Raw genomic sequence first — 121,896 nt, 5'->3', positions numbered from 1 at the left:
CTGCCGAGACATGTTGTGCCGTGATTCCTGGGTTCGCCTTCGGGCTGTGCCTGGGGGTTTGGGTGACCGCTGTGGACCTCGACCTGCGCTGGGAGCGGGGCCGTGCCCAGCGCGCTTGTTCGCTCCGCGGCGTTCCACCATGTAACGCGACTTTTGCCTCAGTAAAAGCTCCTTTCCAGCTAAGGCTTCTTCCCTGGCAGGGGAGGTGAGAGCGGGGGGCGGGCCGAGGTGAGAGCGGGGGGCGGGCCGAGGGGGGAGCGGGGGGCGGGGCGAGGGGAGAGCGGGGGGCGGGGCGAGGGGAGAGCGGGGGGCGGGGCGAGGGGAGAGCGGGGGGCGGGCCGAGGGGAGCGGAGCGGGGGGCGGGGCGAGGGGGGAGCGGGGGGCGGGCCGAGGGGGGAGCGGGGGGCGGGGCGAGGGGAGAGCGGGGGGCGGGCCGAGGGGGGAGCGGGGGGCGGGCCGAGGGGAGCGGAGCGGGGGGCGGGTTGAGGGAGCGCGGGGCGGGCTGAGGGGAGCGGAACCATGGCGGGGCCGCTGTGCCAGGGCTGGGGCCTGGGGGTGGCCCTGCGGAGTCGCGCCGCGCTCCGGCCGCTGGGGCTGCTGGCACCGCCGGCACGGGGGGTGCTGGGGCCGGGAACGGGAACGGCGACGGGATCGGGAGAGGCGGCGCTGGAGGAGAACCCCTTCTACGGGAAGTACCGGCACAAGATCCAGGAGCTGCGGAGGTGGGCCCTGAGGGAGGCGGCAGCGGAACGGGGGTGGGCGGGCTGTGTTTTGCGAAAAGGGCGTGCTTGGGGAGCTTTTTCCTGAAATTTATTCTATTTTAGTTTTTCCCCCTCTTGAGGAACTCGATTAGTCTAGGCCGATTGCCTTGAAATTCACTCGTCAGTGAGAGTCGTCTCTCAGTGTGGTCAGATTCATAAGAGATAGTTTTGAAAATTAAATTGAAAATTAAAATATTAAGAGCGTGAATCAGTATCATAATAAAAAGGTCATTTTAAAAGGTCTAATGATGGTAGTCACCCAGCACTGCTCTCCACCTTTGTAAATCTTTGGAGAAGGCAAAGAGTATCCCAGCTTTGGAAACCATTGGAGCGAGCAAAGAGTATTCCAAATTATAGTCTTCCATCTTATTGTAAAGGAGGATTTGAACAAAAATTGAATAGGCAGAAGTTCGTCTTATTTTAGGTCTAAGTCCCTTTGCTGGCAAGGCCACAGTCAGAACAGCCCATTGAAGAATCATGGTTTTGAATTATCCTGATAAAGATGGATCACCTTTCTTAGCAGTATAAAGCAACGAAACAAAAGATTTAACAGACTCACTCACAGAGCCATGGAATGGCTTGGGCTGGAAAGCACCTTAGAGATCAACCACTTCCGACCCTCCTGCCATGGGCAAGGACAACTTCCACTAGAATAGGTTGCTCAGACCCCCATCCAGCCTGGTCTTGTTGGAATCCAGTGCCAAAACAAATCCAAAGCCTTGGATCATGAGACATATTGTGTAACAGCTTTCACAGTTTCTTAATTGTGCATTGATTTTTCCTGTTTATTGTCATAATTAAAAACCTCTGATTATTTAAAAGCAAACTGGAATGTTTTAGTTATATGAATTTATGTCCAGTTGGACTTGGTGATCCTTATGGGTCCCTTCCAACTCAAGCGGTTCTATTGCTCTGTTGTACTGTTAACAGTCCCTGTTCCAATTCAGGTCCAGTCCAGATGTGTTTGAATCCCGTATGGAAAAAAGAAGTGAAGTGAAAAGGCAGCCTGTGGGACATTCCAAACAAGGAGAGTTTATCAGATGCATGGAGGAAAAGGCAAGGCAAATTTTCTCTGTAAATCACATACATTGAAGATATAATGTTATTTTATGGGATCAGTGTAATGTTACAAACTTCAAGTATCCCTATCAGTAGGAGCTCTGAAAGTTCACTGTGTGGTGGCTAAAAGCATTGTTCTGTACTCCTGTGTATTATTTTTAGATTGTAAATTTTTGAAACCTTGTTTAAGTTTAATTAGTTCCAGATTAGTCTGGCCAGAGGAGTGACACAGTCCTGCATTTTACCATTTTTTTAATGAATGCAAGAAAACTGTTCAATAATATTGGATCCAGAATGCAGAATAGTTTCCTTTTGGCTAATCCTTTCTGGCCTTGAAGTTCATAATTCACATTAAATTACTAATCTTATTTACTTCACCTAATCAATCACTTTATTGAAAATACATTACAGTGGTCTTCAAATATCTTGAGCTCCCACTCAGGAGTTTTTGTCAGCAGGCAGGTTATGTGTGGTAGGGAAGGCAAATCAATGGTATTATAGCATTAGCTTTATAAAAAAGCTAAAACTAAGGAAGAATCTTTTCTTGCAGGCAAAAGGCTCGGGCAGCACGATATCAAAGGGAGGATTCACAAAGGATAAGGTAAGGGGTGTTAGGTGGCAAGGAAAGGGTGGGGATTAACTTGTATTGCCACAGCCAGTGCTTCAGTCAAGAACACTTTTATATAAACCTGGTGTTCCTTATGCTGCATAGTGTTTACTGTCAGGATCCGATTCAGCCTTAAAACTCCTGGCACTCTGGGTTTTTATTAACCTGTCCTTTCTCTGTGACAGCCTGCAAATTCCTTTCAGTTAGGGCATCTGTTCTGAACATTAAATGGAAGGGGTTAAGCTCCTTTTACAGCATAGGAATACATGTGTAGTGATCGGCCAGCCTAGGGACAAGACAATTCTGTTTCACATTCTTTTATTTTGGTTAATCTTCAGTGTAAATCTGCCAAAGAGCATGTCTTTGAGATGGCTGAAGGCAAAAGGCTACATCTCCTCTTAAAGCTTCAGTAGAGATCTGCAGAACTGGAGCAAAGCATGTGCTGTGTCCTGAATCAATCTATTCTGCCTCAGTGTGTGAATCCACTTCTCAGTGTGTTGCTGCTGTATTTTACTTGGCAATTAAAGGGACTAAGTAACACTACAAATTGAATCAAGTTCCTCTAGGTTGATTTTTGTTCTTCTGTAATTGCATCCATTCATTCTGGATTCTTACAAGGTCAGAGAACTGCCATCATGCCAGATTGTTTATGCTTTCTCTTGCAGACACTTGATTCAATTCTTAATGTTGAGATGGTGAAAGAAAAATCAGCAGAGGAGATAACACAGGTGATGGATTTAAATTGAACAAACTTTGCTTCGCGTTTGTGCTTAATAGTAATCTGCATCTAAGGATGGAAATTTTACTTAGACTGAAAAATAAAACACAGCTGTGGATGTATATTTACAGAAGGCATATTCACATGGGTATCCATAGGAGAAGATAAAGTTTTCTCCATCTAGGTAAGTCCTCCTAGGATGTACCAGGATGTACAGGTACACTGGGTATTGCTATCCTGCTGTGGTGAAGAAAAAAACTGTCAACACAGAGGAGCATCTTGCAAAGACTTGTCTTCTGTTGCAAATGTCTTGTACATTCTTTATTAAAAAAGCACCACTGCCAAAAAAAGACAAACAACCAAAAGGCATTACTGTGATTGTTGGCAAAAATGTGAGAAGCACTTCTACTGTTTAATAACTACTGAGCCACCTCTGAGGTCACTGCTGATTTGTTACCTGTTTGGAATTTGGCCTTTGGTTCATCTGGAACCTTTGGAGAAGTATGTTGCATTAGCAGGAAAATCAGTCAGGTTTGATTGAAAAATGACTTCCCAAAGTGCTTACAAAGGTTAATTGACATTTTAAAGCGTTTAACATTACTACTAAATGCTGAACTTTAACTGTGTCTCATCTTCTTTGTTTTCTACAGATTTGGAATCAGTATTTTTCTGCAAAAGACACAGTTTATGCTGTTATTCCTGTAAGTAGTTCCTCTATAATTCTGCACTTGAAAAGCCAGCATGCAGAACTTTCCTTTCCAACTGAGATTCTGTTGCTTTTCAAAGCAGTCATTAAAGGAAAGTGAGGTTTCAAGAACAGACTTACTTTCTGGGCTGATTGATTTTATTGCCCCAAAGGCTTTTGTTTTCGGAAATGCATACTCCCTTTTTTTCTCACTCATGAGCATCTCAATAAATCAAGGACCTTTTTCTGCACACCTGGCTGGAATTTCCAGGCATATTTTAATACAGGCACCCAACACTTTTCACAGGGCCCTAGTGTTTATTAAGTAGCATTTATATTTTTAGAGTTATTTTTCTCAGAGTTGTTTGTTTCTTTGCCCTCTTTGCGCAGCACGGGCTTCTGCCTTGAGGTTAATGTGGCAGCCCTAGAGCTCTTGGCTGGTAACTTGCATGTGGCTAATCACTCAAGACTTACTTTCATACATTTACAATTATTGGCAGCACTGTCTTTCTTGAGATTGCAGGGTGTTTTCTGAGATAAGATCATACTTCTTACTCCTGATAACTTTTCCAGATGTTAATTGTTCTTAGTTTGGGTTAGGCTGAAGGAGGCTTTTTTCACTCTGGGGATTTCTCTTTATTCTTTTCTTCAGGGTCATTCCTTGATTGCAATCTCTTAAATCTGTCTTTTCACAACTGTGTGTTCCTTGAGTTCTTGAAACCTCATTTAGATCTGGGGTCTGATTTGTAATTGTATTTGGCCCTTTGAGCTGCAGCTGAATTCAGTGGGAGGCAGTACTCTAAATATGTGATGTGCTGTATGCCCTGAAAATGGAAGTGTGGGATTTGAAGTCAAGCAGCTTTGTGTTTTGGTTTTCCCAACATGTGGATGTTGTGAAAATAGTTTGAATTGCACTTTTACTGTAGCAGAGGGCCAAAGCCAGGGACTCCAGTTAAAATGATCTAGGTCTTTCATTAGTGGGGCTGGCACTGTGCTTTGGTGCACGGTTTTAGGAGGAGTGTTGGAAGCTTTTTAAGACTTCAATGCAAACCAGATCCCAGGCACATTAGGAAGCAGTTCATGGTGTCATCGAGGGGAAAAAAACCCTTTGTCTTTTGCCAGAAGCTTTTTCTTGGCTGAAAGAAAGGCCTTGCCTAATTTCTCCAGTGCTCAAAAGTACACACTAAGGAATTTCTTGTTGATGAATGGCACATGTTTTCTCTCCTGAACACCTAAGAATAGATATTAATATAGTGCTAGGAAGCAAAAAAAAATTAGGCAAAAGATTTGGGGAAACACAGAGAACACGGGAATGAAATTGCCAGGTTTCATCAGGGCTGAAATGGGGTTGTGGTTTTAATTTAAACCTAAGCAATAAGTATGTTATTGAGTGTATGTATGGGCTGCATTTTTATACTGAAGAACAGATGACAATGATGTAAATCCACAATTTGGAGCCAGGGATGTGTTGTCTTGCTCAGCTGTTGACACTATATGTTGCAGTGGAGCAATTACTGAAAGAGGATGTAATGTAAGCCTCAGTCTTGGGGCCACCACATCCAAGGAATAAAGCTCTGGATCCAAGGATTTTGCTGCTGCATCTTAGAAACAGCCTTGTTAAAACGGGATGCTGATGATTTTTAGGTAAACAAGAACTAAGTGTGGCTTTCCACGCACTCATTGCCATCTGCCCCACAGCGGGACCTTCTCGAGATGGAAGCTGTACCCTCTAAAAGTTAATAAGGTGATTATGAACAGCTTTGCATCCATGTTTGTGTTATGAAAATTAAACTTCTCTTTCTCCTTCCCCAAAGGCAGACAAGTTTGATTTGATGTGGAAGAGAGCCCAGAACTGTCCATCGGTATGTACAGCAGTGTGTGCTGTAGAGCTGTAATGCTTCTCTTCAAAGCCTGATCCATTAACTTTTGACCTTCCTGTGTTCATACCCATTGTATCAGCCTGATTAGAAAAATCCAGGTGTTCAAACACTTGTCCAGGTGCTCAGATAAAGCAGTGCCTATTCATATGTATGAAACAGTTTGATCTAGATAGAAGAGATAGAGGGTTGAGAGAACAGCAGCACAGAATCTCCTGGGGAATGGAGACTTTACTAGGATGGATTAGTCCTACCTACTTCACTTGCCAAGAGCAAGATCAAATGTATCTGGCTTCCTGAGCTGCTTGGAGATTGGGAAGTTATTTATAGCCTGAAGTGCATTTCTGTACAGTGCACTGGCATTCTCAGGTATCCTGCAAGATTTTCTGTTCCCATGGTGTCCTTCCCTTGCTGTGGGAAAACGAGCAGGTCTGTAGCCTGCGGAGTTGTAAATGTCTACAGAGAAGATGCTTGCTGCCTGTTCTGGGGCAGCTGATAAAATGACAGGGTTAAATGCTCTGCTCCTTACCTTATATTTGACCATTTCTGCTATTAGTTTTTTAGGTGAGAACAAAAAGGTCAGAGTCTGAATGTTCTCCACTTTCCTTTCCTTTTCAATGTCTCAAAATTCTGATAAAAGTATTTGTCAAGATAATTGCTAATGAATTAATACTGATAGGGTAATTCTGCTTTACTGTGTGCTTTGAAGTCTGGTTCTTGCTGGCCTGTCACTTGTGGTTGGGCAAAGAAAGAAACTCTTTTTCTATTGTAGTTCTCTCACTAAGGCATTAGTGCTGGAGTCCAGTGTGACACAGACATAATTTTGTTCTGTGTAAGGGAAATTTTTTTGTTTTGTTTTGTTTGTTTGTTTGTTTGTTGTTTTTTTTTTTTAATTTCTCTGCAGTTTCTGTATGCTTTGCCAAGAAAAGAAGGCTATGAGTTCTTCGTGGGTCAGTGGTCTGGAACAGAATTACACTTCACTTCCCTGATAAATGTTCAGGTAAGTGTTTGAGATGAGAAGTTAAAAATTGACTTAGGATCTAGAAATAGATAATATCATCATATTGCAATATATGGTATTTACTAAATAGTTTAGTCAACAGGTTGTCTAGCTTAACTTGAAAAGAATTATCATGACAAAAGCTGTTGTTAATTATGGTTTAATTGTACATTAGTTACAGGAAAATTAGTGAAGTTATTAAGCATCTCTCTAATGTAGAGGAGAATGAAGTAGAAATTCAGAAGTCTCAAAACATGAGCAAGAGCCAAGCTTTTTAGAACTGTTTGTGCAAGTTACTTAAAATAGCAGTAGATGCTGTAAGGCGAAATATCTCCCTAAAACTTGAGGGTTCTTTTAAATGCAAAATGGTCTTTAGTCAAGGAAAAAAACAACCTAACTCTGAAAATCCCTTGCTTTCTCTAAAGAATAATGAACTTCTAATTAGAACTGATCCTTTAGCCCTGGGAAGTAACTGCCTCTGTGGCAGTTAATGCTCAGAATTTTGTAATCAAGCACCCAAATCTGCACTGGAGTGAAGGTTTTTATGGGATACTGACAGGTTTCTTTCTGTCCTTCAGACCCAAGGTGAAACTGCTCCAAGCCAGTTGGTCTTGTACCATTATCCTGATCTGCAGAAGGAGAAAGGGATAGTACTAATGACAGCAGAAATGGACTCCAAGTTCTTGGTAAGAGAATTCTGCTCATTGGCTTCCTTCATTTTATGCTGCAACTCCTCCTACATTTTAATTTTTTGAAATAAAATCAAATTGCATTGAAGCCTTTCAAAGACTGTTGGCCAAAGAATGGTCTCACTGTCTTTATTTAACCTAATGTACTTAGGGCTAGGGAAAGCCAGAAGGGAGGCATCAGTCTTTGTTGATTCCAGTTTATGCATTCTTTTTTTTTTTTTTATATGGGTATTATAGTTGATTGTTGTAAAAGAGCAAAGCTTCTGTTTTTCTTACTAACAGAATCAAATTTAAATGAAAGCTGTTGCTAACTGCAAACAAATTAAGACAGTGTCTTCAAGCTTAATCCTGTTTGTCAAAGCAGGAGACTCCAGAGTTATGTGTTCAGTTTGTGCACACCTGTGCTCTTCCCCTCTGTGTGGGCACACCATTAATTATTGGCATAACAGTGCGTGGACTGGTGGCCCTGGGCACTGTAGTGGTGGAACAAGATGATTCAAATATCCCTCCTCTAACTGACCTCCTGACTACCCTTCTGAAACAATGAGTGGAGTAATTGGTAACGCTTTTCTTTTTCCCTGTTGGATCCCAGAGCAAACAATCAATCTTTGCAAGTAGGTCAGCTGTAAGAAGGGAAAAATGAGGACTTGGTGCATCTTGGAGTGGGCAGGGATCACAAAAGACACACTTGACCTCTGAGGCAGATGCACAGCAGGAAGGTTGCTAAAACATGTGGTGTTGAAGTGTTTAAGTAGGTCAGGAGCCACAGGGAGGTGGCTTGTTAAGAGATTTGCTGAACTAAGGTGACTTGGAGTTGAGCCACATGTAAATAGGACTGTGGCATTTTTTTTCCAGTAGGACATGGCACAGCCCCACCCTGATAACAACTCTGTTCTCACTCCCAGGTGGTCCATGATGCCCAGTGCTTGGCCAACCAGGTGCAGTTGTTCTATGCCACGGATCGCTCCGAGACCTACGGATTAGTGGAGACCTTCAACCACAGATCCAGTGAATTTAAATACATGTCAGTTATAGCAGAGCTTGAGCAAAGTGGGCTTGGAAGAGAACTGAGACCTGGGCAGGCTTCTGACAAGTCATAGAGCCTGGCCTGTGGTGAAAGGAGCCAGCAGCAGGCAGGGGGTGGTCCAGTGTCTTCTGTTTCACAGCTTGGATTTGGCCACAGAAGGAGTCTGCAGACATCCTGGGAGAGTGACAATCAAACCTGTCTGGCGCTGATGCAAGATGAGGACTTGGGCCATTTGAACAACAGCAATTGCCAAAAAATGGAGCCCAGTACTTCAGTGTAACTTCATCAGAAAGCTACTTCCCCTGTCCTGTAACTTCTGCTGTCTGCTGGATTGTGGAAATCTGAAATAAAGTAACAGAAAGGGAACTATCTAACAGGCTGTACTGGCATCAGGAAAGAGATGAGGACCGATGTTTCTTCTGAGTAGATGCCTTTTAAGTGCCCTCCACCATTATAATTGCATGGTTCAGTGCTTTTTAATCTGTGTGGAATTCATTCAGGCTTGTGCATCCAGAACAAAGAATAGGAGCAATGGTCTAAGACCTCTGTTTCTTTGTGAGGTTTCTTACAGAGATGTATATTGTGGTCTGAACTTTTCTCAGGATTAAAAAAACAGAGTCACTAGATTTGTTCTGGGAATTTTCTGCTTCTTAATTGATATATTATTTGTATCCTGTTGTGATGTTTCTGTCTTTGAGATGTTGTTTTTGAGCAGTATGAACGTGGTTTATTTTTTTAGTATATTTTTAATGGTGTAGAGGAATTATTCCCTGTTCTACAGGGTTAGTTTTTTCTCAGGCTGGCATCTAGTCAGCCAGCTCACAAATGGCATTTGAAGGAACAAAAAATAACTCTTGTTCCCACTTCAGGAAAGGCACTATCCATAATAAAGGAAAGATGGACTGGCATAGTGACAGTCACCAGACAGCTTGTTTGTCAAGTGAAAAAAATATCTTGGTATGAAAATGCAGAGCTGCTTTAAACACAGTAATGTTGGTAAGAGCCTGGCTATACCGGCTGCAGCAGACTGGGAGTCATAAACCTGCCCCCAGCAAAAGAATCCCAAAACTGATGCTTTGACCTTCTCTTGTGTTCATTCCCAGCAGAGGCAGGCACACATCCATGGACAAGGACACTGCAGCAGTGTGATGTGCAGCCTATGGGGGTTACCAGCACTGCCACCACTGCACAGGGGGACACAGGACAGCCAGGAGCAACAGTGAAATACTATAATACTGCATCAAACCCCCAGCACTAACTCATCCTTAGCACTAATTATCTCTGGGCCACATTGCACCTTGTCAGCCTGCTGGAGCTGGCAAGCATTCATTCCCTCCTTTGCCAGAGAAAGGGGGGAAAGAAGGAGCTGCACTTTGTCTCTGTGTTGGAGGGCATGGCTGCTATCAATCTCTTCATTAACCACAACCTGACATGAAGCTGTGATGAGTTGTGAACGTTTCTTGCGGTATCTTTTTGCTGTGTAGTTGTAGGATCCCATTGCTGTAATGCCCACTGTCACTCTGTACTTTCTCAGTCCATTCTTTGTGCTACATGGCCTTTAAAAGGTCCCTTCCAACCCAGCCCTTTCTCTGATTTTATGACATGAACACTTCAGCTGAGCACTAAAGCTACACAGTGCAGTTTTATGTTGAGGTCATTTTACCACCAACTCTTAGATGTTAGTTGTGAACTCCTGTCCATTCAGGAAATTACAGAACTTTTCTAGAAGAGACAGATCTCTTGGGCCTTGCTGAAAGGAGATGGTCTTGGTCCCTGGTAATGTCTTTTGGTTTCTGTTCACTGAATGTATACAGAGCAGTCTGCAGAGCCGGGGAGCAATCAGTCAGAGGAGGCGTGGATAGGGCTGTGATAATCTGAACAGCAAATCACCTTTATTAAAAGGCACTTCTTCTGGTTTATGGTGTTCATGCTCCATTTATCATTTTTCCTTTTTTCCTTTTTAATTAATCATTCACTTCCTGTTTTGAAGATGTTGAAATTGCTGCATTCATTTTTAATGTAACATTTCTGAAAGTGAAATCTAAGGCTTCCAAATCTACACCTCAAGCCTCTTTCTGAGCATAAAAAATCAAATGCTCAGGTATAAGGCTGTAGTGATCACTACCTGTAATTATAAGTGGTGTTTCTTTCAAACCACCATATGTTTTTTTCCTAAAATAATAACTTCTCTGGGGCTTTAAAAAATGCAGAAATGGCCAGGGATGAGCCTGAAACTGGGATGAAGACCCATAATAAAAAGCTCTAACAGAATCTCTAGGTCTAATCCTCTGCCCCACCGAATGACTGCTGCACTGCTGCACCCCAGCTGAAGAACTGGCCCTACAAACCATCCTTGCTGCAGAAACCAGTAGTGATTTGCGGCTGTGTGGCTTCTCCAGTGCCTGAGACACACTTGTGGATGGACTGTGGTGCCTGGCACAGCCATGGCACGGGCTGACCATGGGCATGGATGGGCACTACAAGCTGCAGAGTGGACACGGGCTCCCAGGGCTGTCTGGCTTTGTGCAAATCAGCAACTGTGCCAGTTTTAAGCCAGCAAAAACTCAAAGAATTTGTAACATTTGACACCATTAGGATCTGTGCTGAGCCTTAGGGCTGGTGAAAACTAATGCTGTTAGGCTTGGCATGGGGAGAGAGGTAACAGGGAGAAGGTGGCTGTGGGATTCATGTGTCATCCTGCCACTAGAGGGAAGGTTTGTCTCCTGATTCTGAGCTCTGGGCACAGCTTGCCTGAGCCTGTCTGCTCAGCTTTGTCAAGTTTGTGAGCTGTGTGGTGAGAACCATATGGCTGCCCCTGTATAGTCCACTGCCCTGTGTCCCAGAGCCCACCTGAGCTGTCTTGGGAGGTCAAACATCCTGCAGTAGTTTCTCAGCATGTTTTACTGTTTGCCAGTCTTTTTTGGACCAGGATCTTCCCAAGATGGATGTACTTGATTTTAGTAGCTGTCAAATGGGCGCATTCAGGGAAAAAAAGCATGAGACTCCCATGGCCCGATCTAAACTTCAGCCCCTGCAGCATCCTGCAGCGAGGACTTGCTGGCTGAAGCAGGTGCTGTAGGAGCCCCCTCAGAGCTGTGGTCTGCCTGCAGCTGGAGGAGAGCCCAGGACCAGGATGTGGGAGGAAATCCCATTAGGAGTGGTGGAGCAAGTTTTGCAGGCAGAGGCTCTTTGTTACGAGCATCTCAAACCTCTGGCTTGACCACCCTCCCTGTCACCCTGGGGAGATAAACCCAGAGCTCATCCTGCTTCCAAGGGAGGATGGTGGCAGTCAAAGCAATCAAGGAAGTGCAGCTTGACGGACAGCGTTCTCACCCTCCTGTAAAATGATGACTCCAGCGCTTTTTCATCTGTGCCTGGCTTTTTCCCCTGTGCCTTAGAAAATGGCAAGACTCCAGTGCCCTCTGATCCACAGCTAAATTAGTTCTCACTCCCTGTCTCTGGGTGTGTGCAGGCATGGCAGAGTAGAGCAGGGGAACTGACAGTTCCCAACCCTGCATCAGGGTTAAGGCTGGTGCTGGGGAATGGAGTCAGGGTTAGGGTGGTGCTGGGGGATGGCTGTAAGGGTTAGGGGTGGTGCTTGGTGAGGGGCTTGCCTAAGAGTGGTGGTGAGGAGGGCTTAGGGTTAGGGGGTGCTGTCGTGAAAAACTGGGTAATTAGTTACTCAAGTCTTTGTGCAGTTACGCATTTGTGTAATTAGTTAATAGGTTAATGAAATTAGTCCAGATGGCAGTAGTGATGTCATGCTTTGTCAGGTTAATTTTTGGTTAGTTTCATGTGCAGCGCTGATTAGGGTTACTGTACAATCTGGATAAAAACCCCGAGTTCCATTGCGGCATCTAGAATGTCCAGTGATACGGAACCAAGATGGCGGCCGGCAGGAAGTCAGGTGATGGGGACAAAGATGGCGGCCCCATGCAGTCATGTGATACCGGGCAAACATGGCGGCCCCCATGCAGGCAGCTGTGGGGATGTGAGGACGCGACGACATGAGGGGGCGGGGCAGAGCGATGAGGCGGGACCACGACAACGGGCGGACCCACGTGAGGACACGATGACGCGCAGGGGGCGGGACCAAGCGGCGGGGTGATGATGCGGCGAAGGGCAGGGCCACGGAATGATGCGATGATGCGGCGTGGCCACGTGACTCCCGGTGGGTCACGTGGCATCGGAGTCGTCACGTGACCGGTGAGTTGTGGTCACGTGACATCAGGATGCCACATGGTCGCGAGTGGGCACGTGACACCGGTATCGCATGGTCCGGGAGGCGTGGCACGTGATGCCAGGAAAAAGATCACGTGGCCAGTGGGCGGGTTCACGTGATGCCAGGGAGGTCACGTGGCCGGTGGGCGCGGCCTGTTGCAGGAGGGTTGGGCTGGGAGGGGGCTGGTCTGATATCAGCCGTAGCTGTGATATCATCAGCCGAAAAATTGGCTAATTTGATAATTATCTTATTAAGTACTTATCCAATTAACCAATTAGGTGTGTAGTTAGTTAATTGTTTCATTTAATCAGTACTCAGGATGAGAGTAGGCATGTAATGCTCAATCAAGGTAATGGTTAGTTACTCCCATTTGGAGTACTAATTAGGGGCCCTATATACTATATATAGAAAAGAAAAGAAAAAAGGTCTGGTGCAGCAGTGGAAAATTTCAGCCTCCTGTGGAGCAAGCAGTTTTATTCAAACAATAATTTAAAGTTGGTGGGGTTTTTTTTGTTTGTTTTTGTTTTATTTTTTTTTTTTTTTTTTTTACTCCCAGGGAGCCTGAAAGTTTCTCGTGCTGCTTTTTTTTTTTTTTAATTTTAAAGTTGGAAAAGAAAACAAAGTTAGAAATAAAGTTAAAGAGAAAAAGAAATAGAGTTAGAAAGTTAGAGTGAGAGAAATGGAGAGAGAAAAAAGCTGAGAACTTTTCTGGACACATGCTGTTCCTCTCTGGGGATAACCAGGGGATAACCATCTGCTCCCTTTGTTTTCTGCTCTGCACAGGCATTCTCGGCCCTCGAGCCCTGCCCGAGAAGAAGCATCCCCGGCTGCCGAAGCGGCCGTGCCCGTGAGGTGCGGCGCAGGGCGCTGTGTGAGAGCCCATCGCGGTGCTGGGGGCTGGCAGGGGGCTCCCCCACCCTGCCCCTGCTGCAGCCGTGTCCTGACGAGCCTCGAGAAGCTGCTTGGCTGTCCTGGGCCCCTTCCCGTGCCTGCCCGCGAGCTCCGATGGAGCCAACCAGTGCTCCGGGCTCGCTTCCGTCCCTGCTTCCTTCCCCCGATAAATTCAGCCTTGCACCTGCCTTGAGGAGCGAGGCCAGCATTCCCCTCTTCCTTCCTTCCTTCCTCCGGGGCAGACAAATGCCCTCTTCACAATAACACATCCCTGCTTCCCCAAACCTGTCCCTCGGACCTCTTCCTCTCTCCCAAGTGACTCCTGCTTCCCCTCCCCACTGCTGCGATACCGGGTGGCTCTGGGACCGTGGGCTCTCTGCTCCGTGAGGTTTCCAAAACCTCACACGAGGGGGTAAGATCCTGAGCAGGAGGGGCAGCTGCCTCTCTGGATTTGTGGGGCTGCAGCTGATGTCACTCCAGCCCTCCTGCTGTTCTCCTGGCCCCTCTCCTTTGGCTCCAGACTGCTGAGGGTGGGAGGACCCCATCTCGCCTCCAAGCATTTTGGCTCCATCTTGCCTGGATGTAAATCCTGGGTATGAGTTAGTTGCCTTTGGGATCCTTGCTATTCAGCCAAGCCCCCTCACTTTTGGATTTCTGCCCATTTTTTTTTTTTCAGGGATTTCAGTTGAAAGTTTCCTCCTGGCTTGGCACTTGCTGTTGGGAGTTACATCTGCTCCACAGACCTCCACCTCCTGCTCACAAGGTCTGAGGACATTTTGTTGTTTCCCAGATCCCTGTGATGGAGGACAGCAGCATTGCTCAGCCCTTACTGGGACTTGGACTTGTAGTGAGCATCCAGCATTTTGGGGATGAGAAAAGACTTCACCTGAACCTGCTGGAGTTAGGAATGTGGCTGGTTTTCCAGTAAGCAGGAAGAGTCTGCTGGATTACTTGAGCTTGATCCTGGTTTTAGGGGTGTTACTTTGAGCTGAGGTTGGCTGCAATGACTGTGAGAGATCCACTCATGAGCAGGGCAAGGCTCAAAAGGCTCAGCCTGCAGTTTGGGGAGGATGCACAGGCAGAGTTGAGCTCTGAGGTCATGGCTGTTGTACTGGGTTAGCTGATGATGGTGGTGGTGGGAAGCACCTGGACAGATGAATTTGACAGCTTGTGCTTCCCTCCTGCCTCAAGAGCTGTGTAGGGCACTTCACCTCAAGGTTTTATCTTTTCTGCCAATGTGAGACACCTCAGCCATCTCATGCTGTAGTGAATGCAGAGCACAGATGAATCCTGCGTGTCCTTGGTGTGTCCTTTTCCTGTCTCCTGGTTCAGGATCCCCAAATGGGGACAGGCAGAAAAGCAAGGGGCTTCTGGGGTATGCAAGGTCCAATTCCCTTCAGCTCCAGTCAAAAGTGATCCACCAGTGGCTGCTGCCCCATGAAATGGGCCCTAGAGTGTCTTCTTCACTTCTAATAAGATGCTGCTGCAGGTGCTAGAGTTTCTATTACACCTGCACCAAACCAACCTCACAGAGAGAGGGAGGAAAGGAGAGTAAATGCCTTCCACGGCTGGGCTGAGCTCCCTTATGGCTGACTGGTCTGGGAGGCTGCTGAAAGAATTTATTTTAAAGACTGCCTCTGAACATTGTGCCTCAAGAGCAAACCCTGGCATCACCTGCAGCTGAGAAGCTGTGTTCTGGGGAAAGGAGTCTGGATCCTGCGGAGACACATCCTGCTGGATGCACAGGCTGCATGGGGCTGGGAGATAAATCCACGGCTGCAGCACCAGGGGATGCCAGGTAGGGTTCAGGGAAGCAAACCCTGATCCTAAACCCTCCAGCTTTGTGCAAACGTGCCCATCAGCCACCTCCTCCTTGCCCTGTGCCCCACTCCCCAGCTCGCCCCATCACCTGCAAATGCTTGGCTTGACCTGAGTTTAACACACATGTAAGAAAGGCTAGAAGCCTTTCCCTCACTTAGAACTGTGCGGGTGCCAGTTTGCAGACGTTTCACTAAGGCCAGAGCATCTCCCATCTCATCCCCTGGCAGGTCACCGTGCCAGGAAGGGAACCCTGAGTGTCGGGGCCATGCTGTGCCTGCCCCTGCTGTGACAGCATCACCCGTGGGGTGCACACCGGTGTTCCACCCCCGTCTGTGCTGACCCCGAAGCAGATCCCGGCTCCTGCCAAGCCATCCCACGCTGGCTGGCCGTTCCTGCCGAGCGCGCTGGCTCAGGCTTGCCTTTGGCTGAGCAGGATTTAAATACCGCAGAGAGCTCCAGAGCTCACCCCACCTCCGGCAGAGACCGAAAGTAAGTGCTCTGTGCAGGGAAAGTTTTTCTCGTTCTTTCTTTTCATTTCATTTCTGTTTTTGGATGGCATCCAGCTTGGCCTGGCACGGAAACCCCCGGCTGGTTTTTGTGTGCGCGCAGAGGGGGGAAGGATGAAGGGAGAGGAACTGTGAAAAGATGGGGGGAGGAGGGGAAAACACTCCGGGATTTCATCTCCTTTCCGCAGCTCCCTGCTGTCCTGTGAAAGCCGGAGCCAGGCAAGCGGCACGGGAATGCACGCCAGGAAGGATCTCAGCCTCCAGGAATGGTGCGGGTGTGAGTGAGTGCGTGCCCACCCATCAGCCTGCGGACGGTGGGGGCTGGCAGGCCCGCTTCCAAGCGGGTTTTCCAGGGACAGCTGGAGCTGCCGGCAGGGTCAGGATGTGACATCACTGACCGGAGAAAAACCCTCGGCCCCGGTTTCTCTACCGAAACCCCCGTGAGCGCTGCACCGAGGCGGTTCTTCCTGCCGCTCTTGCTGCTGCGATCCCCGAGAGTCCCGAAAGAGAGCCTGGCTTGGACTTCGTATACTTTAACTTTTTTTTCCCCACCCTTTTTCCTGAATAAGAGCAGAAAGTGCAGCGGAGGGATTTGAGAGTGGAATCCGCCGTGCCGGAGGATGAGGTGAGTGCCGGGAGGTACAAAGCCAGCTCCGCGCTCCTGAGGATGCTCCTGGGGTGCTTTTCAGCACTGGATGGCCAAGACCTGGGTTGGCATTAGCCCAGAAAAGAGCACTTCTTCACCCAGCCGGGCCATGGGCTCCTGCAGAAGGCTCTTCCCCTTCCTCAGCAGCCAGGGTGTCAAAACCAGAGGTCCCCAGTTTGGGGGATGCTGGGCAGGGATCCGTGCGAATGACCGGCACGGGATGCGCAGGGAAAGGGGGACAGGGGGACAGGCAGGGAAAGGGGACAGGCAGGGGAAGGCAGCAGACGCGTTTCCCTAACGGGACAGCCCCGGCAGCGGCTTTGCCAGTGTCGGAGGGACGGTGGAAAGTTGTGGGCGGAGGAACTGGGTGAGAACAAGCGGTGGAGATGGGTTTTCCGCGGCTGGTTTATCTCCTCTTGTCTTATTCCTTGAGCTCGCAGCCCTGGAGCTCCCGGTGCTTGGAATTACGGCTCTGACAACAGAGTACTCACCCCTGGGACTGAACCAGAGCTGTTGGACACCACTGAGGCCATTGGACACTTCTTTTCAGGGCTGGCGCAAATTACTGGTGGCAGCAGTGAGATCTCAGCTCCCAAGAATGAGGTACCCAAAAAGCCCCAGCCACACTGGGTCACACACCTAAAATGAACGGGACATGCTGCCTCTGACCTGGAGAGATGCTGCTCTTCTGCTTGGGGGTGTCTTGTGTGGTCCGGGAAAAACTTTTTTGGTGCCTCTGGGCCAGAGAGCTGCTGCTCTGCTGGTGGTGTGGCAGGGAGGCATGGGAAGGAGCAGGACAGAGCTGGGGGACAGCAAGGGATGTCTGCAGGGCTGGTGCAAGCAGTCTCGTTCTTGGAAGCCATCCAGGTCCGTTTCTCACGAGCTGGGGATTTCCAGGCACCATGTGAGTTGGGGGAAGCACCAGCACAGCTTCCCACTGGCAGCTGTCCCCAGCTGGAGTGCGGGGGTCTGAGTCCTGCTCTACTCCAGGGATTTGTGCTCATGGATGCTCTCATGCGTCTCTGCGGCACCAGGGGAGTTTGCACAAGGAAGGTTTGGCAGCAGGGAGATGCTGCTGAGAGCCCAGGGCTTCTCTGAAGCTCCCCCAGCCCATGTGCTGGTCCTTGATCCCCCTCCCTGCATTTTGTCTTGGCTTATTTCCCGGAATTTCCTATCGTTTAGGTTATGTTTGGGATCAGCAGCCAATAACCCCGCTTCTCACGGACAGCCCAGCTGGGGCTTGGCTCCTGCAGGAAGCACAGAAGGAGTGGGGCCAGTGCCCCAGGGCTTTGCTCCCCAGCACCCTTCTTCTGCAGTTCCCCTTCCTTAGATGATTACAAGGCTGGAAAGGCTTGTTAAAGGAGGGAATATGCTCCTTTCCCTTCCTGGAAGCACTATTTGCCCACAGTCACTCTCTGGGTCCGGGCTGCAGTGTCTGCGGATCAGGGTTGCTTGGGAGAAGTCTTTGGGGCCTGAGTCTCAAGAAGCAGCCCTGGTTGCAGAGATGCTCTAGAACAGGCTGAAGACCAAAGCGCATCAGGACTTCTTTGGGGCTTGAAGGGAAGCTCAGAGACAGGGCTGCTGACTCCTCAGCCAGGCAGTGAGGCTTCTAGAGCAGTGAAAAGCCAGCTGGAGCCAGCAGGTTTCTGGCCAGACTGTCTGTCTGTCTCAGGGCTCTGGCACATGGTGGTTGAGCTGATGCTGTCCTCCTCTTCCATCTGGAATGGGGCTGGGTGGGACTTTTACGCTGCCTATGGCAGGGAGAAGGGAATCCCCTAAAGCAGAGAAGCCATGGATAAATGTGTGCCCCAAAGGCAAGACCCCCCCAGGGAAGCCCGAGGGGGATGTGCAGAGCTGGTGGTAATTAACCTACGCTTTACTCTAGGGTCCCTGGAGCTGGACAGGTCTGTGCTGTGCCTCCTTGGCCTCTTCCCAAAGCAGTGGGAGCTGGAGTCTCCCTGCCCACAGTGCTGGACCGCTTGTTGTGCTCCCTAGTGGTTGCACTGCCCACGAGGGTTGGAGTGTGCTGCTTACACAGCACTTTGCAGGCAGATTCTTCTGCCAGTGTGTCACTGTCTCAGGATGGATCCAGGGAGGATGCACTTGGCACTGGAGCCATGGGAGGTGCTGGTGTCAGAGCTGTCCTCTCTCTTTACCCTTCATGGTTGTTAATGCTTCCCAGAGACACATGCAAAGCACTTTTTCCCCTGAAGCATTTGCTGTTGCAGCCCTTAGTATAAAGGGAGCCTGGGGAGGGAGATCAGTTTTGGAACTGGGGACACTGAGGCAGGGAGCCAGGGACCAGCACTGTGACCACCATCCTGGAGTCTGGCAGTGCATCACTCTGACCCTTCCTGCTGGGTTTGTGACTAAAGCTTATTTGGGGTCAAAACCAAAGGTTTTCTTTGGTGGCCTTGCCCTTGTGCCTGCAGGACTGTGAGGAGAAAGCCACTCTCCCACTGCTCTGCCTGCTCTTCCCTTTTGTTCTGTGATTTCTAAACAGACCTTTCAGAGTTGTTTTTAGTTTACAACAGAGCCTTTGCCTTACTGTGCTCCTCTGTGGCTTTGAAATGAAAGAAAGAAAGAAAGCTAGTTTAGATAAAAAAAACAACCCTCAAACCTGAAATTAGTGAGTAAGTCTGACCCTGAACTTGCATCCCTCCTTTCCAGTTCATTTCCTTTCATCTCTGGACTTGCCAACAATCTAGGACATCAGTTTTTCACATGTCTGTGCCTGCTACATCCCCAGCTGTGGTTCTGCTGTATCCTTGCACAGCTTAACTCTGTTCTTTTTTGGTTCTTGCTAAGCCCCGCTGAGTTTTGCTTCTACTGCTGCTTTTAAAACCAGAAGCAGGACTGAAGCCAGCAGCAAAAACAGGGGCAGGACTGAAGCTCAGCAGCCTTCATGGACAGGGATGGGATTTGTGGCCACTCAGCTGGGTTTGTAGCCAAGCTCCTCAAAGCCAAGGCTATTTTGGGATGTGGGTGGGGGGTGGATGCTAAGGACACCATGGCATGGATGTCCCATGGGAAATGTCAGTCTCTTTCCTCCCAGAAGCTTTGCTCATCCTCTTCCAACCATCCTCTGTGGGGACACAGGGTGACGTCAGGGCAAGTCTCCAGCTCCACCTGCTTCACTCCTTGTCCATTCCCAAGTGTAGGATGAGTTTTGATTTGGGGATCTGCAGATGCTTCAGAAAGGCATCTGTGGACCTCCAGCATGCCAGCACCACCCTGTGATGGGAGCTGTGGCGTGGGGAGGAGGGTTTGCAGCCTTTGCCAAGATTCCTTCTGGAAAAGCTTTGATTTTGCATGTGGGAACTGAGGGCAGAGAGCTGCAGGCTGCTGCCATGGTGCTGGCCCAGGACCTGCACGGTCATGTTGTAGGAAGGTGCTGTCTGAGCTTGTTGGGCACTCCACCCTTAGGATTTCCCAAATCAGGCCCTGTCAGCAGTGATTAGGACTTGGATGGGTTTCCTGCCCCACCCCAAGCCCCAGTGGATCACAGCATGTTTTCTAGGAACACAACAGCCCTGAACATCAGACTCAGCTGAACTTTGCACCATAAACCTTGGATGATCTCCCATTTTCCATCTCTTTACATGGATCTGCCCCAAATACTTGGTCAGTGATGGAAGAGCACTGGTTAGGTCAGTTGCATTAAGGTGGAAACTGGGAAAATCTGATTTTGCATTGTCTGAGGCCCTTTTCAACCAGTTAGACTCAGGATATGTCTGGGTCCATTCACAAAGGATTTTGCTTTTCTTCCCAGAAAACAGCTGGGTGCTTAGTCTCTGCCTGAGGGGAATCTAAGGCACTGGTGACTTTGCAAAGCCTGTTTGCTCCAGAGTGGTGCATCCCATTTCAGTGCCCCATCTGCAAGGGCCAGAGCTGGGATCTCATGTCCTGGTCCTGGCCACCACTGCCCTCTTACTTCCCTCTACATCAATCTCTCTGGGCAATGAAAGCTCTGAAGTGAGGTAGAGAATAAATGTGTTCTTTGGCTCAGTGCCTCTCTCTGCTGCTTCAGGTCATAAATCCCAGGATGTATTTTTGGCTTTGTGTTAAATGTACTTTCTGGAGAACATTTTTCTCCAGTAAAGATTAACAAGGTTTTTTAATGACTTGGTGTTTTTTTAGTGATGATGATGAGGATCCTGAAAAGAAAACCACTGCCTGGGGGGCAGAGAGGCTGCAGTGCTGTGCTGGTATCCTCTGCAGGCTCAGGGATAGGTCAGCTCTGAGCCCTTGGGCAGCAATGGGTTTTACTCTCCACTCCCACTTGAACACATGCATGGTAGGAGAACACCTGGCAGATGTTTAGCAGTTTTGTTGCTCTTTTTTTTTTTTTTTTTTTTTAACTGATGTTTTATTCAGATGGTGCTGAACCATGAAGCACATTCCCACCTGCCTGATGAGTGAGAGCAGCTTGCAGGGTAACACAGAGATCCAGCTGTGGGTGATGCTGGTATGCAGTTGTAGATGAGTTACACGTCTGGCTTCAGCAGATGAGATGTTTATTTCTCAGTTAGTGGCTCAATATTTGAGGAGGACCTGCAGTATGAGGCACTAAAAGAGAACTGATTTCACAGCTGTCAGCCCCTGCAAGTGACATGTTTTGATGGGATGTCATCTGCCAGGGTGGCTGCTCATCACCATGGAACAACCCAGTCTCTGCATGGAAGAGTCTGCAAACAGCAACAGCTCCTGAAGCAGAGCAGATGGAGCCAAGGCCAGCAGAAATGGTGACACAGAGAAATGTCTGTTGGCATGACTTCCCATGCTGAAATTCCAGGGAAACCTGGCTGCAGGGCCAGGCACTGCTCAGCCTCATCATTCCACTTTGCACTACAGGCAAAGCATGCTGAGTGCCTCATCCTGAGGGTATCCCAGCACTTCCTATATTACTAAATTAGGATCCCTGTTGCAGTGGTTATATATAAACATATATGTATGTATACATACATATTCTTGAAAGTGTTATGTGTTAGCAGACTCCCCAGAAGGCTTTTTTTAGAGGTGTTATCAACAGGATGTGCTTGAATATGTGGAATCCAGGAAGTCCTGGATAAGGGCTTTTCTTTAGAGCCTCCCTGTGCCCAGAATCCCCTGGCCTCCCATGGGATTCATAAGGACTGCTGTAGCACAGGCCATTCCCAAGGGACAGAAAGGAGTCATGACATCATGCTGTGTTCATTGAGTGGCATTTGGAGAGATCATGTTCTTTTTCTGAAGTAGGAAAGAAGCTCTTGGCCATGGTTGGAGGAGGGGAAGAAAAAGCATCCAAGAAACATGCCCCAGTTATTGCCCTGAGGCAATAAATGAGGGTGACAGGGATGTGCCCATTAAAATCCCACCCAGCCACATGAAATGGGGGAAGTCTGCAGATACGCTGGTGTTGAAGTCATACTGCTTAATGTTGTGTGATGGCTGTGACCCTCTCTGTGGGCCAGAAAGCACCTAAAAATACGTGTTGTTTTGTACCTGAGTATAGCAGAGCGTGGTGGGGTTTCACTGTGCTGTGAGCTGTATAAGGGTGGCAAAGCTCTGGCTCCAGCCTGTGGGAAAGGCTGGGGTTGTGCACTAATGGCATTCATGCTGGGATTCCCATCCATACCAGGGTGTGCATCCATGACAGGGTTTTAGACGTGCTGGCTGCAGTGCAGGAATCCCTGCCAGGCAGATCCTGCAGGCATTGGGATGATCACTAGGTCCTACTGCCTCCCAGTGATGACCCTGAGGTGAGCCTGAAGGGGAGCAGAGGGTTTCACTTGGGAGATGTTTAGCTGATCACAGAATAGAACCTGCCTCAGGCTCAAGACTGAGTTTAGAAAACAGAATTTAAATAGCAGGCTTTTGGCTAAAGTTGTCTTTTTAATGATGAATGTTCTTCCAAGGTTTGCACCATTCCCTCCTGCTTGTGGCTTTAGGTCAGTCACTTCCCTTTTCCATAAATTCCCTTCCTTTTTCTTAACTGTTTGTTCGTCTCTTCCCATCAGGGGGAGGCTGTTGGAAGACCTTCTCTTCCCTAAGCCTCAGCAAGGCATTTAGCACAAGGAGGCCTTGGTCTCACATTAACACCACTGGTGATTAATGCAGGTAACAAAATGCACAATTTCAGCCTGTCCAGGACACCTTTGGGTGGATGGGATTTGCACTGGATTTCAGGGAGGAAAAGGAAAATACAGCCCTCATCTGTGCTGCTAATCTTGGGCAGGAAGGGGTGATCTCAGCACTTTGCTGAGCCCTGGAGGCACCCAGAGCATCAGCTCCACCACCGCAAGGGCAGCACCGCAAGGGCAGCCGTGTGCATTGTGTGCGTGCCGGGAGGGCTGGCGGCGTCCTGGCAACGTTGTTCTGCTGTGCTGGGCTGCATTTCCCTTCTTCGGATGTGGGTTTTGTTCTTTTGGACAAACACACCAGGCCGAACAACAAAAATAATCCCCCCTTTTCTCCTTTATCCTGGCGCTGGGGCTGTGTGAACCAGCAGCCAGCTGCGGTCGCAGCGCGGTCCCCAGGGCCTCGCTTGCCAGCCGCTGCTGCAGGGTCAGGGGTTATTTGTACAGAGAAGCCCCTGGGAAAGAGATGCTTCCCCTTTACCAGGAGAGGAAAAGGCCACCAGAGTGGGACTGCCCAAACTGGTGAGCTCCGCTGATATCATGGCTCTCACTTCATTGCAGCACTTGTTGGTAAAAACCTGGAGGGGAGAGGTTGGCTGGAGCCTGGTGAACTGCTGGGGTGCTCAGGTGGGAGGAAGGGCTCTGTCTGCCATCAAGCCTTGCATGAGGCACATGTGGCAGGGCTTACCCTCTCCAGTGCCAGGAGCTGCTGTGTGAGGTGGCAGCATCTGCTCCAGGTCAGCCTGGTGGGTGTGAAGGGGCCAGAAGCTCACTCCAAATCTGTGTCCCCATGTGCTGTCAGAGCAGTGGGGCCAGCCAGCATCCTGGCATGAACCCCTTCAAGTGCGTCCACACGTGCAGATGTCTTCATGTGTGACTCAAATATGTCTTTTTCCTCCTCCCAGAAACCTCCATCCCTGAAGACCCCAGCCCTGGGTTTCATGTTGCTCTGAGCCTCTGCCCTCACCCCGGCTGGACCTGCCCACAATGGCCCTGTGTCTCAAGCAAGTCTTCAACAAAGACAAAACATTCCGTCCCCGAAAGAAGTTTGAGCCGGGCACGCAACGCTTTGAGCTGTACAAGAAAGCCCAGGCCTCTCTCAAGTCTGGGCTGGACCTGAAGGCAGTGGTGCAGCTGCCTCCTGGCGAGAGCATCAACGACTGGATCGCCGTGCACGTGGTGGACTTCTTCAACCGCATCAACCTCATCTACGGCACCATGTCGGAATACTGCACCGAGAGGAGCTGTCCCATCATGTCCGGGGGGCTCAAGTACGAGTACAGGTGGCAGGATGACAGCAAGTACAAGAAGCCGACCAAGCTGTCGGCCCCACAGTACATGTGCATGTTGATGGACTGGATCGAGACGCTCATTAACAATGAGGACATCTTCCCCACCAGGATAGGTGAGTGTGCTCTGGTTCCCTGCAGGAAAGCTGGGCTTGTAACTGGTGCATGTTCCCAAGCTGCTGGTGCATCTCAGGGTTGGTATTGATGAACTTTGCCGTTCAAAGTATTGTGGCATTTCCCGTTCCAGGTGTTTCTCAGTGTCTGTCTCACACCCTTTAGCTTCAAACTGAGTTTGGAATTCCTCACCCTACTGCTAGGGGATGTGTAATTCAATGTTCTCCTTTTCTGTGCTTGAACTTACTCTGTGTTTGTGCGGAGTTGAAGGCTGGTAGGTTATTAGCTTCCTTGCCTTTTCTCAGCAGGTTGAGCTGCAGGGCTGGTTAGAGGTGATCATTACATCCCTGCTTTGCTCTCAACTAATGAACTCAATGTCTTTCTGGTTTTCCACATAGGTTCATGATCCCAAGATCCAGCCCTTGCTTCTTCACTCCTCAGCCCCTGTCCATCTCAGCCCTGATTGTACCTCACATCTTGCTGTGTAGCTGAGGCACTGCTTGAGCAGAGATGCCTGTCCTTAGGATGTGGCCCTACCACTGGCAAGGCCCAGAGTGTATAATGCACCTCTTCAATAAGTTTGGCCTTAGGAGCTTGCAGCAGCTGCCAAAGGCAACAGAACTTTCAAACTAACCCCTCTGCTGTTGACCTGCAATGCTCAGCAGCTGCCAAGGCTGATATTAGCTGCTACTTAGCTGCTTTTTGTCATTTGGGGAGATGAGTTCAAGGGTTGGAGCTGATGGGGCTTCCAGAGTCTCAGGTCATGCCTTGAAGAGGTTGTTTTTCAGATGGAACATGAAGCTACTTGACTGTAAAAAAAGATTTAAGGAGTTTGGCAGGGGGGAAATGCTTAGCTTTTCAAGTCTGCTTGACCATTTTTGTTTGCCAAGCAGACAGAGCTATATGAAATCAGTGCAGCTTATGACTAAGATTTTCATTAATATGCTGGGAAACATTGAAGAAAATGGTCTGTGAGGGATTACTGGCATTACTCACTGTTGTAGCCCCATTTGGCTGTGCTGTACAGGTAGTTGTACCCTGGGCCAGCAGTCCCAGCTCTGCTGGGGACAGTGAAGTCCCTGTTCATTCTGGCTGGACAGACTTGCTGCTGCTGAGGGGTGAGACAGAAAGGAGTGTCCTGATTCAATTTCATGCCTTTCAAGTGGGATGTGGGATGTGATGCTGCTTGATGCTGCTCTGGAGAGTAAAGGTGTACAGGGAGTATTAATACCTCAAAAAGCAGCCAGCCATGGGAGGGACATTACAGCATCCTCTGCTCTCTCACATCTCTCTCTCTGAGTGCAAAAGCCTAATACAGTCATGGTCCTGGTGGTTTTCACCTCATTTCTGGCACTTCTCCCTCTGAGTTGTAGCACCTCCTGATGTGGGGAGGGATGGCTGGTTTCCACTTCTCCTTTCATTTCAGTTTTGGGGCAGTTCTGGGTGAGATCCAGGATGACTGTAGGTGAACAAATTTTTTTCTCTTCCAAGGCTGTTCCTGGGGTCCCTTTTCTAAGCCCTTTTGTTGTGGGGACCCTGAACGACTTCAGGCCCTGTGTCAGCCTATCCTTGTGGTTTTGCCCTCACACAAGTGAAAGGGAACTCAGGTTGAGGTTGCACTCCAAAACACATAAAAGGCTGTTGGGGGAGGCAGGGGGAGGAGGGAGCTCGTGGCACTTTGTCATCAGTGTGTCCCCAATTATCTGCCTTTCAGTGTCCTGCCTTGTTCACTGGGTAATTGTTTGGCAGCTCTGGCATTTCAAAAGATGGAGTGTTTGGCTGAAGGGAATGCACTAGATGACAGTGGAGGCTGGCCAGGATGTGGGGCCCAGAGACAGTGACCAAACAGAGGTGCTTAATCTCTCTCCTAAAGAGCAAGCCCTTGAGAAAAGACCCAGTACAAGGGGAATGAAGCATGAGAGGGCACAGAGGAGACGTGAGCTGTTTTAAGGAGAGGAAAGGAGCTTGATGAGGTGATGAGGGGAAATTACAAATGTCATGCTTTGGAGTTGTGGTGAGACTCTTGGGTGTGAGCAGCAGAGATGTGATTTAGCATGAAGGTTTGTTTTGCTCCTGCTTGTGCTGGAGAGGTCCCTGGGCACAGCTGCCCACTATCTCAGTGTTTCAGCTTTCCCTCCTGGCCCCTCTTTGCCATGTACAGTAAAGCTGCCCCAGCACAAAGATTTCCCTGGCTAAGGCCACCTGACCGCAGACGAAACAGACTTTTCTCTTTTTTAAATTTGTTTTTCTTAGAAGCAGCAAGCGTTTCCCAAACTCACAAACATTGCTGGAGGCTAACCTCAGCATCCTCCTCCACCCCAGACCTACACAGCCTGAAGCAGCATGGGGTTCAGCAGGGCTTGCTGGTAGGCTCCTGACAATTGAGAGGTATCTCATGGGTCAGAGGGGGAAATCTTTCACCCCAGGGTGAGAGGCTCAGCTAGAAGTGAGCAGAGATGCTTCACTGACTTGTGGGCTAACAGGGTCCTTAGGCATCACAGGGGACACCTTGGCTGGGGTAAATGATCACAGCTCCAGTGACCAGAGCAGAGCTGGGCTGATTTGCACATTAAAGTATCTGCTCCTTCAGCAAGTCAGAGGTGGGAGGGGAGCAGAGTGACAAACACCTTTGGTTTAGCCAAGCAGCGTGATGTAGAGCTCTTGCCAGCATCCTGCATCTTGCCAGCAATAAGAAGCCAGAGGGACAGCTGACATCTGACCTGGCAGGAAGGGAGCCCAACACCAGCAGACAGTTTGTGACCTGGCAGAGTTAACCAGCAGGACTGCAGCCCTCGGATGGCACCAGTAGAAAATCCCTATGGTGGAGATTATTAGCAGGTCTGGGGGGGATGCCAAACCCACTGCATACCACAGCAAGGGTTGGGGGAGATACTGTGTCTTCCCTATGCCCGAGGAAATCTACCTGCAGGGTTCCATCCCACTGTCTAATCCTTTCTCTGGAGTGGAAGCCTGTTTGTCAGCCAGTTAAAATGAGACAAATCCCTGCATGGTGTGAGCTCTGCCACCCTGATGGCTATAAATCTACAGAAGCAGCTTTCCCAGACAACCCATATCATTTGGTTTGTGCTAGTGCTTTGTTTCCACTCTTCCAGCCAATATAGTTGTCCTGAAAAATACATTTAAATGGAGAGTAAGCATTTTTCCCATGCAGGGAGAAGAATAAATGATTCTGCAGGTGTACTTTCACCAGCTGGTAAAACTATATCAGTAGATTTATTCAGCGAGTGGCCACATGAACAGATTATCACCTGGAAAATATCCTCTCCTCCCAGTAATCGTTCTGCCCCGTGGTCTAAGGGAGCTGTTGCTGGGTGGTGCTGTGCTGAGGAGGAAGGATGGTTGGATGGGGTTTCCAGGCTCCATGGCTGTGTGAGCACTGGTCAGCCCAGCATCAGGCTGCTGCTTGCACAAGGCCAGGTATCCTCCATCAGCACCACGGTGGCTGCTGGAACCTTCCTGTTGTTAAAATTTGAGCAGCCCCAGCACTGGAAACACCTCGTGCTGTCTGCCAGATTTGCCTGTGGCTTGACAGAGCACTGGCCACAGGAGGTTTTATAGCAGTTCTTGGAAAACTTTTCAAAACTCAAGCCTGTCATTCAAGCGTAGTCCCAAAACAATTATAAAAAACAGAGAAAACCTGGTGCAAAATTATCCGATACTTTCTTGCCATAACAACAGGAGAAAAATGTTCAGAATTCAGGTAATTATTGGTGTTCTCTCAGCTGGCTCTTTTTTACATAATTTGTTTTGGTTTTTTTCCCCCTGCTTTTTTTCTTCCGAAATTAATTCCACGCCAGCTTGCAGCTGCCATCATGCCATTAGTTTTAAACAGGGCTTTAAAGACTTATTTTTAGGAAAAATGAATCACTGAACACCACGGTGGCCAAAATGAAATTGAGAATAACAACAAGGATTCATCACGAAGTTCACTGAATTACTGCATTTGCAGAGGAAAAAAACAAAATTGCCAAGAAGCAAAATAGCTTTCCAGTACTGATTCATCATGAAAAATTTAAGTTGGCTGGTGTACAAGTATTGGGGATAGGAGATGGCAGGAAAGATCCAGGTCCCTTTGGCAGTCCCTTACCCTAAACAGAGGCACTTTGTTACCTGTCATTTTCATTTCCTTTTACATATGGTTTCTTTATGTTTTGAAGCAGTCAGCACAGAGTGGGTAAACAGATTCCTTTGAGCTTTAAATCATGTCTTGGGATTTTCAAGCAAAAGTCCAAGACAAACTAAAGGTGCCAATTAATTTCAGGGCTGTGAGTCACTCTGCTTGGAGTGAAATTGTACCTGCTGTACTTGCAGCTTTTTGCCTTGGCTTGGAGCAGAAATTCTTCCTCTTATCTAAACTAAACATCATGCAAGAGGAGTCAGAGGGTGGCTGCTGCCTGCAGGACTGTGGGTTTGCTGCTGCTTTCTCCAAGGTTGCTGGATGGTGAGGGAAATAAAGGTAAAGTTAATTTCAATTCTTTTAGGTCAGCCCAGGTAGGTTTTGTGATGTTTTGCTGTCCCCCTGGGCAGTTAGACCACCATCAATGGGATGAACTAGGATGGTGTTTTTTGGTCCCTGCAGGTGTGCAGGGCTGGGGAGGGTGAAGCAAACCCTAGCAGCATCACCCTGTTGGGGCAGTTTGTCAAACCTGGAGGTCCATCCTGACTTTCCCCTGTCCTGCTGTATTTCTGCTAAGAGGACATCTCAGCCACTCAGGGTCTGTCCCACCAGACTCATCCCTCTGTGTCGTCCATCTGCTACTGTCCCTGGTTTGTGCCACGATGTGCCACCTTCAAGATGGAGCAAGTTCCCTAAGTAAGGGCCGCCAGTGCCCCACTCCCAAATGCCATTTACTGGTGCACTGGCCACTGATGGGGTTTCTGTGCTGGCTGTGCCTGGCCCAGCCTGGCAGGGAGGTGGGAGCCCTGGGGGGAGCAGCTGTCCCCCACCATGCAAGGGGAAGGGCCCCATCACTGCACTGGCTGTTGCAGTGAGCCCTCCCAGCAGCTCTGGTGGGACGGCAGCGAGCTTGGCCAGTGCTCGGTGTACAGCTGAGCACCTGCCAGGGCAGGAGAGGTGCATGTGGCCAGAGATCCCCACCCCATGGCTTTCCCCTGGCTGGGACGTGCTGGCTGCGGTGTGTGCCTGGCTGCAGGGAGGAGGCACAGCCTGTCCTGGCTGTGTCCCCTCAGTGCTGGAGAGGATGTCACACGGGTTGTCTGCTGGACATCCGCTGGCACTGACCCAGGGCAATGCTGGATCCTTCTGCTCTCAGATGCAGCCTTTAGTGCAGAGCCCTTTTCTTTCAGCTCTGGGCAAGGGGATGAGGTGTTTCTCCAGCTCCCCACCAGCACGGCCAGTGCCTGCTGGGGCTGCTGTGTGTTTCTTTCCAAGTCACTGGAGATCAGCAGCGAGCACCACTGCTGGCAGAGGCAATCTGCATGTCAGATATCCGCCCTGCTTCCTTCCCGAGGGGAAGTGCTTTGATGCAGGGTCCAGTCAAGCATCTCTGCCCTGCATGGAGGGTCCTGGCCCAGGAGACAGACCCGGCTGCAGCACGGGGAGAGGAAGCTGCTGTGCCTCCCTGGGCAGGTGTGCAAGCGAGAGGAGAAAGAGCCAGACCTGAGTGATCCCAAAGGACCGTAGTGAGGGGTCAGTGCTGCTTGGGACCTGTAATAATGCTTTAGTGACAGGCAGCCAGCACTACAGCCTGGCCGTGCCTGGAGGGGACGGCCACACACTGACACCTGGTGATGGGCACAAAGAAGGGCAGCTCAGCGTCAGCTCCCGGGAGCTTCCCATGCTCCTGGTTCATGTGAGACACAGTGGTTGAATAGTCCAGAAGTGAGCTTGGAGGTCCTGGCAGGCTGATGGTGTCTTTCCATATATCTATAGGTTTAGGAGTTCAACAGCTCCTGTACTTGCTGATGACCACGAGATTTTAATTAGCTAATCTTTAAAGATTTTTTTGTAACTCAAACTATTCTTTGATTCTGTGATTTAAGCTAAATGTCTTTTCCCTGATGCAAAAGCTGCTTTTGGAGAACCCAGAATGTAGTTGGAGATGTTTCTAAGTCTCTCAGCTGCCAGCATGTCCATGAGGAATTGCTGCTGACAGATGTATAAGACAAGTCAATTCCTGGATAACCTCAGGACAAAAGCTGTGGAAAGCCACTTGTCACCATCTGCCATGTCTGGAGGTGGCCCATCTGACAGCAGGATCTGCACCACAGATGCTGTCAGCCCTGGGAGCCTGAGATCTGTTTGATCTGCTGTCACTCTCTGAGCTTATTCCTTCTCAGCTCAGGACTGGGTCGAGGGGTGGTGCTTTCCTTCACTATCACTCTTTGCAGTTTGGCAATAAATTCTCGGTGATGATCAGGTCATATTTCTCCCTCACTGCCTGCATTGACTGGGGAGGCAGTTGGTGACTGGGTTGGGTGACAAACTGATGGCAGCAAATGCCTTCCTGGGCACTTGCTGAGATCCCAGCTGCCTCTGGTCCCAGGGAGATGACAGCCTGTCCAGAACAGTGTGTACTCCCCAGAAATGTGCATTCAACAGCAATTATTTGCTGTGATGAGCTTCATTAAAAAAAAAAAAAAGTTTCTTAACCAGTGCTTCAAAGCTGGTCTGCAGGAAAATGACTGAATCCCCAACTGGGTGATTCTGGCTTTTATTTGCTCAGCACATCCTCACTCAGTGCAGAAAGCCGAAATGAAGCCATTGCTAAAGTGCTGTGTCCCTCCTGACTGCAGGGGAACCTCAAGAGCTCTCTGATCCCTGCCTGTGTCACACCAGCATGCAAGGAGGGCTCTGTAGCCAAGGGTGCTGGCCAGAAGCAGATCTCCAGTCACATCTCTAAGGTGTCGGCATAGGGGCAGCCTGGTTGTACTTTGCCAGATGTGATCACCTTTCCTGGAAAGTCCTAATGGGATCTGTCAGAGCTGGCAGTGAAACAGGTCGTACTGAGGTCCCTGCTGCAGGAGCAGCCCTGGGGCTGCAGTATGCTTGTGGTTATGCAGAGCAGTGGCCACAAATCAGACTCAAAACCACCTCACTGCATAATGCTGAGTCAGGATCTTCTCCAGCTGTTGGCTGGGACATCCAGATGTGGCACGAGTGCAGATGCTCCAGCCCTGCCCTCAGCTCCAACGCTCTGCGTGCAGGAAAGTGAGACTGGGCTGTGCTCAGGGTGACTCTGCTTTAGACCAAAAATATTTTTCTTTTATGAGTTCCAAACCATCCACACGTGATGCTGGAAGGATGGAACCTTTGCGTTTGCCACCCACGGAGGACAGGGGCTCAGCACTGCTGCTGGGAAACCAGACTGCCAGGAGCCTTTGGGGAAAAAAAAACCCAACTTTTTTAATTGCCTAGCAAGGCTTGTGAGAAAGATTCAAAGATAAAATTACCATTTTTAATTTTTTAGCTAAGAGATTTGCTGATGCTGTCCTGTGCACAAAATGTGTGAGCTAGCCTTGGTTGAGCAGAGTTTGTTTGGAAGGATTTTCAAGAGGTTATGTGCTGCATTAATAAGAAGCTAAGGGAGGAGGCTGGTACAGCCGTGGGAAGGGAGGTTTTTATTTTGTTCTTTGTGTATTTGCATTGAATTGCTCTGGGGAGAGGAAGAAGCCTCAGGAAAACAAATATCAGTTGTTTCATTCTCCTCCTCACAAAAACAAAACCCAACCACCAAAAAGTTTAGCGTTTCAAAGCCATGTTTCCTTTAGAGATTTACCCCAAGGTTGGTGGCACTGATGGTATCACATCCTTGTTATGGCAGTGTATTTTGAAAAGGGTGGAAATACCTCACACTGTGGCCTTGTGTGGTACAAAGCTGAAAGTATAGAGCCAGATATGGTGGGTCCCATCCTATGAGGATATCTCAGGATTGATACAGGTGCAATGAAATTACAACCCAAACACCATTTAGATGGGCAGTTTTTTTCCTGATTTAATGAGACATTTTATTGAAATAAGGATCAGGAAAATGGTAGAAACCCCACCCATTTCTGTTGATGCATCAGAAATTATGTTTGAGGGTGTGAGGAGGAAGGAAAACAGTACAAGCCATGGTTTTGGGTTCAGAGGAAGGTATTTTTTCTGGTGGGAGATGGCTTGGCTTTGTTCATGGACATGGCTAAATACAATTTGACTTATATCGTGGCTGTGCAGACTTGTAGGGGAAAGGCAGGGAGAAAGGGCAGAAGGATCTCTGCCAGATTACTCTGGATTGAGCCAGATGTGGAGAGTTGTGGCCTCCTCAAATGCATGAGGAATCTTCTCTCCTACAGCAACACTCTGAATCCCAAGCCCATGCCTGTGTGAAATTGCTAGTTGGGCAATGAGGGAATATGTGGGAAGAGCTCAGTGGCACACTGCCCCATTAGCCAAGGGTGTCCTTCCTTGTCACCTACGACTGCCTGTCAAGCATGACAGAGACATTTAAATGCTAACTGGTTTGTTTTTGTTTTTTTGTTTTGGAAATGTTCAAATGTTCTAATTTGCTTCTGCTTTGCAGGTGTTCCCTTCCCCAAGCAGTTCCAGCAAGTTTGCACCAAGATCCTCACCCGCCTCTTCCGTGTCTTTGTCCATGTCTACATCCACCACTTTGACAGCATCATCAACATGGGTGCTGAGGCTCACGTCAACACCTGCTACAAGCACTTCTACTATTTCATCAGGGAGTTCAGCCTCATTGACCACCGGGAGCTGGAGCCTTTGGTAAGGATGGCCCTGGGATGGGGAGGTGGAGGGTGAGTGGTGTGGCCGGGACATAGCACTTGTAGGTTTGGGTTGGGGCTGGACTCTGAGCAGTGCTGACCTTCTCTGGACTCTTTTGGCCACCCTACCTCATACACACAGTCATGTTTTCTGTCCTGGGACCATCAGCCTTAGTGTTCTGAGAGCAAAATTCCCAGCAGCACCAAGGAAACCTTTGATCCTTTCTTCAGCTTTGCCTCTGGTGTCATGTCTGTGAATGGACCTTCAGTACCCTTAGGGCCACCACAGGGTAGTGTTCCCACAGTGATGTGGTAGCTCTAATGCAATTTGTACATCAAAGGGTTTCCAGCCAGTTGTGCCCACATGGCTTTCAGGAGTCAGATTTGAGCCGAAGTCTCTTCTCCACAGTTTTTCTTTTAGCATTCCCTGCTGGAGATCCTAGTGTGAATTTCACTGAGGCTGCAGGGAAGGCAATAGCAATAGGACACAGCTTCAGGCAATAGCTGTCAAGGCCATGCTGGAGAGGCTTCATTGGGTCTCCCAGTTTCCCTTGGGAAGCAATTAGCCAGGCAGAAGGTGAGAGCCCTTGACAACAGCAGGATTTGTGGGAAGCAGAGGCCAGACAGCCCAGGGCTCATAAACTAGAAAATGTACATCGTTGGTTTTGTAAGAGAAGTAAGTTTGTTGCAGACAAGGTCCTGTATAGTCTGACCTAGGGAGGACATGTTCCAGTGAAGCAAGAATTAATGGGAAACCCAGTAGTTTGCATGCTGTGATAAGGGATGGGTTGCAGAAAAGGCCATATCCAGCAGCAGAGAGTCAGGGAAGACCAAGAGGATAAAATCTGAGAAAGAGCTGAGAAGAGTCCCAGCTGCTTGCTTAGGATCTGGAGGTGGGGGAGATGCCCCTGCCCCTAAGTGCTGAGCACTTTACTCCTCTGCTTTCATTTCAATCAGTCGATTTTCTGCCTGTCTGCTCTAATCATGATTTAGGGTGATGGAGAGATGATGATCTAATCAGGGGAGACTTGAATGACAACAGTATCGACTTCAATTATTGTATAGAGTTCAACTGTAAAACATCACAATGGCCCTCAGCACCAGAAAATGGCAGCTCAGCATCACTCTGTCCTTTGTCAGTGTTCCTCATGACAAGCCTCTTCAGCATTGCTATACAGCCCATATTAGTGTAATCCTCTTGGACTACTGCTTGCTAATGTAAATAGCACCTGGGAGCCAAAGCAGAGGCTGACTTTGCTAAATAGGCTTTCAATGCCAGTGACTCACATACAACATGAGATGATTGATGGGTCTGCATAAATCTCAGGTGAGCAGATTCTTTCCCTGTGATGCAGCTACTGTCAAACTATAAGGAAATGAGACACATTTGCCCCTGGTCTATCTGTGCCTCATTGCCTGCCACCCAAGCCTCAAGCAGACAATCACAGGGTTGAGAGGAAGGACCAGGGGGGAGGAAGAGCCTCCTTCCCTCAGGCAGTGAGCTGGTTCAGGTGTCTATGAGAGTATCCTGCAACCAGGCTGCCTCATCAGCCCAGACAGCTGTCCTAGCCTTGCATTTAGTTGGTCCCCTTGAATCCCATGACAGACTTCTAAGCTTTCCTCTGGCCGAATCTCCCTTTGCTGCTTCAGCTTCCCTTTTGTCAGGCTTCTGTGGGATGTGATTTCTTAGCAGCAAATCATGGGAACTGAGAATGAGATCCTTTGTACAGAAGAACTAGCCAAAGGCAGTGATTCACTCTCTCAGCAAATCAAGGAACATGGGAGAAGAGAAGCCGTGCACTCGCTTCCTTGACAAGGGCAGCTTGTGGTGCTGGGCTGCAGCACTGGCAGGGATCCAGCTGCTTACTGTGGGGATTTCCTGAATGTGAGGAATGCCTTGGACATTTGGGCTTGTCTGAGGAGCTCACTGGTGACTTACCAGCCCACTGGTCACTGTAGTCCCTCCTGTTCTCGGCTGCTTTTTTGCCTGGTGTTGTGCTAGTGGGTGGGCATAGTGCTGTTGCAAGAGGATATGCACAGTCCTCTCACCCTCTTCTTTTCCTTCCATAACGTTTGCAAACATTTCCTGTTTGCAGTGTGATTTTGTGGCAGAGCATCAGCTTTTCATTTGATGGCCAGATTCTGCACTTAAGTGATTTTGCATGTTACTCCTACAGGAAAATCCTCTCTTTGCCACTGTCCCTGATGGATTTGAAAAACAAAGTTTTCAGCACTGAAGATCAACATTTGCTGCTTCTGTCTCCCTAGGTTATATAACTAAAGGGCCTTTTATAGGGTTACTGAAGGGTCATCCTCCTTTCCTAGTTCTTCTTTTTCCAGAGTTGCATTCTTCCTTCTCCATGGACCAGTCCTACTTCCAGTCTATTTTGGAATAGATTTTTCACATTTTAATATGCAAACCTTCCTCTGGAGTGCATGGGTGAACCTGTGGGCACACAGATTCACAAGCTATGAACCCGATGAGCTAGAATCACATTTTTCTCACTGCAAGATTTACAAAATACTAGTTGAGCATTTTAAGGCAAGAACAAATACCATCCTCCACCTGCTGAAAGCTGGACACCTTCCTAATGTAGCTGACATGATGCCATTCTGGCTAAAGAAAACAGTCTGTAATCCTAAACAGAGCTTGGTCTCGCTGGAGGTTTCCTGTGGGCCCTGTTATTAGCACTCATTTGCATTGCAGTGTGACTGTGGGATCCCTTGCTGTAACCACAGGTCCTCTGGGTGAGCTGTGGTCTGCTCCTGGAGCAAGAACCGGGAGCAGCTCCATGTCCCATCTCCTTAAGGCTGCAAAGAGAGGCTCTGAGAGTGGCATCACCTTGTCTGGCTGCTCTGCAGCTGAGCCAGGAGCAGGACCTTCATCTTTTAAATCTCAGCCAAAGCTCTTTCCTTGGACTGCTCTCAAGGCTAGGGCACAGCCAAAATAACCTTGTGCCACAGAGACTGGGGAGAGTGCCAGGATGGAGCTGCTGAGGCAGCTGAGTTCCCAGGAGGGCTGTCATGGGAAATAGAAGAAAGCTCTCCAAGACTCCCACGGTTGCTTCCCTGGGTTGCTTTTGGACACCTCCCAAACTGCCTGACATGTCACACTACTCAAACCTGTCTTTTGCACTTACTGTTTCTTTCTTTTCTCTCCCCCTTCAATGCAGAAAGAAATGACAGAACGAATTTGCCACTGAAGTCTTCTGGCAGATGAACTCAGCTGGCTCACTCAGAGTCCAGTGGGACAAGACACCCTGTGGTGGGAGACCTCCTCCCTAGGACCTGCTCACTGACCTATGAACACTGCAGAAGACCCTCTTCAGGCCAGGGCTGAATCCTAAGTTTTCCAAGAACTTCAGGGCAGATTTTTCTTCTTTTAATCCCAATCTCTGTTGTATGGTTCCTGTTTTAGAAAGCCACTGACTTAATGGAGAATGAGGCAAGTCTGGTTTACTTTTAAAAGGTTTACTTTTGCACACTCTGATTTCTAAGACTCAATCCCATGTCTGACATCAGATTTTCAGCGACCTTCCCTCTTGTTTTGTCCTCAGCTATACTGATCTCCAAACATTCTGTTAGCAATTCCTGCCCTGTGAGCAGGTGTGACCTTGGCCACCAAGTAATGCCTGTTACCTTTCCCACAGGCAGTGTGTTTATGGTAACACCTGAGATCAGCCCTGCAAAGCTGATGGCATTTCATCCCACTGCCTTCACATAGTTAGTTGTTGATGTGCTGTTTTTAACCATGAGCTATGAATGTCTCCTTCTGCCCTAATTCATGGTTTAGCAAAGGGACCGTTTTTCCCTTTGAGGGATTTTTCACATTTGGAAGAGGGGGAACTTGATGATGTTCTAAGATGCCTCCAATACTGCCTGGGCTAATGGGAAGTGGTCCCATGACTGAGGAAGTGAACTAGGTCACTATTCAGTGTGATCAGCACAGTCTACCTGAGAAAGTCTCAAAAACTGGTGAAAAGAAACTCTTGCCAGAAAACATTTTCAACATGTCAGCATTTCCTGATGTGTTGCCTTAGCTCAAGATGGGCAAATGCTGGTTGTAGAAACTGTTGGTTTTCCTTTACCCAACTTTACAGCAGGTGAAGAAGGACTCATAAGAGACATCTCCTCTACTCTGTTCTCAAGGTCTCCTTCCAACCTGGTATTATTCTGTGATTCTTAAATCTTTTTGACCATCTGCAAGCATACTATTGCTACCTGGTCTGTGCCTTTGCTCCCCTGAAAGGTATAGTGTCTCACTATTTCCTCCCCTTCTGCTTGCAGTGCCTGATAATTAGTCTTGAGTTCCCTTTACCATTTTAATTTTGATAAAAATATTTTTATTTTTCCTTTTTTATTGTTTTGGGAGAGTGAATATCAGTTTATCTGAGCCACAGAATTGTTATGTTTGTGTTTCCTGCTCTTTTTTGGGGAAAGTTTTCTATATCTAACACAGATAATATTTATATTCTAGGGTTTGCCCACTTTTGGGGTAGGGAGGGGATGTGGATAGAAAATGTTTGGGCCAACATTAAAGTGCACAAGTGAATTTTTAGTGCTCAAAGCACTTATTTTGTTGTGAAAATCTATTTTTTTAAAATCTTGTGTACCAGACGTATATTTTTACATGGAAATAAACAGAGCAAAATGGGTACAAAACCACCTGATACTTCATTCCAATATCCTCTGTGTGAAGTAATCGAAGTCCAAACATATTTGTTTTGTTACTAATTAAACAAAAATTAGTAGACGGATGCATTTCATTCTTCCCTGATTCATCTGTATTAACCAGGTATAATGAACAAGGATGACCTGAGGAGCAGTTTTCCCCTGAGAGCTGCAGCACTGATGGATCTCAGTGCCACACTGACATCTCAGTTTGCTCAGAGGGCAGCTTAACAGAGGCCAGTGTTGCTGGCCAGCATCCTCCCCCTGCAGGCTTTGCACCAGAATTCCCCTGAAGGCATTTTCCCAGCAATTCATGGTGGTGAGCTTTACTCAGTATTTTTTGCAAAGGTGTGTAGGTCCTGGAATCTGTGTTCCTGCTTCTTCACAGGAATCAGAACCACAGGCACAGATGGTTTGTGGAGCAGAGGCACGGGTTGATAACAGCTCTGTCAAGAAGCTTCTACTTTCTTGAGGAGTGAAGCCTGGCTGGACTCAATGCACAGCACCCTCTGGGACCTGGGAAGGTTGGGAATTATGGAGAAGCTGTTCCAACAGTGGGGTCTAAGGCATGAACTGATAGCAGCCTACAGCTACTTCTGCCTGAGGTACAAAGATGACAAAGTCAAGCTCTTCTCAGCAGTGGAAGATGGTGAGATGGTGACCAACAGCATCAACTTGCAGCTTGGCAGGTTCAGCTTAGACAGTGGAAAACAAAATCCAAGGGAATGGTGCAATCAGCGAACAGCTACCCAGAGAGAAAGTGTTAACCTTCCTTGGTTAGACAAGATGTGGTGTAAATAATTTCCATAAATAAATGAAGCACAGAAGCCTGCTTTTATTTTTGTCCTCCCCATAGTCCTGAGGCAATGAGTTCCACCAAGTCATTTATTCACTATGAATTGCAAAAGGGAAGTGTACTTCAAACCCATGCCTGAGGATTTCAACCCTGCTGCTTTGGAAATGCTTCCTGTTTATCTCCTACACATTGTGGAGCTCCTGCTATAGATTCCTGTGGAACATAAAACACTATTTTTGAAAAATCAACTCACAGGCTCATCTTAAGCACCAATTTAGAAAGAATTTCAAAGGTCTCGTTGTGGTTTTTTCATTTCTCTCCCTTTTTAATCTGGTTTACTTAAGGAAATAAAGCTCATGATTGTTCTGTGACAAGTCTCTTCAGTAACTCTACAAGCAGTTTGGAAAGGAGTCAGGGAGATCATTCACTGCCAGAAAGGTCTTTTTGTTTCTCTCCAATACACTGAACTACTCCCCAGGTCCTCATCCATCTGAGTGCCTCTCAGCCTGGAGACTTTAAGGCCTGAAATATTTATGAAGCAGAAAGTGCTGAGATAAGTATCTGAGTCAAACTGCTCCTTTCAGGACTCTCAAGTGTGCCTGTGAAGCTCCAACATCCCCAGAGCCTCAACAAACATCTCTGAGCAATTTGAAAGCAGACAGGACTTCTGGGGTACATTAAATATGCACATATCACTTGTTAGCCCCAGCTCCTCAAGTGACTCATCTGCTCAGCTGCCTGCCAGGTGCTTTGGACTCATCTGTCCCTATGCAGAATTCCTTGGTTCTTGTGATGAAGGGCAGATGTGCTACTGCCAGGATTTTGTTTTTCATTTCTGCAGCCAACATTTCCTTTGGAACTGAACAAATGACTGTGGTGCTGGTCAGCAGGTCAGGGAGAGGCTGGCATGGGACAGACTGTGCTAGGCAATATCTGCAGACTTTGAGGAATTTAGGAATTGCTTTGGATGGGAGAAAAAGGGCTTTGTGGAACATAATGTCTGCTGTCGCAGTTGCCACAGGGATGTGGCCATGGAGAGGGCTTGGGCTCAGCCAGTGAAGCAAACTGCCTTTGGCCAGGCATAGGCAGGGATCAAGGCTGACCTACCTTGGCAGGACCTGGGGCAGTGGTGGTGGAGGATTTGCTGGTCTGAGTGGTGGCTCTTGAGTTTAAACCTGCCCAAGCTAAGGCTGGACAGTCCTGGATGAATGCTCACAATAACCATGACACGATCTGGGCTGAGATATTCCTCTCCTGGTAAAATTGGCAAATGTAGGAGAAGTCTGGGGAAGAGCAGAAAAGGAGACAGTTAGAATCTGTTGTTTCCAAGGGTTCGAAATCCGTCCATGCTGGAAGATGACCATGAATCCACTCAAGATCAGAAAGGGATGAGATGGGTTAATAACACTAGTTAAGGTTAATTCCACTTACTGCACCACTGATTCCTTGTTACTCTTTTGGAACTGAGCTAACATGACTCAAAAGATGTCCACAACAAGCAACAAGAGTACTTCTCTTGAATGTGTGCAACTTTTACTTTCTGGGAGTGTTGGTTTTGCTAACACAGCCTGGTTGGCCAGGTTCCCTCATGCAGGTCAGGGAAGGACAAACAACTCATAAATGTCAGCAAAACCCTAAAGCAAGAGTGCAGCATTCAGGTCCCTGTTGTAAAGAAACCCCGAAATGCCATATCTGCATGGAGAACAGAGCACCACGGGGTCTTTCACACAAGAAAGACACAAATTTCTTGCTGTAGAGGTGGCTGTGAGGGAAACAAAAGCGTGGTCTGCCCATAAATTTTTTGAAGGTTTCAGTGGAACACAATCCATTCATCTCCAATGAGGCACCTTACGTTTATCCACTGGGGATTCCAGGTGATGTCATCTGCCACTGACACCCACAGGGCAGGACTCACTCCCTGTGTAGTCACTCCGTGCTGGCCACACTTTGACTGCCCCATCATCTCTGGTCTGTCCCAACACCTGAGCTCACCCAACCTTTCAGCCAGCCAAGCTGGCTCACCAATGGGGTCAGCCACAGGTTCCTCAGCAGCGAGGAGGAGAACTGGGATAGCACTGTTCAGGCAATCCCCATTGGATACTAAGTGAGTACACAGCTCCACAAATGCTGCTTTTAAATTTATTTGGCACTTGTTCTCCCGAATCATGTGTTTCACGGAAAACCTGAAGGAATTTTAGGACTTTGTAGGAATCCTCGATTGTAGGGCTTTTCTCACAGAACAGCTGGGTCCAGGTGCTGTCTGCTGGACACAGGTTATTCCATATTTAACAAGTGGTGGAATGTGTTTAACAATCTGCTGCCAGGAATAATAATCATGAGGAGAGAGGATCCATATTTTCAGGATTCTTCAACCTGTACAACTCTTCAGTCTGTGTTAGGAGGAGAAGCTTCGCTGCCATTTGGGTAATCCCTGAGCAGCAATCTGCTTGGTATTACTGCTCTCTGATGCAAAAAAAACCCCAAAAAACCAAAAAAACTAAATAGATCAGGAACATGAGATGAAATGGATTCTGCATTTGAAAATGTCACCACTCAGAGGGAAAATCATCTTCCCACTTCTGTTTCCACCAGTGACAACAGTCTTCTCCCCAAGACACCCTTTTGGTGCTATGACTTACAAATTCATTAAAGCTCACAGACACTTTTATATTACACTATCTTGTAACAAGCCCATAGCAATAGGAGGATTAAAGAAGCTCCTTCTCCTGCACAAGCACAAAAACACAAAAAAAAAAGACTCTGAGAGCCTCCCTCTGTGGTGCTGATCACTTGTACAGCAGCATCTCTTACATCTGAGGAACCCACTTGGGTAGGATGAAGTTATCAACCCTCACTTAGCAAATGGACTTTCTATATTGTTGGTCATCCGTGGCCCCAAGACTTTTATCTATGTACAAATACTGCCTAAACCTCTGGACAGCTCAGAGAGATGTGGCATGTAGAGTGTCATGGGATAAAACAGCAGCATCCAAAAAAATTGGCCAAAGAGGTTGTTACTCATCTGGGTAATATCCCAGGGAACCCAAGGGCATGAGACAGCTTTGACCTGTTCATTCTAGTAGGAATATATCATCAAAACACCATGTGTAGGAGCACCAGACCTCAGTCCCTTTTGTCCAGCGAAGAACTATTGAGGATGATATGCAGTCTGGACTGGTGGAAGTCACTGCTACTGCTGAGAAGCTGCTAGGGGTAGATGGGGCAGTTCAGACTGCCCAGTAACAGCTTCTAATGACCAGCTTGTACAGTGGAACACAAGCATTTTGCTCCTTGTGTCCCAAAGGTTTGGTTTGCTGCTCTCCAGAAGGCCACATGTTTTCCTGTTACTCTCCATTAAACAGAGTCAGTTCAGGATCTCTGTCCCAGAGGGTAGTGGGGTGGCACTGTGTGAGCTGTGAGTACTCCTCATGGATGTGGCTGCAGAAAAAGCAGGTTTCAGCCTGGTATTCATCTACATGTGAAAAATTTTAGCGCCCGCTTTGAGAATTTTTCCTTTTCCCCTGATGTGAAGAGCTTTGTCAGATGGAACACTGAAACATGGTCTCTAAGGGTAGAGATAGCCCACGCAACTGATACACTACACCTGAATCATAAAGTCTCCTGCAAGAAACAGTGCTTTATCTCTTTTTTTTCTTTTTTTTTCTGGTGGTTTTTAGGGGGTGAAGATGAAGAAGGGACATTCACAACAAAGGAATGACACGGAAGCTTGGTCCTGGCCAATGTGATTGCATAAGCCTCTCTCTGGGTTTAACTGCCTAAATTTTCAGAGAAACTGAACCGGTACAGATTCCTTGAACATCAGAGAGAACAGTACATGCTGTGTGTTCTGAAAATCAGAATAAATTGCAGGTGCTTAAATATAGATCTAGGTGCTTGGCTGTGGGCAGATAAGAGCAGAATAATTCTAGTCAAGGCTTGAAATAATTTCAGCAGTAAAACATAGACAGAGTACTGTGATCCGTCTGTAACACTGCTAAATCAAAATGAGCTTTGGTAATTACTTCTTATTTTGCCTAACAGCCAACACAGATGGCTCTTTCTCTTCTCTGCTGCATGTGGCATGGGTAAAAAGCAGCCATGCACTTGAAAAGCTATTAAAAAATAAATGGAAAAGTCATGTGGAAGAACAACTTATTGTAGTTAATAAGTTAAATTATACTATTTGAGGAGGTGCTTTCTTCATCACTTTACACAGGACTTCCCCCTGAAATATTAGCATAAACATTTCCCAGAAATACCATGCCTATTCTATTAAAAACAACAAAATGAAAACCAAATTTTTTTTATTTTTATTTTTTTTATTTTATTTTTTGTTTTCCCCTCCTGCTTTATAACGGACTAGATTGAAACAACATCTGCCCTCTGGTTAAGTGTGTTGTACAGCTGGGTTATCTTTCAAAGAACAAAAGGGACAGAAAAAGAACTCAAGTATACACACCTTGCTTTGAGAAGAGACATCTGCTCCCACAGTAAGAGCACGCTGTTTTGTGTAAGAGCCCTTTAACCCAGCAGAAAAAGGTAGAACAAGAAGCAATGAATGGGAGTTAAAAACCACAATGAATTCAATTTGAAAATACAGAAGTTTGACATGACTTCACCTGAACTGATACAGTTCTAGATGTTGACAGTCTGAATGTGGTTGTTTGGATTTGAGCTACTCCCATAGTCTACCCTTTACTCTTGTTCAAATGGAGATTAACATGAGAAATTGTACAGACTTGAGTCCTGACCCGTTCAAAGATAAAAGGTTTTGAGGTGTTGTGGAAATAGGAGGGAAGCTAGTGGAGAGCAAAGACTACTAATCCCTTCCCTTAGGGGAGACAGGGAAACAGGAGCATCCTTGGCCTGGATGGGCTACCAGAGGTTCCTGTGGGGAACAGGTCCTGGGGCTGGCTTTGCTGTGGAGAAATATTCCTGGGCTTGCACCTTCCTAGACATCAGATACTGCACCAACTTGCATGAGTGCATCCCTCAGAAAACAGGCTTCAATGCTTCTGCTGTTTATACTGCCAGCTTGGTGGCAAGAACAAAGCATGCTTTCATCCTGGCAGAGGACACCACAGAGAAACCACTGACGGTCACTAATCCCATCTAACCCAGGACCTGTGGGCTTCAGCTGGCTCAGGCACTGCTCTGCTTCCGAGCTGTGTCCTTTGAACCCAGGTGAGGAATTGGCAGCTCTCTCCAACTGTGGTGTATCTTCCTGGCCCCTTGGCAGAGAAGGCAGCAAGAGTAGGTAACAAATGTCTGAACTTGCCCTGGATTTGCTGAGCTTGTGGCTTTGAGAGTTGTGGATAGCAAGTGGCATAACCAGACAGAAACTGTGTAGTGCTGGGATGCTCGTGGGTTAAAGCTGCAATTCATTTTGTGGAATCTGCATTTTGTGTTTCCACCTGTGCTATTTCAACAACAGCAAACTACTGGATTTGAACAGCTTTGAGAAAACAGCTTTTTTTGTTATCAACAAGTTACTAGCCCTCTATGTGGCAGCAGAGTTGAAAGGTTTGGGCCAGTGTAGCTGAAAGTTTTTCTCACTTCATGGCACCTTGAAGATAGTTTCTGGTGCTCTCTAGGTGGAAAAGGCTATTTCCCTTTGCCATCCATTTCCTACAGTCTTTTTGCCATTTGGCAGTTTCCATCTCCCAGGTGAAATAGGGTAACAGGATGTGAAAATTTTCAGATCTTCACAAATGCAAACTAAAATGAGCTAAAACATCTATAAATTATTTTCAAAGTCCTGATAACTTGATTACTTGTAATTTACTTTGATTTTTTTTCCCAGGCATGTTCAGGTTCTGCTTCAAAGCTTCCCATTGTTGCTCTGATACCTACAGCCACACAGTGCAATGCTTGCAGTCTCTAGGCATCAACATCTCCCATTTCCCAGCAAAACTTACATCTCCATGGATGTTTGAAATCCTTACAGAAATGATACTAAATCACACACAAGGCAGGGAGGAGTATCTCACAGTTGTTCATCTAATCTTTTTTTTTCTTTTTAACACAAACTCGAATTTACCAAGTCTACGTATTTTCATTTATTCTACTAAAATGAGAGCTGAAATGTCACCCAAACTGAGAATAACCATATCAAATGCCCATCTGAGTTAATACAGAAATGAGCTATTTTTTGCCACCCTCTCTACAAATGAATCCACCTTCTTGCTCAGCCTTACAGTGGGAAATAGCACTGACACCTGTCTTTTCCTGAGCCTTTTTAACACCTGTGAAATAAATCAGAACTTTTCTTTGCAAAACTGAAATACTGAACTCACCTGCAAACTCCAGAGCAAGGTTTCTGCTATTATTCTCTTGGAGCTGTTGTACAAAGCAGGTGCCTTGTGTCTCTGCTGAGAAGAAAACCTGATTGTTTTATCAATCAAATTTATATTCTGGCAATATAATCAACCTAAAAAGGGATAAGACTGACAAAAGCCTAATTAAATCGTAGTTGTTAAAAAGTATTTTTAAAACTATTTGAGTGGCATGCTTGTCTTTCCTCCACTGCTCTTACACTGCTGCCTCTCTTCTGTAGCTGTACTGGACACAAAGACAAGGTATGTTGCACTGCTAATATAAAGAGATCAGTTGTGGGGAGGTGAGGAATTAGCTGTAGGAAAACAAGCTGCATATAAATTGTTTAAGGAAGAGTAGAAAATATGCAGGACTTGGATTGTCCCAAAGGGGATAGGAACAAGTAATGGTGGTACATAGAGCTGCTGCTGAGGAGAAGGTTTTCACCACCTTCATCTCGGAGTCCTTCAGACACTTGGTCCAACAGCAGGGTTTCCATGCTGTGCCTCCCGAGCTCCATCCAAGCTCTTGGTTGTTGTCACTTCACTTTTCCTTTCCGTTCTCAGTCTGTCCTGGCTGAAGGCACACGTGGCTTACTGAACAGGAGGTGTTTAAACAAGGACGGGACACGACACAACAGTGTTCGGTCACAGACCGGACTCCACGACCCTCGGTTCTCCGCCCGCAGTGATTCTGTCATGGGGGAAGGAGAAGACTGCAAGCAGCCAGCCCAGCCAGGGGAGCAGGGCCTGCTCCCTGCTGTTCCCTGTTCCGTTCCCTGTTCCACACTCTGGTCCCCATTCCATTCCCTGTTCCGTTCCCTGTTCCATTCCCCGTTCCGTTCCCCGTTCCCCATTCTATTCCCTGTTCCCTGTTCCGTTCCCGGATCCGTTCCCTGATCTCCATTCCCCGTTCCGTTCTCCATTCCCCACTCCGTTCCTCATTCTGTTCTCCATTCCGCCCCGTTCTCCATTCCCCATTCTCCATTCCGCCCCGTTCTCCATTCCCCATTCTCCATTCCCCGTTCCCCGTTTCCCATTCCCCGTTCCCCGTTCTCCATTCCCCGTTCCCCGTTCTCCATTCCCCATTCCCCTTTCCGTGTTTCCCTTTCCCCATTCCCCTTTCCCCGTTCTCCATTCCCCATTCCCCTTTCCCCGTTCCCCGTTCCCCATTCCCCGTTCCCCATTTCCCGTTCTCCGTTCCCCATCCCCTCAGCGGAGCCGCCGGCCGGGCCGGGCGCGCTCCCGGGCGGGGCGGTGCCCGCGCAGGCGCGCTCCCGCCGCCGCTCGCAGTCCCGGGCCGGGGGCGGGCGGTGCCGCTCCGCTCAGGAGGGACCCGCGGCGCCATGGAGGTGAGGGCGGGGGTGCGGCTGAGGGGACGGGCCGGGCCGGGCCGGGCCGGGCGGGGAGCGCGGTCCCCAGGGGCTCGGTCCGTGCCCGCAGCAGCTGCTGCGGCTCGTCCGGGAGCGTGGCGGGCAGGGCGCTCGGGCATCGCTGGAAGGTGCCTCAGCCCTCCGGCCGGCAGCTTTCCTTGGGTCTGGGGGCCCTACCCAAGGAGTGCGGGAGTCTCCTCGTGTCTGGAGCTGGAAATTTCTTCCCCGAAGGTTTAAAGTGCTTTGTTTCATACCGAGTGCGTTTTTCAATAAAGAGTGGTAAGTGTGTACACTCCTACGGCAGCTGCTTTCCATTGAGGGCATTGCTGGAGTGGGAAAAGAGCAGGCAAAGGAATGAGCCAGCTCCTAGGTGTGATCACCAGAAATATCTTAGTTTATGTGTTTTTCCTCTGGCATAAAACGACAGCTGTGAGCCCCGAGGAACGCTGAAAATCTGCCTAACGTGTACTTTGTGGCATTAGTTTGAGCAGGGTGACCTTCCGAGGCGAGAGAAGCAGCGGGCCAGCCTTGGGTGACAGCTCGGCTGCTGGCATCAGCGGGACTAGTGATCGCCAAAAAATCAGCCCGTTCCTTGACACCACTGGCACTTGTCTGTGAAGTGTCAGATTTGTTGAGAAATAAGCCACTGCCTTTATACATACACATATATATATTATTTTTTTTTAGGTTTCTTTTGCCATTTACAAGCTGACCGCTTCTAAAAGCCTCTGTCATACAATGTTATGACTCACAATTGGCTTGGGAAGATTGGTGTATGTTCTGATAACTCCAAAGAACTATAATTTACCTTTTTTTAAAATTAATTTATTTTTTTAACCTAAACAGAGCTCCTCTGCATGCCTCCCAGGTGCTGGATGGAAACAAGGCAAAAAAACACCCCTGCGGAGCTGAACCTCTTTCACTTTAGTTCTAAAGGAGTTTTGTATTGGCAGCCTTCCAGGTAAAGTGGGGTGCCTTGTGCATTTGAACCTTTCTTTGTTCTTTAAAGGTCTTTTTCAACCAGAATGTTTTTATGACACTGTTTAATGGTAACCAGTACTCTGTAATGTTTTTTTGGTGGTTTTTTTTTTTTTTTAAGAGTATTTACTGCTGTGAGGAATTTCCTCTCTTCTAGTACCTTCCTGGTAACAAATGTTAGAACACTGGTGCAAATCCTATGTGGCATCAAATGTGACAATGCAGTGGAGTTTAATGACTTAATTTTAGAGTTGAAAGCACAGAGGGGAAAATGAAGAAAAATCAGTCTTGCTTCAAAGTTTAGAAAAGTGTTGTTAGATTCACTTCTCCAAACAAGACTGCTTTCTGATGTAGGTGTATGTTGTGTAGCTTTTTTTCCAGTGACAGATGTGATTATCTGATTGATTGTTTGTGGGGTGTGGAGCAAGAGCAGGAAATGTTTATCTTGTAACTGTAAGAAATGAAAAGTTGTTGTCTAAGAAGTCTTTGTCTTTGGTTTCTACTAGCGAGGGAGCTGAGGGGGATTAGAGGAGCTTCTTGGTGAGGCAGAGACAGTCTTCTGAGAGTTGTTCGTACCATCAGATATTGAAGAGAGTAAACAGTTTGCTGTTTAATAAGGGGCCCTCAGAACCTACTTATATTGGATATCTCCTTAATTTAAAAGTGCTCTAGGGGTTGAAGAATCCTTAAGTAGTTGAGTCAACACACTATTGCGAGGAGTTTTCTCATTTAGAATGTGTGTGGTGGAGTTTAAAATAACTTTGCTTCTACTACTTTGCTTCTACTGCCCTGTGATGGTAAGTCTTAAATATGAACTATCTGCCAGTGGTGAGTAGCATGAGATATTCTGTTTGACTGTTCAGCTGGATGTGGAAGGACAGAGGATGTTCTTTAATGCAATAACCAGCCTATGTGCCGTGTTGTTCCGGACAGGGTTCACCATTCACAGTTACTTGTTAGCCCTGTGAAATACACCCTCTTGTATCCTCCAATCCATGTGGCTGCCGTGGAGACACATTGTCCTTGAACAAGCAATTAAGAAGATTACATTGTTTTTAAGCCACCTTCAGTGTAATTTGTTCTCCTTACCTGCTACTTCTTAGCTGGATCAGGAAACTTCTCTTGTTCTTGTTTGCCTTTATCCTTCCAGTGAGGATGATAACAGTTCTTTTGCTGTCATTCTGAATGATAACTAATGCTTTTAAAGAAATGCCTGTGTGCCTGGGGCAGCACAGGCTGATATCAGGTGGTCTCATGTCTGCAGCATGTGTGTCAAAATATGCTGTTTCTCCAGCACGAGAGGGGAAAGTGTGTGCTCTCCTCTCCATTAAGGTTCTTTGTTGTTCCCCAGCAGTAATCCTGGTGAAGTTAGAAATTGAGGTGGGAGGAATCTACCTGAAGTAACTTGATGTGCTATCCTGAAAAGTGAGACCCACCCATTGCTGGAGGGTTTGACTGGAACCTCAGGAAACCTCTGCTTAGTTTGCAAGGGAAGCATTAGCTGAGAGTACCAAAAAGTTACTCTGCAAATTGCGCAAGCAGGAGATAATGTGACACTGATCTTCTGAAAGTGTGACAGAGGGAATGGCAGGGGGAAGGAAAGAGAAAGGTTGCTGTAACCTTTTCCACAGCATGAAGGGTTTCAGGCAGGTGGTGTCAGCTGTGACACTCTGTGAGTTGTTACAGTGATGCCTTGATAAGGCTGGATCAATAATTTTTGTCAGACTTGTTCTTTCATGAAATTGGGTTGCTTGGGCTTCCTGTGAACTTTAAGGTGTTCATTTGAAAATGTTAATGCTCTTGTATGTTATTGAGAAGATGTTGGAATGTTTTTAAGTTCCTCTCCCTTCATGGATAACTCAGATTAAATGAAATTAAAAGTTGTATTGTAGATGGAAAGAGAAGGTAACTCTGACAGCTAAGAATGAATTGTGGCAAACTAATGCAAAAATAAAGTGAGAGTATTCACTTCTTACAATTTGAAATTCATATACTTAATACAGAATGAGAATAAAATAATCTCTATGATTTGACACAGGACTGTCATACATCATTGCACATTTTTCCTCTTCAGATTGTACCTCTCTTGATGTGTAACATTACAAACACAAGTAATCACTATGTAGTTGCTTGATAAAGGCAGCTTGGGTTGTTCTGAGCTTCCTGCAGTTAGATGGGTTTTGTAGAATCAGCAGCTTCTGAGTGTGTCCAGTTTCCTTATGAGCCACATCTACATCAGTTTCCTTATCAGCCACATCAGTGTTGATGGAGAAGGGAGGGTCCAGGAACAGTGTGAGGCACTGAGCTAGGTGGAAAACTGAACTGAAGTGTGTTTTTATTTTGCTCCAGTGAAATTGTAAGGGTGTGCTTTTGGTGTGTGTTCACGTGGAGCCCACCACAGCAGGTCCTTGGAATGTCTTTAGGCTCTGGGCACTACCTAAAATGTATGGAAAAATATTTCCATTATTTTTTAGTGGTAATGTGATGGTGTTTCTTTTCAGCTCCAGAACTTGGCTCAAGCAAGACCCAATTTTGGAGCAGGTGGTGGTACCTGGACTCTGCTTTCTTCCACTAAGTTCAAACACACAAACAAGGTATTTTCTTCTGTGTTCTGCAAAAAGGCATCTCTTCTGTGTTCTCCAAGTGCTTCCTGTTACACACATGTGCTTGTTTTCCAAATATAGTCTTCCTTCTTTTAGGAAGCAGATTAGAATGAGAGGGGAGTTAGGTCTGGTAGTGGGTTTTGGCATGTTCCTACGTGGAGTGTTAGGAAGCAAGATAAAAATGACCACTTAAAACTTGTGGTAATTTTTCCCTTCTTCTCTTGGCTTTGTTTGCAAGTGGGTTTTTTTTGTTTTTTTTTTTTACAGCAAAAGAGAAAGGCTGTAACTACCTTCCCACACAGGCTCTACATAATGTGTGTGTAAAATATTGTCTCAACACTGAGTTATGATGGTGGTGATACAATTCAGGGGCTTCAACAAAACCGCAGCTAAGGCAGAAATTTGCTTTCATTTTACGTTCAGTATGGATTTTACTGGTAATTTTACCCTGTGAGTAATAATCCTAACCTGACTGGAGAAGGACAGATCAGAATTTGAAGACACTCATCCTGGACCTGATGTGTCCACAGGCCATTTCCCTCCAGAGCAGTCCATCCAGTCCTTGAGCTCTCCATCTAGCAGGTTGAGCTGCCTTAGAGCCCACAGTGTCCCTGTCACCAGAAGCAATCCTGCAGCATGCAGAACACCTCAGCATTGCTTGGATGGTTGAGGCACAAGGTCCTTCCATATCTCCAGAAACTCTTTTGATTGTGCAGTTGCAGGGGAAAAAAAAAAAAGGCATTTCTTTGAAAGCTTGAAAAAGCTCTAAAGTGTTTGGCTGGACTAAAGGCATTTTCTTGTATACAGTCCTAGCTGTTACTTAAGTACTGGTTCATTGTAACACAGTAAGTAATGAGAGTGAAGCTGTGATACCTTTAAGGGATAAGCTGTGTTGACAGAAGTGAGCTACACGATGTGAAATAGCAGACCAGAGAAGGAATAAGAATCTAATACAGCAAACGTTTCTTGCTCTTTGGCAGATTTATAGGTTAAAAATGTCAACTTTTCAGCAATTTGGTTTCTGTATATATGACTAGTAAACTTCCTGTTTTCAGGGAAGTAATTCTGTGTAATTTAGGAATTGAGTCAGACTAAAGGGAATCGAAATAATGTAGTGAGTTAATAAACAGCTGACTGTAAATATCAGAGCCAGCTGGTAGAGTGCAGGAGCTGGTTGTAAAGAAATATGTTTTAAGAGACAGGATTCACATTCTGGATTTTTTTGCTGAGTTTTAGTCTGTTTCAAGCTCTGAAACTGTGATATTTGAAATGGAATAGAATTTGTCTAGCTCTGACTTGTAGGAGGTCAGGTCATTAAAGTTACTTGTTTGACATTTTCTGGAAATCAAGCACCATTTTCAAGCAGAGCAGCCTTGTCTGAGCAGCTTTAAGTGTGTAATCTCAGTCCCAGTTCTGAGTGACTCCTGATGCAGTTTGAATTAAAAAAAGAGGAGAACTGGAATTAGCTGCCAAAGGCTCATTTTCTCTTTATGTTAAAAATTGAAGTTGTATGTGTGTCAGATTGAGTTAAAAGGAAGCTGTTTCTTCATAAATTGGTAAAATGTGCTTTATATTACTGTATTTAAGAAGTCATGTGTAACATCCATCCTGATGATTTCTGAACACCTTCTGCCTAAGATTTGAAAATGAGGTTTTACTGTTGTTTTGAGGTTTTGAGTGATATATAAGTGTTTCACTAAGTTGTTAAGGAGAAAGGACTTTCAAAATAACACTTGTCCTAAATTTTTAGATGTGTGGGTTTTAAGTGACACTCACAGTAGCTATTACTGACAGATAAGACCAAGAAAAATGTAATGGAGCAAAGAAAAAGTATTTCATATATTGGTAGATTATTGTGGAATGTTTTCTCCCTTGGAGCTTCTCCCATGTTTTGAGTACTTAAGAAACAGTGAAAGGCAAAAAAACTGCTCTTCACAATCTCTCTAAAAGAGAATTGACAGAAGTTTTTGGGACTTGCTCTTTCATTACCAGTGTTCTCATAATTACACCATTTCTGTTGATTTAGCTTTTTCTGTAGTACAAGATCACTAAAAGTGAATTTAGTCAGAATTCCTCCTGGCTGTGAAGTGTCTTAGGTGCACTTTGCTACTGCCTTGAAGACTTTCAGCTGAGATTTCAAACTGTTGAGGCAAACTTGGCTGGATGTGACTGGTGTGAAGTGCTTCTGCCTACAACCTCAGTGTGGAATCTTTTAACCTTTTTGGAGATAGGTTAGCTGCATGAATATGGCAGTGTTTTTATTTAGCCCTTCAGTAACAATATGCAGGTGTTTTTTCAGCCATGTTATCTTGCATCAGTGAATTATTATCTCTGACTAAGCTCTTCTAGTATCTGCAGCTAGTAATATAGGAAGAAAAATGTAAATGCCATAAACACTTCTTGCTTTGGAGCATAAATTACCCACTGATCAGTGGTTTAGAAAGGTACAGTGGTTTAGAATGGTTCTGTGAGAAATGGTTTTCTTTATGACCCTTTGGCAGCATCAACAGACCTAGATTGTTCCTATGATACCTTAACTCCTGTGGTTGCTTTGTTTCACTGAGTGGTTTGAAACTTCCCCACACTTTCCTGCTGTTTTGGAGGCTCATTTTCTTGAGCTGATTTGCAAAAAAATCTCTTTGTAAAGCAGCAGCATAGGTCAGAGAAGAGTGCCCTTATGAGGGCTGCAAGTGCTGTCTGGTATCAGGGCACATGTTCTGTTGTGAGTTATTTCTGTGCTTTGCCTTACTGTGCTGTCAGATAATAATGTATCTACACTGAATCCTTATTCCCTCCTGTTTCTGCATTTATTTATGCCCCCCAACTATTAACTGACACCCCAATTGCCTTTTTAGGTTTCCTCTGGTATTTGGAAAAGAGGTGGCAGCCTGTGATGAAGAAAAGCAGAGAAACTTTTGGATAGATAAGAACATGTACATTTTCTCCTAAAGTAATTGATAGTTAAAGTCACCTCTATGTTCTGCCACACAGAGATGGTCAGCAGTCAGCCTGTCCCCATAGCAGACAGTGGGAAAAGGAAAAAGAAAAAAAGGACCAGAGCCACAGATCAGGTCCCTGGGAAGTTCGAAGGTTGGTGACAATTTTAAAGCTTTTAATTGTTACGGTCTGCTTTGCTTCTGCTGTTTTTCTGTTTTCTTAGCTAAACGTTGCATTTTTTTTGGTAGCAGCAGTGCTGATGTCAAAACTGAGCATTGTCATTGAATAGATGTGTGCAAGTAATGTGAAGTTTTGTAAGTAAAATATAGTTCAGTGAGAAAATTCTTAGTGGGAAAGTAGCAATGGAAGGTACATTTTAAAGAAAGATGGTAGTAACGTTCTAGGTTTAAATGTTCAAGTTTGTTATACTTAAAGCACCATCTCTACAAGTAGGTTATGTATTGTAGGTATTTTCTGAGGAAGGAGTTGTTTTCCATCTGAAAAAAATGTTTTGAATTTTACATGAAGACAGGGAAGGTGCTGAGATCCTAGAGATAGCTGAGATATAAAACATTTCTAGTGAGAACAAATGTGCAATTTTGATGCTGTAATAAAGTTTTTACTTCTAATTTTTCTGAAACTTGAAAGAGGGAGGTGAAAAAGGAAGTGTAGTTAGGACTGGCATGTCTGCTTTCATACCACATAAATTTGAGGGATGCTTATCAGATAATGAGCTTGTCTTGATGTTATCTATTAAAAATAACTTTCACTTTCAAAATTCACTTTGATGGATGTGTCCTTTCTTCTGGATTTCTTTGGCAGACTTGTACAAGCTGACTGCTGAGCTGCTTGGTGAGGGAGCATATGCTAAAGTTCAGGGTGCTGTCAGTCTCCAAACTGGGAAAGAATATGCAGTGAAAGTAAGTAGAGAGTAAAAGCAGCATCACTGCTGTCTGTGATATGTCCTCTCCCTCCGAGTGTCTCAGGGAAAACCTGCAATAGAGTGGGTAATAGCAAATCCTTCTAGGAAATTTTTGATGTTTGAAATGAGCTTGTTTTATAACTGTTGAGAAAACCTGTCATCTTAAGTTGTGCCTCCAGAGTGAACTTGTGGATCAGCTGCAGGTAGAAATCACAAACAGTAAATCACTGTGATGGTTGGATCTCAGGACAAGCTTTCCTGTCATGCCCTGCTTTGGTTGTAGTCTAGCTTTGTCTGTTCATATGAAAGAAGAGGCTGAGTCACTGTACAGCATGGACTCCCAAATAGTGCAAGCTTTTAGGTGCTGCTCTGAGTTCAGAGAGCATCAGGTACTGCCAATGGTTCATGTAAAGCTTTATTTTTTAATGGAGGCCAATCTTCTTTCTGTAATATCACTGAAAAGTCTTAGGGCTCATTTACAAATTTGTTGTTCTCCCCCATTTAATCACAAACCCAAATAATAGCAATAGGGAAGATTTATGTTTGATTCTATTCAAAAATAAGCACAAAATTTTAAGCCCCTTTAAAAATGTAGTTCTACAGTTGCTGGAATTTTGTCTGTACTTGGTAAAATTGTTGAAGTGGAAAGATTGAAATGAACAATGAACTCTGCATTAGGAATTTGATGTGATCAGATACAGAGACCTGTGTAGTACTAGTGAATGGTTGCCTGTTCTGCTCCAGAGAACTCAGGCTGCAGAAATAAGAAACTAGTCCTGAATACAGATGGTGGTGATGTTTTGGTAATGTCATGAGCTTTCAGTTTTTGCAGCAATTGTTCAGGCTCAGCCTCTGTGGCAAGCCCTTGTTCTTGTCCTCTTTCAACCTGAGGACAGTGTGAAGGAAGGTGACTTCTTACGACTCTGAGTTTGAATGATGTTTTCTTCAGGTTTTCTTGTTGGGTCTCCATAAAGTTTATGCTATGATCTTTACTTTCATTTTCTGGTGAGTTTGGTACTTGTTGCTTAAGTGACTCTAATGACAAATCTCTTCTTTTTGACTGTTCGGTGACTGATGTGACTCAAATCTATTTTTGGCATAACTCAAGAGGATATCCTGTTCTGCACATTGCAAAGTTAAAATGATACAAGGAAAAGCTTGTGGTAACTGGTTGCTAGCTCAGTAATGTGTGGATTTAGTTCCTTTCTTCTCTTCCTGCCCTAATTTCTCTTGTCCTCTGAATGCCTTCCGGAGTTCTGCTGACACTGCTCTGCTCTGTAAACAAATGCCAGATGAGAAATTGAACAAACAAACAGAGGTGGAGTGTTTTTCTCCAGTGGGCATGCCCTAGATTTAGCTCTTGGAACAGTTACCTAATTCCAGAGCTACTGCAGTAATTTTTCATTCTTAAAACTCTTTTCCACAGATCATTGAAAAAAATGCTGGGCATAGTCGTAGTCGGGTTTTTCGTGAAATAGAAACTCTGTACCAGTGTCAAGGTAACAGGTAAGTATAGTCTTTGTTTATTTAACATTGTTTTGATTATTTGTTTTCAAATATTTATGTTAGACAAGGTTAGAAGCTTTGCAGTAGTCTCCTTAAAACCACTTGAAATTTAGACTCGACTTACTCAGAGTAAGAATTTCCCCTTCTTTACCTATGAAATTTAGGGGAACTATTTACAGATTAATAGTTACATAACTCAATTAGCAGCCACATCAGTGTAGCTTCATTGTGCTTCAATGCTGCATGGCTTTTGTCCTGATGAGAAATTAACATTTTGACACTCTCCCCTGTGATCTCACCACCAGCAAAAGCTGACATGGTACCAGCTGCTGTGGAAAGGAAATCTTAACATTGCTTTTCCTGATGTGTGGTTTGTCCTCCTCCTTGTGTCAGCCTTCTGCTTTTGCCCTGGAGCTCTTAGATCAGCAAAAAACTAACATAGTTCTCATCTGGATGTGTGCTGACTTCATGTAGTCACAGGATGAAACAGCTATAGAGCTGCTACTCATGTCTGAAGAGGATGAAAAGGAGTGTGCAGGCACTGGCAGCGTGCTCTGGAAGCTCTGTGATGGGTTCGAGCAAGTTCTGAAGCTACTTTTAGATGTCTCTGTTAATCTAGAATGTATATACAACACATGGTATATATATTACAATTGTGCAGTTTATACTGAGTTTTTCAAACAAATACTTAATATAGCACACAGAAATAATTTTAAAACCAACTTGTTTTCCAAACTCATGGGCTTATGTTGTGCTGTAGTGGAGCAGACAATGTCTTTCATCTTTTGTGAGGTTAAGAGTAAATGCTCATCCAGCGTACAACTGATGGAAAACTCAAGCTCACACGACCATATGCAGAATTTTGGGGTTTGGGCGTACCATTAAATGTAAAAAATTCTGACTTAGATCTTTGGCATTCTCAAAGCAACCTGGGGTATTTGTACTGTGAAGAATTTACATGAGCTAAACACGAGTTAGTGTAAAAATGACAACTAAAGAGCTGGATTTAATATCTTGTTGACAGATGCCTGTGTCCTTTGAGCCCTGTGTGTTTTGCTTTGTGATTTCCAGAGAGAAAGAATGCCAGTTTAATTATTTTTTCTTTATTTCTGCCTTCAGCACAAATGCAGTATTTTAAATTATTAAATACAACCTACTACCAGTTATCTTCCTGTCAATTGAGCAGTAGCAGAGCTCTCACAATCCTGTCCGACTGTGGTGTTTGGCCTGTTTTCCATGCTTAAATTTCATTGTGAGTTGGAAATGTGGTTTTAGTCCCACAGGCAACCAAAGCAACTTGTTTAACTAGAACTTGGATTTTTGGTTACTTTTGGTGCTTCCTAGTTATCTACACTGAAACTCTTCATTGCTGTGTGTACACTCCATGCTTGTTTCTTTTATTCCATTCTTTTGTGTTTCTTTTTTTTTAAAGGAACATTTTGGAGTTAATAGAATTTTTTGAAGATGACACAAGATACTACCTGGTCTTTGAGAAGCTGCGAGGAGGTACTGTGCAAAAACTGTGCCTTTACTCATGGAATCATTTTTAAAGTAGCAATTGAAGAACTTACTTTAAAATGCTTGAGAATTTCAAGAGAAGAAGCAGAAAAAGTATTATACACAACTTGAAGTGTGGCTATTCTGGAATATTGATGGGTTTGGTCATGCATTTGCAATCCCTTTCCATGGCTGAGTGATGGAAATGTCAGCTCTATTAAAGTGGCAGGTTTGAAATTCAGTCAGTAGGTCACAGTACCTTCAGGCAAGGGGAGACACACAGGATGTCAGGTGTTATGCATGACCCTAGTGCAGCAGAGTTTTCCCTTGATGTAGGATGGCCTTCATTGCCTGGAACTCATGGAAGTCTGTTATGAAAATCATCTTGCCTGTGTCTGGGATTGCTGTTACTGTGAACCAGTTGTGCTTGTGGGTGTTTTGAGAGTCCATCAAGTGAGCCTGAGTGATCACTGGGCTCCAGCACTTCCCACTCACCTGGGGAATGAGAAAACTGCAGCAAACACTTTATAGACTTTCTCACATTTGTCTGCATATATAATTACATATAATGAGTATAATTACAGTACACACTAATTGCATGGCTGTGCAAAACCAGGAGTTCATGTGTCCAACCCTTCAAAGGAACACTGAGCTTCTGGAGTGTCCTGCTGCCCAGAGAACAGCATCTATTGTCTCTGGTCAAGAAGGTTTTGAGGACCAAACTGTATGTGCAAGAAATGAAAATTCTTTCTGCATAGATGCAGAACTATTTTTGAAAGAGATGGATGTGTGTATTTTGTGACTAAAAGCTTTTGTTTAACTTTTCTCAAAATTGCTGCATCTTTTTATTGTGTTTTCCCATAACGCATTGTCTTAATGCACAGATGTCTCTGAAAAATTAGCTGTAATGGGGCTTGATTGAGATGAATCTGCATTTGTCTCTTTTTTCATCTCCACATTCTTCCATTAGATAACCCTCTTCTTTGTGAGTCTGTGGTTGTCTGTACCTGCACAGCTGCTGAGAGGAAAATAATGCTACTCCTTCCCTCTTAGCTACTGTTTTTACAGGCTCAGCTAGGGCTGAGGCTAGTTTTCTCTTAAAAATAAATCAGTATTTGAAGTGTTAGGTGTGTGGTTTGAAGACAAAGAATGGGAGTTAGGGTCAGATCTGATGCACTGCAGATCCTGATGTGAGTGGCAAGGCTGGCAAGAATGAGAACATTAATCTTCAACACAAGCCTTACTTCAGTAACTCCAGTCTCAGAGGCTGCTCTTTCAGTGTTGGAGCATAATTTGGGCTTTCCATTTTCAACTTTGCCTTCTAGTAGCTGTTGGAACTGAAGGAGCTCTGCTCCTGTTTTATCTGTTTTCAGTTCACTGTGATGTCCAGAGTCCCTTTAGTATCCTTGTCTGACAGCATTTTATAATTGAATTAGTTTAAATCGAGCTGATTAGATTGAATTTGTATGATTTAAGAGTTTTTTCCTCTTCCCCCCCCTCCCCCTCTGAAATGCATTTTGAGAGTTGCTATATGATGCTTTCTCTCTGATGAGTACTGGAGAGGTAGGAAGAACTGTGGCAGGAGTGCCCTGCTATTCTTTCTTTGTGAGAATTCTCTACAAAGGCTGAATATAAAGTCAGTAAAGTATGTTTATATCGCTATTGATACAATTCTTATTTAAGAGAGTTTGAACATCAGCTCTATTCAGAAGGGTAATTTCAGATGAACCTGCTGAGTGAAATGAGAACTTCAAGTGGCTTAGTATTCTTTCTTGCAAAGTGTAGGGTCTTTTCCACAGGGCTGAAAATATTGAAGAATTGTTAGTGCTTTCTAAAGGTGCAAAGAACAACTATACCAGGAAACCCCTTTGAACTTGGTGCACTTAGGAAATCTGTAGCAAACTAGAAGGTGTTGATTTTGGCAAGGGAAATTGTCTGTTTTTGAAATCTAATAACCTGGTCCGAAGTGGCCTTCCTCCACCCACCTGACACAGCATGGCTGTGCATAGCTGAGCAGTCTTTTGTCCATCTGTCCTTTTTGAATGTCCTTTCTCTTCCCTCTCTGAATTCTCACTGTGGAGGAGTGGCAGTAGCATTGTTGGTATTAGAATAGGAATTGCTCAGTAGGAGATTTCCTTCCACATCTAGAGCTGAAGAATAAAAGTGAAATCACCTGAGATAGAAAATGTTGAGTGTACTGGAGCTAATAACAAATGGCAGTTACTTCTTGAATTTCTTTGCTTGATTGCTTTTGCAAATACATCTCTCTGAATAAGAAAATAGAAGGCAATAGTAAGGCTGCTTAGGGAGCTGGGATCTCTGTGGGCTACATGGTTTTTAATCTTTTGAGAGGTTTGATTGAATTCACTTTAAGAAAATGAGGAATCAAACCTCCCTTTATTCTTTGTTAAAGGGATACCAGTGAGGCTCTGTCTGCAAGCTACCAGCCCTTCAGTGTATTTTAATTTAGAGGTCTTTTGTCATATTTTATATCAATGCAGAAGCCTTGTCTTTATGCCTGTGGGAAATTCGATGTGTATTTAAAGGTCAAATCTTTTTACTTTGATGGTTTTGAGGCATAGAACATGTATCCTTGACTTTCAGGGCAGGGTTTCAGTGGTGATATTATAGAAAATGAGGAGAGTTTGAGCATGACCACCCAGGACCTTGGGTAGGTTGGGTTTTGCTGAAGTGTGTATGTATCTCCTTAGCTGATGTTTGAGTTTTACTGGTGCTGTTGGCAAATCTCTACTGTCCCAGAGTGTGGAAAACAGACCAGTCATGTCCTGGGGCAGTAAAAAGTGATTTCCTCTCATGTTGTGCTTAAACTAGACAGCTTCACTGATTGAAAATTATGTTCTAGCACACTTCAGAGGTGAAGCTGCTCAGCTGTGCCTTTTCTTCTCAGTCATTTCACTCTTTGCTTCACAGAAGTTGCCTGCTGTGAAAAGCTGCTGTAAAGTGTGAAAATGAGGTTATGGATTCATGATACTTGGAACTAGTTCAGCATTCATACTGAGGTTTTCTCTTTCACCTGTTACCCTGACAGGTTCAATCCTGGCCCATATACAAAAGAGGAAGCACTTCAATGAACGAGAAGCAAGCAAAGTGGTGAGAGACATTGCCTCTGCTCTGGACTTTCTTCATACAAAAGGTGAGAGAAGGCTACCTCCATCTTTACTGCTTAATACTGTACACTCGGGTTATAAAGCATATTTATCTCTAAGTAGGCAGCTTTTGCTAATGTTCCCATTTACAGCAATGCCAGATGACTTAAGCTGTTTTCCTCTAAGATATTATTTTCATATTCTAGTATTTTAAGTAATTGTGAATGTGGTATAAGCTTTTCAAGAAGAAAACTTGAATCGTCATCCAGAGAGAGTTAACATTAGGGTAGAATCTGTTTATTCCTGTTACATAAGCCACCATATAAAGGTTACTCAAAAGGGATCTAATAGAAATTTAATCTCCTCATCTTTAAGGTCAACAGAGTTACTTTTTGTAATTACTCAGAATTTCTGCTGGTCACAGTACCTGTTGGTTTGTAGTAGCTTTTGGCCCCCACATTTAGACTTTCACTGTTAAATTGAGAGACCTAAGTGAACCCTTATTTGAAGGTGTCTTCAATTCCTTTGGAATTTGCTTAGATTTAAAGCAGTTATGTTTGCAGAGATTTTTTTTTTATGTTGGCATTTTTCTGCTGCTTTTTTCACTTGGCGATACTTTGGTTTAAATTCAAAAATTTCTGTACATTGTGGTCATCCCAGAATATATTTTTGGGCTGAATGTGATGGATATTTTTGAAGTCTTTCCTATGTTGTGATTTTCTGGCCTTGCAGCTTCAGTTAGTGTTACAGTGACTAGCTCTGAATAGAATGGCACATAATTGGAGACTGTTTATGGGTTATTTTATATACTTTTTCTTTTACTTTTTGCCATTCTGATTAGCTTGGTAGATCTCAGCAGATTTGCATTTGCTGCCTAAATTGCTTAGTACTGGCCCTGGTTCTATAAATGTTTAGTTGCAGTCTGTAGTTTTAAGTCACAGGATTGTTTATATGCTGAGATGGAGTCACAGCACTGGGTACCTCAACAGGTTGAACCCCTTAAGAAAATGGTAGCAATGCATAGGGATAACAGTGGTAAACCTGAGGAATGTGGATCTTGTCACATGTTGTGACTGTTACAAGAAGTTAATCTGAATGTGAAACCAAATTTAGTTTGTATTAAGAGTTTTTGTAATCTTCACAGCCTGTCTATGTGATAATTCAATGTTAAACCTTCAGAGAAGGTGCTTCTTGAATACCTGCATGTAGAATATTTTGACTTTGAGATATGGGACATATAAGAAACAGGAAACTTAGGCTTAGAATATGTGGGAAAATGCTTTTTGATGTGTAGGGCTATAGTGGGTTTCTTAACAGCTGAAAGTCCAGGTACCCCACTCAAGAAGTTTAACATCAACTGACCTAATACCTTTCTGTAGTTCTCAGCTTTTAGTTTTAATTCCCCTTTTCCCAAACAAGAGAAAGGTGTTTGATTAAAATAACTGTAGAGCAGCAATCTGCTTTCTTGTTTGCTCTGAGCTGGGACAGCGGGGGACATAGCATGCAGAATCAGCCACATCCCCTTTTCATTTTATTATTCTCTTTATGGTTCTTCCGTGTGACATTAAAATAATTAGTAAGTAGGATACAGAGCACTAAAGTAAACAGGAAATTAAAGCAGTTTTATTGCACAGCTTAATGGTGAAGTCCTATAGCTAAATGCTTTTAAAAAAATTTGAATGAGGACAACTAATCCTTTTGTCAGGAGTAGTTTAAAACTCAGATGGATGATAATCCTGCCTTACACCCACTTGGGATGCCTGTGCTTTATTGGTAATAATCTACTGGAGGGATGTTTAAAGGCAGTTGTTTTCTCAGTGCTCTGGGCAACTACAAAATCAAATGTTACATAATCAGACATTTGAATTCACACAAGAATACAAAAAGACCCTGTTGGCTTTCCCCTGGTGAGCCAAGCCAGTTGTTGGGAGTTTGGTCAGCCGTGCTGTAAATGCCAGCAAGGCCACCTCAGTGGGTTCATTGTGCCATCTTTTGTGCCCAGGCCATGTGCACTGTGTCAGTATGAACACGGATACCTTCGGATTTGGGCTCTGGTGTTACATTTTAAGCCACATCCTGTGGAGTGTGCTGAAGAAACGACATTAAAAGCTCCCTTGCATGGAGTTTGGTGAAGTTTTCCTTCCTGTACTCTGAAGTAGTATCAGGTGTTCTTGGAGTGTAAGTTTCTAAATCAAGGCTACACTGCAGTTAAATTACAGCCAAGTTGCTCATTTGATTTGATTATTTTTGCCTCTTGTTTTCTACCTTCCAATTGAGTTTGATCATATTAAATGGAGAAGTTCCAGAAATTGTGTTTTTAGGCATTTGAAGAACTTCTTTGACAACAGAGAACCACCTTGCATGTGGAATACAAAGATAGCTTTGTGCTGCCCCATTAGGTTTGCCTATTCTGATAGGAGTTGAATGAAGAAGCCCTTTGGTTGTTTTCCTTTAGCTTTTCTTCTGCATCTCTAACTGAACCTTTAATTTTTCATTTGCTTCAGCAATGAGTATGTATCTCAAAGTGATATTTTCATCTGTGAGCCAGGGGATTTTTTGCAGAGGAGAGTGCCTCAAGTACTGTCTGTGCCGATAGTTCAGCAAGCCAGTTGATCTGTCTGTAAAGAACAACTTTACTGTAAAAGGCACAAAAATAATTTCATCGAACTGTGTAAAGAATTAAACTTTCCTACATGTCAGTCATCTCAATAAGCTGGTTTTAAAGGACATAATTAATTTGGCCTAACAAAACGTTCTGATGTTCTTATTTGCTTGACGGACTCTCCTGTATAGTTAAGGATGATAAAGGTATAGCAGGATGCAACAGTGACTTTTAACTGTTGCACTTTACAATTGAATTATTATATTTAAGAGAGGCAGGTGTGTGTAGCAAGCTCAGACCTAGAATATTTCTAAAGCCACCTTCTAATAATGAGACGTTACAAGAAATAAAACAGGGGAGTATCCTTTCTAATGAACGTTTGTGCTCTCTGTTTAGGTATTGCTCATAGGGACCTGAAGCCTGAAAACATCCTGTGTGAATCTCCAGAAAAGGTGCTGCTCGGGTCTCTTAATTTCCCACACTGATTTTTTTAAAACTTGGTTCTTAAAAACAGCCCTTATGTTTTTTGTCTTCCTGAAAACTTTTGAACCCATTAGTGAACTTCAACTAAATTTAACAGAAAGAGACTAAATTCTTAAATTAATTCTTAATCTTAAATTCTTAATCTTAATTCTTAATCTTAAAAGAGACTAAATTCTTCTTTGAGTTGTGAAAATGTGAACATCTGGCTAAGAGATAAAAAGCCAACTGGCCTTATAGAGGGACAGCAGTGACACCCTAGAGCCTCATCTGTTCTGAGCCAGTAACCAGATGGACAAGCAGTATTTAGAGGCCAGCTGGTCACATTACATGACCAGTTTTCAAAGTGCCCCCATGTGTACTGGCACTTGCCTAACCAGATGAAAAAATAAAGTAACAGGATCAGGTGCTGATGGTGTGGGTGCAGCTGGGGAATACAAGGAGTGGAAAGTGGCTGTAAGGAACTGGCTCTCACTAGGGACTTGTGTTCTGTCCTGGGGTTTTCTACTTCACATTTATATATTCATATATTTTGCATTAATCCCAGTCTTCCTGACTTTTTTTTTTATTATTTTTTAAGATATCACCAGTAAAAATATGTGACTTTGATCTTGGCAGTGGGGTGAAGCTGAACAGTGCATGTACTCCGATAACTACTCCTGAATTAACAACGCCGGTGAGAAGCCTATTGTGCTTTTGTGCTTTGTTTTTGTTCTACTAGAAAACAATTCTTCTTATCTTTAGAGGAGACCTTCCAGAGAGCTTACTGACATTACATCCAGTGCTGGACAGTTCATTTCAAGTGAATGTATGTGTGGTAAATACTGGCTCACTTTCCCAGTCACAGAGCAAATACACAAAAGCACAGGAGCTCACAGTGTTAATTCTGTTGGCCAGCACGTGACACCTTGGTCCTGCTTACCTCTTACACAGTCATACAGGGAAACTTTTTGTGCCCATTTTTGTGTGCTTATGGACAGACTTTGAACCTTAGTTTTGTGTTCATTTCTTCATGTTTTGGTTCTGTAGCCATGCCAACAAGCTAAGGAGAATGCAAGCTCTCTAATCAGTGTGTAGCTTTATAATACACATTAGTTTGAAAAACTGTAGTCCTCTGCTTTTGCCATTTACTGTGAAAGAAAAATCTGACAGTGTTGCAGGAGTCTTACAGAAATGTATTCCCCTGACACACTTGTCTGATAAGCGTATGGATAAGATTTAAAAACCTGAAAGATGTACATTAGTATTTTGACCTTGGATTAAAGGTTCACAGCCACGTGGAACAACTTGTAATGCTTCTAAAGAGCTATAGGAACTTCAGTATTCACTGATGCCTAATTTCTGTTTTTACACCAAGGTTCACTTGGTGTAAAAGAATGGAACATGATAAACCTGGGTCTTGTTTTGATATGACCTTCCCTTTAAAAACTTGCTTGAATTTGGTTTCTTAGTGTGGCTCTGCAGAATACATGGCACCCGAAGTGGTGGAAGTCTTCATGGAGGAGGCCACGTTCTATGACAAGAGGTGTGATCTGTGGAGCCTGGGGGTGATTCTGTACATCATGCTCAGTGGTTACCCCCCTTTTGTGGGCAACTGCGGCACGGACTGTGGCTGGGACAGAGGAGAAGTTTGCAGAGTTTGCCAGGTCAGTGTGCATTTCCTGGCTGTGTGTGGGGTGCGCAGTTCTCCCCTGGGCTTTGGGTGTAGGACTTGCTGTAATGTCAGCAGTGGAGAGCTGTGCCTGATGCTGGGAGGATGAGCTGTCACTGAGAAGTGAGGGTTGCAGTATAGAGGTTGAGCAATGCCAGTTGCTGAAGTTAGGTTGGGCAACTGCCTCTCCTTCCTCCTGTTGTGAGATCTCAGAGCTTCTCCTCACCCTCTATCCCACTCTGTAATCCTTGATCTGGTTTATGGTAGTCACTGCAATTCCTCAGATAAAAGCTGAGCCCTGGGAGGGTTGTCATGCAAGGCCTGAATTTATTTTCTAAAAATGGAGTTTTTTAGCTGCCCTCTGAGGGATGGGGGAAGCATTTTCAGCAGACAGTGTATTGTGTCCATCTTAGGCTGCAGAGGCATTCTGTGGAGCTGCCTGTCACTCTCCAGTGGCTGCATAAAGAGACTGGATGGTTTCAGTTGTTGCCTTCCACATTAGGTAGATAAAAGTGAGTGGGAAGTCTCACATGAGAAACCTTCTGGTTGCAGTGTGTTCCAACTGAGTAATTTTTCCTTTGCTAGAACAAGCTTTTTGAGAGCATCCAGGAAGGCAAATATGAATTTCCTGACAAGGACTGGTCACATATTTCCTCTGAGGCCAAAGATCTCATCTCAAAGCTGCTGGTTTGTGATGCCAAAGAAAGACTTAGTGCTGCTCAAGTTTTGCAACATTCATGGGTTCAAGGAGTATGTATCCCCCTTTATATTAAGAGTTATTCTTCTTCCAAAGTGGCAAACAAGCTGTTCCCCGTCTCTTAACTTTTTATTAGAGTCCTTGTGTGTTTCAGTGCTTGTATCTTGATTAATTAAATGATACACAGTGACTTTATTTTTTCTGCATGGTAGATACTTGGATGAATATGTCAGCCTTTAAGTGTTTGTTTTGTTTAATTATTGCTTTGTGCATTTTAAATGGCTTTCTTGTGAATAGCAAGCACTGCAGTACACAAATTATTGTGCTAATATAGTAATGCAGAATGCTGGTAAATATGGTTATAAAAGAACAGCAGTGTCCTCTTTTGTTTCAGTTTCCAGTTCAGGAAAAATGAATAGACCCTCTGGAGAGCTTCCAAAACTGTAGTCTTATACCTGCAAGCTGTGAAATCTTCTTACGAGGGGAGACAGATTATGAAATATGTTTTTCAAACAGTAATTTGTAAGCCCACAGTGAATTAGTTTATTTGCAGTATCTGTTAGTTGTAAAGATTTGGGGGAGTCACTTGGTTTTTGCAACTTTCGGGAAAGCTTGGTCCCCAGCTGCTAATATGTAACTAACTTCTCTTAACTGCTTCTTCTAGCAGGCTCCTGAAAGGGGATTGCCCACCCCTCAAGTGCTTCAAAGGTAGGGCTTATTTTCTAAACATCTGTAAACTTGGCCAAGAATAATTACTGAAAGAATGGGTAGGAGAGAGGAATTGACAAATTAGGAGGTAACATTCCTGGCTGAGAATGGAGCTTCAGAAATGTGCCGCACTAATTTTGTTAAGAACATCAGAAATATTAAAGCTCTGAATTTTCTTTATGATCTAATCTTGCTTGTTTGTGGGAAAAGCATTAGAGGGAATTCCTGCAGTGCAATGTTAATCTTAGACAGGAGATAATGATGGTTTTGTCAGCTTGCTGCCCAGGAGGGGGAGAAAAAGGCATAAAGGCGTGTGTTTCCCAAAGAGACTGCTTTCTGATGGGTGAATAATCACCATAAACACAGCCTTGGATCTGACTTTTGTTGTAGTTAGTGGCACTCAAAATATCCATTTACTGTGAGCAGGGCAAGCCTCATTGGTGGGAGATTCTGTATGCTAGAGAGCCTGAGTCACACAGCTGTTTCTGTCTCTATGCTGCTGGTGATTTCAGGTGGTTCTCCCATCAGAAATGCATTTTCTTAAGCCACAGGTGCAGTTACAGTGGGACTGCAGTTCTCTGGACAGAGACAGCAGAATGGGTCCATATGCCCATCCTTTGAGAACAGGTAGAAAGTAAGGGTGACATCTCAGGTGGCTTCCTGTGTTTATGATCAGAAGTCCTTGGCAGAAGGAGTAGTAGAACCGTGGCTGTTTCCAAAATCCCAGAGTGTTTTTGTCATATATTGCTGGTCCTCTTGAGGGAGGATAAACGCCAGTTTTAACTGGTCATTTTGCCTGCTGTCTCAGTGGTTTGGTAGAAGAAATAAGCACGCTTGGAAATAGATATTCTGCTGTGAGGCCAAGTGGGTGAAGTGCCTGTGTTGAAACTGTTTCCTCCTTTTTTTTGCCTGGCCAGGAACAGCAGCACGAAGGACCTGACCCTGTTTGCTGCCGAGGCCATAGCCCTGAACCGGCAGCTGTCCCAGCACGAGAGCGAGCTGAGCTCGGAGCAGGAGAACGCCGCCCACGCTGTCTGCTCCATGAAACTGTCCCCTCCCTCCAAATCCCGCCTGGCCAGGCGCAGGGCCATGGCACACGCCACCAAAACCAGCGACTTCCAGCCAGTTCCCCATAAAGCCTTCTAAAGTTCTTTTTCCTGCTGCGAGGGGGGCAGGATCGGTCTGTGTTCTTACTTGGATTTTCAGCGTTGGTAAAAGCTGCTCTGCTTCTGACACTTTGATTAGGAGCTTGCACTTGTGATGTGGCTTGTAACTTTAAGGGGACAGCTTTTTATGGGAATGCTTTTTGCCTGTCAGATTTAGTGCATTAAGATAATTCAGCTGATGAGTTTTTTTAAACTGCAGAAGATTAGTTTGCTGCTGTATTATCTGAGGTGATAAATCACTAAGTTCTCCTCATTTTCTTCTTAAAGGAGCACAGTTTAAAATGCAAACTTGAAAGCATCAGGAAAAACCCACACTTTGCTAGGCAGAGCATCAATCCTCTCCCTGCCAGTGGCTGCTCTCCTTGATGGCACATTTTGAAGGTGCTGCTGTTATTGCCAGCAGTAGGGACTGTTCTCAACCAACAGTGCCCTCCTCTCTTTCTGCAGACTCAGGAATGAAGATGATGGCTGGGTGAATCTCTGTCTCCATTACCTTCATTGGGCTTAAATGGAATGAGGATGGTACTGTAAAGGTGCTAGGATTGCTCATACTTGTAGTGATGGAGAGAACTTTTGGGTAGCTTTTTAATGTTGTTGATAATTCGTGTGTCAGCATGTTGGGGGAGAACTGAGAGAGGTGGAGTTTTTATCTGATATATCTTCACCCTTAACTATAATGTACTCCATACCATCTCTTTTTTAATTTTCTGTAGTTTGATGTCCATTACGTCCCCTTGGAACAGTTACATTCTTAAATCTGAAAACCACAGTGTAACAGACTGTTTATGTAACAGTTTATATTTACTGTTAGGAAGGTTTTTTAATACTAATGTGGGGTTTTATTGTATTAATGCTATCCTCAGCTAAACCTTCCTCTCTGTAAAATTGTATTTCTCCATGACCTTTTGTGTCACTCCTTTTGTGAACTCCTTCCTGGAGTTCTTATTGTGAACAGACAGACATCAGTGAATTTTGATATGTGTATAACTTAGAAATGCCACAAGCAGAGGTACAACTGTATGAAAATGGTGCTGCAGCCACTGAATTATGCCTCCTGCAGTAATCTCAGGCTGGGTGTTTAGAAACTGTTCCAGTTTCAATACTGTGGTGCAACAGAACCAGGAATAACTTGGAAAGGTTTTGGTTGAAAAGCTGAAGATTTTAAGTGACCAAAGGGAGGTCCATGGAGAAGGACAGAGATGTCAAGCACTTTGTGAAACATAAGCTGTGAAAATTGGGCCACTGAGATGCCCATGATGCACCTTAACTTGTCAGCCCTTTCTGAAATCTTTTTCCAGGGCTCTGTGTGTGGAGGGGGGGGGAAGGAAGCCCCCAAGTGCCAGCACAAAACCCTCCCAAGCAGAATGAGAAGGAATAAAGTAGCAGATGCAACAAACACGTGGAAGTTGAAAGGTCAAAGCTGAATGTCTTTGCATGGCCTACTCAGAGTGGTTTACATTATCAGTAATATCAGTGCACACAGCTATTTTTATAAAACATGCTGTATTTTGTGACTAATATTAAAGTTGTTATTTAAATGTTTTTATACATCGTGCCAGCCTATGAATGATGAAATGTATTTTGCTTTTTTTAATTAAAATGCCCTAAGTTATGTATTTGAGCAGTTCTTTGTGGTTTTTTATCCTCTTTATTTGTTGTGACACAGAAAAGAGAATTACTTCTTTGACACTGCATTTAAGACAGTTGAAGTCTCTGAGGACTAGGCATATCCCCCTTTCCTATTGATTTATTTTATTTATCAATCTATGATCTCAGATTTCTTTTTGGGAGCTGAGAAAAACACCCCAAGCAGAGAAGAGGTGTTAACTTAAGCCAGTTGTTCTGCTCTCATGTGAAATCTAGTTCTGAGTGCCTCTTGCAGAGTCATTTTTTAGTTTCTGTGGAGGTCTGTGGCTCTTGGGTGGGGAAGGTTGTTTTCCTGGAGGCATGGGATGCAGCACTCCCCAGTGCTCTGTACAGCTTCTGCCTTGAGTGAAATCTGAACAGAGCAGGAATCCCAAAACAGGTGCCTGGCCCTTGATTTGTACTTGCCTTTCTTCCAAAGGAAATGTTTTTAGTTAAACTGTGTTTTAAAATTATTTGCTTCTTCTTCCCTTTTCCTGCTGGGCAAGAAATGTAGCAGAGCACAGGAGACCTTCTGGCAGGAGTACAGGACTGATGTTTCAGTGGGGCTTCAGGTTACTGAATCTTTCTTTGCCTCGAAATGAGAAGTCAGATTCAGCTGATGATCCTACAGGTGCTTGTTTTCCTCTGATCTTTACCTTTCACTGAGAGTTCAACTTTCTTCAGATGAGTTATCCCCAGAGGGCCTCGTTTGGAAGACCTTCACAATGCTTTTTTTCATGTCAGTGAGGAAGAGGTTCTTGCTTCTAGGTGGAAGGTCACTAAATCAGGAACTCTGAGATCTATGCTTTTGAAGTAGTGCTGGGTCTGCTTGTGTTGCCTGTGAATCTCTTGTTTGGAAGTCTGTGGAACATGAATGCTTCATCACTGAATCTCAGTGCCTCCTCTTTGGGAAGGGGTGAATCTGTGCCATGTTTGTTCAGTTACATGTGATCAACTACACCAGGCAGCTTGTCTGAGCTCCCCGGCTTCTTAAAAATGATGGAAAAGTACCTTCTTGGTGAGGAAATTGGGTTGGGAAGGTGCAAAGTGACTTTCAAGAATCCAAAAAGATATTTTTGACCAGCAAGGACAGCATCAGAGCAGCTAAGCTGATCTTTAATATTGATCAGGCAACCCACAAGAAAATTTTGCTTTCCATCTCCAAGGTTTTTCTGGGAGGTGGGTGAGCCAACTGAGGGAGAGCCGTCAGCATGATTTATGGGGAAATAATTTCAAACAAATGGCAGCCAAGCAGCTCTAGCCTCAAAGCAGTCCCCTCAGGAGCCAGTGACACAGGATGTTCTGTAGGATTTTGCTGACCTTTATATGCAATATTTCACAAACTGCACTCAGCCTTGTGCTTACCAGCGTGGTTTCTGCATTGTTGGTTGCATAAAAGGAAGCTCCCATTTTTCATTGTGTGGTATTTTTTTCTGCTCTCTCTTCCTTCCCCAGATGTTTATTGAATCCTTTATCAGGGATGCAAAGATGCCTTTTGTTATTTGGAGGGCTGTGGGTGGGCTGGCTTTCAAGGTAGTGAGTAGCTTTGTTAATTTTCAAAACTAATAATTTTCTTCAGGCCACTCCAGTGGCAGCAACAGGTTTCAAATTTGGCTTCCATGGAAACATACTGCCATGGTAACTGAAAAGCTCTCCTTCCTCTCCTTCCTCTCATGTGTGTATTTAGTTACCCCTGCCAGATTCCATCAGCACTTTTAAAATTCTCCAACCATAGAAATTTACTTCTCTGGGAAGAACAAAAAAAAGTTGTAAAACCAATGGTGCCATTTCACTGCCATTGTTTTGGGGGAAAAGAAAACAAAGAACAGTCTCTTTCAAGTCTGGAAGCATATGTCACTGAGACACAAATTCCCTTCCAGTGTGTGGAAAAAACCCAACACTAAAAGAAATGCTTCATCTTTGGATTGTTTTGTGGGGACTTGCTGTCATGGGCTGGTTTGGGAAATTGGACTCTGCACCCAGCCCAATATCTGTAATACTGAGGAGGGTGAGAATTGACTCATCCAGTGGTTGTGAGCCACAGTACCAGTGTTTTGCTGGGTCCCTTCCAGCTAATTAATTTGACACCAGATTTTCTGTTGCTGCCTGTCACAGCTGCTTTCACACTAAGATTGGTTAGCAAAGTTTGGCAGGCTGACAAGCAGCCCCGGTTCAGCAACTTTGCTCTGATTCAGCCTGGAGTGGGAGGGAAGGGGGAATTGGGCCTCCTGAAATGTTTTGCTAAGCAAGAAGCAGGGCAAGGGCAAGGACTGCAGAGCAGAGGGTACAGAGGAGCTTGGAGTCAGATGCTTAATGTTTTTGCTTTGTCTTTGATCCAGAACAAAGCTAACTGGCACCACATCTGATTAGAGCCCTGTGGCCAGTTCTGAGGCAACACTGTGTGTGTGTGTATATATGGGTGGGAATCTTATTTTCTTCATTGTCCCCTTGCCCAAAATCATCACCCTCAGGACTTGAGAGCTTTTCTTGTCAGCTGCCTTAAGAATTATAATTCCTGCCCCTCCAGACTACTTGAGGGGAAAGCAGAGCTGCCTCATCTATTTCCTGCTCCTTTTTTCATTCCTGTTTTTCACCCTGATGTTCTTCTTGCAGCAGCTCTAGATCCACTGGCTTAGCCAGGAGATGCTCCTGCAGTCTGCTGTGGCCTCTGCAGCCTGCTGTGGAATGGAGAAACAACCCTTGGAGCTATATAGCTGTTTGCTGGAGACCTGTGAGGCTGGTCCTGTTTGTCATTAAGCTTTACTGAGGGGTTTTGTTGGTGACAGTAACAATCCAGGGACTCCTGGTGGATGAAGCAGATTGGCTTTGTTCTCTAGCAGAGGGGTTGAGACAAGTAGTGCTGGAGAGGGGAGGGCAGAATGGGCTGCCCTCAGCACTGCTGGGATGATACAGGAGTGGACTCCATTTGATAACTCACGAGTGAGTGTTGTGTTCTGTCCCCATTATCCATGGGGACATGCTGCTTTCACAGAAAAATGTATTTCCCTGCCATAAAAAATTTTTGTGGAGCAAATGCATTCTGTGCTCAGCCTAAGCATCAAACTCTGGTACAAAGCATTCAAGTGACTTCAGCAAGTGTTGCTCCCACACTGGCTGATTTCCTCTTACGTTGAGCTGTGTCATATCCTTGCTGCTCTACAGAGAACTCTTAACCTAGTTTGGGTATTTTCAAGCTGAGTTTACAGCAATCTTCTAATTCTCTCCAAGCTGAGTGGAGTACACCATCTGGACCTTCTTGCTGTGTTTTGTGAAAAGTTCATGTCACCCCTGGCTTGGGAAGGTCCTGTTTATCTCCCACATGTTCTTCCAGAAGCATCAGGATGCAGCTTTTCCTCATGACTGAGGCCTTAAACAGCCTCACAGTGCTATGGTGCCCTGGAAATCCATTTTTGGGGTTCTTCATCAGCACAAAGTGTGTTCCATCCCTATACCTGCTCTTAGGTCCATTGCAATGCAGGGAAGGGCAGCTGTAAAACTGCCCTGTTCTGAGCAATTCACTTCAAGATTTACTTGAAACTGGAGAAGGTTCCCACTCCTGCAGGAAACACCATGAGGATCCTAAAGGTTTGACTATCCCACTTTTCATTTCAGGTCTAAACAGCTTGGGCAGCTTTGAAGGCCTCCATCCCACTATTTTTCACTAAATGCACTGTTGGAGCAGCTGGTTTCCCCATGCAGTTGCATTTCAGGAAGCCAGCAGTGGTATCTGTGCTGGTGGCATGAACACAGCCCTAAGGCTTGGGCTGGAAATGCTAGAACAGTCTGATCCTAACTGGAAACCTTGCTGGCATATCAATGAGCTCTGCTGCAGTCACAGGCTGCAATTGTGGATTTATAGGGGAAGTGATCAGATTAATTGAGCAGCAGTGGGAATGTTCAATTACACTGGCTTCTGATTAATCACCCTTTGTTGAAACATGTCAGCACACTTCCTACTGCCAAAAGCATTGCCCGAGGTGTGTGGAGCAGCAAGATCTTTAATCAATGGCAAAGCCATGCACTCCTCAGCACCAACAGTTCCTCTCCTGCTTTGTTGATTCTGTGGAGAAATTTGCAAAGGTCTCAGCCAAGTATTTGAAGCCCTTTTGCTTTTAATTGTAAAAACACTGGGGTGATGAGGGAGATCTTTAGGAAATTAGATCACGACTTGGACTCATCTCCTGGGTATGGAGACATCAGCTGTCATCAGAGTAACACTGCAAACACTGTCACCTGAAAATGATCCTGCTGGTGTTGGGGTGCTTTCTTTCCACACACATTATCCCAAAGGATGGTGATTTTAGGGGGTCTCTGGGGAAGACACTGAGCTGGCACCAGAGCTTCTCCAAGATGCTCTGCCTTTTCAGCCTGTTTCTCATGGCATCCCTTCCCTTCTTCACAGGCTGGAAGCAATGGAAGCTTGTGTGTTGGGAGTAAGGGCTACTTGTCTTTCCCACCTTCAGAGCCACGTCCAGCTGCCATGGAAAGTTTGGGCTGTTGAGAAGGTTCCATGAAAATTTTGGGCTGTGATGGTTAGAGGAGAGCCTGAAAGGAACATCAAACCACATTTGTAGCTTGTCTACCCCTTAGTCCATGCATTAACCTCATCTTCCTATGTAAATATCTCTACTTTTCTAAGTGTTACTCCAGGTAATCACATTCCTTTTGAACCCATGTGTGTCCAGGTAAATACCCTGGGCCCTTTGAGTGGGACCCCCCCATTCTGGTTCCAGCTGTACACCAAGGCAAGTCATTGCCTTACACACTGCCCTGATGCCTCCCTGCTCCACAGAAATCTCTCAGCCAACTGTGTAAGATTTATCTGCTATCTTCGTGTCTGCAGCCACTAGCTTTCTTCTGTTTATCCAGTCCTTTCCTCCCCTCTGGGAGTAATGGACCAGAGGTCAAGTTTTCATGGCAAAAAATTTTAATTGCTCCCTAAGAGCAGGGCTGTCTGCTGTTGACTCTCAGCCCTGTTACATTACTGAGGTGCTCTTTAATATCATGCTTGTCATATTCGGGTCTTCTTCTAAATGAGGGCTCAGTGTCATCACCAGATCTCACTGCCTGGCTTCTCTTTCTGTCTGGGCTATCAGCTCAAGTTATTTAATTGCTTCCATTCCAATGGAATTCAATGAATTCCATTGTTCCTGTTTTCTCCTGATTTGTTAGAGCCTGTCCTGTCAGCATGACCATACCATAAAATTCTGGCTTCTGTGCAGATTCCTCTCAGGGGCTCACATCACTTAAGTTACTTTTGCACAAAATGTATGTATGACCAACCTCCTCACAAAAATATACACAAATCTATTTGTACAGTGTTTCTGGGTGAAAGGAAGAACCTGCCTGGGAATCAGCGTGTGGGTGGCAGCCTGCTGCATAAGCAGTGCTGCTCTTTCGGCTCTGCAGCAGCTAAAGGATGTGCTTTTCCTATCCTCTAAACTCAGGTTTTACCTTCCTAATATCACATGCCATTTAAAATAAGCAGATGCCTATAACTTGCAAAATTTTATAAAACTCAATGCCTTTTGCTTTATCACAGGAAATTATATAAGTTGTAAGTAAAGTCAGACTCTCATCTGTGTTTTTTCTGTTTTCTTCCCAATATTTGAGTATTTTTGCTTTGGAACGTCCCAATTCCTCCTCCTTTTAATTACCAGTTGATATCTAAGTCACACAGTCCCTATTTATGCTTCAACTCACACCCTTATAACCTCCTAAGCTAAATTTTTGAATTTACCTTACTAAAGTTACCTAATTATTCTGCCTGCCCTGTCCACGTTGCTTCTGGAGTACAGACAGTTGTCCGTGCTCTTCTGTGTTGTCCAGTCTGAATACTGACTTCTGCAGTGGAGGACTTGGTCCCTAATCCAGATGCATCTCCAGGTCACCATCTCTGTTTTACCTCTCACCTCCCTCCAGAGTTAAGACAGAGGCCCCAGGTTTGCCCACTTGCATGCAGCTCCCCAGCAACATGAGGATCCTCGGGGTCTTCACAACTCTGCTTTATTCTGTCCCTGAAGCAAGCACTTTCTGTTTTCAGTTCACACAAGAACAGATGCTGGCCAGTCTCGACTTTCCCATCAGAATTTTTGGTGCAGTTCACAGCTTTCTCTGTGGCACAAGATGTCACATGTCATCTCCTCTTGCCGCTGGCACATGTGAGGCATTCCTCTCCTCTGCCATGGGTGGTTAAGCTTCCCTGAATTACACAGTAATTTTTGCACAATAAGAACACACACAGACTATTACTGTGACTCCTCATGGTGAGTTGTTTCAATGCTTAAAGCCTCTGGCTGGATATGGAAGATTTCCAACACCATCAGTTACTCACAAACTGCACACAAACAGATCCCTTACATTATGGTGTTGGAAATATTTCCCCCTTGGGCTTCTTCATTATCAGTTCAAGAAAGCAACAATACAGTCCTATATCTGAATTATGAATGCCAGTCTCTGTCTGCTGCTGTGCAGTCATTCAGCCTTGCTGGAGCTCCTTAGATGGGTTTAATTCCAAAATGAGTTTTGAGGAATGCTGCCAAACTTTTACAACATCACCAAAGTCGATGAACTGCCCTTCCCTCCCTACTCTTGTAGCTTTTTATTATTTTGTTGTTTTTTCTTCTGTTGAATAATTCAGCTAATAGGCTGGTATTGGAGCACTTGAGAGCTGTTCCCTAATGAGGGAAGCAGCTTGCCAGCTTTTTATCTTTCCAGTCGTTTGACTGCAAACCCAACATTATTAACAAATCACCATGGAAGAGCCATGGCAATACCAACAAAACGTTGTTGTCTTAAGTGGGCAAGGAAGAAAAAATAAACAAAATAAAAGAAACCCAATCCCTGCCTGGGGAAACAAAGTGTGAAGGTGAAGCGTGAGTGGAAGGAAGTGATGGTAATAGAAATTTCTTTGCAAGCTCATTCTGTCTCAATATCTGCAAGCAGGAAAGCCGGGTGGGAAAAAGGATGTTAACTTGCTGGAGAGACCTAATTCAGAGGATGAGTGTAGGTGTAGCTGTTGGCAGATGTTTCTTGCCATGTTTTAATTAATAAAGGTTTGTATAGAAAGCTTTGTTTTTTTTTCTTTGCCAACTTCATTATTTTTTCAAAAGCTGGATGATTTATGGTCCATGTGATAGAGATGGGACTTAAAAATATAAGTATGTGATACCTTTTTGCACATTGCTGAATGCCCTTTAAAATGACATTGATATCACTTTGCCTTGAGTTTGTTCAGATAAAAATCCACACTGATATATTTCAGGTGGGCAGTTTTACCTGTGGTCCCCTCTGCATTTGTCCTTTCCTGGATGCCCAGGGTTCAGCAGCTCTGGGTGCCTGAGAAGTCCCACTAGGGAGGACATTTGCAAAGTCCCTCATCTCCTTTGCAGGACAGTAAGTGCCACAAGTGGGGAGCAGGCAGAAAGCCAAGCTGACGTGGCTCAGATGAGTCCTCTCCCAAGCCAGCAGCTTGTCTGACACCAAAACTCTCATCTCAAATTCCTGCCCAGTGAAATTCTGCAGCTGAACTAAAATTACACTGAGTGCTGTATCTGAGTTTGATGTTAACATTGTGATGTTTTCTGCCACACAGGGAAGATACCCATCTTAGGTCTTGGGGTCAAATTCTCACCCGTGGATGTAGGATGAGATGCTTAATTTGATAAGAGGATTTTCTCTCACATACTAACCTAAAAATGAACATCTAAAAGCCTCAGACATGGCAAGGTCCCAGTTATACTGTACAAACATGGGTCCAAGAGATTGTTCTGATCTCAGGAAGTGTGTTTTCTCATCTCTTTCCTGTTTTGTTGCCAGCATTTGCACAAAATGCAGAACTCTAAGCTGAATGGCACAGCTGGGCAAAATTTGGCACTTCTCAATTGAGCTAACCTGGCTTGATTGGAAAATAAAATCCCACTCATCTGGCTTGTAACTGCTATTAAAGGGCCCTTTGAAGATACAAGGCTGAGTTAAATCAACCTTGCTATATGGACATCCAGGGAACTGCATCAAATTAGAACGGTTAAAGACCTGGCTTGTTGTGTTTGCACTCAAAGCCTGGAGAAAGGAAATTGAGATGAGCAAAAATGATGATGGTAAGGAAAAACAGGGGAAAACAGACAAAAAGAGTGATTGAGAGCTCACGGAGCATTGTTCAAAATGGGCCCTCAGGGAATGCAAACTCACAATTGTTGCTTCTGGAAGACAGATCCCCCTTTGTTTGCATGGATGTATTGCTGAGCACACTCCCTCTGCTTCTTGCTCCATTAAAATCTGTGTCCTGTTTCACATCAGTCTTGCTCGTGTCTTAGTCCATCCTACAGCTACTGGTGGCAGGAGATGAAATACCCTTTGCTTTGCCTGGCAGGGATGTGTGTGATGTGAAGCCAGATGGCTGCCAAGATGAGCGTTTGAGAGTGTCTCCACATTATTAAATTGCAGCTGCTGTTTTTGCAATCAGAGGTGATGGGAGGGTTCCCAGCAGCAACCAGGAGCAGACGGATGAAGAGAGGCAATTCTTGGTAGGATGTGACTAAAATCCACTGGGATGGGGTGTGCTTGGTCCCACTTTAGGCTTAGGCTTTCTGTTGGACAGTGGGATCATAGGAATGAGTTTATTCTGCCTGCCCATAAAGGTGGGGACCAGGAGCTTGCTTTGATGCACCAGTGTGATCCCACTGTAGCTAGTTGAAACCAAACTGATTTCTGTTGTTTCTTTCTCTTTCTTTCTTTGTTTTTCTCTTACTGCTGCATTACCTTGCTAAAAATACCTAATATCATATCATATCATATCATATCATTTTCTGAGCTGCTTCCTCTGCTTGCTCTTGTTCCAGGCACAAACATCCATCTCCCTCTAAACACCTCTCTTCTCTGCCTAAATTAAGGCATTGCTTCAAAGCAGAACTTCATCTTTAGTAAACCTGTTATTCTACAGTCCTGACTTGCCTCCTGCTGAGCTAACAGGAGATTTGGCCCTCAGGATAGGGGTCTGGCTTGGTAATAGCTGAAGGGAAGGCTGATAGTGCCATCATCCTCTAAATTGGATGTTGGAACATCCTGGCTTCTTGCTGAGAATTAGAAGGGCTGTTTTGGGTCAAGCTGAATCCTGTGTAACTCTGGATCCTTTTTCAGTCAGAGACCAGGAGGACAGGTTGAAAGAAGAAATGTAATTACTGTACTTGTCCTGTTGGTAACCCCCAGCCTTTGGCAATCAGCAGCTTAAAGACTTCATGTGTGCTGTGCAGTCAGAAAAAGGCAGAGATGCTGGTTGCCTTAATGAAATTTAAAGAAGACCTCCTATTCCATGTTTCCCTCCTGTCTGATTGACCCTTGGCACAGTCCTCCTGCAGCCTCGTGGCTCAGAAGACAGGCTGAATTTTAACTGATGTTGTTCTTGAGTCAGGATGTTTCAGGGTGGTTCCTGTTGGTGATGAGTTTTGCTGTGTGCCATCTCCTGAAGTTGTAAGTTGGCAAGCTGCCCTCTAGATTTGGATTGATAGCAGAGGTGTCAGAATGTGGTGTTCTGGCTGGGAGCTTTTCATGGAAAATCCTGCTCTCCAGGTAAAAGGAAACAACAAACAAAAAGCCAGCTCAAGAGTCATTGTAAAAGGACTTGATGAAACTAAGCTAATGTAAAACAATGGAGCTTTGTTGATGATGTCATGAAAACTATCTTAGTTCAGAGTGGGACAGGATCTGGCTTGTTGTTTTGGAAGCCTGTAATGGTGACAGTGGCCTAAGGTGATGCCTGGCTGGTGACCACTGTCATGCTTTAACCCCAGTGGGAAGCTCAGCTCCATGCAGCTGCTCCCTTCCCCTGCATGGGATGGCAGAGAGCATTGGAAGAGTAAAAGTGAGGAAACTCATAGGTTGAGATGCAAACAGTTTAATAGGCAAAGGAAAAAGAGGCCATGAACACAAGCAAAGCAAAACAAGGAATTAATTCACCACATCCCATGGGCAGGCAGGTGTTCAGCCACCCCCAGGAGAGCAGGGCTCCATCATGTGTGATGGTAACTGGGAAAGGCAAACACCATCACCCCAAACATCCCCCCTTCTTTCCTCTTCCCCCAGCTTTATATGCTGAGCATGGGACATGAGAATGTCCCTCTGGTCACTTGGGGTCAGCTGTCCTGACTGTCCCCTCCCAGCTTCTCACGCACCCTCAGCCTCCTTGCTGGTGGGGTGAAAGGGAAAGCAGAAAAGGCCTTGACTTAGTGTAAGGAGTGCTTGGCAACAACTAAAACATCAGTTAGCAACATTATTCTGGTACTAAATCCAAACCACAGCACTCTACCAGTTACTTGGAAGAAAATTAGCTCTATCCCAGCTAGATGATAGAGTGTTCTGAAACCAGGACATTATTGAGATACCTGGATCTCAGGGAACATGCTTAAGGGATGATATCAGAGCTTTTGCATTAGGACACAACTGAGTTTTCCCTGTGTTTCTTCTACAAAAGATGCCTTGTTTCTGGAATGGGATGGAGAATGAGCTGACAGGCTGTTTAGGATGGGGTAAGGTCCTTCCTCAAGAGGAAGTAGGATGACAGCAGGCTCAGTTACACTGCACACAACAGCTGTGCATGGAGCTATCTGTGTTCTGTGCATCTCTGAGATCAAGTCAAATGTGGTTCTATTTCCTCAAAAAGTGTATTCCCCATTTTAAAAGGGTTTCTTTTTTTTACATTTAGTTACAGCCATGCGTGCAATTGCATGTTTTCCGTGCATGTGTTTGCACACACAATCACTCTGAGCGTAGCTATTTCCTATCTGTTGTGATCTGACTACAGCAAAAATTAAAATAAAGATTAGATTAGTTACCATGGTAACAGCTACCCCTACTTCATATGACGCACAGATTCTGTGAAGCAAAGGAGCACATATCAATTTGTGCTCTTAATTTTTGGGACACTTGGGGCTCAGCTCTCCCCAGGAGGTCCTCTGATGACAGCAAGTGATATCTTCCCATTCCCAGCAGGCTTATCCTCTTTGACGTTGAGTGCATAAAAGCTTCAGAGATGCTGACACCACCTCTTGGTAGAAACAATCTCGTTTTCGTTTCAATTTATTTCTTAAAACAACGTCAGCAGAAAGAGCAGGAGGATGAGGAAAAAAGTCTGGGCTAGGGGATCGTGAGGTTGTGAGAGGTGTAATTGCCCCCTTGGGAAAGGGAGCAGCCAGGGTCTCACAGGGCATCAATGGGGAGGCTGAGTGAGTTCTGTGGCTAATAAGTAATTGTTAATGAGGGGGAGAATTGTCACATAACATCAACGGGCATGAATTAGCAAAGTGTGCAAAAGAGGGGAACTGTCAGATGTGCTGGGTGCTCGGTTAACTTGTTCTCATGGTTGCACATCAAGGTTTTAAACAGTTCTGCTTTGTATTGAAGAAAAATAAACAGCCTTGAGTGGATGCAGCCAAACTGGTGATGTCTTGTGGTGTGAGATGTCACTTGTTGCATCTCCCAGCTATGGGACATTTGAAGGTGTAGGATGAGATGAATTGCTGGGTCTGCAGGAGAAGAGCACATGAAGAGACAATACACTTGGCTGCAGCTAGTGATTGCTGCTGCGTGTCTGCACACTCCACAGGGGTAGTGGGTCTTTCTGCTTCTTGCCCATCGGGCACATATTTGTGCTGTCTTTCAATCTGCATCCTTGGTCCTTCCTCAGAATTTATTCCAGAGCTATCACTGGTCCCAAAGTTGCATCTTGCAGTGCAAAGGGCACAGCTGTGAGCCTGCTGGTAATGAAAAGGTGAGAAAAGAAGGTCTGGGGGTGCCTCTGCCTGCACACTTCCCACATTTCCTATCCATTGTTCCCTGCCATTTTTGTCTGTCACCCTAACAAATATATTTTAAGGCTCACTTCAGAAAAAAGCCGCTGCCCTTGGAGACATTAGGTATCTTGTTCAGTCACAGATTGAACAACCCAACAACCTAAAAACCCACAGACCTTGACAGGGTGTTTTGAAAAGGGGAAGTGGAAAATAAGTTTAATAACTCTTCAGCTCTCTGTATCTGGCTTGCTCATAAAAATCAATCCCTGTTGATCAGTCTAGCAGTGTGTGAACCTGCCTGATAGCACACCTCAGCCCTCTCAGCTGGAAGCCCAGCTCAGGGTTTCTTGCAGCCTTTAACAGGAATGCAGACTGTGGCACTGCTTGTCCACTTCAGGGAGTGGGAAGCATCTTGGGGCTTCTCAGCAGCATGGTCAGGACTGGATCTAACAAGGCTGTTTCTAAAGCTGGGATGGGGAACCAGAGGCTCTTGTGAAATGTCAAATCTTCCATTGTCCTGACTTTCCCTTGAAAAACATTTAGGAAGAACTTCCTTTGGGGGAGTGGCATAACATGCTGAAAAAGAACAAAACGTCCCAGCTCACACCAGAGAGGCAGCATTAGAGATTGAGGTGTCCATGCTGTCTCAGCTGTAAGAACAGAATATATTATGACTGTTAATTATATTAATTAAAATTGTGCTGCTGTTTGTGGGAACATTTCCAGAGAGGAATGCAGATTTTCCCCATTGTTTTATTTCTAGACAGAAGCTGGAGGCCTGACAGGGGCTGAGTCTGTACAGCACAAGAACATATAGAAACATGCTGTTTCTGAAATGTAATAAAATACCCAAAGTGTTTTAAAAATGCAGTCACTGAAAGCAGTATTCCTTTCTTTTGGATTGATTCCCTAGTGATTTTGAGGCATGACGCATGTTTGCTTTCCCCAGCACCCTTAACTTGAGCTGTGCACACAGATGCCTGTCCTGGGAACTGCTTTGTGCCTCAGTTTACTTCCAGTTTCAAGAAAGGAAATGCAATAATTAATCTTCCTCTGTCTCCTTGTTTTATTTGGGATATCCTTTCTTCAGCATCTTAGCCTTAGTGTTTTTACATAGCCTAACACAATGGGACTGTCCCTTTTCCCCTCTAACAAAGCAATAAAGAGATGTTCCCCTACACAGGCTGGGAGAAGAGCCCCTGTGGCTCCAGGGATGAGCTGTGCTGTTTATTGACCTTGCAGATTCTCCTCCTTGCAGCCCCTCCAGCTCAGCTCGAACCCCAGGAGTGTTTCATGGGGAGCATTGCTGTAGGTTTCGTGAAGCTCTCCCTGCTGTTTGTTTCTTTTCCTTCCCTCATTCCCAGTCACCAGGGCCCCGCTGCTGGAGCTGAAGCAAGGCAGGGTCTCCAAGGGGCGAGGTCCTTTATTGTGCAGAGCTCTCACCTTGGGGAGGAGAGGAGCTCCAAGTGGGAGGAATGGGCTGTCTCTCGACACAAGTGCTCTATTTCTGGGCTGGTGAGGACTCAGGCAGCGATGCCGAGCGCTGGCTGTTTCCTTATGGGGGCTGCAGAAAGCCAGCATTGTCTCTTCTGCTCTGGGCTCGTCACCAACGTGGGCACTGAAGGGACTGCAGGGCACCAGTGCCAGCTCCTGGCTCCTCCTGATGCAATCTCCTCGGCTGTCTTAGCACTGAGCATCTGCAGATGCAATCTGCAATCTCCTCAGTCTGACCTGGCCAAAACCGTCTGGTCTTCTACCTGGATTCACTTAGCACTAGCCAACTCTTGCCCTTTCTTCAGCAGGAGCATCTCTCCCTCTCTGCCTAGCAGCTAGCCTGTTTTCTTAAAAACTTGCAAGAGCACAACCTCTCTCCTAGACTGGCTGGGGGTCTTATGAGCTATTAGATAACCTTATCCTTTTCTGCTCTGAGCATCTGCATAGTTAATGCAAAAGGTGAAACAAGTGGAGGGGTCAGATCTAGTAAAACCTGAAAAAAAAAAAGTCTCTCTAATTAAATGTCATTTGTAAAAGCAGCAAAAGCTGATGCAGGAAAGAAGATGTGCAGGTCAGCAGTGCTGTTTGCCTGCTCTATTCAGCACCTGGCCTTGTACTGGCGTTCCCTCTTTGTCTCACCAGAATGAGAAAACCTCTTCAGCTCCCTCCCAGCTTCTGACTTAAGGAAGAAGAGTAGAAATAGATTTTTGGACTGGGAAAAGGGCTTTGTGAAGACTTTCCTGCTGCCTCAAGGTAAGCTTGGTGCATCCTTAGGATCAGCACATGTATTTTTCTACATTACTAGATGAAATAATGGTTATGTGTCTTTACAAGCTGCAGATTCAGATCGATCAGTTGGTATACAGTTTGCTACAGAGACAAAAAATGAGGACAAAGACTTTATCAGTATGATCTGGGTGAGGGAGAATGGCTGGGAAAAAAACAATCCTCAACCTTACTGCAGCCTGGTGAGGAGATCCAAAAAAAGCCATTTCATTTCAGCATGTAAAACAAAGCCAGAGGGATTTCTTCTGTGGCACATCTGAGCTGCCTGTCAGCACCTCCTGTAGGGACTGGATCCTGTCCTGAGGAGCAAATACAGCTGCACTGACCACAGGGGTCCTGCCCACCCCAGTAATCTTTGCAAGGTCTGAGTGTGGGACACAGACCTGGCCCTGCTCAGCAGAAGCAAGGGAGCAGGTAGCAAGGTGTTTATGACATCCCACTTGTTCCACTCACTGCTGCAGCCCCTGCTTCCACTCCCCCAGCAGCTCTGGCTTAGCAGTGTCTAAAAGATTTAGTGCAGCCACACTCACTATTGCTCTCCCTAATCTTCCCCATTCCCAGGGACATCCAGTTCTCTCTTTGTTTTGCTGTTATTTGGTGTACCAAAGATCTGAGTCTTTCCACCTTTCAGCTTGATACCTTTCTGAGCAAATGTAATCTAATGCTTACAGCAGCTTTTCTGAGGCACAATGTGTTGTCCTCCCAGTACAGGCTGTCTCTGTTGGCTCAAAACTGCAATAACAATTATCTTTAATAATCTTTCTTGTTCAACTTGTGTAAGGGAGCTTAACTACAGAAGATGAACTCGAGAATTTTCCTAACCCACGTCTGATATCATTCCAGGCTGGCTTCTATTTCCTAGCCCTTTGTAATAATTAGTTGCTGGTGAAACCTGAGTGGAAGTTGTCTGGGCTCAGAGAGCTGATGTTTGCTTCCTATGATATCTGAAAACAGGAGGACAGTGGGTAGAAACACCGGGTCACTCTGCTCTCACAAGACCTACAGAGACAAACAGCAGCTCATCTTCATCCTGAAATAATCACTTGCAAAATTAGAGCTTTTCAGGTGGGATGTGTCAGCTGCAGTCTTGGCAGGAGCTCCTGCCCTGTGAATCAGTGACCAAACAGTTCAGCTCAGCAGGTGAGGGATATCTGTTTCCATCTGCTGCTTTCTAGCTGCAGATCTTCACCAAAACCAGCCACGAGGTGTTCCTCTCCCTCGTGGCCCTTTCCCCAGGCAGCCTAGCTCTGCTCTCAGGATGGTGTAATCTATGCATGAAGCAGAGACAGGAGAGCAGTGCAGGGTTCAGGGAGGCTGTGGGTGGGGAAGAGAGGAGGCAATCATGCTGGTACCAAAGGGTGATGGAGCCCCTGAGAGCTCAGGTCTGGCAGGATGGGCTGGGATGGTGTTCTGGGGTCTTGGTAATGCCAGAACTGTCTCCCCAATCCTCAAACCTACAGCCAAAGGAGTTGCTCTGGCTGGAGCTGATGGGAACTGCTGGCCACAAAACTGTCTTGTGTCATTGAAAATCAGGGAGAAAGAGGAGACAAACAGCATTTCGCACACATCTGCAGAATGCAGGCTCTGGGGATTGCACCTGGGCTATGGGAACATTACAGGATCCTGATTTATAAAAGGCTTGCAGGCTGACCACAGGTTGCCTTTACTCCTTTGCTTTCAGTGGGTTCACCTGTGGGTGAGCTGAGCTGTGTTTTTTACAGAAATTGCTTCTGACACTGTTTATGTCTTTGTGTGGCCCTAGGAGACCTGAGTGAGTGCCCACACAGCAGGGCTGGGGACAGGAACGCAGTGTGGGTGGGAGCCTGCAGTGCTGGAGACATGGAACTGCACTCCAAAAAAGCATGAAAAATAGCTGGAAAAGAATGTCTTTAGAAGGTTCTAAAATACAGTGCTGCTGCCCAGCCAAGGGAATTTCACAGAAAGCAAAAGAAAAGGGAAAAAAAAGGTGAAGTGTGAGCTTGGGCTCATTTTGCAAGCTGGCCTGAAGTCAATGTGTGTCCTTCACGTCCCACTGCATCGCCCTCAGGGTCTGGGTGTCCAACCTGAAACATTCACCGCGTGTCCAGGGGCACTCAGCAGGGAAAACAAGGCTTCAGCAGGGGTCAGAGCTGATACCTTATTGTGGATTCCTTTTCCAAACAAACCGATGGCTGTTCAGGTCCCAGTCACGCTGATTTCCTCCCATCACAAAATATCTAAGCAGCCAAATAGATCTTGTTATTTATCTTGGGGGATTGCAGCTCTCTTCGAGAGTCTAAAGCAAGCTTAAAAATCCATTTTTTTTCTTCAGGATAGAAGACTTCAGTTTGGAGTCATGTTTTTGTGTTTTGGTCTGTGCGTTTTACACTGAGTGTTGTTTTCTTTAGGAGCTGCTGAAGCCTTTAGGGGTTGATGCTTCTGTGGGATCTCTGCAGCCATCTCCAGGCTCCAAGGTCTCTTCTGGAAAGCTGGGATCTCTGTCCTGTTTAATCCACATTCCAGCAGGCTGTGGGACCTGGTGCCAGTCCTTGGGCACTCTGGGTGGAAAGCAGTCTGAAAAAAAATCAGCTTAAGTTCATGAGATCTAAGATTTTTGTTGTTGTTGTTTTGGTGCAACAAGGGTTCAAAAGGCTTATGATGAGCTCTGCCTGGTTCTTCTCCTCATATCTCCAGCCAAGGAACCCTAGTATCCAGTGCTGCAGTGTAAATGCAGAGCAGAGACAGCTTCCTGTCCTGAAAAATTGGGACTTTCTGGTGTGGGTTGGGTTTTCTGGGCTCCAGGTGGGTCCCCTGTGTGATCTGTGTCCCTGCATTGCTCCTGTCATGTTTTATCTTTGGTCTGTGTACTGTTCTGGCCGCATTGTGATTTTTAATGCTGCTGTTAGCAGCAGGAAGCAGGACAGGGGTTATGTTCAGCATTTTCTCAGTGAAATGAGCAGCTTTCCTGGCTGTGCCCAATCTGGGTGTTGATATGTTTCTCTCTGCTCCAGGCTAGAAGCAGCACCTGCATAGCAGTCAGCTCTGAGATGATACTGGACAGCCTGCTTAACAAATTATAGGTTGAGCAAATTAAAAGCAAACGGGAAAGGAATGATAACAAGCAGAAGGGGTGGTTGCTGGCAGTTTCTCAAGGTATTTAATTCTTGTCTGATTCCTGCTATTTTTCTCCGACTTCCTTCTTTCACTTTGCTGCAGAGGGATCTCTGGATGCCTGCTGGGGCTGGATGCAGCTGTGCACAGTGAGGTGGAGGCTCAGAGCATCACCTCTGCCTTGTCCCATCCCCACCACACCTGGCTGCTCCTTTATTGCCACAGACCTGTGGTGGGTCTGAAATGAGAGCTCTGAAATGCCCGAGCAGAGGCACATGCCATGTTGCTGGGTCCAACTGGCAAGTGTATGAATAGGTCTTAATTATTTTTTGGCCAGGTTTTCCCACAGAACTGAGGCTCCCATAGTGCTGTTCATGGGTCTTTGTGCGTCTCCCTGCTTTGCCTTTGTTTCTCTCTCTGTTCATCTCTGCTCTGTGCTGAGGGTGCCCTGCTTTGCCTTTCCTTGTCCTGCCTCCTGCTCTCACAGGCACTGGGGGTATATCTGGGAGGAATCAAATAAAATAGTTGTTTGACTTCTGCTCTGGCAGATGAAAAAGCCACATTAAAACCTGATTCAATGTGTGGGACAATTCTGTCTGTCTTGGAAGAACCAGCAATCAATCCAAATGCTCTGATACCTCACTGGCATAGTGCTAAATCCCACAAAGATTCCTGCCAGCCCAAAAGGGGCTTCTCTCCCCCTGCTTTTCTCCTCCTGCCTGGAGAGCAGAGAAAGCTTCCAGCCCACCCAAGAGTCTCTCTTCTGGAAATGAGCCTCAGTACTGAGAATATAAAACCTTGAAGAAAACCCATAAATTCCCATGTAATGATTCCTATGAATTCTCCTGGATTGTACTGCAAGTTTTATTAATGCTTTTTAACAAACCCACCACTCATGGTAGGAGGTTAGCTGTACACTATCTGGGAAAGTGTGTTGTGTTAATTTTTAAAAAGTTTTATTTCTCCTGCAGTAAATCTTTCTGTTCCCCCTTCCCCACACAGACACTTCTGCCACTAAAGGGTATCAGAATCATCTTTATGTTGTCTATAAAACCAGGTCATTGTCAGTTCAGTCCCTCTGCAGCTGTTTCTATTCCCCTGGTCATTCAGATTGCTGTAGACTTGGAGCAAGATGCAGAGCAGCAGAGTTTATGGCTGGACAGATGAACCAGGGAGATTGAGAGGCTCAATTTAGAATTAGCCATGCGTTGCAGAAGGGGTGAGCAAGGTGCAGAGAAATCATGTCATTCCAAAGGTGCCATGTGGGATTCAGGGCAGAGGCAGGAAGAAAGGGGCACATCCCCTCGTTCCCAAAGTCACAACAACATTTTCTCAGTCCCTGTCTGCTGCAGGAATCCGTGCTCTGTGCTGTGGGTGGTGTGGTAATCAACAGGAGCTGAGTAAAATCTTCTGACCAGGAAACACAACCAAAACTCTGCTCCGTGATAAACACAGCGAGGGCTCAAGTTTGCAAGTGCCTGTTGATCCCTGGGCTGCTCCAGAGCCCTTTAAGAGTTTTCCTGCTGGGAGCTGTGGTCATCAGGGGCCCTGGTCCTTGGCTCCCTATCAAGAGTGGGCTGAGGCTGTACAGAAGCAGATTTGGAGGGAGCACAGTGATGAGTTAGATGAGAAAAGCATCTCTGTGTGTGCAGCACTTGTACACCCCCTGGATGATCTGGAGGTGGTCCCTGGAGGGAGCAAACAAGTGAACTGAACTGACCTGAACCGACCCCAAAATGCCAGAAAAGAGCACCCTGGCTGAGCTAAGGGCTGAACTGCTTCCTTAGCAGTGAGGATGTTGCTGTGTTATGGGGGATAAATAGTTACACCTGAAATAATGCTCATAGATTTCCAGGCATTGATCCAGCTTGGCTTGCAGGTCTCAGGTCTGGAAAATAGGCTTGAATGGTTATAAAAAGTATAAATTACTTTAAATTAATCATTGATTTCGTCTGCCTCTCCAGAACCTGGAATCACCGTGTTATTGAATCAGGAATAAGCTGCAGTTTCATAAAGAACTATTTGAAAAATGCACATACTCAGTACTCTGGCTTTGTGCTCTTTCTATGAAGTACACACCATTTCCCACTGAGATGAGTAGGTGTTGCACAAGCCCCAGCAGCGAGCAGAAAATCTCACAGGGAAGTGCCAGTGCACTTTCAATCCACCCAGCACCAAATTGCACCCGTTTGAACACGTAGGGGAACCAGCAGAAGATTCCTCCCGGGTGAGTTAGAGATGGGGAGAGCATTTGCCTCTAATTTTATAAAATGGGGTTAAATATGCAAACACCCAGGTGAGCCAGTGATCCTTCTGTGCCTGGGGATGCCCTGAACATCCTGGTGGGTGATATGGTGGTAAAAGCCCAGAGACAGAGATGTGGGGCCCTTGGTAAGGTGAAGCTTGTCAGGGGGTTTGGAGGCCTTGGAGAAGATGCTGGAGACTGTCTGATGAGCTTCTTCCCTGCCAAAGCAGTGCTGACTACTCTTGTGGACAGCCTGGGAGCTGGGAGAGCAGAGGGGGAAGGCTGGGGACACACACAAGAAGTCCCCTCAATAATTCCATTGGAGGAAAGATGACAGCAAGGTGATGGCTAGGCTAGAAAACTTGCCAAGGGAGCAGAAAGAAGCAGTAAGGGAAATGCTTAATAATTTACAGACTTTTGTAAAGAAGTGGCAAGTCACTGAGCTACTGCACTTAATGAGGCAGCAGTCATGAGCAGGCTCCTTTCAGCACTCCCTGAGAATGCTCCAGGCCTCTGTCTTGGTTGCAAAGGGAAACACATCAGCTGAAAACTCTCCCCAGTGTACCTAATGAGGTGCCCCTCGTTAGCTGAGTCTCCAGAGCTGCCTCTGTGTGTGCTCCCAGCCTGTGCCAGGCACAGTGAAACTGATGCATGGTGCTGCTAACACAGCTCAGCCCCTAACTGGAAAGTGATGGGAGTGTGCAGTCAAATCCTGAGAAGGGATGAGAGAAGCAAATCTGCATGGAAACCAACAGCAGCCCCTAAGAAAGGAGTTTCTTCATCAGAGAAAAACTCTGCTGGCTGGGCAGGGGCAGCAGGTCAGAACTGCAAAGGAACACTGAGCACAAGCTCAGATCCCCACCCCTCTCTCTGAGGAGGCAGGGAATGTCCAGATCTCATCTTACCACAAAGGAGGTACCACAGAGGAATGCTTCCATTCCCCCTGTCCTCTTCTAGAGCAATGAATGATCAGTTAAAGAACACAAGTGAAAAATGAAGTGGAACATTGTGTTCAGGGGACACTTCCACTCATTCTATATAGTCACAGAAACAGTCTTCAGTGTCTTTCCATCAGTTGGGTTTATTAATTTTTCTTTCTCTTCCTTAATCATGTTTGCAGCATCTCAGGCTTTTCAGAAAATGGCTGGCAAGTTCATCCTGTGTCCAAACACGTTGCAGTATTTTTAGGGCAATCTCTCACTTGCTGGGTGTGAGAAATGGTTGCAGTTCCACCCTGGCTTCATTAGGTCCTGCAGATCTTTCTCCAGCAGTTTGCTTTAGCACCTCCCTCAGTCAAACTAGTGCTGGCCAGGATTTCTCTCCCAGCTCCAATTTCTTCCCCTCAACCTGAGCTGCTGGGGTTTTTTTATTGCACAGTTTGATCTTCAAGATGTTGGATACATGGACTACTTTTTTCCAATTTGTTGAAAATGGTGGTGAATAATTCTAGACACCACTTCTACTGCCCAAGGAATAGATAAACAGTGACTCCTCACACAGACAGGTCAAGTGTCCTTACTCTCATTTTACGAATTATTAAGTGTTGAAAAGTGTGAAACCCTTTATCTTGTGCAGAGCTTAGCGAGTGCTCAGCTGGTGGCTGCCAGTCCCCTTGGCAGAGGGATGGGGTGATATGTTCACAGTATCTTCACAGTTGCACTGTGTCTCTGGATGATGCACAAACTCTGGGAAGCCTCTGCACCTCAGTGTCCTCCTGTGCCAAATGTGTGCATCACCATTTCCTTGTGCTCTTTGAGACAGAAATCCCTTACATCCATGTGTTTATGTAGCACTTGGCACATAAACACACATTTGGTCCTTGTGTTCTGTGGAAGGGCTGAAATGTTAGTGTTACAAAAAGCAGACTGAAAGGTGATGAGGGAAGGGCTGTGACCACATCTGTGCTGCTGGAAAAGTGCTCCTGGTAAACCAACATCTGCTTTCAGTAACACTTCATGATTTCTCAGCTCTACACATCTTGCTAAAGTGTATGTCAGGTTTAATCAGAATTTCACGTTATCCTGGAAGTGATGATAGCTGAGCACCCTGTGTTGAATTCTCACCTGGTTGGAATCAGTCTGCTGGGTGAGGAGTTAGCAGGGTCTCACTGATGATCAAGGCAGCTTTTCCCTGTCTGCACTTGTCTGCGTGTGGGATGGGAGAGGGAAATAGGAAACAGCAATTTCAGAGACTTACAAAATTAAATAGCACTAACCAGTGTCTCCAGAAAGGTGTGTCTGGCTCCTGTCCTACCCCATCAGTTATTCACTCAGCTGTAGCAGGTGAGCAGCACTTCCTTGTATCTGCTGGCAGAGTTACAGGCTGGTGGTGCTCATCTGGATCCCTCTGTTCCAAACCCATGGCTACAACACCTCCTGACAAAGTCTCTGAAGTGGTGTCACAGCTACATTTCCTAGCTCACTGGTTTATGGTCCCATCATTCTGTAAGTGGTGCTGCTGTGAGCCTGTTGTTTAAAGGAAGAGGTGACTGCTCTTTCCAGGAGCCGGGACTTGCTAGATTTGGGGTACCTCACCTCTCTCTTCAGCTGCTGTAGATAAAACTCTGCAAGAATTATCAGATCACAGTGAGCTGCTGAGGTAATCACAGCCTGCTGAGGTAATCATGTATGAGCTGCCATAGTTTTCATAGCACATGATTATTATGGGATTTCTTTTCCTTCTCTGGATGCTCATGAAGGCATTAGCTGCACGTCTACCACATGCAGTGAATCTCAAACCTGTGGGAAGCAGGTGCTCCCTGTGGACCAGTGGGTGGTTATGGGGACTTGAGGGGGCTGTGCTTCCCCATGTCTGCTGCGAACAAACACAGGACTTCTGCTCTGTGGTGTCTGAGGCCTGAATCCCTGAATCCAAGCAGGTACTTGGAGGGAGAGGAGAAGCTGCTCACTGTGTCTGCTGATGAGGGTGATGTAGGAACTGAGGCAGAAAGATTAGGTGCATTAGGAGAGAGTCTTTGTGGCAGAGCTAATGAGTTGGACTCAAGTGCCTTAAACAGATGCTTCCCCAGGCTCTGTGTAAAATAAAACTTGTGCAGGCACAATGGTGCTAGGCAGGGCTTGGTGTGATGACCTTATAACCACTTCACTGAAGGATGTGATTAATGACCTGTGCTTTGTCATGGTATAACTCGATATCCCACACTGAGGTGGCAGACATCTGCTGTCTGCCAGAGGGTAAATATTCACAGGACAGCATCCTACAGATCTTGTTCACAGCCTGCTGAAGTCACTGCAACCACTTCCATGAAGTTCTGTGGGATCTGGATAAGCACCAGAACAATCCAAACAGTCTGGTTCTTTATGCACCCAGCAGCTGAGGAGATAAGATACTCAAGGAAAAGCCTTTCAGACCTTCACATAAGGACTTCTACTTCTGATCTTTAATTTTTGCTTAATTCTTGCCTATTTTGCTGCGCTGAAGAGTTACGGACTCACATTGAGAAGTGTTCTACTGTTAAACTGCAGATCAAGCCATAGGGGGCCCAAGAGTTTTTGCAACCCACAAAAGCTTATAAGAGATCACACCTGTGTCCAAACTGTTCAGATATTCTGAAGGGACATGGACTCTATCACCCTGACATTGCTTTTCTGCCTGTATTTCCAGGTCCTAACAACCTTGTAGACTGTAGGCTGCCTTGTAAAGCCTCAGCCCTTCGGTGAAGACTGTTGCATGAGAAAAAAAACGTCAGTGCCCTAAGCAGTGACAGACTGATCAAGGACATGTCTCCTCTTCAGACAGAAACACCATCTGTTTGTGATGTTGAGTCTGACATCCCTCGAAGCAAGATTTTCCAGGAATCCGAAGTGGTGAGAGTAATGTGATTTGTGCTGCTGGTAATTAGTATCTCTTGTGGTCTGGCATGCTACAAGTTGACCATCAGGTGGATATAACAGGCACACATCCAGTTTCTTTTTGTTAGCTCACAAAGCAGCAGCAGATCTGTTCCAAAGGGAGTTTGGTCTCCACGTCCAGGGACAAACTGAACGTGGAAAGTGATAATCCCTCACTTTACTTATAGTATCTTAGCCTGCTTCCACTGGGAAATAGATTCTGTTGGTCTAAATCACCATGGGGCTGCTTTTCCCCATGGGGATGAGAGAAATGAACAGCAGTGCCTTTCTCAAAGGGGTACTGGAGTGCCTGGATGGACAGGAAAACTCTGTGAGCAGGACAATGTATCCCTGGGTGGATTTGGTTCATTCAGAAGGTGGCACAGCTGGCTGGCCTTTCCCCATGTGTAGGGCTCAGCCCCAAGAATGATTATGGCTTTCTCTCAGATTTCATCATCTTTGTTTTTCTTCATTATCCAAATTCCGGTGCTTGTTTGTGATGCCACCTGAACCCCATCCTCAGGAATGTCTTCAAATTCACCTAAGGCATACTCCCAATAGCAGAGCATAAATCCTCTTGGAAGGACAGTTCCTTGCTCACATCATGCCTCAGGCTTGGGGCCTGACTCTGTTCCCATGTACATCAGTAGTTCTTGTGGTGATACCCAAATGAAGATCAGATGTATTTGTGTATTCTTCCTGGAGAAGAAGGGAAAATAAAGAAAACTATTGTATAATATGTAACATCCAGTGTATAATCTCTAAGACGTGAAGCACACTCTGATTTCAGTTTATGAGGAACAAACAGTCCTTCAACTAAAATCTCTACTAGCCCTTCTTTTAAAGAAGAAGGTGTAATGTTAAAGTGCCTGATGAACAGCATTTGAAATGATGAAGTAGAGCTATTGATGGGCACAGTGTGTGGTTTTGTCTCTTCCAGATGAACTGCACTTTGGTCTGATCTGGCTGGCAGAGAGAGCCGTGATGTGACAGAGAAGGATGAACTGGGTGCTTGCCTCCTGGGTGAATAAAACCACCTAACTTCAGGCCTTCTCTTCCAGTGATGCTGCTTGCTAATTAGACTGTCAGTGGGAACACTTGAGAACTAAACAGAATAAGCCAAATCCTCCCTGCAGGGTAATTAAAAATATTTGCCCCTAGCTGATAACTGACCCACTGATTTGTTCCTGTTTGAGAAAGCTTTATAAAAAATTACTGAGCTGTTGGTGTAACAGGACAGCCACTTGCACAGATGTTTCCTGTCCACTAACCTTTCAGTGCTGTGAGAAGATGTCATCGGAAGGAGAAACTTGTTTGAAATTCTGGAAGTCTGTTCAGTTCATTTGTTTATTTGCTTGTTTGTTTGTGTGATAGGGAATAAACTCTCTCCAGATTATTTTAAAGCCCACAACATCCCACAGAGTTGTTCTGGTAGACCAGGAGATCAGAGGATAGAGGCAAAGCCTTAGTGATGCTGGATGTCAGGCTGGTGCTACCTATTGTTCTGCCTCAACAGCTGTCAGTATCACAGATTAGGAGGGCAGTGGCAAACCTGGAGCAAGCTCTCCTCCCCAGGTCATTCCCAGTGATAATATCGTGTGCCTGCAGCTGGTCTGTTGTGTTTGACAGATCCAGCTGTGTCTGTGTTCTGGGTCTGAGCACATGAATACTGGTGTTGTCCACAGTAGAGTCCCGTGATTTTAATTACACAATGTACAAGGAGGTGTGTCCTTCATGGGTTTAAATCTTCTGCATAGTAATTTCATAGCTGCCTCTAGGAATGACAAATACTAATTTTTTTGCCTCCTTTTTGGTGCTATAGACACATAAACATTGCAGAAATTGGCCTTTGCCTCTTCTGAATTTCCAGAGGCAGCACAGAGCACAGAACCATGAGCCAGTGAGGATCCTGACGTAGTGCAAACTTTCACAGATATGGTGGCATTTAGAGTTGGTTTGGAGCAACAGCAGGTTCAGCCTGGTATTTCCTTCCCTTAAGAGGCAATTAAACTGTAAACTCACAGAGAGGTGCCAGATCTGGAGACCTCATGGAAATCTGCAGGGGTAGGTTTCTGCAGTGACCTTTGTCTAATGATCTAATTAAGGGCCGTAAACTCCCCAACACTCTGTCTGTGACGGGCATGGTTCAGCAGGCAGCACCATGGGCTGTGCAGTTTGCTCCTGGTGTGCTGAAGGGATCAGCACAACACTGCTGGCCTGCTGCTGCTCTCATGAATGCTGCTTCTGTGCTTTCCCTCGAGTATCAGTCCCAAACAAAATCCTTTGAAACCTATATGGAACATTCTCACCCTTCCCACCTTTTTTCACTCTCACGTGGAGGAAAACCCTTCTATAAGCAGTGTAATGTCTAAGGGGTTCATATTGTGACACTCACCACGCTGACCTGCTTCAGGACAGGATGTGGTGGCACTAAAGCCCAGCCTTGGTGGGTGCAAGAATGCCTGTGACAGATTTCTTAGGGCTGAAACCAGAGTCAGGAACTTACAGTGGGAAAAGACAAGCAGGCAATGTTTCCTCACATGCAGAAATTTCTGACTTCAGCTAATTTCTGAATTCAGCAGAAGCTGGGAACAAACAGTTTCTCCCAGAGGAATATTATTTCTAGTCAGCACAGGCTTGGGATCTTTCCTCTAAAGAAGGCAGGGCTTCCCAGGTCCTGGCAAGTTTGAAGCTAGAAACCATCAGTCTGGCAGAAACCCCTTGGCAAATCATGAATGCTCATGAGCTATCAAAGCTCTGCAAGGATATGAATCTGCTCTGATTTATACCGGTGGGAAATCTAGCCTTTAATTTTAGTTCTTGAATTAGCAGTTGTTTTAATCACATGAATGCAGTCTGCCAGTTGTCAGGGCCACATATGCGAAACACAGAATTACTGCTTCAGTGGAGCCCAAAATATGTAACATTTCAGTGTTGCCTTTTTTGGGTGTTTATGGACCATTAAGAAGCAAGTGTGATGGAGAGTCATGAAACAGCCAAAGGGAAGCAGAACCAACCTTCTTCATCACTGCTTTGGGCAATTAGGGAACAACTGACAGGTCATTCAGTATTAATTGGCCTCCTTGGAGGCTGAGCTTTATGAATGCTATTTCACAAAGTGAGAGCAGTGGGCTCAAAATCAATGACCCTGACGGTGTCTTTCCCTCTGACAGCCACTGTTCCTACATAAACATGGCTGCTTGAACTGCTCCTGCTGGACTCTGGGGTGTCACACCAGGAATGAGCACAGCCACTCTGGTTTTCTACCCAGCAACAGTCAGCAAACACTGAACACCAGTTCTGCCATACATGGAACTGTCTCTCTCAGAGGTGCCAGGGGAGATTTTCTCCACGAAATCTTCCACTGTACACTGTACACGCTCTCATTACTTTTCTGGTAGGGTTGAGTGCACTGAGCCATTTTGAACTTCATGTTACAGGTCCAGGGAATCCCTAGAGGAGCCACTGCATCTCTGGAAAGGTCTGAAATGAGATTTCCCAGTTATTTCTTTCTATAAGCCCAGGCAATCAACACATCTGATCAGTGCTGCTTTCCTGATACCCTCCTGTCCTCTTGCTCAAGCCTTGCCATGTGCTGTTGGCATTACTCAAGCTAAGGAGAAACCAGAGTTGTCTTCCTCAGCAGAGACTGAACTCCTTTATGCGAAGTTTGGTTTTGCCTGAATCTCTAGGCTGACCTCTAAGGTGAAATGCAATATGGTGCTGTAGAGGATGCTGCTGTATTAAGAATTCTCAGGCTGAAGTGGTGTTTGGAGAACAGAGAGAAGTGTTCATTCTTCCTCAGTGATTTCTCTTTTTGACCTTTGTTTTTCACTGCCTCTGTTACCTTTCTCCTCTTTCTCTCTCATGAAAGAAACAATCTGAAAGAGAGGGGAGCATGATTGATGTTCAGTGAGCTCCAGCCTGGTTCATAGAGGATTCTTCAGCAATAAATTGGAGAAGAGCCTGTGCTGTCACTGGCAGCAGCCAGGCTGGTTACAGCAGTGTGGGCATGGAGAGCAGACGAGGACAGCTGAGTATCAGCACGTCTTAAGCTCTGGGAGAATTATCTATACTCCATCCAGTGCACAGCTCGCAGTTTGCCATGTTCCCTGCTATCACAAGCTCTGCAAACAGAGATTGGCCTCTTAATATAGGAGTTAAGATTTGGCTGTGCTTGCAACAGGTCTAGCATGAGGCGTGGTTTTAGCCCAACTACCTCTAAGTGTACCACAGATCGACTGCTCGTATGAAACATTAGTTTTGCATCTGGGAACGGGTTTTTTATCATTTTTAGCACCTCCCCACACTCTGGACGTTGCACCTCTGGAGGTCCTGTCTCAGCACTTCTCACTGCCGGCCGCCCAGCAAAGACTCCCGGCACGCATCCCTCCGGCATCCCCCACCATCCAAAGGCGCAGCACACGGGGCTTGTACTACATTTTTTTTTTTTTTTTAATTCGTTACGTGAGTTTCAAACCTTTGAGAGATCCGTACCTCGCTGCAGCACCGGCGAGCCTCCTGTTCCTTGGCATTTGGCACGGGTGTCTCCTTGTGTCCCCCGCGGCCGCCGCGCTCCGCTCTCCGCTCTGCTCCCCGGGGCCGCCGGAGCGCGGCTGGGGCTGACCCTCGGCGGAGATGCGCTCCAGGGTTTTTCCTCTCACGGGGGGAAAAAGGGGCTGTTCTGCTCCGGGCACCTCTGTCAGCTGAAGGGGGCGGGAGCTGCAGCCTTGAAGTAGAAAAGGAAGAAGGAAAAGCAGCGGGGAGAGGGTGAGCGGTGTCGGACAGCGGTGGGCGGTGGGCTAAGCCTCCCGGGCACCGCGGGCTCGGCCAGGAGGAGGAGGAGGAGGAGGAGGAGGAGAGGATGCGGCGGGGCAGGGATGCTGCGGCTGAACACCCATCTGCCTAAGGACAGCAACATCGTCCTCCGAGGGGAAGGAAGAAAGTGGGAGGAAAGCGGCGGAGCTCGCACAGAGCCCGGGGAGCTCTGCCAAGGACTGCCCGCCTGACACCCCTGCAAAGTTTCCTGAGCTCGGTGACAAGAGGGGAGGAGGGATGTGAGATCCTTCTCCCCGCAGCGCACAGCTGGGCTTCCAGCCCCGGTTCTGCTGGGACCAGCCCTGGCTTTGTCATCCCCGACCGAAGGGTGAAGGTGAGAGCCGGGGCAGCCTCTCTCTCCATCGCCTTCCCTGGCTCCACGCTCCAGCCCAGGTAAGTATCCTCCCCTTCCACCACCGAGGCTCTCTCTGGCCCTGCCAGAGAGTTTCTTAGCAGTTTGCCAGGAAAAAAAAAAAAAAAAAAAAAAGTCTCGTAATTCTCCTGGTAGCTAAATGTAGCGTGCCTGTGTGTTTGTGAGTCTGCCTGTGTGTGGGGTGGTTGTAGCTGTCTGACTGCAATTTCAGTTTGCTGATCACTGTCATTATTTTTCTGTGCCATCACACCTCTGGAAAGGAGACTCATCTGTGGTCTGTCAAATATTTTCATTGTGCTGCTGAACCGAGATGGTGTGGAAGGATGACAGCTCAATTTCTCACCACTACAACTAAGAGGGAAGCATGCTTAGCTGTACATGCTTCTGGCGCTGCTGCTGTGGCTCTAAACGATGCTCCTAAAATACTGGCTGAATATGTCAGTATGCCCTTCGAGCTCTAGGAATGCTCAGAGATATGGATGAAAGTCTGTCTTTGTCCCCCTGAGAGTATAGGGACTGGTGGCCATTCCCCTGGAAGGAATCTTTATAGCCTCTGGGTTTCCATCATGCCAGCTTGAGTGTGCAGCTTTTATTTTTGCATAGCATTGCTTGCAGTAGTGCATTTCAAGTTGAAATATTGCTTGGAGAAGAAACCTACACTCTAACTGATAAGAAAAGAACCTGTTTCAAACAAAGAGCCCAAATAGAACTTCTTCCACTCCTGATGAAACAGAAGTTAGTAATTTTGAACAGAATAATTTGGCTGAAAAGCTGGTAATTTTTTAAGACATTGATTTCACTGTAGTGAAAGGTAAAAGCAGCCAGATATCCTTGGGCAAGTCAGCAATGGGAGCTGACCCACATCAGCTCATCACTGTGGCTAAGGGGATGGAGGAGCATCAGCCTGTGCTTTAGGAGATGACAGAAGAGCAAAGATGCTTCTGTTGTACATGACAATCAGAATAAATATGGACCTTATACTGTCATGGGGCCTTGTTAGGTAGAGAATAGCGTAAGGCATTCTGTGGTTTTGGTTTCTGTTTTGCTTTATCTTCCACTGCTCTCTTGGCTTTCTCATCCCCGTGTCATCTGGTTGTCTAACAGGAATCCCTTGTGTATAATCCTTGATGTTTCATATGGAGATCAAGACAAAAGCAATCACTGATCCACTTTCTAAGTGTTCCCAGTCCAAACGTTTCTATGTGCTGTTAGTTACCCTGAGGTGTGTGTGCACATCACATTCTAGCCCTGCAATCTTGCTTGATTTCCAAGATCTTCTGCCCCAAGCTGATGAGACAGGCTGTGGGCAGGAATCTCCAGTGTGTCCATTGCTTTCTGCTGGGAAAAGGCCATGGGAGTAGCTGCTCCAAGCAATGAGGATGGAAAGAAGTTTTGCCTTAGACATAGCATGGCCAGAACACTTCTGGTGCAGCTGCAGAGAGGGTGTGACAAGCTTAAGCTCCTGTGCTCAGGGGTCTGTAATGATGAGGAAAAATTGCCAGGCAGAGAAAAAGAGCTATGAGGGACCATTCTGGGTGACATCACTGCAGCCTCAAAAGCAGCTAGAAACCAGCAGCGTCTCTTTGGAGTGGCTACAGGTGCCCAGTGGGAGAAGGTTGAAGTTCCTCTTGAAAATCTCAGCGACAGCCAGACCTCTGGTGATGCCTTGGCTAAGAGCAGAAGCAGCTGGAATGTTTAGTGTCCTGCTGGAGCCCAGCTGCCTGGCTCTTCCAGGAAGGAGAATTCCTTCAGACTGGAAGTAGGTTAGTGCTGAGAAGCCAGGAGGAAGAAAGCTGATGGAGTGGATCTTTATATCTTTTAACCATGAGAAGCCACACAGTTCCCTGAGGGGCATTTTGCAGTGGGAGAATGTGGGGCAATCCAAGGGGAAGAGCCACCCTGGCTGCATCCTCTGTGTGATAAAGGTTGGACTGGCATCTGCAGGAGCTGGTCTGCAAGCAATGGTGCATGTGTGTCTTTAACCACAAGCTATCTTGCTGCTGGTCCAGGGCTGGTGAAGGAGGCAGAATCAGGGCCCCAGCTCCCATCAGCATGCCAGGGTTCCCAGGCAGAACAAAAGGACACTGCTGGGGAAACATGCATATGTGTTAGCCTGGCTGATGGAGAAAATGACGTTTCTCTCTTACACACTCTCAATATCCTGAAAAATCTTTGACTGCTGAGAGATCCCTCCCCAGTCAGGCATCCCCAGATGAGGAAGGATTTAATCCTTTGATGCATCTGCCCCTGTCAGCTCCAGCCAATTTCTCACCGAATAAGAACTCTGCTGAAAGTTGACTGCTGCACACATTCAGGTCCAAACAAAAGCCCAAGCCAAGGAAATGAGATGTGACACCTGACAGAGCAGCAGGGAGCTTTGCCTCAACTGGAGGTGCCAGAAAATTTTATAACCTAGGAAACATGTTGAAAATGCCTGGCTGATCCCACTGGTGTGTTTCAGTGTGATGGGTGATGGCTTATTATTTGTTGGTTTGGGGTTTTTTTCTTAATTTTTAATTTAGTGGCTACAGAGTGCTGATAGCACAACAGAGATTCTTGGCTCTTGCCATAGAAACTGAGTGATATCAGTTTTTTGCTGACAACACTTTTGAAATGGATTTGACAGGAGAGAAGGGAAGAAGCTAGGGAGCTAGGCAGGGGAGGAAGGAAGAGCAGACTGCTATTGTTTGCAATCAGGCTGGGAAGAGAAATGCTCTCCTGCCTGTAAAATCAAAGACATCACCAGCAAACTGCTGACAAATTGGCTTCTGGCAATTTGACTTCCCAGCAAGTACGGCAAACACAAAGCTAGCTCTCATCACATCCAATAATCTCCTCCATGGAGAAGCTGCTCCTGTCAGTCAGTGTTACTGCCTTGTGCCCTAGACAGACCCCCACACTGGCTCTTTTTCAACTTCAGCGTCTCAGTTTCCAAGAGCCTCCATCCTGGAGCTGATACTGCTTGTGCTCAAACCTTGTAGAAATTTGGGTTTATGGTTCCCGAGGCAAAAAAGATTCCCAGCCCCCTTCTGTGGGGTCTCCTGTGATCACACCAAAGATGGTGAGATGCATGGTAGAAAGCATGGTCTAGCTGACAAAACACCCACATTTGCTCCATTTTATTATGGACTTGTGTGACTGCAGGTGTCATTCAGTGTCTGTGGATGGCGTTTGTATCACTCAGCATCCCCGTGTTACCTGCTCGAGCCATCTCCAGGTCAGATTGCCTCTGCAGCCAGCTCAACTTCCCAGTATAGACCTTTTTGGGGATGTTCTGGGTCATCTTCTGAGACCTTTTATTTCCCTACTGGCTGGAAAGGCAATCTGGATGACTCACTACAATTACTGGAAAACAGACTTGGAGCACAGCGTCCCCCTTTCTGTCACAATTGTGGACCATTACCCGTTCAAAAATATATCACCCTCGTACTGCAGAGAGGGGTGTTCAGGGCAGTGCTGGACTCTGTTATTTTGGGCAGGTGTTGTGTGGGTGGTGACAAACACTGTGAGACCAGCTATGGCACAGGCTCTGGCCATCTCACGCTCGGATTCACGTGGGCATCATCCACATGGATAGCAATGGAGCACAGTGGGCTCAGGGCTCCAGCCTGAGGGTGACCACATGTGACCACCACAGTCAGGGAGAGCTCAGTCTTGAAAGCAGGCTTGGATTTGCACTTAGTTGCTGGCACCAGCAAACCTGGGGAAGATGCTGGTCACCAGGAATGGTGGGGGAAAGGTACTTTGGTTCATTGCTCTAACAGCAGCTTCTTCATTCCTCTCCAGGATTTCAAGGCAACAGGAGACTGGAAACAGCCTTCTCAACACAGCATTCACCCTGTGAGAACTGAGGTGACCTCCAAGACTCTTCCCAGCATGTTCAGTGAAAAGAGCAGCGCCTCTTTGTCCCAAAAACCCACCCAGAAAAAGACCCGACCCCAGGGCCTCCCCTCCCCTGCTCTCTGCTGTGCCTGTGGGCTCTGCATCATGCTAGCAGGGATCAACATCACCTTAGTGGGAGCATTTGCCTTTGGGACTTTCCTCCCTGTCAACAACCCTCCCATCATCATCGGACCCATCTTGTTGGTGGTGGCCTTCACGTTCTTCGGTGCCTGCTGCATCTGCAGCCGGAGGCCCCCAGCCCATGGGGCCCGGAAATCCAAACCAGGTTCTAACATTGGGCTCATCAAACCTGGCAACACAGCCTTTGAAATCGAAACCAGCGAGCACACGGTGCAGGACACCACTGCTGTCCAGCTGAGCCCCACGAATTCCCCCATCTCCTCCAAAAAGTCCACGCCTGTTCACGAGAACGCCAAGGCTTGCAAACTCTTCACCATGGAAGGCAACGGGCCAGTGGCCAAGTACACCACAGGAGGAGAGGCCATACAGCTCAACCTGCCCAGGGACCTGGCCACGTCCTAAACCCAGGCAAAGCTTTTGTCAGCAGCCAGCCAAACGCCGCAATGGGTGGGCTGGAAGTGTACCATCAGTCAGAGGTGTGGGGAAGGTGCTTGTGAAAAGCCAGCAGGCGGTCAGGTCTCTCTGAACCACTTCGAGGGAGATGGATGCAACAGCAGGAAAAAAAAAAAACAACCCAGATTTTTGCTGAAACATGCCCATTATACAGTTTTAAAAAGGAAACTGATAATGATGCTGCTGTGAAAAGATGATTTCAGTTCCTGGAAATACGCTGCCATTTTTGGGGAGCAGATAGGAAGAGGGGAATGAATTAATTTGTCTGATATAATGTGGAAATGTGACATTTGGAAGGCGAAGCTACACGGGACTGACAAATGACAGCTCTTTCTTCTCAGAAGTGAAGCAATTCTTGGACATAAAAGAAGCAGGAATGCAGTAAATTACAGTTTGCTGCCACTCAGTCACAAGAAGATTTCAGCATTTTTAGTGCCAGACTTTTTGGCAGCAGGGACAAAGCTATGTCTTTGCTACTGAAAGAGCAGTGTGAAACCATCTCCCCTCTGTTGAAAATTCTTGCCCTGTCTTGCCCTCATTTGGGTTATTTTACTGCCCATTCTAAGAGAAGGACCCACAAGGATCACAATTAGGACTGGGATTTTCCTCTCATGTTAATGAGTTTGAGCTGCAGCTGTGCTACTCCTCACAGGATATTTCTTGGAAGATCAGTCAGGCTGAATCCTTAGTCATAAGCTCCTGGGGTAGCCAGAGACTAACAGGAGCCCGCAAATTAAATTTTTGGGCCGTGATTATGTATTAAGTACTAGGCAACATTCTTCCCATATTTTTGTGGAAGGCTGGCCTGGGACATGCCTCAGGGCAGGGCGTAGATAACTTCATGGGCTTCAGAATAACTGTGCTGGAAGGTGGTGACTGTATCACCTTCCCTGAGATGACTGTGAGATCCACTGCCCAGGAGTGGATCCTTGCTGCAGGAATTGGGCTGCTCGGTGTGCTCATGAGCTTGCAAAGCAGTGGGATGAGTTTGCAGAAGAGAATTTATCAAGAGCTGTTCCAAGCAAAGATGCCCCCTCTGCCTCAGAAAGACCCTAGTCTGATGGAATAATGCTGCACAGGATTTGTGCTCTTCTCTGGGGGACTCTGTCTGGGAACACAGTGCTGTGCTCATGGGCTTTACTTCTGCTCACATGTGGGCTAGGCAGGACTTGTGTGTGGGGAGGCAGCAGCAAGAGAGTGGATTTTGAGTAGGAATGGCTGTACAGGTCCTCTGCTTATGGTAACTCTAAATGTGAAATGAGATTTTTGTGACTTTGAATGACAAGGAAATCATCTGGACCATACCACATCACTACAATGGCCCAGCTAGCCCAGAATCCAATTTCTGACAAGGCTGAGAGCAAGGTCTGAAGAAGAGCATTAAGACAGGGGAAAACCAAGATGCTGCTTGCCCAAAGTGCTTTCCCAGCTTTCAATGTGCTATTAGGAGCTTCCTGAGCTGGAAGTGGTGCCTGTATGTAGTAGCCCTGAATGGATTTCTCCTCCATGAAATAATCCATTTGCACCTTGACTGTCTGTCAATTCTCATCATTTGTGATCCTTCAGCAGGGAATTGCAGCTTATTTCCATCCTACATCCTACTACCTCCCTTTGATGGCCCAAATTTCCCAGGTTAGAAGGGTCAGCAAACAGTCCATGTCCTCACCACCACTAGGGAGATGTGTTTTCCATGTCATGTTCCCTCCAGTCATCCTTTTCTTACAGTACTGTACATCTCTTGTAGCCAGAGGGAGGTAACACTTCCCATTTAGCCCAGCATCAGCTGCTTGCTTGGCTGAGGACAACACAGCCCTGAGGCTTTAGCCATCAGAAATCCATGTAGAGGGAGTTGGGAGGGCTGAAGGGAAAGTGCTGGAGGAGAGAGAGGGGTTGTGGCATGGCCAAGGCTCCCCTGGGCCACCATGTACAGCTGCGTGGCCAGGCTGTGAGAGCCATATGGATGCTGTGCCATGGACCACGTGTGGCCATGTGGGAGCTGGAGAGAAAAGCCACGGTGCTGTACAGGCCATGCAGGAGGTGTCCTGGTTGCTCTGGGGAGCCACTGGGCAGCTGATGGTCCCTGCACGAGCCCAGGTACAATGAGGTTGAATTGAAGTAATTCCTTGGCAAAAGGTTAACCAAAGAGTCGTAACGTGAGTCCTCCAGCAAATTTGCTGTCTTCAAAAGCTCCTTCTCCACCAAGGAATTATGTCTTGATTTTAGCAGGGCTGGTGTATACTGGTTAGGAGAAGAGGCAGATTTAGGAGAAGGGTGTTTATCTAGGGGTGGGTAGATGTGTGTTCAGCCTCCATGCCCTGGGCAAGTCATTGACTTGTGCTGTGAGAGTGCAGACACCTGCTCCCAGCTCCAGGGAAAGCTGCTGTAAAAATGAACCTTGCCAAGGAGCAGGGCTGGTACTGGCACACCTGAATCTGGAGATTGCTCCGAGGGGGATGGGTTTGTACAGCCTGGTGCCTGTGTGATTTCTCTTAGAGATCATTTTCTTGGGGACCTCTGCCTCCAGCACTGCCTGCCCTTTGGAAAGCAGGAACTGCAGTGCTGAGAAAAAGGCTCCCACGATTTTTACCTGCCCATGAGTGCTGTAGCAATTAAGCAGAACAGCTTGTGATGTAGGTTTGATTCCCAGCTTGCTGGCCTCACTAGCATACAACAGCTTGGAAGCCTTTCAGAGGCATTTCCCATATGAATATGGTTACTGCAAGACTTTTCTTTGAGTAATTTGAGCCAAAAAATTAGTAAAATCAAATGATAACCACACAATTAGTTTCTTTGTTTGCTGAAGTCTTGAAAGCCAAGTTTGGAGACCATCCTGGAATCATTCCTTATCACAGCTGCAGTGTGAAATGCTACCAGAGATGGATAAAATGATGCCTGACCGGGAGATGGCAACCAGCAGAGATGGTATCTGGGCAGGCAGAGGGGTAGGACCAGTGAGATGCTCATCCCCTGGTGTGGGGGGTGTGCCCACTCAAGCTGTGACCCCACCTGCCTGCCCAGAAAAGTGGCCATGAGAACATCTGCTGCCTTCCTGCCCTTGCCTTTTCCTGTCTTTTGTAATTTCCATGTCTGTCTGTCTGTTCACACCCATGATCAGCTGTGCCTGATGTTGTGAATCTCGTGCCTCCTTGTGTAGTGGGAGATAAGGAGAGTTCCTACTTCTCCAAATCAGCATTTCTGGTGTGAGTCTTTTTTTAAAAAATTGCTATTTCCGTGTGTGCAATGTGGAATTTGGAAAAGACAGACACATTAAAATAATTGCACTCAGAAAGCATTTGGCCTGCCTGCTTTTTCATTCTAACAACCACATTCTCCTTTATCCCTAGACTGTGTGTGCCTCAATCCTGTCTGTGCTTATTTTGCCTCCTGCTCCTCACTCTCCTGCTTGTTTTTCCCAGACAGCACAAGCAGCTGCAAGGGAAAAGTGTCCCTAAGAATTCATGCTGCCTCAAGTACCACTTTTCCTTGGAATCCTTGTTACCTAAACACTAAGTCCCACTGCAGACTCCCACTATCATTGCTTTGATTGACATGGGAATAACCAAATTCAGCCCTTTTTTTTTTTTTTTTGTCTGCATGTGTGTGTTTAACCCCCCAGCTGGGCACCTGAAGAGGCCAGATGTGAATTTTGGGCCTCTGGGCTCTCAGGGACACAGGAGGAGCAGAGCTGGGGTGGGTGAGGACTGTGGGCTGTTCTGATTCAGCGTCTCTGGTGATGGAGGACTGGACTGAATTATTTCAGCTGATCCTCCCCAGTCCTGGGTAGAAATGATATTTAATTTATAGTGCTGGGGAGGGGTGGGAGCTCTATCTGTGTGTGCCTGTATGTGTCCAGGATTGGTGCTGTCACCTTTCCGTGCTCGTTCTGGGCTTAGCCCAACAGGGTCTCTTGGAGATGAGTCAAGGAGGGATAGCACAGCAAGAATAAAGAGGATTTGAGAGCCTTGCAAATTCACCTCGTCAAAGGGCTTCTCTCCCATGTGCAGCCAAGTGATTTGAGAGGAGAGGAAATCTCTCCATTCCAGGCAGCTTGGCTGGTTAAAGACCTGAGAAATGAGCTGGCTAAGAAGGCTCCACTGACAATGTGTGTATAATGAAAACCTTTTCCCTTCAGAAAGAATTTTCTTTTGGCCATTAGGAAAAACTCCCTGGAAAGGTTTTTCTTTTTTAAAAGTGGGACCAGACAGAAAAGCACAGAAGAGGGTTTGCTGAGTATCCACTGCCATCGTCCTGGATTTGCAGCCTGTAGCATTCCTGCCACAGCAGCTGCTCTGCACTAACCTGAGCTTCTCTTTCCATCTGGAAGAATAAACCAGAAGCATTATATGAAATGTAATTAGCTTTTCCTAATTTCCAGCCCAAATTTATCTATGGTTGGTTTATTTCCTTTTATCCTTGTACCAACAATGGCTTTTAACCAAGATACCTTTTAACCTCCCGGAAATTTTTATCCCTGAAACATTTTTGGTTTGCTGCAGATCTCCCAGAGGTTTTCTTTCCTTAGGCTAAGCTGGCTGACTCCTTCCATCCTTCCCTCCTGTGAAATGCTCACCTTTGCCCAGGAGCCCTTACTTCTTTCTGCCTTGTTCTTCTGATTTTGGCTCAGGAGCTCCATGAATGCTCCTGAACAGCCATTCTTCTGCAGGACTCCCAAGTCCACAGCAAAGTACAAACCTTCCAGGTCTGTCTTGTGCAAAAAATTGGGCATTTTCCTTGGTTAAGGAAAGGAAGAGGAAAAAAATCCCTGAAAGGGCAAAAATATCCATGAAAATGTGAAATTTCCATTTGCAGAGTCCCTCTGTTTAAAAAAAAAAAAAGCTTTTATGTCATTAGTCTCCATTGAATCCATGGCAAATATGCTCAATTTAAAGGTTGAAAGGCTGTTTTTCTCCAACTGTCAGATGCTGTCAGCTCAGCTGAGCTTTCAGCAGCTGTGGGAGAGATCCTCAGACCTCGCCAGCAGCCCCACTACAACATGCTCTAGGAGAGGTTTGAATATTTGCTTAAAACTCCTGGATTTCAGACTGACGACCCCAAGGAGCTCCTCGTTTGGGGTGGCCTCAGAGTGATACCCTGCCACATGGCCCCAGAGTGATGTGAAGTCACAGCAGATGTCCCCCTCCCCACCAGCACAGCCCTCTGAATGCATGAAGGATATAGAGCATCTCCCTGCTGTTGTCTTACACAGTTTGCCCTCACACACTTTCTAAGGAGCTTGAGTTCTTTAATTTTAAAATGAATTTGAAGCTCTTGGGGATTGACCCTGTGGCAGCAGTGGCCAGTCTAGAGGTTTGTGCTGTCCCAGCTGCCCCAGTGCTGATCCACAGAGCTCCAGCAAGGAGGTGACCACAGCTCACCCAGTGAACCACCCAGGCTGCAAAAAGCAGCTGGGCCATCAGGACTGGGCAGCACAGATTGCTCCATACAGGCTCCTTCCTAGGGCTCTGTTCCATCCCTTTTACAAAGCTTGGGCAGAGGAGATTTTACTGTTTCCACCAGCAGATCTCCTGCTACTCATCATCACCTCAGCCTGTCTCTGCAGGACCTGCACACACTGACATGGCTTTGTATTCTCAGAGCACAGACAGTGGCAGGCCTGGGAGGACAGATGATGTTTTTCAAGGCGTCCGTGCACACAGAGTCCCCAGGAGTTTTTCCAGGGACCCAAAGTCATCTGGAAATTTGATTTCTTGAAATTGGCCTGTCCTGAGAATACATTGGTTCTCATGATGCTTTTGCCAGGAAATAAACTTCCCAGGTTCCAGATGAAATTTCCGATCCAAACACTTGAATGTTGCCCTATTACTCAATCCTCCAGGCATCCCTAAAAAAAGATCTTGCTGAACTCTGTCTCCACATAAGGACCAAACTTCAAAGGCAGCTTTGGGACTACAGCTTGTTATCAGACCCCCTGTTTTCAATCAAATCCAAAAAGCCAGGTTTCTCTACAACAGTGCTTTTAATGAGCCATGCCTCTGAAGATCTGTGCACCCTCCCCAGACCATCACAGTAGCTCTTTCCCGCTGAAATCTTCGGAGTTTCTCACATCCATCGGCCGTGACAGCAAATGCAACTTCATACATAGAGCTCTGGCCTGGTGCCAGATGGATATTTGATGAAGTTATAAAGTCAGACGCAAAAAAACTATTTCTTTTGTTGGCACTTAGGCAGAAAAGATGCTTCTTTTGGAGACAAATCCCTCTCTGTTTTTACCTCGGCATGAGAAATCAGTGTGATCTCTAGTTCATCCTTTTATCTCCAGCTGAGCCAGGCAAACATGATGCTGTCATTAGACGCTGATCCTCCTTCTCCCATGGCAAGCAGCTAGTGCTTTATCCTGTTTGCTGTCTCCAGGTCTCTGCAGTCTCCATTTGGAGGCAGATTTTACACGTGGGAAGGATGTGCTGCTGGCAAACCCAGGGATTCTGACTTCTGCAGCTCACTTAGGAGTGGGCACATCCCTGCTGCCCGCACCCCAAAGCTGCTCGTGCAAATCAGTAGTAGCCAGATCTGTTTTCTGGGAACCTTTCACAGGGAGTCCACTGGAGAAATGTAACCTTTATCTGGCAGCTACAGCTGCACCTGGGAGTGGCAGAGCTGTTTGCTCCAGAGAGGTAAACCCAGGCAGCAGAGCACAGAAAGCACCCTGAAACTTCCTTTCCAGCTTCATCCCACAGAGTGGTCTAAATGGCTTTTCTTTCTTATCCTTTGTCTGAAAACACCAACCTGCCCCAAAACTTTTGCAGTGTCCTTGCTGGATAAATGGATTTTCATGGCCATGAATCTCTGGAAGTCTCTCTGAATATGGTCTGACACCATGTAGATGACCAGCAGCCCCGTCCATGCTCCTGGTGTTTTGCTGTGTATGTGCAAGTAGGGCAGTCCCTGCTCCGGGTAAAGACAAAAACAACAAGCAAGAAAGGAAATTGAGGCACAGAGCTGAAAAACAGGAGTTCAGCTTTTCCCAGGGAAAGAATAAAGCCACAACTCTCAACATTTATAACATCCCAGGGCAAGGACTTCCATGCCTTAATTCTGTATTGTGTGGAGATCCACCTGCTCATATGTGCTGGCTTCCTTTGAAGGAGAGGGAGGAAACACCATCTCTTTCTCTGATTAAACCTCAAAATACATCTTTTGGGTGGGCCAGATTCAGATGCTCAATAGATGCATGTAGATTCCCTTATTCAGGGCAGCAATCTCTGAGGGTCAGAAACACAGAGATGGGTTTTCTCTGCAGGGAACCGAGGGATGAACTGACTGAACGATCCTGTTGGATGTTGCTTTCCTGACTTGATGCATTTCTCTGGCACAAGGCTGAATTTCCCAGCAGCTCTGGGCTACATATGTTTTCACAGAGCCTCATTAAATACATAGCTTCAGTTCTGAAAATCACATTTGTTCTAAATAAGGGCTGTCTGCTGGGAGAATTAATTCCTCTGACTTAAGTCACCTCCCTGGAAGTGATGCTGTTGTCTTCGATTTCATGGCTCAGATGATTACACTTTTCCAACATGCAAGAATAACGAGATTAGGGAATTTGTGGCAGTGAAGGCAAAGAGAAGGAACTGGCTAAGAAAAATGGAAGAGAAATTGAATTTTCCCATTAAAAGAAAAGGAAATGCCTATTGCACAGAAACAGTTTTGCTTTGGAGAGCAACAGTGGGGGAAACTCCTTTTGAACCAAAGTCTCTTATTAAACCCATCAGGTTTGTTGCCACATCCAAAAAGCTTTGTGATAATGGCAGTTACAACCTACCCATCAGCAAGGCTGTGGGTAACCCTCTGTCCCTGTGAGACAGGGAGGAAAATCCAGGAGTGTGTTTTCCTGAGGATTTAGGCAAGCTAACAGTGAGCCTGTGGGCTTCTGGCAGGGCGTGGTTGGTGGAGGGATATTCCAGGATGTAGGGGCAGTGGGAACCTGCCAGACCACACCTAAACTGAACTTGTCAGAGTTTGCTGGTTGGAAACAAAGATGCTTGTCAGAGCACCAGGCAGATCTGCCTTTTTTTAGGCAGATAGTGATAGAACAGGGTGGAAGTGGTTTTAAAAGCTCTTTTAAAACTAAAAGATGAGACATTTAGATATTAAGAACAAATTCCTTACTCAGAAGGTGATGAGGAGCAGGAACAGGTTGCCCAGGGAAGCCGTGGATGCCCCATCCCTGGAAATGCTCGAGGCCAGGTTGGATGGAACCCTGAGCAACCTGGGCTGCTCAGCAGGTGGAATCCTTGCCCACAGCAGCAGGGCTGGAGCGGGATGATGTTTAATGTCCCTTCCAGCCCAATAGATTCTGTGGTTCTATTCTCAAACGGGGACAATCCCTGCCTGTGCACACATGGCACACGTGGGCACCCACACTCCTGCTGCCAAAACTCAAAGGACCAAGCCAGCTGACGCTCCTCTGTGACACCAGGGATGGGAATAAAACACCCCCCTGGGAGGGACAACTGCTGAAGGGAAAGGCTCTTTGGTGACACTGGGAACACTTTAACACTCGCAAAATCATTAGGTTTAATGTTTCTGTTATTTTGCTGTCAATTCTCCTAATGGTGCTCCAGCAGCATGGAGTTGAGTGAGTCATAGAAGTAATTATTAACTAGGCTATGGCACTGGAAAGGCATTCAGAGTTCAATTCAGCAGCAGCCCCTGTCGATGTGCAGGGTGCACATTCATTAATGAGCAGGTGCTAAGTGAGTTTGCTGAGGAGAGAAAAGGAGAGAGCCCATTCCATATGAAATATTTTGCCTCATTATTCCCCACAGGGAAAAAGGTAGCAGCACTTGGAGGGACTGAATAGGAGTAAGAGCATACATCTTGATCCCCACATTTTTAAGGGCATTTGAAAGACAGGCACTCTGGGTTTTACTACATCGGTGCTCAGAATGATGTAGGGACCCAGAGGTGTTGGGATCTGTAGGTGCAAAGTGTGGCAGGAAGCTGTTCCAACAAAACTTGGGAGTCTGAGTGGAAATAAACAGGCGAAGGGGATGTTTTGGAGGTAGGGAACTGGATGTACCAGGGGATGAAGTGACGTGACTGAGGTCACATAAGGATTTGGGGGCAGAGGGGAAAACACTGCTTAGAGCTAGTGCATCTTGTGACTCACCCTCCAGACTTCCCCTTTTCCTAGATGTGCTTTCTGCTGCAGGCACATGGCCGCCTTCCAGACAGACTTGCAGCTGAGGAGACAGAAGTACAACTCTCTCCCAGTCATCTGTCCTTCCTCTGCCCAGGGCTCAGTACCTGCAAGGAAAATGGCAGAGCAAAAGTTCACATCAACAGTGCCACAGTCTAGCCTGGGAGGCTGGGTTTGTGTAAGACTTTTTGTATTCTGTTTTGTTGGGTTTTTTTCCCGAGTTCTGGGGAAAATGTTTTGTTTCAGTTTGGAGAGCAGGAGTGATGAAACAGGTTTCTGGAGGTAGGGAGATGATATCTGCTGAGATGAGCAGCAGCTGCCTGGAACAGCAGTTACAGACCCTGCAGATGTGTCATGGGTCTGGCAGGGGAGGATCCGAGATACTCGGTTTGCATTTCATGAGCATGGATCTGTGTGAATAGAAGTGAAGAATCACTCAGAGGAGGTGATGGGCTGTCTAGAGTGAGAACAGCAGTGACCTGTGTTCTTTCACGATGTGTGAAGCAGGGTGATGGCGATAGAATAGGAACTTACTGTATCAAGCCACAAGCATTGCCTGAGGGACTGAGTCCATCCCCATGGCCACAGGGGTGATGAGCTTGTGTGTCCCATGGGAGCAGAGCTGTGGCACACAGCATAGGGACAGCCTTCTCCAGGCCTTGGGATGCTCTCATGGGGCACTTGCACATCCCCTGGCACCCAAGTAGAACCCAAAAGCCTTCTTGCTCCTCGCAGCCCGGGACTGGTGTCTGTCTGCCCCTGCACTGCAGCAGTTCAGCCTGTGACTTTGCATTTGAGGTGTCACCAGCACAGGTGGGTCCATGGTGGTTCCAGCTCACATTCACAAATTTCTGATGCTCTCTCTGGTGCTGTGATGGGGCGAGGGAGCCTTGGGGAAGGGGATTCACCAAAAGGATGGATTGAACTGGCTTTTTTGTTTTTCATATGAGTGAGCCACAAAATGTCTCAAGCTCATCTGACTCTCACACTTTCTTCATAATCTTCTACCCTTGCCTTTCCCCTCTGTGTCCAGTACCCTAGACCAATGATACGCCTGCAGAAAAAATGTAGTGGGAACCAAGGACTTCCACCAAAAATATGTGTCAGAGAGTCAACATATTCTAATGAAACCTGCTTCGGTGATGAGTTCTAGCCAAGCTCTGAGCAAGGTTTCACATTTCAGCTTCGTGGGTTTTTGGGACTGCTGTGATAACTCTGTTTCTAAATGAAAGCAAGGCTGTGTGACCTCCTCAGATTGTTTCCATTCAGACTGATGCCTCCAGCCACCCCCAAAAGCTGAGTTCCGCAGCAGCCAAAAGAGCTTTATAGCCTCGGCTTTAATTAACTCCCTACAGCAAGAGACACTTTGGCTGTAACTCACCAGTGCCTTTCAGATATGCCATTTATCAGCTCCCTAAATGCAATCAGAGCCAGTTTGATCCAATTAGGCAGCAGCAGTGCAGGACAGCACCGTGCAGCCTGTGTGCAGTGGCAAGGACCCTCAGGACAAGGAAGTGCAATGCTGGAAGACTGCAACCTCCCCATCTAGGGCACAGTGTCATCATCCTTCCATGTGATCCCATCAATCCCTTTCTGTGATTAAAGGGAAAATCCTCAAAAAGCACTTCAGTGTCTGCAAAAGGCTGAGCTGTAACTCTTGCATGTCACCTAGTTTGTCTTTTCCAATCTGCAGCGGGGTTTATGGTACCAAGAAATTTCAAGGATCATCCAGATGCAATCCCCTGCCATGGGCAGGAACACTTTCCACTCCACCAGGCTGCTCAAAGCCCAACCCAACCTGGTCTTGAGCATTTTCAGGGATGGGGAAGCCACAACTTCTCTGGGCAACCAGTGCCAGTGCAACCAGTACCAAGCACCCTTTTCCCATCACTATCTGCCATGTGAAAGGTCTCTCTTGCTCTATTTCATAAGCTCTGGTCAAATACTGGAAGGCTGCAATGAGGTCTCCCCAGAGCCTTCCCTTCTCCAGGCTGTACCACTCCAACTCTCCGTTTGTCTTCCTTATGGAGGGGCTCCAGCCCCCTGAGCATCTTCATTGCCTCCCCTGGATCCACTCCAGCAGGTCCCCAGACCTGCCCCTTCTGACCCTGAGGACTTACCTGAGGGACAGTTTGTGAGATGGGGAGGGTTTTTCCGTGGGCACACAAGAGGTGTTGGAAACAGGATTCTCCCTGTTGTGTTTCTTTGATGCTCTGCTAGTGGTCCTCATGGAGGGACCAGTGAAGCTGCTATTACCCAATTTTCTGTGTGCTGTTGTCTGCACAGCTCTTTGCTGGTCTCAGTCTGCATGCTTCCCTTTTGCCAGAGTCCAATCCCTACCATTTTAGGCCAAACTTATAGGGCCAAACTGCACCCAGAAACACCCAGCATCACCTCAAATGATGGTGTCATCCCTGAGCATCTGTGGTCACCAAAATTGCCAAACCAAAATTTCCTGCAGCTATTAAAATGCAGGAAGCCTTACACTACCTTATCTAAAGTTGTGCCATTTCCCCCCTTCTTACAACAAAGAAATCAGCCACCACATATCACAGATCTTGCTTCTCTTTTTGGTTTTGGCCCTGGGGAGCTGACTCCATCTTACATAGTTCTGTTGGGCCACTTGCAAGCCCATCCTTCCCCAGAGCTACCTGCCTAATGCTGAATTAATTTACATTTCTTTTAAGTGCTTGTGTTTGCTTCAGCAGCCAGGCTATGAGTTATTGCTGATCTGTTTTTCTGTTCAGGAGGTTACAAGGGCCTCATTAAACAGAGCAGAATATGCAAAATGAAAGGTGACTTACCCATTGAGCAATACCAAAGTTTAGAAACACCAGACTGCAAGAAAAGAACTCTTACATCATTGCCTGAAAAGCTTTTTGCCCTGAGTTCAGTGTTTACATAAAATTATCATCAAGACATGAATTTAACTGAAAACTGACTGACTCTGAATGACTGACTCCCCAGCAGTCAGCACATGAAATAGATCCTATTCTGTAGAGAAAGTGGGTTTTATCCAGACTGATTGATGAGGAGGTACCAATATCAGGAGCTGTCTGCTTGAGGGATGAGCCACCTTTAAGCAGTGTCTTGTTTTTGATGGATGCCAGAGATCAGATCCTGAGGAGCAGAGCAGATCAGGTGGGATCTGAGCGAGGAGACACTCGATGCTGCTGGAGATGCTCTGGAAGAAGAGCTGAGAGCTAGCAGGCACAGCTGAGGGGCTGGAATTGGGGTTGGGGCTGAGGCTGGGGATTAGACCAGAAGAGTTTTCTGCTGCCTTTGACACATCAGGTGAAGAGTGTACCCAAGAGGACCATTTAGGCTGAGTGCTGCCAAGGTCTGCTCTGAGCAGCTTCACCAGAGATTTAAATGCACAGAGCATCTGGGGGACTGGAGTAATTTTGGCACTGGATGCAGTGGTTCTTGCAGCAGCAAGTGCAGCTACCAGTGCCTGAGAGATGCTGTGAAGGCACTGGGGTACTGAAGGCAAACCAGCACAGTGCTGGCATTTGGCAGGAAGAGCCAACATTGATTATGAGTCTATTTTCCCACCGAGTCACTGCTTCTCACCAGATAAAACCAGATTTAGCATCCTTGGAAACTCCTGGGCTACCAGGCTCCTGTCTTGTCAGCCTGGCCAAGCCTGTGCCGGGTCTGCCCCTTCTCTGATGCCCACAACAACTCCCCAAGTGTCCAACTCCTTCTCCTCTGTACCTGTTTTGTTCCCCTCTGCCCACAGCTCTGGGGACCTGCAATGAGCTTGTGAACCAGGGAGCTGTGAACCAGGGAGATGCTCTCTCCCTCTTTTTTTTTTTTTCTTTTTTTTTTCCTCTTTTATATTCCTCTTTTAGCTTTATCAAGCAGTCTAATAAAATATATTGTCTCTCCCTATAAACCTTGCCTCCAGAGACTTAGCCGCACTGAGGTTGCTATAACAACAACCCAGCTCTTTGCCAGCAAGAAATGAAGGAAAAAGGTACTGAGAAAAACAAGGGAGACCCCCCTGAAAGTGTTGCTTTATCCCTGTGAGGGGCAGGATGAGACAGAAGAGCAGGAAGGAGAAGCAGCACGTCTAGGGGAAGGAGGGATTAGAGTCCCAAATGTGCTGGGGATGTGTCACAGTACCCTCCCCACCGAGCACACATTGCAGATCTCCCGAGGGAATGTTTGCCCCGCTCAGGTGAAAAACCACGCACAGAAACACCCTGACATTGGCAATGCTGGTCCCCAGATACTGGGCTGCTCCAGCACTCATTCACAGAGCAGTATTCCCATCCCAGCTAAGAAGGAAGTCGGTGTCAGGGACTCTGATGGGCAAACCAGGGACTTTCAGAGAATAGATGGGTGCCACATCCTCCTGTGACTGCAGCTGGCCAGGAAAGGTTTCCCCTGTCCCTGAACATAGATGCTTAAGCAGCAGGAGAAGGGTGGCTGTGTTTGCTTGGGCTGAGAAGAGACAGGAAGGGCTCAGGTGAGGGAGAGGAGGTGGAAATTGCTAGCAGGTGCATGCAAATATTTGTAGAGGGTGCTTGTCCTAGGCAGTAGTAACTTAAAAGCATGGAAAAAAATGATAGGGGAGCTTATCTGGAGTAGCTACAGATGCCTACAGGCAGGGACACTCTTTTCCATCCTTTTCTGTTCTTTTTAGTTGATTGCGAATGCCACAGTGAAGTCCCTCTAACTCCATCAACCAGGGATCTATTCTAACCAAATCTTAATTTTTCCCTCCCAAGTTATGGATTAGGGGGTCTGAATTGTTAAACATCTGAGGATTGCCAAGAATAGAGAGTTTGCAAAGCCCCCTGAGAGCTGGGCATTAAAGAAAGTTATTGTTCTCAGATCTGCTGCAGTGATGAATATTTATGGCTCGATCTAGTTTTCCAGAGTCCCATCATTTTCTTACGTCAACTGTATTTTATAGAAATGTCCACAGGGAAGGAATTGACTTTTGTCCTGGGCCCAAACCAAACAAGCTCAAGCAGTGATTATTTGGGTTTTGAAACAGTGGGATAATTTAATCTCAACATCTATTGATCTCCTTCTGCACTGGAATCCTATGGCTAAACACCTGCTGGGCAATTAATAACCTGGAGTACAAATTCATTACAGAGTTATCAATAAATACTGAGTTTTAGACTGAGGGAAAAAAGAAAAGTTTTATAATCTGCTTACTTTGGTTAAAAAAAAAAAAACAAAACGAAAAAGCAACTTCACATAGCTATAGATACATCCAAGGCCATGAGGGGGCTGCTCCCTGTTGGCAAGGTTTGAAAGGCAGCTCCATTTCAAGCCACACTGTTCTCTCTTTGGGACAGACATGGGTACATCTTCCAGGAAAATAGCTGGCATTTCCCCTCAAAATCAGATTTTGAAATAATAAATTTTAAAAATAGATAAAACCTGGGGAAAACAGTGGCAAAGTCTGGTGTTGCTGACTGTGATCCCATCCCTGGCCTTTAGCTGGAGGTGAGTTTTGTGAGTCCTTCCCTGGCTGTGCTCCCTCCTGGAGGCAGCTGCCTTGGGTGGTGAGCAAAGTAATTCCCACATTAGTTTATTAATTGGTGCAATCTGTTAATGAGGGTTATAATGTACTTTGTGGGCCATCTGGACTAAAGATGATTTCAAGGATGGCTGCAACATGTCCCTGCCTTTTATTAACTGTAATGGTTAAATATGGACTAATTAGGGGGGATACACAAACCAGTTAAGGCTGTCACTGGTGGATTTATCACTGATGAGTGGGAACTGCAGCTAACAGGGAAATCTGTGCCTTTCTGAGCAGCATGGGGGAATGAATCCATGCTGAGCAGCATGGCAGACCAGACCACGCAGTGGGGCAAGGGCAAAGCTCAGGCTGTAGGAGATGCAGGGTGGCAGCAGGACTGCTCCACCTGGCTTCAACCACAGCAGGTGCTTCACAGTCCTCCCCCTCAGCAGCTTCTCGGGGTCCTCCTTCCAAAATCTGGCCCATACTTCACTGTTGTGGATGGAAATCTAAAAGCAGAGGGTTGTCAGTTGTTTTGAGCGTTGCAGTGCAGTAACACAATGATCACCACGTGCCTGGGATATTATTTAAAATGTACAAAACATATACTGCAGAGTGGGGTTGTAAAAAAAAAAAAAAAACAAAACAACTGAGATGGACCCAGGCAAACCCAGAGAAATTTCTTCTTTCTGGCCCCCACCCTTGTCTCAGCCCCCAAATAAAGTGATGTTCATCTCATCTCTGTTTGCCAGAGCTCATTTCCCTTGCAAGGAAGTAACAAGTGCTCAGCTCTAACACATGCAGCAGAGAGATACGTGAGCATCTGGAAGGGAATCTTCTCAGTCAATCAGGTGCGATGTAAACCTTTTGTGAAAACACCCAGGATCCACTTTGCAAAATGACTCCAATAAATGACAAAACAATATGCATGCACTCTTAAGGAAGTAAGAGATTCAACACAGACCTAGAGCTTATAATCATTGCTGCTTTGAGGCAGGAATAATTTACAGTAAAAGACACCTGCCTGATGTGTTGTTTAGCAGTTTTGCATGTTTTCCCATTTCCCTTTCCTAGACAATGCTTCAAATTTGCTTGTAGCCAGAATAATTTGTGAAAACTGGGCCCCTTCTGTGCACATCCTCTTCCACTTACCAGTGCATAGATCTGCATCCACAGCCCATTCGAGCAGAAATGGCTGCGGAATGATGAGCTCCCAAATTATTAACTATTTATTGTAGTTGCTATCCAAAACCCTCTGAGCTGAGCAACCTGGTATCTACCAGAAGACATCCCTTTTTAGGACTTGGATTTAAAAGTTGCTTGGTTTGGATTTTTAGTGTCAATATATTACCCTGCAGAGGAAAAGACTCAGTAGGCTATTGTCAGATTGGGTCTGGGAACTGGTATTTGTCAGCAATAAGAATGTTGACCGACCTGAGCCATGGTCCTGAAGCTTTTGGATTGGTGAGATTCCTGCTTTTGGGGGCTCAATCCCTCCAGGAACATCACCTGTATGATAAACCAGCACCTGCAAGGACTCCAGCAAACACAAGTGTTTCTGCACACCTCAGGCTCTGCCTTTGCCTGTCCTCACTCACCAGTCTCCAGCACGCAGACTTTTTATTCAGCCTGTGAAAGATGAGCTGCAAACACAAACTGCCTTACACCTTACACCACAGCTCCGATGCCTGTCTTTGTACCTCTAATTCTCACCAAACTTCCTCTTTAAGCAATAGGGATACTTAATAGGGGTCTTGACAATTCTTCGAGGGGTCGAGCAATTTGAAATGAGCACCCCTCCCTGTGAAAGCAGCACTTCCAGCTCATCACTGCCTCTTCCCATGATGAATGGTGCTTTATTTATAGGCAAGGCACAAAGCTGAAGGCCCAGGATGAGAGCTGCCAGCTCCAGAGACAGAAATAATATCTGTGATTGACCTAAATGTCCAAGGCAACCGCTGACAGCCTAAACACAGCACAGGAGTGAGCCTTTAACGAATAAACGAAAGGAAATTTATAACCAAGGCTGCAAGAGGAGTCCCTGGGAAATAAATCCCCTCAGCCTTTCAGCAGCAATTTCTGGAGGTAGATGACCAGATCTCCTGCTGCTGTTACACTGACCTTCCTGAGCATGGCAGAGCTTCTTGACCAAAACCTCTGACCTGACAATTTGCAAACAGAAGAGATCCTGAACTGGTATTTCAGTTCTCAAATTTTGCATGGGCCAGGTCAGAAATATTCTGACACAGCACTGTGGGGCTGTGACCCTGCAGGATGGCCCCAGCAGCTGGGCACAGCACAGTGAGGAGCTGCCATCAGCCAGGGGAGTCCTAAACTCAGCAGACAGCCTCTGGTGAGTGACTGGTGATGCCTGAGCGTTTGATGCCTCAAAAACCTCATGCATCAAGGTGAGAGCCAAACACTGCAGGAAGAATTTTCCTGGAGGCAATTTAGCCCACAGCAATGCCAATCTGGGGATGTCGAGGACTTTCTAGACTCACAGAACAACCCTGGTTGTCATTTATTTCCCATATGCCATGCTCATCCCTAGAATCCTTCCCCGCACTTGACAAAAAAGCAGCACACCCCCTGACACCCCCAAGCAGAGCAGCCAGAGAGCTTTGCTGCAGTCTGAGGTGGAAAAGACCCTGGGGCTGAACAGGGACCCTCAGACTAAAATATAACCTTGGCTAAGACCTGGTGCTGCATCCTGGGCACGGAGAGCTGTAGGAAACATCAGTCCTCAGAGCAGAGGGAAACGTGCCAGCTCTCACTGCCTGTGCTACCAGATAGAGCTGGTAGGTGTCACTAGCAGTAAACACAACTGAAAAAAAGAAGAGCAGGAATGTTCAGTTCAGATTTCCCTATCAAGCCTTCACTGCTGGGTTGGGGCGTGCATTTTTTGGCACAGCACAATATTGGGGGAAACACAGGTATTACACCAGCCAGTTTGGGCTCCTGATTCAGTGATGGCCAGAGTGCTGTTGTGTCTTTCTTTTCTCCTAGTAAAGTTACTGTCCACAAATAGTATTTGCTGGTTGTTGAGAGCGCAGCTAAAAGTAAAGGACAGTGGGAATGGGTTCTGGTCACCAGCATTAGCCCAGGATAAGCAGATATAACAGTTGTCTTTCAAACTTTGCAGCAAAATGTGAGTGGCTGCTGACAGAGCAGCTGAGACAGACACACTCTAATCCAGCCCAGCCTGAGCTCAGAGGAGCTGGCCCACGGCCTGACAGTCACTTCCAGCTGGTCTTAGCCCACCCCACTGCCATGGGGAGGGTCCTGCCTTCACTGTCACAGCTGACCCCTTCTTCCTCTCAATACCAGAAACCTGATCTTGCTGAAAAGTCCCATCTGATCTCCTTTTTTCCTCCAAAAATGTTAATTTCCCCCTGGACCTGTAAACAGCATCCCAGAATCACAGATTACTCTGAGTTGGAAGGGACTCAGAGGGATAACCGAGTTCAACCCTTAAATGAAGGCAGCTCCATGCTCTGTCCCATAATTGCTGCTGTCAGTGATGAGGAGGGGCAGGAGCAGGGGCACAGCCATGGGAATCCTTCCCACCTCAGTGCAGACTCCTGGCAGGAACATTGTCTTTCTTGGCACCCTGCTAAAACCTGATGTGATAATGCAGTTCATGGCTGTGCAGAGGGATTCTAGAGTTGGGGCACGGGTCCCTGGGTGGCTTTCCTGCTGTCCCCTGCCACGGACACCCACTGAGAAAACCCCAGCCCTGGGCACCATCACATCTGTTTGGTCTTTTTTAGTCCCATTTTTTCCCCTGTGCCATCTCACAAGCTTGGATTTCCGGAGCCTGTGCTCTGAGCCGTGGTTATTGCACACAACCTCCCCCTCAACCACTCTGACAAGTAATAGAATTATCCTCCTTCCCCAGCTCATTGGCCAGGAGCTTCCAGCCTTAATGCAGCGCTAAATTTTTGCTCTCTGGAAGGAGAAGGGCAAGAAAGGGGGAGACAGAGCAGTGCAGCCACAAATAGGGAGCTGATAAATGCTAATGAATTTATAAGGATTATAGCAATCCTTCAGCCAAAGCCAGGGACCCACGCAGCTACACAGACCCATGTGATCGCCCTGCAAGAAATCACTCAAAAGACAGGCAACTCACCCTTTTGCTCTAATTAATTATGGCCGGCAGCAACAAGAAGACAGGGTAAATATTTCACCTGGCTGCAGGTGGGCAGACATGCTGTGACCCCAGCATGCTGTGACCCCCCCACCATCTGAAACCTGGGGAGCATTTTGCCTGGACCAGGCTGAGCCCTGTAGCCCCAGCTCCCCACGGATGATGCTGGGGGGCAGCAGGGGCTGGGAGAGGGCATGCTGGTGGCAGTAGGCTCCCAGTTAAGATGATCAGCCCTAGGAATTGAGCTCATGGGACAACAGGATTTTGCTTCCGAGAGGATGCGGGCAAAAGGCTGCGGCTCTGCCTGCTGCTCTCTCGGATTTGGGCAGCAGATGGAGCTCGCTCCGCTGGCATGAGCAGTTCCTGGCATTTCCTCACCTGGAGCTGGGATTTGCCTGCTCTGAGGTTGTGGGTGCCCTGCACCTTGAGGAGCTGAGGGCAGGTGTGCCACACCTGCTGAATCCTCTCAATTTGGGTAAATCCCGGCCGTCTCCATTTTTATCACGTTTCTTGTGGTGTGGTTGTGCTGCCCACTAAGATCAGAGAATCTCTGCCCCAATAGGCAAGACCTCAAGGAGATTTGGCAACCAAAATATCAAAATGGCAAGCCTGAGGTCAGCAGGTTAAAAGCTGATGTCCAAGTGGTTCCAGTGAGGTGTCCCACCTGACAGAGGCACTCTGGTGCTCTGGACACCGCTGGAGGACAGGAAAGCTGTGGCCATGGGTGATGGATGTGGCAGTGCTGGAGGAGCCCTGACCTTCTCCTCTGGCCATGATCTCACTTCACCAGCACTGGGGTTTTGAATCTAAGAACACTTTTGTGTGTCTGGTCATTATAAAATATCTTGAGCTTAAAGGGCAAGTTATTATCTTAGTTTGTTTTTTAGTCCTCTGATTTTTTTTTTAATTTTTATTTTCTCACATTTGCATTAACTTCAATGCACAAGAAGCACAAACTTTTTTCTCTCTCTCTCTCTTTTTTTTTTTTTTTCTTCTCCTCTCTTCATCTCTGCTGGTTTTGTCTGGGATAGAATTAATTTTCTTCCAAGTAATTTGGATGGTGCTCTGCTGTGGATTTGTGACCAGAACTGTGGTGATAGGGGGATGTTGTAGCTTGTGAGGAGGCTGGGGGTGCACAAGGGTTTGGGAGGGGACACAGCCAGGAGAGCTGGCTACAGTGACCACAGGGGTGACAGACCATGGGATGTTGTGCTCAGCAATAAAAGCAGCATGAAGAAGGAGGAAAGAGCAATGTTTGGAGTGATGGTGTTTGTCTTCCCAAGTCACTTTTACACATGATGGAGCCCAGCAGTCCTGGGAATGTCTCAGGAACTGTGCCCCCATGGGAAACAGGAAATTAATTCCTTAATTTGCTTTACCTGCACACACAGCTTTTGCTGTTAAACTGTCTCTATCTCAGCCCATGAGTTTCCTCACTTTTACCCTTCACAATTCCCTCTCCCCCATCCCACTGGGGGGTAGTGAACAAGTGGCTGTGTGCTGCTGCCCTGCATTCACACTATTTTCAGTGTTCCTGAGCGGACAGGTGAGTTCCTCCCATCACGACCTGCCCACGAACACCTGCATCCAGAGATCCAGGTGAGCTGCTCCTGAGAGCCGCGCTCCTGCAGGCTCAGCCGCGGTTTCGTGGCAGTGCCTGGAAGACGCGGTAGATGGCACTCCGGATATGACATTCCGGGCTTAAAACTTCGCTCCCGAAGTTAAACTAATATTCAAAACCTGGAAAAGTTCAGGAGAGCTTTAAGCCTCTTAAT

At 46.2% G+C, this 121,896-nt stretch overlaps 4 protein-coding genes across 6 annotated transcripts; all 4 read left to right on the top strand.

Annotated features, from left to right (window-relative positions):
* The first annotated feature begins 512 nt into the window (after positions 1-512).
* Positions 513-10,275, top strand: ATPAF1 (ATP synthase mitochondrial F1 complex assembly factor 1). Of its 3 annotated transcripts, none has more exons than XM_062497413.1 (9): positions 513-722; positions 1,709-1,822; positions 2,388-2,421; positions 3,093-3,155; positions 3,796-3,846; positions 5,645-5,692; positions 6,612-6,707; positions 7,286-7,393; positions 8,302-10,275. In XM_062497413.1, exons 1-9 carry the CDS (start codon positions 520-522, stop codon positions 8,494-8,496), a joined length of 912 nt encoding a protein of 303 aa, XP_062353397.1. In that variant the 5' UTR covers positions 513-519; the 3' UTR covers positions 8,497-10,275. The 3 variants fall into 3 exon arrangements, with proteins under 3 accessions (XP_062353397.1, XP_062353398.1, XP_062353396.1); XM_062497414.1 differs by having other exon boundaries at positions 1,709-1,835; positions 2,401-2,421; XM_062497412.1 differs by having other exon boundaries at positions 1,709-1,817; positions 2,371-2,421; positions 8,302-10,274.
* A 6,690-nt stretch (positions 10,276-16,965) lies between these two features.
* On the top strand, positions 16,966-36,753 carry MOB3C (MOB kinase activator 3C). Its single transcript, XM_062497252.1, has 4 exons — positions 16,966-17,112; positions 23,534-24,033; positions 32,575-32,777; positions 35,950-36,753. Exons 2-4 carry the CDS (start codon positions 23,616-23,618, stop codon positions 35,977-35,979), a joined length of 651 nt encoding a protein of 216 aa, XP_062353236.1. The 5' UTR covers positions 16,966-17,112; positions 23,534-23,615; the 3' UTR covers positions 35,980-36,753.
* Positions 36,754-52,486: 15,733 nt separating this feature from the next.
* Positions 52,487-66,764, top strand: MKNK1 (MAPK interacting serine/threonine kinase 1). The gene is made up of 11 exons (XM_062497207.1): positions 52,487-52,601; positions 53,271-53,368; positions 54,797-54,876; positions 56,309-56,382; positions 59,423-59,527; positions 62,479-62,534; positions 63,143-63,238; positions 64,014-64,208; positions 64,799-64,963; positions 65,575-65,618; positions 66,536-66,764. Exons 1-11 carry the CDS (start codon positions 52,487-52,489, stop codon positions 66,762-66,764), a joined length of 1,257 nt encoding a protein of 418 aa, XP_062353191.1.
* A 33,965-nt stretch (positions 66,765-100,729) lies between these two features.
* On the top strand, positions 100,730-101,278 carry TMEM275 (transmembrane protein 275). Its single transcript, XM_062497546.1, has one exon. The coding sequence runs from the start codon at positions 100,730-100,732 to the stop codon at positions 101,276-101,278; it is 549 nt and encodes a 182-aa protein (XP_062353530.1).
* Positions 101,279-121,896: the final 20,618 nt, after the last annotated feature.

The sequence above is a fragment of the Cinclus cinclus genome, chromosome 8 (genome assembly GCF_963662255.1).
Source record: "Cinclus cinclus chromosome 8, bCinCin1.1, whole genome shotgun sequence".
Taxonomy (NCBI): Eukaryota; Metazoa; Chordata; class Aves; order Passeriformes; family Cinclidae; genus Cinclus; species Cinclus cinclus.
Note: the sequence above shows the minus strand (reverse complement) of the source record. Positions and strands in the feature narration are given on the sequence as shown.

Bases quoted from the DNA above. Each gene is read 5' to 3' on its own strand.
- MOB3C (XM_062497252.1), top strand. From the start codon at position 23,616: ATGGCCCTGTGTCTCAAGCAAGTCTTCAACAAAGACAAAACATTCCGT. The intron at 24,034-32,574 runs GTGAGTGTGCTC...TCTGCTTTGCAG, and splicing joins CATCTTCCCCACCAGGATAG to GTGTTCCCTTCCCCAAGCAG. The intron at 32,778-35,949 runs GTAAGGATGGCC...CCTTCAATGCAG, and splicing joins ACCGGGAGCTGGAGCCTTTG to AAAGAAATGACAGAACGAAT.
- ATPAF1 (XM_062497412.1), top strand. From the start codon at position 520: ATGGCGGGGCCGCTGTGCCAGGGCTGGGGCCTGGGGGTGGCCCTGCGG. The intron at 3,156-3,795 runs GTGATGGATTTA...TGTTTTCTACAG, and splicing joins CAGCAGAGGAGATAACACAG to ATTTGGAATCAGTATTTTTC. The intron at 7,394-8,301 runs GTAAGAGAATTC...TCTCACTCCCAG, and splicing joins AAATGGACTCCAAGTTCTTG to GTGGTCCATGATGCCCAGTG.
- TMEM275 (XM_062497546.1), top strand. From the start codon at position 100,730: ATGTTCAGTGAAAAGAGCAGCGCCTCTTTGTCCCAAAAACCCACCCAG.
- MKNK1 (XM_062497207.1), top strand. From the start codon at position 52,487: ATGTTCTGCCACACAGAGATGGTCAGCAGTCAGCCTGTCCCCATAGCA. The intron at 52,602-53,270 runs GTTGGTGACAAT...TTTCTTTGGCAG, and splicing joins GGTCCCTGGGAAGTTCGAAG to ACTTGTACAAGCTGACTGCT. The intron at 62,535-63,142 runs GTGCTGCTCGGG...TTATTTTTTAAG, and splicing joins TGTGTGAATCTCCAGAAAAG to ATATCACCAGTAAAAATATG.